We start from the raw sequence: 144,179 nt of genomic DNA on the forward strand, positions 1-144,179 counted from the left end.
CCCTTGGAAAGGGAGTCTGATGGTCTAACCACTAGGCTATCACCACTGTACTGTTCAAGTCATAGGTACCTACATAGCATTTTTTTTTATTCCACTACAAGTTAGCCCTTGACTGCAATCTCACCCGGTGGTACTTGATGATGCAGTCTAAGATGGTAGCGGGCTAACCTGTTAGAGAGTATGGTAGTCATACCCCTAATCGGTTTCTACGCTAAATCGCTTTATCTAGACTAAATCGCTTAGTGGCAAGACCAAAGAAAATTCAGAAATTATAAATACCCAAATTACCCCTGCCGGTAATCGAATCCGGGACCTCCTAGTTAATTTCACAGTGCTCACCGAATTAAATATTCATAATTAAATATTTTTATTTATGTATAACGATTTTATTAAGGCTGTTGGGGCTACCTGGACAATGCTGGCGAGAGAGAGAAATAGATGAAAAAGGATGGAGGAGGCCTATGCCCAAAAATGAGCATTTCAATTGCCTTAAAATACCTAACATTGACATACAACGATTTTATAAATGACAAACTAAAATAACAAAAAATAACTAAGATAGTTAATTATTGTATAACATTTTGACATACTCGTACTGACTGAAATTATAATGAATAAATTTATCTATTATTATGTACGACGGAAAATTGTTATAGTTCGAAATAAAGGCTTTATTATTTTTTTTTTTTGACATACCTATTGCGTGTGGGATGTGTATCCTAACGGCCATTCAGTTATATTCCTTAGACTTTGGAAAAATATTAATGTTTGCGGATTTGAATGCCGAACGATGATATTGTAACATCTCGCCCTAGCAGGCTGAGCTATTGTCATGCCCTGATTATATATAAAATAAAACTCAAATTGGAAATATATTTTTTTAAATTAAAATCGGTACAACGTTTGGAGGAATTCAATACCAAAGACATGTACAGAACTATTATATTATACTTATAAAAAGATAGGTACCCAGTAGCCACTATACAGTATGCTAGGAAGTAAATTGAAGCACATTTAATTAATGTTGCGCCGTATTACATGCCGCAAGGACAGTCGTCATAATGTAGGAAGCATCTCGTCGCTCGCCGGCCGCTAGTACTCGACTACGCGCCAAAGAAAACGCAGATTTTCCAATTTTCAATTCCCGGAAAGTTTAATCTTAACAATTTTTTTCAGTGCTGTGTTTTTTTATCTATCAAAGAAATAAATTCGTGTTTGTATCCTCTCTGATCGTTTAAAAATACCGAAAATCATAAGTGTCTCAGTTCTATAAATAATCAACTGTTTTGTTTTCGTGCAAGTGTTTTTATCTGTGTCTGAAGTAATAAAAAAGAAATTAACACATCCTTTACTACGTCTATCGAGGTAAAGTTCTATATTCAAACTGATTTGTGCAAGTGTTTTATTGTAACATTAAATGTAATAAAAAATATATTTAAGTAATGAATAATAAGAGCAAACGTCTCCCGAGATACAGTTCTATATTCAAACTGTTTTTTTCCCAGCCCAATGTTTGATATCTTCACGGAATACATTATAAGAACGAAAATAGATTATGTGGATCATTCAGTATGACTTAGGTTAAGAAGACTGAAAATAAATATCTTTTCAGGGCTTTATTTTTTATTCGAATTTTGAAATTTAGAAAATTATTAATCAAACACGTTTCAAAACCGCACGTCAAATATTATGTAATGAACTGTTTTGATATTCAAGAATGTTTTTAAATTTAGAATGACTCGTTCATATTAAAATAGCGTAAGCGACGAATACAATCTTGAACCGAGCGCTTTTGACGTGGGAATTTATTCAGTGTTTGTAAATACTAATTGAGTGACTGAAAGAACGAATAACTTCACTTAATCCTAAAAATAGTGGGGCTACTAACGATGACCTAAAATCGATGATTTTTGTTCAATAGAAATTATTGTTAAGATTTATCATCCAGCGAGTATTTTAGAACGGGTATTATGTAGGTATATACCGAGAATCAGAGCTATAGTATTTACTGACATTGGCTAAATTAACTCTTCATTATTGACACATAGTATAGATAATCAAAAAAACAAGAAATACGTTTAAAAACATTGGAAATCAAAATAATGGTTTTAAACTATAGACCTTAATATATCTGAATTTTCTTCATTTTAGCATCGATTGATATTAACTATTCATTCTTCCAGCCACTTAAATAATGGTTAAATAGCGTTTGTACGAAGATTTCAAAATGTTGATTTTGAGTTTCAAATTTCGAAAAATATGTTAGTACCTACCAACTTAAACCTACTCATCAAAAGCTTCCAATGTAGGTTTAAATTGTAGACGGTTACTTTGAGTTTTTATATATGTTTTTTGTTTGATACACAGGCAACTTGGAGAGAAAATGTGAAGTAGAAACCCCTTAATGACTGCATTTCAGCAGCCGATATAGTTTGGGAAGAATTGCAAGCCAATGCAAAAGTAAGTCCTACTTTTTGTATGAATGAAGAGTGAGGAAGGTACATCATTTGACGTTGACGACATTTGAGGTTTGACGGCCGACTAGCGCAGTGGGCAGCGACCCTGCTTTCTGAGTCCATGGCCGTGAGTTCGATTCCCACGACTGGAACATGTTTGTGTGATTAACATGAATGTTTTTCAGTGTCTGGGTGTTTATATTTATATTCTAAGTATTTATGTATATCATTCATAATATAAAAGAGCAAGTGTGTGGGTATGTTCCGTATAGGCTCCGAAACGGCAGGCAGAAACTTTCACTGGCACTGGCATACCGCCAAAGCTCTAACCACTAAGCTAACACTGCTTATTGGTACAGGCACCTAAAACCCTACAACAACGAGCCCTTAAGGGACAATTGTAAGGAAAAATTTAATATCGCTAAGTGTGTCGGGCATATTACGCCATAAGTATTAAAATGTGCCGCCGATCTGTCGACGAAAATAATCCACTCCACATCCACTTTATATTCAGGACATGCGTCATTGCTCATGGTTTTGATTCTCCATCGCATTATGAAAGCCTGGTACTTTGTCGTAATTAATGTAGCCGAACCACTGTACCCAGTGGTTCGCCTCAATTTTGGGTCCTTTTCTATTTTTGGTGTATAGAAATGATCTCCCACACCATGTCAGTGACACTTGTGACACTGTACTGTTTGCAGATGATACATCTTTAATTTTCAAGACTGACAGAAGTAAAGACAATTCTGACGATGTAAGCCGTGCTATGTCGCATGTATCTCGCTGGTTTACTGCTAATAACTTAGTTTTGAACGCAAAGAAAACAAAGTGCGTAGAATTTATGTTACCAAATGTAAAGAAAGTTGATAAATAGTAATGATAAATGGAGGATCATTAGAAATGGAGAATTCCACAGTTTTTCTAGAAGTTACCATGGTGTGTAAGCTACAGTGGGTGCCCATATCGGGACACTAGCGGGTAAGCTCAGCTCAGCTGCTTATGCTGTCAGAAAATTTAGACAGTTAACAGATGTTGAAACAGCTAGGCTTGTTCATTTTGCATACTTCCATAGTGTAATGGCGTATGGGATCTTGTTACAGAATAGAGCTGTGCGATCGATATATAAACTTAGGCCATCCATTAGAATCCCTTCGTACCAAATTTAAAGAATTAGGTATACTTACAGTAGCCTCGCAATATATTTATAATATTATAATCTTTATTAAACAAAACATAAGTAATTATAAACAAAAAGTCGATAAAAACAGTCAACTAACTAGAAACGGATATAAATCAGTGATATCTGCATATCGTCTGAGAAAAGAACAGAAATCCTTTGTGGGGATGGGTATATGCTTTTATAACATGATACCGAAGGTAATATTAGATCTACCTTTACCTAAGTTTAAACAATATATTAAAACACATTTAACAAATCGTGATTACTACACGATTGATGAATTCCTTAACGACAAGCCTGATTGGAAGCAGGCCCTCCGCTCTCATCTCGCACAAAACAGAAAAATTCTAAAGATTGTTAAACTTTAAAAGGATGTTGGAAAAGAGCAATCAGCTGAGTTTCTTGCCGGCTCTTCTCAGTGGAATCTGCCTTCCGAACCGGTGGTAGAGTCACTACAAACAGACTGACTTGACGTTTTAAAAGTGCTTATTAATTAGGCCTACTTGAATTAAATGAATTTTGAATTTGAAAATTGACTCCACGGTAATTATTTCAACCAAGGGACGTCAACTGCTGGTTCGAGGCCGGTTGGCGCAGTGCTTTCTGCTTTCTGCGACCAAGGCCATGCGTTCGATTCCCTTTTATGTGTATTACATTAATAAGAATTTCATTAGCTATCTAGTATACATAATAGCTAGATGACGGCGATGTGTCCATTTCGTAGTTCATACATTTATTTATATTTAAAGTTATTTTGTAGAGTTTTTAGTAACTTCTACGGATTTGCTTAATGTCACGTGACGAAGTAATCTTACTAGTCCTACTAATATTATAAATGTGAAAGTGTGGATGTTTCTTACTCATTCATACAAAAATGGCAGATCTGATTTAGATGAAATTCGGCATTCATGTAGGCTTTGACATAGAAAAGAACATAGGCTACCTTTTATCCCGATTACTTAAGTAGTTCCCGAGGGAAAATTGAAAATTCTGAAATCCATGCCGACGAAGTCGCGGTAGAAGTAAGTATTTAATAAATGATGGGTCTCAAAGCGCTGCATTTTCCGAATACCAAACCAAAAGGTGGTAGCATGTTTCTAATAAAGATCCGGTTATTTCGAATTAGAATATGTACGCGAGATAAATTCAACACGATAAAACGTAACTTTTAACCTAAAAAAAAACGCAAAAAAAATTTAATTAGACTTAGAACGTTACTAATACAAAATTTGGAATGCCTTCCTTCTAGGCATATCCTAAGCTATTTCTACCATTTGTTCTAGCTTACTACCTTAGGCTACACAACAACTAACTTAATGGTAGGATAGCAATCAAGCTCTGTTCTTTATTTCAAAAAAAACTATAAGAGAAAATATGTTGCACAAACCTTGTCTATTTTGATTCGAACGAAATCTGACCGTCATTTTTATTTGACACTAAAAGCGTATTACGCACGAAATACTACACATAATATTATGACGTCAATTTTGATGATACGCGTTTAGGTACCTATACAGAATCCCGCACTAGATAACAGATACGTGAGTGCCGTTAATATTTATAAAAATTCAGATCAGATATAGTTTTTTTTGAGGTGTGCTGGCGGCGGATCAGAATACAGTTGTCGCCACCCCTGCTTTTCCCGCTGGTGTCATATTACGAGGCAACTAAAGGAATATAACAAATAACAAGCAGCAGCTGTGCCGTGCACTTCATACATGCACAAATGCACTGCCTATAAAAGGAGGATTTTTGCCGTTTTATGCAATTTTCCTGCTGTATGCATACCCTGGTAAGAAACCCAGTGCACGCCACTGAACAGCAGCGTCCTCTGTGCTACTACTACAAAACCCTCTACTGCGATCACCAACCCGTCTGCCCAGCGTGGTGATAATGGGAAGACCCTTCCCTTAGAAGAGGCCTTTCGTCCAGCACTGTACTGATTTAGGCTATTGACAAATAGAATGGCCTATAATCTTCGGCCTATAAATGTCTGGGTAAAAGACCTCTTTCCTCAGAAGAGAGATCACTTTTGAGCTGACAACTATATCGCTGATCCAGTGACGACGTATAGTCAACCTTGCGACGATGTTCCAAACTTCGACGATTAGCCTTCTAGCACGGCGATCCACCGAATCCAGGGCCGGTAATAGGTTAAAATGATGACTAGGTTATCTTTCCCCATTAATTCCGACCTGTACGGCTAGCATAGGCGCCACGAGAAAGTTATCTCACCCCATTATCTAAAGAAAAAATACGAGATAATTATCTCGTGGCACAAATTTTAGCTCTAGTGGGAATCGAACCCAAGACCTCGTGATCTGTAGTCGAACATGCTAAACAGGCAGTTTAATCCATTAACTTAATTAAAATGTATAAAGTATAATCAAAATGTACAATGCACTCACGATCATATACTAAAAATAACTTTACTATTCAGCATCATAGTAGATAAACGTAAACAAAATAGAGATTCATGCCAACAGTTCCGCGTGTTGTAGCGCAACTTATTTTAGTTAATAATAATAAAAATAACTTTTATTTCGGATAAAATTCTATAGTTTGTGATCACAGTAAGATTATAATATCATTTATTGTTCATCATAACATCAACGCATTACCGGCCCACTACAGAGCACGGGTCTCCATCCACATTGAAAAGGGGTTAAGGCCGTAGTCCACCACGCTGGCCCAGTACGGATTGGTGGACTCCACACCCCTTGAAGAACGCTATGTAGAATTCTCAGGCATTCAGGTTTCCTCACGATGTTTGCCTTCACCGTTGAAGCAAGTGATATTTTAATTACTTAAAATGCACATAGCTTATAAAAGTTTGAGGTGCGTGATGGGATTCGAACTCGGCTCCCCAAAGTTAAATCGAAGTTAAGTCGAAGTTAAGTCGAAGTCCTACCCACTGGGATATCACTGCTTCCATCGTCAAACGATTGACTTTAATATCTGGTTACCATCGACATTCTCCCGCTTAGTACATAGCAAAGAGAACACAATAGTTCACTTACATCGAGAGTACAATAATATTTTAAAATTAGTAGATACAAAATCTCAAAGTGTTTTACAAATGTACTCGTACCATATTATTTAAAAGTAAAAAAAAATTGCGGGTGATTAAAGAAAGATAATACAAATCTTAATATATATAAATCTCCTGTCACGATGTTTGTCCGCGATGGACTCCTAAACTACTTAACCGTATTTAAATTAAATTGGCACACTGTGAGTAGTCTGGTCCAACTTAAGAGATAGGATTATAATTAAAGATCTAAGTTAGATCTTTAATTATAGTCTCAATATTATTTTATTGCAATTTATTTGGCTATAATTAATTGACAGTCACATGTTATATATATATATATATATATATATAAATACTACTATATATATATATCATTCAAGGCTTAGCGATACAGAATACTTTAAAAACAAAATCAAACGCAGACGAAGTCGCGGGCAACAGCTAGTAGTTTTATAAAAATGACGTCACATTAACTTAACTGAACGGTATTTTGTACATGTTCAATAACATTTTTTTTAAATAATGGTAAACTTTTAGTGTTTATGATTATCTCAGGTAAATTATTGTACAGCAGCACTCCCTCGCACAGTATGCTTTTCTTTCCATAATTGGTTCTAGTTTTAGATAGTAAAAATTTAGTTTTACGTTTTCTTAGATAGTTTGTGTATGTTTGTCTTTTATGACGGAGCTCGTGCGGGGAAGCACTACTGCCATCCGTATTTCTGCCGCCAAGCAGCATTGTTGACATGCCGGGGCCGGGGTACCAGTGTAATTAAAATGGGGTAGGGTGATAACCTCAACACAGGAATCCTAGTGCGGAAATCTCAGACTATATCTGTATTCTGTGGCTTACCTTTTTTATGTTTATTTGAATTGAAAAAAACACATAGTGACATATCTATTAAAATTAGAATGCAAGTTTTTTTTTTAACTCGCGAGACTTTAATCAGATGTGATGTGAGTTATTGGCAGTTACAGACGAGGGAACCATCGCTCAACCGTCCGTAAATTGTCGAGCACATCAGCTCGTTTTAGGCGTTTAATACGTGGAGCTACTAATAGTGAGCTAGCAAGACGGTTGGAGTGTTTGGCTAGGCGTTCTTTGTGTATATAGAATGTAAGTAAAAAAAAAAAAGATTCAGGCTTAACCTCAGGTCGATGGTCAAACAGGGGCATGTTGCAGGAGGTGGTTGGAATGATGGTTTAGTCCGTATATTAATTACTACTGTAAAAAAATATAACTTTAAAAAAACCCAAATTCTTTTGTTTTTAACTCAACACCACAAAATTCTTATAGATGAATCTTCAAGTTTAATCATCAAATTTTTTTTTAGACAAGTTATATGTTCTTGGGAGAACCATAACGCGAGCTACAATAGGCACATCGCCATCTGTCGACACAAAAGTAAACTAAATCGCTTCAATTATAGGCACTGTGTTTATTTGCATGTTTACAGTAACAACATGGCACTGCCGATGCTGAGGCGTTGCTGCGGATGTCTCTCTTTAGAAAAAGGTTGTCTAGTCCTGTCTATCCTGTCAACTGTAAGTATATTTTTCAAGTAATATTCTCGCTTTCTATGTATAAATAACTTAAATTTAAATATTCCAATATCACAAGTTGAGGAAAATTTGAACATAATAACTAAAACAAACAAAAATGAACATAAAAATAAGCCCTATGTTCATCAGTGCACGTCAGCAAGCTGTAATGATATTGATGAATTCGAAAATTCAAAATTCATTCATTTCAAGTAGGCTTAGGTACTCTACTTTAAAGCACTTTTGTAACGCCAAGTCTATCTGTTTGTAGTGATTCTTCCACCGGTTCGGAAGATTCTACCAAGAAGAAGAAGCTGGCAAGAAACTTAGCAGTTGCTTTTTTCCAACAATTTACATTTTAACATTCGTTTTCCTTCTTGTGAGAGATGAAAGCTGAGCCGGATGCTTCCAAGCAACTTTGTATTTAAGAAATTCATCAATTGTATAGGGACCTCGCTGTAATAAATTTGTTTTAACATATTCTTTAAACTTATGCATTGGTGGGTTCAAAAATACCTTAGGAATCATATTATAAAAGCGTACACTCGATCTCACGAATTACTTCTGTACCTTTCGATATGCAGATGCCACTAATTTATGACCATTTCTGAACAACTTTCTGGTTTCATGATGAACTTATGGTAACATTTCAATTACAGTTATGCTGTATAGCGTACATCATAGCGGGCTCATGGTATTTACCGCAAAACCATGAGAGGAAGCCCGAAGATAACTTGATCTCTATGACCATTGTGATGTTTGGTACACTCTCTGCGATCAGTAATATAGTGGCGCTGATGGGGGTTACTCTAGTAAGTATTTTTTGATTTGAAAAATCTATTGGCGGAGGGTAAACCTGATTTTTGGCCTGGCGACACAGGCCGTGGCGACGCATCGCCACGCTATATGATTGAATTTTTGTATTACGTATGTAACAATAAAAATGATGTTGATGAATGTATTTTGTAATAAACAGTCATTATTAGCCGACTTACAAAAAGGAGTGGTTATCCATTTGGTTGCATTTTTTTTTTAATTTGTGTAACAAATATATAATACTTTATCTTTTCATTGTGCAATTTCCGCAATAACTTACGGAGGAAAAATCGATGTTTCACATCTGCCAGGCGTCCCGTGACGGCTCACACGTTTTTTTTCTACTTTTTACTTCTTTTTTTAAAGTTATAGTAGACGAGCCAGACAGATGGCCCAAATGGTAAGTGAATAACAATCAGGTATAAACAGAGGCATGCAAAGAACACGTCCTCTAAAATGCCGTTGTACCAGTTATTACACTGGCAACCACACCCTGGAATGGCAGAAGTAAACAGTAGTACGTCGCTGGAGGAGTATCTTTACGAAGTGCTTTTCTTCCTATTTTTTAACACGCAATGATCTGTTATCGCGCTGAGCCTCTAGCTTCTGTTTTCCCCAGCACCTGTAATATGTGTACCTTCAAACGATGATGGGTATATGCTCTAAATCTTCACTCCTACGGGAGGAGAGACCTGAGGCATCGGAGGGATTGCTAATAGGCTGAAGATGATGATGAATTGTTTGAAATCCCACTTCTGATGTTGGAGTTTAGTTAAAATGAAGTTAATTCGTGATTCAACTATATAGTTTTATTTCTCAAGGTGTTTTTAATCATAAATCATCATGATTTTGACGTAATTTTTTAGTTTTTTTATGTAGAAACAGGAATTTGTCATTTTTTAATTTTTTATACGCCAGGTTTGAAATATACCAAAATGTATATAAGAAACTACTTACTCACGATTTTTTACCAGTCTACAAGATAATGTTGCAGCCATTGTTACTGTGGTATCATTATCCTATCATTAAGAAACTATTGTCACAGAATAAGTATGACAACGATTCAGTCGTTCACCAAACGCTTTTGTTAATGTTCACAGATTTATGTCATACTACATTATGAAAAAGTAGGTCATTAACAGAAGAACGGTAAGTATTGAGTTGGGTTGACTAAAAATAAAACGATAAAAATATACAAGTCGTAAACGAAATGAGTACTTATATTAAAAATTGTCGATACAGAATATGAATCCAAAATCTACTAAGATAGCTTTGACATCATACGATAAATAATGAACTTAACTTTAATTTTCCATTTTTCTATTGTCCTCAATTTAAACTTAAATTTCGGAAAAAAGAAATGGAATGAGTTTGTTTCCTTAGCATGGAGGTTTATCGCCAGGACTAAAAAAGAACAGTCAGGAATATTTCGCATTTATAATATTGGTATTGTCAAAAATCCTACAAAAAGGAATAAACGATATTTCAACATGGCTTAAGAAATGGCGAATCAAGGCTAATGAAACGAAGTCAATAAATGTCAACTTCACCTTAAAAAAGGGTATATGCCCACCAGTAACGCTTAATAACGTCGAAATTCCACGAGCAGATTATGTTAGATACTTGGGTTTACACCTGGACAAGCGACTTACATGGCAAAAGCACATCTTTACCAAACGCAAACAGCTGGGACTGCAAATACGGAAGTACTATTGGTTAATTGGTCGCCGTTCGCAACTATCAATGAACAACAAACTTCTTTTGTACAATGTTATGCTTAAACCAATCTGGACTTATGGTATCCAATTGTGGGGGACCGCCTCTCATTCCAACATTGAAATCGTGCAGAGATTCCAGAATAAAATGATACGAATGGTAACCGACGCTCCATGGTACGTGACAAACGAACAACTGCATCACGACCTTCAAGTATATACTGTCAAACAAGAAATTCTGCGTCATACGAAAACCTACAAAGAAAGGATCATAAACCACCCAAATCGCTTAGCGAAAGTCTTGATGGATGAAACTCGCGCATCTCGTCGACTTAAACGGAAAATGCCCCAAGACATACTTAAACAATAAAGTAAAGTAGGATGTGACCCTAGTCGCATTCCGAGCATGTCATGACAAGTCCCGACCTACCAACTACTTAATGTCCCCCAGTATGTGACAGATCGTAGTGAATAAAAAGACAAAAAAAAAAGTAGTAAGTAGTAAGGATAACGAAATAGACATAGTATTTATTTATTCCGACGCATAAATATTATAGATTCTGTTAGGAGACCCGTGCCCTGCAGCATTAGGTAAAACGTTTGCTAGTTCACTATCGAGGAGTCGAATGGAAATAGTTGAACATGGGAGTATAATGTACCTTATTTGCACGCAATTAAAGTTGAAATTTGCTTAAATTTCTAAACCTTGGGCTTTTAACAGAAGGTTTGTAAACAAAAACCTCATGTACAAGATTTACGACTCAAAAAACCAGAGTAGTAGGTCCATTTTACTTTGGCGATACAGAGTTTAATATTCGAAAACGACTGCTCGATTGCGAGCAACCAAATCTTGTACCAAGGCTACAGATTATTAAACCATTGGTGATATGCTAAAGAGAACTAATCATTGCATGACCAGCGCAGTGAAATTCCCTCATCTCATTCCAGCGTCGACCAGGCTGCCTGCAACTGTCTCTGCTGTTCAACTCTGTGTTCATCCTGTGTATCTTCCTGGTGGCGGTGGTGACCTGCCTCTTCAGCCCCGAGTTGGAGCCATACATACAGCAGCCTGGATATCTGGCACTCATCATCATACTTATCATTGCTAAAGCAGGTAAAACAATTTTTGTAAACTATCTGATGCTCAAAGTCAAAGTCAGATATTTCTTTATTCAAATAGGCAAATAGATGGCACTTTTGATGCGTAAATGATATGTAAAATATGACATAGAAGTGAATTAATGGCGATAACTAAATTCGTCAACTTAAAACTAAAGCTACCAGGGGTTCCAAAGGCGCCCTAATCTAGGAAGAAGCCCATAACAAACTTAGCCGGTTGTTTTTGTTTTTGCTATCACCATCTCACAACTAATAAAGGAGCAACCTGGTTAAAGCAATAGTTTACACCCAAGCATTTTTATAGTTGACGTAGTCCTTGATATTATTATGGGACTTTTCTATAAGCTTACGTTTAACACAAACTTTAAACTCGCGTCTGCGTCCGCGATTATTTCGGTTTTTTCACGAATTCTGTGGTAACCGTTCGTTTTTCTAGGATAAAAAACCTGTTATTAGTTTTAAGTCAATCAATCTGTTAACTAGTTAGTATCTACAACTGTTGGTTTTCCAATTAAAGAAAAAATAAAATAAAAAAATAAAAAAGTAGCCTACTACTACTAACTATATACAAATATGCATTATTAAGATGATTGGTTGCTTAGCTAGAGCGTAAACAAACAAACATACTTTTGCATTTAAATTATCAGAAAGGTTAAGTAAGTATATTATATAACCCTTTAGTTATGGTATGATATGGCCTTATCTGATTTTTGTGTACAATACAACGATTTGATTTGATGTAAATTCCATTTTGGACGGCCGATTGGCGCAGTTTGCAGCGACCCTGCTTTCTGAGTCCAAGGCCGTGGGTTCGATTCTCACTACTGGAAAATGTTTGTGTGATGAGCATGAATGTATTTCAGTGTCTGGGTGTTTATATGTATATTCTAAGTATTTATGTATATTATTTATAAAAAATATTCATCAGTCATCTTAGTACAAACTTGTCTTATAGATAATTATAATATCTTATAAACTAGATTAATAAATAATAAATAATAAATAAAACTATTAGTGTGAAAACATAAATTAAAACAAACAAAAAGTAAAAAGAGATTTAGAAAGTATACTAAATAACTCTTTAGTTACAAGGTCGTGAAATGACCAGATTTTTGTACACATTGTAAACAATACAACGATGTGATTCGATGTTATTTCTATTTTTCCCAACATGTCTTATAGCTAATTATAATATCTTATTAAAATATGAAAAATATAAAAAAAAACTTTTAGTGTGATGAAATAAATGAAAACAAACAACAAGTAGAAATACATTTTCTTAATGTACACCACTGTACTTGTACGCCACTACGAAGTTAAGAAGATTAAAAGAAGAATACAAAGACGGCAGTAGAATACAAAAGCTACTTGGCAGCAGAAATAAGCATGGCAGTTGAACTTCCCCGGAAAAGCTCTATCACAAAAACCTTTTCTATTACTACTTATACACAGCTATTAAACAATTATTTAATTTACATCTCTTTCTTTTATTTCAGTATACTACGCATATTACCTGATCGTCGTTAACAGCCTCTACAGAAAAATGAAGATGTACAACGATACCGCTTTGCCAATGTAGAAAAGTTTTCTATACAATCAAAGTTTATAGATGACTTGTCTATACATCTGAAGTTTATGGAAAACTTGTCATTAAAATCGACGTTTATAGAAGAATAATTGTCTGTACATTCGAAGTTTATAGAAGACTTGTCTATGCAATAAACCTTATAGAAGAATACTTGTCTATGCAATCGAAATTTATAGAACACTTGTCTATACAATCGAAGTTTATAGATTAATTGTATAAACAATCGATGTTCTTGTGTAGAAGACTGCTGCTTCATCAAAGCATTGTGATCCAATACGCTTTTTATTTGTATATTGTAAAAGTATGTACTTTTAGTTTTGTATGTGGAGAATAAAATGTCGGCTGATATTGCTAAATATTTTTCTATTATACAAAGTGTAAATTAAAACCAAAATAATACTTCACATGCTTTTTTATTACTGTCTCGGAGACTTATCTGTGAAACCTAAAACCTAATAGCTTTGGGTAAGCCATAGTTTTTACTGAAAGAAAACAGATACAGAACTAACATCAAATGCAAAATTAAAATCATGTGACTCCTGTCACTTTATTAGGTACGCGTCGCGTAGCGTAGGTACTATGCGCGTGTCGGTCTTTGATCTTCAATAGGGTTGCCATAAGAAAACACTTAGAATGCTTTGAATATGTTTGTATGGAATAATAAATATGCTTCTTTTGATTGAATTTTTTTACAGGGCGATTTCTTAGGAAATTTAGTTTATGCATCCTTCGACATTATTTCGTAATTGGAATTGGAATTGGAAACGTAGGTTTCAGAATGCTGACCTTCTTGGCGCAGCGGTGAGCGCTAGTTGTAGTAAGTCCTGGGTTCGGTCCCATTCAGCATTCCGGTACGATGTCGCGCAGAAACCGATTAGGGGTATGGGTTTCATATAACTGCCATACCTGATTCATGGTTATCTAGTTACCAACTTAGACTGCATCATCAAAAATGAACCTTTCACAGTGGCTAGCTAGGTATCAATTGAGATACAGAATAACGTAGGAAGTCTCAAGTAAACTACCGTGCCATAAAAGTTAGCGATAGCGTAACGTCGAGACACGTCAATAAAACAATAAAAATAAAGTTGTTTTATTTCCATTTATTTTGCAATATTAAATTTATAACCAAGCGATTGTACAACAGTCAGAAACATCAAATGCTCGATGGAATTAATTGTTTTATGAATTTCACATTTTTGTAAATAATTAATATGACAACATTTAAAGCATTAACAATAATTGATAGTTTAGTTTTGCAAAATTTATAAGTATTTTCGAGCCAAGATCAAACCCCCATAACACCTCGGTGGATATGAAGTAACATTAGAAACTAAGTGTAAACGCTTTTCAACCAAGATTGAGTGCCTAGGTCTCCCCGTAACTTTATGAAAGTTCTAAAGTAATTTCATATCCACCAAGATACCACTGCAGATCTGGATAGCACAGCAGGCCTCCCGCAGTGGCGTGCTAAACGCGTCATACGAGCCGCCAATCAAAGGACTGGCTCAAACTGGGCTTCTTGTGATTGGTTGTCGACTTGCATCCCTGGTTTGATCTTAGCTCTATGTGAAGTTTGTCACATACTAGTACCGAGTTAACTGACAGTAAGAGGCAAATAAAAAAGAGAAAAAAAACACTTTCGCTTATGGTGGGCATACCATACTTTCGATCCAAGATAATCACCGGGCTGTAATACTCGGGGGATTAAAAAAAAACAGTCACAATTTTTCTAATCTCAGCAAAATTAAGACGGAAATAGGATTCATTTTTAACCAGTGAAAACGAATGATACCCGCGGGATTTTTAAACATTGGAAATCATGCGGTACGGTTAGTAAAAACATAAGATTATGCAAATTTTAATGCTTAATATTAGGACTGTTTCAGGCTTGTTCGCTAACTTTTTAACAAAAGTTTTTATGCCCCCAAAGAAACCCCATTGTTTTTTCGAGATAAAAAAAAAACTCAACGCAGAGTATCGGTTATAAGTATACTTAATTTCATTTAAATCCGTTCAACGGTTTTTGCTTTGCGCGAACAAAGAGAAAAAAATGTAAACAAAATCGTTTTGTGTTCTACTTATATCTATATCAAAACTTCCTTGAATCAAAATTTTCAAAATACGTTACAGAAATCATCCAGTTACAGTCTTTTTATAATTTAAATTATGAATGGAGGCGGTAAAAATAAACAGTTCTAGTATGTATCAAACCCAAATATTTTATATCAAAGTGTTTGAGGAAACTTATTAGTATTAATATAAATAGATTCATTGTAAAGGAGTACATTCATCACAAAGGGATATACTATAATAGGTATTGTATACCTCAAACTTCTAGATATGTAACAGGATATAAGAAGTTTTATTAGTTAGTAAATTTATGTAGTTTTAATTGTTCCGGATATTAATAAGGTAGGTATAATAAATATTATAGTTTAATTTTTAACCGCCAAAGGAATGTCTTACCCGTGTATACATTGTTAAAATATATAAACTACTTATTTGTTACTGTTGGAAAATGTAGTCACAGGGATAAAATAAGAAATATCACTATTAAGTAGTTTACTTTGCTCACGTATTATTTATCAAAAAATTCTTACTTTTTTATAATAATAAATAATAATAATATCAATTTATTTATGAACTATTAAAAGCGTTTTTTAAATACAATTTCACGCGTAGGTAAATTATATGTAGGATATACAACGTGTAACCGAATTACAAAATACTGTTGAAGAGTGAATAAATATATTTCATAAGGAATCACCGTGTAATAATATATAAATGAAAAGTGTTTACTTAGGACATCCCTATCGAAGATAAAAGACCGACACGCGCATAGTACCTATGCTACGCGAAGTGTTCCTAAAAGTGACAGTAGTCACTTGATTTTAATTTTGCGTGCGATGTTAGTTCTGTATTGGATTCCTTTCGTAAAAACTATGCCAGTGGTTAACTCAGAAACTAAAAGCATTTCGGTTCCACAGATAAGTCTCGGAATCTCTTAAGCTATTTCAGTTTTCATTTACACGTTGTATACATACAACCATTTCTATTTTAACTTATAATAAATAAGTATTTTTGATCTAAGACGGATCTCCTTTTACAAAGTCATTCCTTCGGCTTTTATAGAGGACAGATAGGTAATAGACACGATCTATGAACTAATTAAAGCGAAGGACGTCTTATTGTCGTAATTTTTTTAATTATTTTTGTGTCTACACATTAACATACAGACATTTAAAACTTTAATTACACCTAACAATAACACAGAAACACCGATGTTATATATTTTGGTATGAAATTTCATATCGATATCAGGCTAGTTAGTTTCGAAATCATTGACGTTCGAATTCACTTGTTATTAGCTTGCTAACTGCGATTGATGATTGCTAATAAAAATTTAATATTTATTATAACATAAAAAATGTATTTTCACGGCGGCTACGTGTATAAAAAAATTAAATAGAAATATATTTTGTGCGCTAAATTTCCGAGAGATGAATTATCGCACTCATATTTCACTAAATTTCACAACTATATTTAATTGAATTTAATTCAACATAAAACTTAATTGACAAATCTAAAAGTAGTATATTAAGCAAATTAAATTTACATATTTTAGACTGTCAATTTAGTGTAGTCTAAAGATTTGGGAACAACTGAATTTGCACTATTATCGCAGTAAAATTTCCCAGAATTTTCATTTTATTTGAATATATGATGCTACATTCACATGGTAACGATAATACTTATAACGCATGATGGCTAATTCATACCCAGCCGCAAAATTTTCAAAATGGTTTACCACATAAACGCACGATAAAGATTTCGTTGCGAAACTTTATTATTAAATGTATTTTCAATAATTGAATACGTATACAGGGAAAATAAGATTAATTTTAATTGGTTCCGTTTGAATATTTTGACTAAGAAAAATATATTAAAACGATATAATTGGTTTTATTGAAACTAAACAAATCGATTCTGTAAATATGCAAACATTTTTAAATATTTATCATCTCATACAATAAAATACGCAGGAACAGATTATGTATTTACATAATCTGTGAAATTTTTTTACTAAAAATATCTTAGTATTTTAATTATTGCTTTATATTAATCTAAAATATTTAGTTATTTTAGATTAATATAAAGCAATCTTTAGGTAGTTATTTTTTTTAATCGGTAGTCCATAAACTTATTTGTCCCAGTGCCAACGGAGCTGTTATCGCGTGTAAAATGTTAGCAACTAGCAGTTCGACTGATATTTCACGTATGATGTCATCAGTTTAAATTTGACCACCGGGCCAGATATGTTTGTTATACCTGCTATGCCCAAATGCTAATCTAAACTGTCTCATTTTAATGCTCTGCCCACGCTTTCAAACTTTTTCTTGTGGTAAAGGGTAGCCTACATTAAAATTCGTCAATTTAGAGTTTTATTGTATACAATAACATTGGTAATACGTACATAAAATATGCGAATTTTAGCAATTATCAACATATTTTTCAGTTGTTTTTATTCGATTAGTAAGTACGTAACGTTATTTACGTTTAGGTTTATATATAAATATACCTACATAGAAGAAAACTTGAAAAATATATATTTACAGAAGAGTACATAATTGAAAATGTATTCGTGTAGGCAAGTTTATATTAATTAAAATTAATATTAGAAATATTACTTTAAGTTTATAAAAATACAATAAATGCAAAATTTACTGTTATAATATAAATATTCCTTTCGATTATTTTATGTTAGAGTATATTAATAGAAAATGTATAAGAAAGGATTATTAAATAGGTATTCCAAAAAAATAAAACCTCGTAAAAATATAATTCTCTGAAAAGTTTAGTAAAATTGATTATTGTAAACCAATGCTTCTAACCATCGACCCTGTCAACGAGGCAAAATAACAAATTCTTGGATTGTACAGAAAACCGTAATAAACTTTATGAAATGTTTAGTAAAATAAATAAGAATTAGGTCCCTTAATTTTACAGCACATACTTAATTATGTACAAAACATACTAAAATATTATCCAAATATTCATCTGTGCCAATTCTGTAGGACACAAATCTTGGAAATATACAAAATTGACAAGTCCAAAACGAGAACTATTTCTTTCATTGTGTTATTTCTGAAAAGGACAGCACTACTTTTAATTAAGTTTACGTTACAGATTTGTGTACAACGGAATTATTGGCACCATTATTATGTTTTCTAGTTATATATTTTACAGCAGAATAAAAATTGCTTGCTCTATGCTTAAATAATTACTAACACTAGAATTAATTACAATACTAAATAAACAACTTTAGAGACCCGTTTGGGTGGACGAAGCCAGGCATTAATCATTCTTCCGAGTTTTGAAAGTACGAAACACTTGACATAAATGTCTGAAAATTCACCAGTTGAGTTACAATAGATATTATTTTTTAATTTTCAGCACTGTGTCATTGTTATTAGAGAGTTTGTATTTTTAAGATTTCCTGGCGACGCTCATGGTCATGGTTTAAATTAGTGCCGATTTCGTTGTTATGTTGTAGGTACACAAATCTCTTAATAAAACTAAATTGTCATTGTAATTAAAAACAGGTCTTAAAATAGTGCAAATCTTTTCCAGAAGGAACAATAACGTAGAGCACTATTTTTAGGCTTCTCAATTTACATCCATTTTCTATCTTCAATCTATCTGTTATCTGTTGATAAGTTGCTTAGCAAAGTTGCTATTTGCTACAAAATGTATTGAGAATTACAACGTCGCTAAGTAATAAATTTATAGATTACGGATAGATTGAATACTTTTAGAAAATGGATATAAATGTAGTTTAGAGATTTGTATTAATCAGAATCGACACAATCAAAAGTTTAAAAATAACTTAACTTTACCGCATAGTATTGTCAAACAATCAAAAAAAAGCATATTTAATAAATTATTTACTTAACAATCTTCAATCTTTAACAGATTGTGTTAAAACTTATTAAGTGTTATTGGGATTCTATTATTTGGAAAATATAGATGGTATACAACATATTTTTGGTAGTAATGCACATATTACATTTATATAAAATTAATTATTTACTTATGTAGATACAGTAAAGGCCTTCGCTTACAATACCGACTCGATGCTGACTCAACACCAAGAACGGAAAAGGAAGTGTCGTAAGTTAAAGTAAGTTGTTATAAACACTGGGAAGATACGATGACGACTGAACCACGAGTTGCCCACTCATCGACCACTTCTAACCATCCGCTTACCACTCGTCAACATGCGTTGCACGCTCGTCAACACCGTGCGTGATGTGGTAGTAGTAAATCCAGAGTTGTAGACTGGTTGATGACTAGTTGAACACTCGCTGAAAACTCATTGTCGACGCGGGGTCTACCGTCATCAAGTGGACGACACTTTGACGGTAAACGGCGACAGAACGGTGTTGAGTCGATAAATGAGCGATTGCCTTTGGAATTCAGAATATTCACTTTGTCTCAATAACACTATCTAGAATATATAGTATCTATGGTAGAATATATAGTATCTATGGTAGAATGGTTGGTCTCTGTTATGTATCGAGATTTCAATTAGATTAATATGAGGTCTCTTCTTCGCTTATACTTTAGGGGCAAATTTTTTTTCCGATTTGTTCACATTTACTTCAGACTTCGCTTATATAGGGTAAGATTTTTTTTTCCGATTTATATCAGCGCTGTGCTAAATAGTCATATTCTATGATATTTATTACGAGTCGTAATAAACCATGACCTATAAACAGAGCAGCACCCCGCAGGGATGCAAGGAGCACATCCTGCAAAGTACCGCCCGTTGTCCATTAATCTGAGGCGTAGCTTGGCGTCACGTATTTGTCAGTGGTAATAAGCCACGGCACTCAGTTGTAAGAAGCCCACCAGACCAGACCACAGAAAATTCAAAAATTATAAATTTCCAAATTGGTACCTTCAGTTCGATCCCACTTCTGTTTCGAGATAATTTATTGAAAGTAAATTTTGAAATGACTGATGTTGATAGACCACTGCGGTCTGCGGAGACCAAAATTAATCTAACTTAAATTTTATTACGCATGTACCACCATTCACACACCGCTATATTTCGATTTCTTGTTTAACATATTTGTTTAAAAATATCAAGATAAAAAAGGAAAAAATAGAAAAAACATCGATTCCTGGGACCGCCAACTGTTTATATGACTCCATCTTCGTTAATCGATTTCAAGAAGCTTCGGACGATAGCGATGTAATAGAAGTTTTCAGCTGCGAAAAAAAAGGTATTAGTCATTAAGTTCATAGTTTCTGTTTCTCAATCGGTGGGCAAAGTAAACCGGTAGCAAGACGAAAACAATGTAAAACAGTCCTTAAGTAAACGTTCAAAACTTCGGATTCAAAAAAGAAACGAATACTAAGCTATACTCTGTCCGTATAAACAACTATCTCTTCCCGGACGGGACAGATACGAATAAAAAGTGCAATCTAGGACAGATTGCACTTTTTATTCCTGCTCCCGACAAAAAAAAACAGATCTAACTAATTATTTCGTTAGCAAAAGATGGACAGACCTCTGCTCCCAACGTGGAGATAGGTCAGACTTCTTATTCCTATGTTACCTTAAGAAAACAGCGGGGGTGCCGACCGGAAATAATTAGTTTGATCTGTCCCCTCAGGCGGACTGATTGCACTTTTTATTTCTATCTGACCCCTGCAGGGCTAGCACGGGCGGGATATTGGGGGTTAATTATATCCCCTGCCAAGGGATATCATTAACGTGCCCACCTACTAAATCACTGGAACACATGGACTAGGAGAAGTTTACCCCCGTTTATTAACACACAAATATTATTTGGATATTATTTCCTCTTGTGCGCGAGTGCTCTGTGAGTTGATAAGGCTTGGGAGAAGATACATTTATATCCTTTCCCTGGGGAGATAATTGTCTCCTGCCCATGCTAGCCGTGCTGAGCAAGACGAATGATATGATACTAGGGGGATAGATAAACAAATAATCTAAACAGATTTGACGTTTAAAATGAGCTCGAGTAAGCCCCTTTGAAATAAACGCATTATATATTGTATACATACCTAAGAACAGTATTTGTGAAATCAAATGTCCGGCACTCATCTGGGACATTGATTTGAGGAAACCGATGATGTGAAGCACCAGGACGACGATCCAGAAGATGCAATACTTCTTTATGATGCCACTCTTTTCCTGGAAATAAAAAGGCTTATATAAGTCTTCAACCCTTGTTTTGTTTAACTTGCTTGGAAGCAGGACGCATCGGTTTCATCTCTTAGAAGATATAATCATCATCATGATCATCACAATCATATCAGCCCACTCCCTGCCTAATACAGGGCTGGCCCAGTGCGTGTGATAACTGTTCGATGCCCACTTGTATGCATCGAAACTGGTCCGTGGGGGGCGGGCACTACCATTCAAGCATCTCAGTGCATATCCTAGTTAACCAGCAATCAGTTTAATTTCAATACATAATCTTCAAAACAGTCCACAATCTATATATACACAACAATAACATAAAGAAGAACTCTCATGCATGCAGGTTTCCTCACGATGTTTTCCTTCACTGTTGAAGCAAGTGATGTTTCAACAGCCATTACTTAGAAAATTTAGAGGCGCTGGGATTAGAACTCGGTCCCCCGAAAGTGAAGTCGAAGTCATATCCACTAGGCTATCATCATTTGAGATACAGGTAATAGAGTCCGTTAAATATTAAAATGTTTATGTGGGAAAGAGCAACAGCTGAGGTTCTTGCGAGCTTCTTTGTAGAATCTGTCGTGAAATATCAGTAGTTCAACGATAAATCCTCTTCGAACCTGTTAGTGCGAGGCCCAAAAGGAGAAACGAAAGACTCTTCCTAGCCTATATAAAAATAATGTAAGAACAATACAGATATGCATCCTCACTTGCTCACTGACTAATTACTGACAAATTTAGTTTTTGGTTAATCTCGACATCATCATCAACACAGGCGGTCCAGTGTTAAGCACATTGCCAACACAAAGCTTGGGCCTCTTCTCCCAATGAGAAGGGTTTAGGCCGTAGTCCACGCTGGGCTGGCCCTGGCCGTAGCATGGGGCAGCCAATCTTACCGGTCCAGGCCGCTAAATCTTAAAGTACGCCACTGGTGTCAGTAGGTAAGTATGACAGCGAATAAAGTTAGTTAACGGCCGATTGGCGCAGTGGGCCTGCGTGGTTCGATTCCCACAACTGGAATTTTTTTGTATGATGAGCATGAATGTTTTTCAGTGTCCGAGTGTCTATCTGTATTTAATAGGTATTTATGTATTTTATTCATAAATATATTCATCAGCCTTCTTAGTACTCATAACACAAGCTACGCTTACTTTGGGGTTACATGGCGATGTGTGTATTGTATTTATTATTATTTATTTATTCATAGATATTTACCTTGTAGACAGCCCATACGAATAGTAAGTCGAGTACGAACTTCGCGAACAGGATCGTAACAAAAATGATTACGGAGATGTACAGGATAGAGAACATCCCCCCTTCGTCGACGCCGTCCCGCTTCGTCTCTGGCAAGTCCTTGAGATCCACCGCGAAGGTTATGAGGATTACTGCCAGGACGAATGTCAGAATCTGGAATATTTAAAATGGATTTTATTAGCACGGCTTGGCAGTAGGTTTAAAGACTGTGCCAAGAGGGACATGGCCGAATTCAACATCGACCATAGACGAAGAGGCTTGCGGAAGGAAAAGATGAATGGCGCAAGAGCATTAATGAGGGATGCCATATCTATGACGAAGCTTAGCTTGGTGTTCTTGCTCAAATTAGGATACGAAGGCATACCACGGGATCTTCAGGTTGCGCCGAAGGGTTTAACTGCCGTATTTGCGGCCGTGAATGTCGCTCGCGCATCGGCTTATTTAGCCATACAAAGAAGTGTCGCTTAGACAGTGTTTGAACCGTCTCTCAAGACGTACAGGCCATTGATGGCAGTACAATAGACCCGTCACTCCGTGTGCCGTCACGAAAAACGAAACGACGCTCTCTTATATTCAAATAGATACCCATTATATTAAATATCTTACATATATTTTCTAAGATAATTTTAAGTATTAGTTATAGGAACTAACATATGCGTAAGTTAATATTGTTGCTAACAAATTATAGAATTTATTCTGACTTAAAGATTATTATTATTTTTATGATGCCGTCACGCCACCGCTGTTTGCTCCCATGTGTATGTGCTATGTGCGCGTTATAACAAAATTTGATATTGTTAATATCATCATCTATCATCATCATCATCATATCAACCCATTACCGGCCCAATACGGGACTAATTTTGACGGCCGAGTGGCGCAGTGGGTGCTTTCTGAGTCTTAGGCCATGGGTTCGATTCCCACAACTGGAGAGTGTTTGTGTGATGAACATGAATGTTTTTCAGTGTCTGGGTGTTCATCTGTATATTATAAGTATTTATGTGTATTATATTCATAAAAAAATATTCATCAGCTATCTCAGTACCCATAACACAAGCTACGCTTACTTTGGGGCTAGATGGCGATGTGTGTATTGTCGTAGTAAATTTATTTATTTAATACAGGGCACTGATCTCTTGCAACAACAGAAGAGATCAGTGCCAATAGAAGAGTTCCGGCCGTAATCCACCATGCTGGCCCAATGCAGATTAGTGGACATTTCACGCCTTTCAAAGTCGAAGTCAAAGTCAAAAATATCTTTATTCAAGTAGGCCCATAGGTGGCACTTTTGATGCGTATTTAAGAATTACACGGTAGTGAGATGATGGCGATAACCACATTCGTAAACTTAGAACTAAAGCTACGAGGGTTCCAAACGCGTCCTGGTCTAAGAAGAAGCCCACAACAAACTTAGCCGGGTGTTTTTTTTTGTTATCACCATCTCACAATGTCCTTTTAAATTATTAGAAGAGCAACCTGGTTAGAGCAATAAATTACACCCAAGCTTTTTTATTAATTACGTAGTCCTTTATACTATAATAGGACTTTTCTATAAGCTTACGTTTAATACAAACTTTGAACTTTTTAAGAGACATCTCCAAGATCGGTAGTTTATTGTAGAATTGTATGCAATTTCCTTTAAACGAATTATGAATTTTATGTAACCTAGTATATTGCACTGTAAGTTTATTCTTACTTCTAATGTTTAAATTATTGCAGTCACATTTTTTCTTAAATTTAGAAATGTTTTTATGAACGCACAATAAATTTTCAAATATGTACTGACTATACACTGTCATTATTTTAAAATCTTTAAATTTATCTCTCAATGAGAGAATGAGTGAGAACCTTATAGGAAAGCATGCAGGTTTCCTCACGATGTTTTCCTTCACCTTTGAAGCAAGTGATAGTTTAATTGCATAAACGCATATAAATTAGAAATGCTTAAAAACGGCCACCCAAAAGTGAAGTTAAGAGCTACTGAATGGGGTAACACCGTCACATTACTTATGGTGGTTTATTAATTAACTTTATTATTACACATATCAGTGGGCGACCAATGTCATGACGGAAAAACATTTATTATTTTAAAGTCAATAAAATAATAAAAGTTCTATTCATTTTCTTTCATTCATTCTACCACAGAATTAAGGATACAAAAACCGTGTACACGACCGATATTCAATCATAAAAAACCACTCCACTTTAGTAGTGTTTCTCGAACAGGCGGTTAGTCACTTAATTTAGCAATTGGCCGTAATAATTTAATTCTAATGATATAAAAGTTTGCCATAAAATGAAGAAGTTTCTGATTTAATTAATTAAATTAATTTCCGTGGGTGTGAAATGAGACGTGTTCGGGGTTTTTCCTCGGTTTTTTGACACAATACACAGGATTCGTGATTCTGTATATTCGTAATTCTTTGCGTTCATACTACGTACGGAGAAGTTTACTTTTCTGGGAGTGCAATCTGATTTAAGATCGTGTCGCGCGCTAACTCTGAGTATGCCTTTTCATAGAACTAAGTTCTATGAGCACTCGTTCACAGTGCAAGCCATAGCGCTATGGAATGCGCTCCCAATAGACATAAGGCAGTCTAAGACACTTTGTATTTTTAAGAAAGCTGTCAAAAACCACTATAGTTTGCATTGAAGACGACTTGTAATAGTATTTACTGTTGTTAATGTATTTATGATATGTTATAGTATATATTAGTTTATTATTATTTTTTATTTTTTAATATTTAATTTATTATGTATTATTTTATTTGTGTAATCTAGTTTAAGTATTAGTATGTAGTTATACGTATGTTTTTTTTTTAATATGCACAACCAGCAGTATGTTATCCTTTTGTTTTCCTTATCATAAGGTTGCCTGCAAGAGATCGCTACAAAGCGATAAGGCCGCCTTTTGTATACTTCTTCTGTCTGTGTTTTCTTTTATTCTTTTTTGTATTTTTATTTGTGTGTAAATAAAGAGTATAAATAAATAAAATACGTAAATTAAGTGTATTAATTAATTTTGCACTCACGGAATTCACTACTCCCAAGACAATGCATCCTGTCTTCAAATCCAGAACAAAGCAGCACTTGTCCAAAACCGGAAGCTCCATTCTTCCCTTGAAAAAACAAAATTGTACCATGAGGTATATACTTAATGCGAAGTGTTCAGATTTAAAACAATATAATTTAAGGCTACCCAGCTAAATTTATAAATTTAATGCGGATTTCTGCTTAGACTACTTAGTTTAGTTACAAGCGCGCCACGATAATAATTATTTTTTACCCATTTTGTCGTTGTAAATAATAATAAATAATAAATAAATATACTACGACAATACACACATCGCCATCTAGCACCAAAGTAAGCGTAGCTTGTGTTATGGGTACTAAGATAACTGATGAATATTTTATTTTATAAATAACTAGCTGTCCCGGCGAACTTCTTTTTTTACATTTTATATTTTAATACTTATTATCCTATTCCGGTCTAAGAGAAATCCAAAAAATCAAATATCCTAAAAATTGGTCCAGCCGTTCTTGAGTTATAAATGGTGTAACTAACACAACTTTCTTTTATATATAGATATACATAAATACTTAGACTATATGTATAAACACCCAGACATTGAAAAAGGGGGTAAGGCAAAGCAGGGTCTGCAAACTGCGCCAATCGGCCGTCATATAAAATCACAGACAACAATACCTCGTAGCGCTTATGTTTGCCTTACCCCTGTAACCAGTCTTACGCATTTAGAAGTTAAAGAATGTAATTTACAACAGCCGCATCAAAATAATGAAATAAATATGTTTGATCGCTTCATAAAAGTCTAAGAACAACAAGTAATTTCTGAATTTTGCTCTAACTGCGTAAAAGAAGGACATTATGATGCTAAATTATGATTTCCACTAGTATCTAAACTTATTTTACTTTTTTTTTGTTTAATTTTATTTACTTAACACATTGGCGAGTCTACAATTAATGTGATTTCCATCTGCGTTCCTTATTAGTAGGTTTTTAGGATTTCCCTGATAGCTTTCATGGATAATAATTATCACTAGCTGACCCGTGCAACTTCGTCTGCACCAAATCGTTTATTACCGGAAAATACGAATAACATGCAGTGGCGTGCACTTCATACATGCACAAAAGCACTGCATACCCAAATTATTTTATATCACTCGTGTTGGAGGGGATTTTTTCCATTAAATGCCATTTACCTGCTTTATGCATACCCTGGTCAAAACCCTATGCACGCCACTGATAACATGACATTTTCTAAAAATGAATCCTAGCTAAATCGATTTATCACCCCCGAAATCCCCTGTATACTAAATTTCATGAAAATCGTTGGAGCCTATTCCGAGATTCCAATTATATATCTACAAGAATTGCTCGTTTAAAGATATAAGATAAGATATTGTGTATTCAGTCAGTCAGAAATCTTAGATGAATAAAATCCCAAATTCAAAATTCAAAAATGTTTTATTCATGTAGACCTTATTACACTTATGAAGCTTTCATTCATTTAACATGTTACACTAATGTCAGTGATGGTGATAACTGCATTCGTTAACTTAAAACTAAAGCTAGGAGGGTTCCAAACGCGCCCGTCTAAGAAGAGCCCACAAAAAACTTAGCCAGGTTATATAGAAATTGCTGTATTTCTTGGGTTAGCAATAGAAATCAAGCATTGGGTTTTTGATATCTCCAATATAAACTGTTCAGTTCCGATAAAAAATCATAGTGATCAACCATCGAAAGTAGCCACCAGCCACCATCAAAAAACCTATAAACAATCAAAATTCGTCAAAGCACGTCATTCCGTCGTTCTATTGCTGCTTGCTTGAATGACAAACCAACAAACATTGCACATTTATAATATCGATTGAAATAAGTTCTCACACCAAAACCATTAAAGTACGGAGTTAGAAGCATGTTTATTGTGAATCACTCATATATGTAAATTGAAAAAAGCTTACCATTTTTATACAAATTAGTAATTGATAATTCTCACAACACTGATAATTGATAAAATTGATAATGCACACAACTGTCGCGGCTCGCCCGTGCTTGTGGGGTCCTAATCGATGAGCGTATGTGACATCTTAAATGCGAACTCCAGAGATCAATGTGAACGCCGGTGCACGGACTAGTTTGATTAAAGTTGGGAGAAATGTTAAGGGGTGGTGCTTCATTGCATTAAAATGAACAGCCGAGCGAGCGCACGAATCGTGCTCTTTGTACTCACGACGGAACGGTAAAATATGTTTGGTGTTCTTTTTATCAACGACGGAACTATGTGAAGGTCTGATTGACAGATTTATGTGGTCGGAAACTATCCCCAGATTAATGTAAAAGTTGTTAGTAGGCCAAAAACAACAAGTCTGAACTCGACACACATTTGTAATATATGTGTGTCGAGTGTCGAGTAGGATTTACAGTGGTCAAACATCTTTTTTATGTTGTTTTCATAATAAATTGCTATCTATATTTTTGTGTAAAAGAATATTCTTCTCTAAAACACTTATAACTACGAAAAGCTTCATAAACGAGTCGAAGGGTTACCTCATTCCCTTGCATTCTCACATGCTAGCGGTTCCATGAGGCATAGACAAGCTACTTTGGACTAAACGACGTCGTTTAGTATATTTATTTATTTATTAAAGTTATACTTCTTTTGGCGCGTTAGGGAAAAATAATGACAGTACATTTTTACGATGCGTGCGCATACCGTCACCCTAAGCTATATGGTTTTACAGTGTACACTTTCAATTGTCAAAGTCTGCGGGCTCATTCCGGTGATTTAACTGGTTCAATTGTACAAAAATGTTGAGTGAAATGTGTCATGTCTATTTCATTAATTATGTAGATTTTTTTTTTTGGAAATATTTAGTTTATGTATTATATACCTTTTTCTATTGTTAGTTGACGGCCGATTTGCGCAGTGGGCAGCGACCCTGCTTTCTGAGTCCAAGGCCGTGGGTTCGATTCCCACAACTGGAAAATGTTTGTGCGTTGAGCAGGAACGTTTATCAGTGTCCGGGTGTTAATATGTATTTTATAAGCATCTATGTATATTATTAATTAAATATATATATATATATATATATATATTAAATGAATAATTTATTCAGTCATCTTAGCACCCATAACACAAGCTACGCTTACTTTGGGCCTAGATGGCGATGTGTGTGTTGTTGTAGTATATTTATTTATATATTAGTGTCTTTTTCTCTACAAACGTAAAAAGAGGCGAGAGATAAAATTTTTGAAAAGATTTTTTCTTGTTACGCCGAAGAAATATAACTTCTAACGCGTGTACATAAGTAGACGCTCGTTTTTTTTTCTATTCAACAGAAAATGTATAAAAAAAAAACCTTCCTGAAAACAGGAAATAACCTCCCCTTAAACAAGGAGGCTGTACGGTCCTGCGCAGAGAGGCTGGTATTGATCGCATCCACAACCGATACTATATTTCTCTTAATACACCATTATGCGCTTAGCAACTGTTTCGTTGGACTAATAGTAGTTAGCAACATGAGGTCTTGGTTTCGCTTTACAGGAACTTATAAACACATTCCCTCGCACTAACTCTGAGGAACATGACATGTTAGCTCTAGAAAACATAAGGGCACATTACAAAAAAGCGCGTGCATCATTGAAGATACCTTCTATTAAACTCAGTTCTAATGTCTCTTTTTAAATACCTTGGTAAGTAGAAGTTTTCCACTTTAGAGAAAGCCTATTTTTTTATTCCACTAAAAGTTAGTCCTTGACTGATGCAGGATAAAATGGTAGCGGGCTTACCTGTAGTACGGCAGTTACGAGTATATATAACCCATACCCCTAAACGGCTTCTACGCGACATCATTTGTACTTTATAGATATAATTATTTTATTCCGTCCATTTTATATTCTACTAGCTGTTGCCCACGACCTCGTCCGCTTTTGTTTTTGTTTTTCAAAAGACATGTGCCTCTTAAATGTGGCAGCACTTTATGTATTTAGGATAGCTAAGCCTGGTTTAAAATCGCCAAACACTTTCGTCCCCTCTCCCAAAAGAACTGACATTAATTTCGGGATAAAAAGCATCCTTTATTACTTCTAATACCTTCAGGAATATGTGTATAAAGTTTCGTGATGATCGGTTTAGTAGTTTTTGCGTGAAAGCGTAACAAACAAACTTTCTTTCACATTTATAATATTAAGTAGGGAAGTACGGCTAGCTGTTACCAGCCCATTAGCTTCCCACAGCTGGGCACACACTCTCAATGAAAGACGTTTATGAGACCCACCATGCTGCTCCAATGCAGGTTGGTGGGCTATTGCTTTGTATATAGCGAGGTTACTATACAATTGATGAATTTCTTAATGACAAGGTTGCTTGGAAGTATCCGGCTCCGCTTTCATCTCTCACAAGATAGAAAAATTAAATTTAAAAAGTAAAATCTAAATTGTTGATGTTTGAAAAAAGCAACAGATGAGTTTCTTGCCGGCTTCTTCTCGGTAGAATCTGCCTTGCGAACCGGTGGTAGAGTCACTACAAACAGTCTTACCTTAGGTGTTTATGTAGAAGAATAATAATAACCAGCTGTGGGAAAAACCTATGAAAAGGAACTAAGTAAGCGTGTCAATTTTAATCTTTAATAGTATTAGTAAGTACCAAAAAATATGAACATAAATAAAATGAACATAACATTTAAAGGTAAAAGTAACCAACGTATTGACTGAAGCTTCGTACACAATATTGCATTCTTATAATATACTTTTATTATACCCGAATGCCATATATGAGTGTGAAGACAGAGTATGTAACGGGATCATAGCTTGGCCAGACGTTACAGATAGTAATAGGTATAAACGTGACAAGTGTTTTGTAATTACATTACAAAAGCAACGTCTGTTACAGATTATGGCCGCGTGCGGAAAGTGACATTGACAGTTCCGAACTGACATTGACACAAATTGCCAACTTGTCAGTTTTACATTGAGTAAAGTTTTAGTTGTCAAAATGCGCAGCACGGAAGTGTTAGTGTTTTTAGTGTTTTGTTTTATTGCCACAGCGCGATGTTCTTTACGAAAAGGTACCTATGTTGTGGAATTATTATTGTGAAGTAACATGATATGTTTATAACTAAATAAACTTGCATCGTAAGAATAATTATTAAAAAGTTAAACAAGGATGTGCAAATAAATCAAACTACATTGTGTTATTAAGTATGAATTGAATAATAAAAAGTTTAATAGAACTGAGAGAGAGTTATGAACTTGTGAATAAAGATTTCATGACCTCTGGCAGGATCGCAGGATCGATTCCCGTTTGAGCTAACTTGGGAATTTAATTTTTTTGTTCTAAATATTCCTCGCATTTTAAATGGTGGGCATGTTTGACTGCGACTCACGAGGTTTTGGGTTCGTTACATATAGCTACTAAATTTTTCCAGCCCTAGTCAAAAATCTGGTGCACGCTACTAGTTACCCCGGTCGGTTCACGAATAGTAGGGGTATCGGGTTGTTCTGTAAATATTTTTTCAGTAGATACCAGCTTCGTTCAAGGAAGTAGGCGTTATCCACCGGTTGGGCATCGAAATGCACGTTTGAGCTGTCAACACCAGTATTTTTAACTAGCATGTGGTGATAATCTTTTTATGCCCACCCACATTAGGGAAGCGTGTTTTGTTATTTCACTATTGGTTAGCCCTTGGCTGCAATCTGACCTGGTGATAATTAAAGAAATAAATAAATATACTATGACAATACAAACATCGCCATCTAGCCCCAAAGTAAGCGTAGCTTGTTTTATGGGTACTAAGATAACTGATGAATAATTTATATACATAAATACTTATAGTATATAGATAAACGACCAAACACTGAAAAACATTCATGTTCATCACACAAATATTGTCCACTTGTGGGAATCGAAACCACGGCCTTGGAATCAGAAAGCAGGGTCGCTGCCCACTGCGCCAATCGGCCTTCATAATCTATGTTGCAGTATTGGATTCTTCGCAGCATCGTACCGGAACGCTCAATCGCTTGGCGGTCGCACTTGGTCAGCTTTGTGCCTCCCTCCAGACAATACCAGAGAAAATTTAAAAATAATAAATAATGTCCCATATTGTAAATGCAAGAGATACGCAGTGCTGTGTTCCAGTCTGAAGGACTGGGGGACGAGTTTTGAATCCCAGAACGCACCTCTAACTTTTAACCGTTATGTGCGTTTTAAGTAAAAAACATATCACTTGCTGCAACGGTGAAGGAAAACATCGCGGCGAAACCTGCATGCCTGTTCTACATAATGTTCTCAAAGGTGTGTGTCCACCAATCCGCACTGGACCAGCGTGGTGTACTACGGCCTTAACCCCTTTCCATTGTGGGAGGAGACCCGTGCTCTGTAGTGGGCCGGTAATGGGTTGATGTGATGATGATTATAGTTAACACCTTCACCTCAGGGTGATTGACACGGAGCGGAACTTTGTATGACGTGCTACTTGCATACCTTGCAAAGAGTTTCTCCGATATAGGCGATGGTTTTTTTTCTCCTTACCTACCTTACCTTCAAGGCTAGAGTGAATAGGCTTTTTCTAGGCAAGCGTGCTCCAACCTAGACCTATTGCTTTGTAACGGACATGATTGTCGTCAAACGCTGGCCTATCGTTAATAATAATAACCATAAATCGGCTTGCATAAGGCGGACCATTTTCTACCAGCCACGTCGGGCGTGCGAGAAAGAGATAGAACACATGCTTAGTCTATAAAAAAGTAAAAAATAAGGGCCAAAATGTAAGCTGTCATTTGTTTAGGTACAGCCATTCCAGTGTGTTAATAATAGAGGTCAGTGAGACCAGATCCTACTTGGTGGCAGTGGTGGCAGTGGCGTGCGCTTGGTTTCTTACCAGGGTATGCCTACAGGAGGAAAATTGCATAAAACGGCAAAAATTCTCCTATACGAGTAATATAAATTTTAGGGTATGCAGTGCTTTCGCGCATGTATGTATGAACTGCACGCCATTGAGTGGTGGTGAGCACTTTAGTCTTATAAGTGGGAGGTTTTAGGTAACTGTGGAATTTCTGTTGAGTTGATCTGGTGCGGCGCAGGGTATTACGCCACGTAAAAACCGATTATCCGGGGTTAAACCGGAGTTTAATATATTATTCTGTTCCGTGTTGATTTTAAGAATTGAATTGTTAACCTTTTATCTCTTTTAAGTGATACAGTATGTTATGTTTAAATCATTAATAAATATCTTCAAACCGGATATGCCCCTAACAGGTTAGCCCGCTACCATATTAGCATGCATCGTCACCATGGTGAAAAAAAAAATAGCACAGTTCTTGTCGAAATCAGTAAACAAATCAAGAATGGTAGATGAACTAATTTTTGTATACTAGCTTTTCACCTTGCAAACCTTCACCTGGATGATCGGATTACGATATACGCAATATATTGATTAATTAAAAACGTTCAGAAACTAAAACCTTATTGAAAATTTTAATTTTAATAAAATATAACTCAAATTGGTTGTATCTGAAACATATTATAGGCACCTTTAAAAGTTTTAAGATTGAGTAAATAAGCTACTATACTTGCATCTCTTAAGTTTTTTTTTTAATTATTATTATATCAAATATATGGAGGGTAGAGGTAAGGAGAGTCATCTTATATGGGAGAAAAGTTGAAAAAGTGTCCAGTTGTTGCGCTAAATAACAGTTCAAAAATCCTCCACAATGGCGCTGGTGGATGCACAGGGTATGGTATGAATGTAGCAATCGTAGATGAATTGAAGTATGCCGAGTTAAAAAATTTAATGTCATTATCGACTAAAGCAGTTAATTATTGAGAATTTCAACAACTTACGTTGTACAAAATATTGTGGTAAATATAACCTTACAGATTTATTATAACCAAACGTGCGTTTAGAGTGATTTTATTTCGTAAACAGTAAATAGTACGGTATTTATATTTGGCGCTTCTTTTAAGAGTTACCCTGATGCAAATGTGGCGCCATCCTAATTTAATACATTTTGACGACACTTTTTCATATACACAGATGACTCTCCTTACCTCTACCCTCCATAATCAAATATAGATGAAGACGATTTCACTTTTTTTATATCTGCCTCTATAGTGATTAACGACTAAGACACAGGGAGGTATCTTTACATCGTTCGAATCCATGTAAAACTGCGGTGCATCGATACTACAGTCGTAGTATCAAAATACCCAACAACTCAATGTCATGAACATAAATATTTGGCAAATATGAATTTATAGTTATTAAAAATTTAATTATTTATCCACGTTATAAATTTACTGTAACAATACACAATAGTGACAAGTCTGCAAGCCGTTCCCCATCGAAGTCCTAAGCTAATTTTGTATCAGTTGGAAAAAAATATTGTTTTTATTTATTTGTCATTTCTGAAGTGAAAACTCTATAGCCACGTATAACAGTTTTTTATGTTTTTTTTTCTTTGAAGCACTCCATTAAGTGTTGATAAAGTTTTACTAATTTTTGCTTAAACAAATGACAAGTTAAATTTATCCATTCTCTAACAATTATTAAGACAAGCGACAGCCAGTTATCAATTTTATAGAGCATTTGTTATGTTTGTTTTTATTACATTATATCGCAGTTCAGATAACGATTAAGTTATCTTACATGTCGAAGTAGGTACCTAAATAGTCTAAACTCGCAGATGCCAGCCACTTTGTCTGCGTAGAATATCTTATATCCCGTGAGCAGTGGCTATATCCGCCACTGCCCGTGAGATTAACTAAGATATTTTCCTGCAGAGCTAGTACGGGCGGGAGATAAAAATTATGTCCCCGATTATATCCACTGACAAGGGATATAATTAACGTGCCCACCTGCTAAAACACGGAAACATGGAATAGGAGAACTTTATCTTATAATACACATATATTATTTGGATATTATTTCCACTTGTGCGCCAGTGCTCTGAGAGTTGATAAAGCTGTGTGAGAAGATACATTTATAAGGTAAAATAGTACCTGTAGAGCTGTGCGGACCAAATGGCACTGAGACCGTCATGGCCTTACTAGATGAGGGGTCAACAGTCACTCTGCTGGTAGACAAAGTCGCCCACCACATAGGAGCCTCCGGACCTGCAAAGAGCCTAGTTATCGAAGGCATAAGCGGTCATCAAATGAAAACGGAAGAATCAAGACATATTAAAATTCGTATCAAAGGTTTATTCTCAAGGACATATGAAGATCTTCAGGCACATACAATCGGACAACTCAACCTTATAGCACAATCCGTAAAGAAAGAAGACATAGAAGATTGCCCCCATCTTAAAGATATAGAAGATCAGCTGATATACGATGGAACGCCACCATCACTGTTAATAGGCCAAGACAACTGGCACTTAATAGTTACAAGAGACTTGAAGACTGGTAGCGCATCAAAGCCCGTGGCATCCCTAACCAGCCTAGGATGGATACTTCACGGCTTGAAGACTGAAACCTCAAAACCCGTCCTCTTCATAAATCACATTCATGAAAAAGAAACTGAAGACATAGATAAACTAATTAAAAACCATTTCAGTCTCGACTCGTTGGGAATAACAGAAAGAAAACCACTAAAAGATCCCGAACAACGAGCCATGGCAATTTTAGAAAAAACAACTCATAGATTGCCCGAAGGAAGATTCGAATGCGGATTACTATGGAAATCCGACGATGAAACTATGCCACAAAATAGAAACAGTGCCTTACGCCGCCTACAAGGCATAGAAAGAAAACTAAATAAAAATGAAGACTTCAAATTAAAATATACTCACCAAATACAAAATCTAATATCCAATGGATATGCCGAACTAGCCACCACAAAACCCACCTCGCCAAGAACCTGGTACCTGCCACATTTCGCAGTAATACATCCACAAAAGGAAAAATTAAGAGTCGTGTTCGACGCCGCCGAACGCACAAATGGCAAAAGTCTAAACGATGCCTTACTATCCGGTCCTGATTTACTACAATCCCTCTTCGGCGTGCTGATAAGGTTCCGCCAAGGCCCGGTAGCCGTCGCAGCCGACATCAAGGAAATGTTTCTCAGAATCGTAATACGAGAAGAAGACAGAGACAGCTTACGATTCCTCTGGAAAGAGAACGAAACAGACGCAGAACCTAAAGAATACAGAATGAAGTCGCTAATATTCGGAGCAACGTCATCACCCTGTTCAGCTATATACGTTAAGAATCGAAATGCTCAAGACTTCCAAGAAAAATATCCCGAGGCTGTGAATGCCATTCAACGTTGTCATTATATGGACGACTATTTACAAAGCTTCCCAACAGTCGAAGAAGCAAAAAGAACAAGTAAAGAAGTGGACCTCATACACAAAAGTGGAGGTTTCGAACTAAGAGGATGGACATCGAATTATCCATCCACTATTAACACAATGGAAATCAACCATCCCGACCACATTAATTTGGGAGACCACGATAAATATGGGAAGACATTGGGCATGATATGGCAAACCAACAACGACGCATTACGATTTACTGTCAGCCTTCGCAACACGCCCGATGACGTCACTAAAGAAACGAGACCACCAACTAAACGCGAAGTCGCAAGCGCTGTCATGTCAGTATTCGACCCGCTAGGTTTAGCCACTCCAGTTTTAATACAAGGAAAAACACTTATACAGCAACTATGGCGCACCGGAATAAATTGGGACGACCACATACCCGACACGCTTAGAGACCATTGGTCAAAATGGCTCAACAACCTAGCATGTCTAAAGGATCTCAACGTTCCACGATGTACAGATTCATGTAACGAGGGGGAACTACATACCTTCGTAGACGCCAGTGAAACCATCTATGCCGCTGCAACATACTGGAAAACTACTATGAACAACCAGGTCAGCATAAAACTAATAGCAGCAAAAGTCAAGGTGGCCCCACTCAAACCTACCTCTATACCACGATTAGAATTACAAGCCGCAGTGCTTGGCTGCCGTCTAGCAAACAGCATTCACCAAGAAATGGACACCAATATTAAGAAGAAGTATTACTGGTCAGACTCTCGAACGGTATTAGCATGGATCAAATCCGACCCACGCACGTTCAAAACCTTCGTCGCACACAGACTAGCTGAAATAGAAGAACTCTCAAAAACATCAGAATGGAGATACGTACCCACTAAACAAAACGTAGCTGACGACGCAACTAGATCGGCACCCCGAAATTTCGACAGCAACCATCGATGGTTCAACGGTCCAGAATTCCTAAAACTTGACTGCAACGAATGGCCTCAAGATCACAGTGATCGCTCACTACAAGTTACGGGCGAAGAAAAAACACAGACAGTAGCCACGGCGCGTCTCGTTCAACCACCTATACCAGACGTCAGTCGTTTCTCATCATGGACACGTTACCTACGAGCCTCAGCACGCTTCATACAAAGCGTCGAAGTTTTTAAAACATTACTAAATAAACCCGACAAAGTCACCGCCACTAAACGAATCGTCAAGGATAAAGCCTGGAAACCGTATAAAAAACAGATGACTCAACAAACACCCACGAATCAAGAACCAACTATAAAAACCGTGAACAAACTAATACCATTATCAAGAAAATACATCAAGCAAGCTGAAACAATGTTGATACAACGAATTCAAAATGACAGTTTTAAGAATGAAATTCAAAACCTTAAAGATCACAAGAAGTTCGCCAAAGGATCCCGCCTAAGAAGACTCACCGCCGTTATAGAAGATGATATAATGCATCTCGAAACTCGCCTATCCGCTGCCAACAACATAGCGATTTCCTACAAAAAACCCATAATACTCGATGGAAAACACCCGATTACACGACTAATCGTGAACCATTACCATCAAGAATACAATCACGGTAATCACAACACGATTATGAACGAGATTCGACAGAAATACTATGTGATATCCCTTCGAAACACCGTCAAAAGTATAGCAAGAGAATGCCAATGGTGTAGAATACACAAAGCCGTTCCTATCACAACACCTTTGGGAGACTTACCGGTGGAACGCCTGCAACACAAACAATACCCGTTCACCTGCACTGCTGTAGATTATTTCGGACCAATAACCATAAAAATTGGCAGAAAAACAGATAAACGCTGGGTGGCTTTATATACATGCCTCACAACGCGAGCAGTTCATCTGGAGATTGCTACATCCTTGTCAGCAGATAACATGATACTCACACTGCGAAGAATGATAGCACGTCGAGGGACACCTAAAACGATGTTTAGCGACAATGGAACAAATTTCATCGGAGCAAATAAAGAAATCAAGACAGCGTTTGAAAAAATGATAGATAAATCCAAAGAAAAAGGAATTCAATGGAAATTCATACCTCCAGGAGCTCCACACATGGGAGGAGCATGGGAGAGACTAGTGCGATCAGTTAAAACCGCACTAACCGCAACCCTTAATACACGACATCCTCAAGAAGAAATATTACATACATTACTTCTAGAAGCAGAACACCTCATAAATTCAAGACCTATAACAGAGGTATCCCTAGATCCAGATGACCAAGAAGGTTTAACTCCAAACCACTTTCTGATTGGAAGATCAAGCGGGCACCTTCGCATGGGAGATTTCACGGACGACGAACTCATCGGCCCCCCAACATGGAAAACATTACAACGCCTCACCGATCACTTCTGGAAACGCTGGCTCAATGAATATCTACCCACGATAACACCGCGATACAACAACAATCAAAATGGATTCATTAACCCAACCATCGGCGACATTGTAATAATAATCGATAATTCTCTTCCCCGAGGCACCTGGCCAAGAGGTGAAATCATCAAAACCTACCCCGGACCAGACGGAAAAACACGTATAGTAGACGTGCGCACTACCGCCGGAATACTAAAGCGACCGGTTTCCCGCCTAGTGAAAATCGCGCAATCTTCTTCCTCAACATGAAGTGCTCCAGATGTCATCTTCGCACGGAGGGGAGACTGTTGAAGATTCACGATACCTAAATTGATTAAGTAAATTAACAAATACTTTTGCGAGACCTTGTATCAAACAGTTGATTATTATAATAAGGAAGTTATGTTTTAATAGTTGATAAGGTAGATATATTGGTTATTTGTATGAAAAATATAAGTTAGTTGCGAGACCTAATCTCCGATAAGTCTATTTAGAGTATATTTTATTAGTAATAAATATAGACGATTTATAGCTGTAAAATTAAACATAAGATTTATTTAAATTAAGCGGTCGATGCTTCCCCGTCACCAACCATACTGAAGCTGACCAATTTGTAAACAACCGCTTCACTCTTTATGTATCACTATCTCTGTCTACTAATATTGCTATCTCTTTTACCTGTATTTGCATCCTTGTCTCATACTCTAATAAAGATACCGATATGCGCGCGCTTCTGTGAGCATAAAACCCCGCCTCACGCGGTCAAATCACGCACTTCACTCGCTGACTCTGAAGCGAACGCATCTCCGGTAAAACGACTACACCTTGTTGTTTTATTTCACTACTGTGGATTGGACTCGTCTACGATCCTCCACAGTCACAAATTCACCAACTCGCAAACTTTACCTGTTTATAATATTAGTATAGATAAAAGCCTGTCAAGGCTTCCGTACAAACTTTCTTCCCGTCAAAACTAACATATTACTCTTAAATAAATAGCTATAGGAACACCTTGACTAAGTATCTATAAATATCCGGATCCGGATATAATACAAGGATCCGAAAAAAATAATTAAACAGTATTGTAATAATACCCTTTGCCCTAAGTGTCTACAAAAACAATAATTCCTTTTACAATCCCATCGTTCGCATGTGCCGCCTTAATATTGATTTAGTATTAAAAATTACAAAAGGATAAATATTTTTAAAAATCAAATTATTAAGCACTATTCCACTTAACTATATAAGTATACATCTTTATATACCTATATATTTCTTGTGTGCGTGTGTATGTCACTGAACTCCTTATAGACGGCTGGACCGATTTGAATGAATTTTTCGGTATGTGTGTGTGTATAGGTGGCATCCTGGATGGTTTAGATTCACAAATCAGCCCGACAGATTGCGCTGGGGTCAGCTAGTAATATATATATATAATAATTTATATTTGAAAAATGCCCTATCAATGCAAACTTCCCCAGCGACCGCGGAGTTCTTGGATAATTAAAGTCAAAGTCAAAAATATCTTTATTCAAGTAGGCCCATAGGTGGCACTTTTGATGCGTACATAAGAATTACACGGTAGTGAGATGATGGCGATAACCACATTCGTAAACTTAAAACTAAAGCTACGAGGGTTCCAAACGCGTCCTGGTCTAAGAAGAAGCCCACAACAAACTTATCCGGGTGTTTTTTGTTTTTTTGTTATCACCATCTCACAATGTCATTTTAAATTATTAGAAGAGCAACCTGGTTAGAGCAATAATTTACACCCAAGCTTTTTTATCGATTACCTAGTCCTTTATACTATAATAGGACTTTTCTATAAGCTTACGTTTAATACAAACTTTGAACTTTTTAAGAGACATTTCCAAGATGTCAATTGGTAGAAAAAAATATAATTTATTTACGTAATTTAATTTATATGTTATTTTTTAATTGACATTCCAAGATTATAAATTTATTATTCCATACAGTAAAATAAATGACATTTTTATTATATTCAGCCGACAAATTTTGATGATTTGGATTTTCTTTATTTTGATGTTTTTTAGTTATTACATAAATGAATTTGTTTAAATTAAGATTTGCCTGTCAGATATTATGGACTAAACATGTATACCTACAATGTTTTATGCAAATAAAAGAATTTGAATTTGAATTTGAACGTCGGTAGTAATGGGTCCGCGGTCCATGAAGAAGTTTTTTTAGTTGGTGCCTTTTTTCAAATAGTTTCATGATCGCCAGATGCAGACTATTGGACTAAGCTAGCTACAGATGAGCTTGAGGAAGCATTGAACGTCAAACGGAACGTTAATCGCGCGAAGAATGTGATCCTCTTCATCGGAGACGGCATGGGACCTAGCACCGTCACAGCCACTAGGATATACAAGGGTGGGGAATCCTTCAAGCTGGCATATGAGACATTCCCACACGTAGGACTGTTAAAGGTAAGGATAATGTATATGTTGCAAAATACCCTACCAACCACAGAATTAAGAACATACAGAAACCGTGTACACGACTAATATTGAAGCGTCAAAAACCACTCCACTTTAGTAGTGTGGTTAGTCGTAGCTTGCAAGTGGTAGCTTGTTTTACTTCACCGCAACAAGATAAAAACGCACATAACTGTTAAAAGTTAGAGGTTGGCAGTGGCGTCCGTCGTGTTTATGAGCCATGTAGAAAAGTTTTAGGGTAGGCAGTGCCCTTGTGCTTGTATGAAGTGCACGCCACATACGTGCCGGGATCGTCGAAAATATCCCGTGAAAGAAGGATCACCCACTACCGCTAGCTACTTCGCTAAATCTGAAAGTGGACGTAACAATATGAATATAAGAAGCAAAAATAAACTCGTTCTGCAGTTTACTAGGCTACATATCTGCTAATTCATTCAACGACAATTGTATATTATTTTATAACAGATTACCGAATGAAATCTGCGAGATGTCTCTCAATGAATTCAAAGTTTATATAAAAAGTAAGCTTACAGAAATATCCTATTATAATAATGATAAGGATATATGCGGATATAATTTCATAGATTAATATTAATTAACTTTGAGATGGTGGCAACAAAAAAATTGCCCGGCCAAGTTTGTTTTGGGCTCTTCTTAGGCCAGGGCGCGTTTGGTACACTCGTAGCTTTAGGTTTAGTTGGCGAACGAAGTTATCACCATCCCCTTACAATTATGTAAACATATATGTATGAACGGTTCATAAGTGCCTTGGATAGGCCTGAATGAATAAAGGACATGAATTTGAATTTAATATGAAATAAAAAAAAATGTCTCTTTCTAGACTTACTCAGCTGACAAGATGGTGCCGGATTCCGCGAGCACGGCCACAGCTTTGCTTTGCGGAGTGAAGGTGAACCAGTACACGGTTGGCGTGGACTCCACTGTTAAGCATAAAGACTGTGCTGCTTCTCTCAATCCCAAAGCACACCTGGATTCTTTGGCTGCTTTAGCCTTGAAAGCTGGAAAGAGTGCAGGTAAAAGATCTCCAGTGAAGTGGAGACATCTTGCAATAAAACAAACAGATTATTGTAAGATGATCATTCAACATTCTTATTGGAATATAAATTCGTTAAATAAACTCGATTAGTAAAGTAATAGAATACCGTTGAAAACTTTTGGCTATGGAATTGAATGACATACTTTTGTACAAGCCGTTTATCTCATGTTGAAACCTTCGGGGGTGATATTGAAAAACTGTGTAGAACGTAATTTCTTTATTTTTAATCGAAAGCCCAAATATCAATTTTCGTGTTTATAAATTGAATAAAATATCTGCGCGATGAAGGACTTACATACATTTAACCATTTTTCCTACCCTATCTACGTTACTACGTATTTTCTAATTTTAAAAACTGTTAAACTCGTGTTTCTTAGTTTTTAAAGAAATGTCCCATTGATATCGACACCATTTGAAAAATTATAGATTTTTATAGAAACTTTCTTCTACTGTTTTCTTTCTTCTACACCGCACGCACCTCAAGAATGTTGAAAGAAAATTCTCAGATGCTATCAAACTACGTTCAGCCGTTATGGCTATAAGTCTGAAATTCAGTCAGTACAAAGCCTTTTTTACACGCTTTATATTAGCTTCACCTGTATGTATGTTTGTAACCGACACCTTTAAGCTCGATTTTGTCCTACTTTGAACGATCAGATTTCGTTCAAACTTTGTAGACATATCGAGGACCGATGACAATACACTAATTTAAGTGAGTAAGAGATTATTCCAATTTTTTACATATTTTACTCGATTATACGTAAAGATGTTTGATACTTTTTTCAGGCTTCGTGACAACAATGCGCGTCACACATGCCACTTTGAACGATCAGATTTCGTTCTGTAACTTTGTAGACATATCGAGGACCGATGACAATACACTATTTGAGAAGATTATTTCTATTTTTTACATATTTTACTCGATTATACGTATAGATGTTTGATACTTTTTCCAGGCTTCGTGACAACAATGCGCGTCACACATGCCACTCCGGGTCCACTTTACGCCCACTGCGCTACCAGAGCGTGGGAGTGCGATGGGGACATGCCCGCTGAGGCAGAAAACTGTAAAGACATCGCAAGACAATTAGTTGAGGATTGGCCGGGAAGAGACCTCAACGTAAGTCATCATCATCATCACATCAACCCATTACCGGCCCACTACAGCACGGGTCCACCACGCTGGCCCAGTGCGGATTGGTGGACTCCACACACCTTTGAGAATATTATGTAGAAATCTCAGGTAGTTATGCAGGTTTACTCACGATGTTTTCCTTCACTATGAAGCAAGTGATATTTAAATTACCTAAAACGCACGTAACTTCGAAAAGTTAGAGGTGCGAACTGGGACTCGAACTCTGCCCCCCGAAAATTAAGTTGAATTTATACCCAATGCGCTATCACCGCTTCCCCTATTCCCCTTATATAGCTAAACGTGGGTAAGTGCTCAGTTTAACTATGTATTATATTAAGTGATACGATCTACGTTACTAAGCGGATATAAGCATTGTATCCGAAACGATGTGAAAATACGTATGTAAAAAAACTCAACTCGTTTGTTCTCGCTCTTGTTGTCCTAATCCTAAGGTTGCCTGGCAGATATCGCTTCAAAGCGATAAGGCCGCCTTTTGTATTCTAATCCAGTCTTTGTTTTTTCTCGACTTGTCATTTATTTTCCTAACTGTGTAGTGGTGTACAAATAAAGAGTTTAAATAAATAAAAAAACCCGTTTTCGGATATTTCAATTAATTCATGTATTTGAATACATTGAAATTGAAATATCCGAAATCGGGTTTTTTTTATATTTATTTTTTTTTTATTTTTTTTCATACTTAGTAATAATTGACGGACCAAGCAGATGCCCAAAACTGTATTTTCTTCTATTTTTGTAAAAGTCAAAGTCAAAGTCAAATATTTCTTTACTAGCTGTTGCCCGCGACTTCGTCTGCGTTTGATTTTGTTTTTTGATGTGGCATTCAATTTAGTTGTAGTACTAAAAAATATTTCAGTATCGCCTAAGCCTTAAATGAGGGGTTCTGTCCTCTATCTCCAACCACATTCAGATCTTCACAAAGTTTGGGGAAAATTAAACGCATATTATAACCTCTATAGTCCAAAAATAATTATTTAAATCGGTTATAATTTGTCGGAGTTATGGTGTAAAATCGTCAAACACTTTCATCCCCTCCCCCAAAGGAACCGAGCTTAATATCTGGATAAAAATTATCCTATATTACTTCTAACACTTCCAAGCATGTTTACAAAGTTTCATGAGGATCGGTTAAGCATTTTTTGCGTGAAAGCGTAACAAACAAACTTACATTGACATTTATGATATTAATAGTTAGTAGGGATAGGGATAGGGATCGGGATAGGGATAGGGATTATAAGCACATAGATGGCATTTTTGATGCGTACATTACATGTAAAATATGACATAGAAGTGAGTTGTCTTGACTGTATCTCGGCCGCCGTACATTTTTTAAGACAGTTCATACATTTTCTGCTAGTAAGCCCGTTACCATTTTAGACATCGTAATTTACCAGCAGGCTAATTTGTGGTATATATATAATAGGTAATTATGGGAGGCGGTAGACAAGGCCTCACGCCGAACTCTACGGGCACTCCCACCGACCCCACCAGCTCCTGGGCCTGCTCCCGACGGGACGGCAGGAATCTGATCGGAGAGTACAAGAAGGATAAAGAAGCTAGAAGACTGAAATACAGCGTGGTGTCTAATACTAGAGAATTGCGGGAGTTTAATACGACTGATTATCTGCTAGGTAAGTTTTAACTTTTCGTGGTTCATCAACAATAATTCCAGGCGGGACACGCGGGTTTATGAATCGTCTTGCTCCATGATCTTATATATTTGTATATATGTCATGTTTTATATACAACGTGTAACGGAATTACGAATACTGTAGATGGGTGCATAAGTACATTTCCTAAAGAATCTCACTGTAAAAATATTAAATCAAAAAAAGCATATTTTACCCACGCAGGAAATTTCAAAACAGTAAACTCTGAGCGTAAGCCATTTTGGGACCACACACGCAATTATATAATAACTCTTCTGTTTTTGTTTCTGTCCTAAAAATGTGTATGACGTTTTCTAATAAACACTTTTTCTTCTTTCCTGCAAACTACCTTATCTTTTTAACAGATAGTTGGATTGGATAACGTGGGTATGTAAAGATTTTCATCCTTTTTAGGTATATTCGCCAACGAGCACTTACGATACGAGAGTGAAAGAAACAAGGCGGCGGATGGCATGCCATCGATCAGTGAAATGACAGAAGCTGCGATCAAAGTGCTGCAAAGAAATTCCAACGGATTCTTTCTTATGGTTTGCACATTGATTTAATATTACTATCGTGGTTTGAGCTTGAAGTTTAATAGAATTTAGCGATAAGGCCGACCCCATTACCCATTACCGGAACATTCCACAGTGAGAATTGGTCGACATGCCTTTGAGAACATGCATTATGAGAACAGGCATACGCTATGCAGGTTCCCTCGCGATGTTTACTTTCACCGTTGAAGCAAGTGTTATTTTAATTGCTTAAAACGAACACAACTCTAGAACTCTAGAACTTTTTTTTTATGTTTATAGACGAGCGCTCACAGCTGATGGTAAGCGATGATGCAGCCTAAGGTGGAGCGCGCTTGCCTAGAAGATGCCTATTCACTCTTACACAGTGAGAGGTTCGTGCTGGGATTCGAACACGGTTCCCCCAAAGCAATGCCAAAATCGTAGCCTCAAGGCTATCTGCTTTTTACAGATGTACCTATATTTCTCTCGCAGATTGAAGGTGGTAATATAGATATGGCTCATCACCGTGGCCGAGCCAAGGTAGCGATAAACGAGTCCTCAGCCATGGACGATGCGGTGAGGCTGGCAGTCAGTATGACAGATGAGAGAGACACGCTCATCGTGGTGACAAGCGATCATGCGCACGCTCTGCAGATCAACGGATATCCTGACAGAGGGTCCAATCTTTTTGGTAAGACGTCATAATTTGTATCACTACATTACATACTATCAATTTTTTTACCAAAACTTTAATCGATTCGTAGCCTTACAAGATTTGCTGACTTGCAATCGAGGAGTCCTTTTTGAGTACAGAAATACTTGAACATCGTGGTAAAATGGATCTTATGCTCCCTTTATTAGAGCTCGAATTTGCCTACAGTTTTTTAGTTCGGGCTTTTGACAGAACATTTGTAAAACACATATAAGAAGTACATTTCATTTGCGATTTTAAAGCGAGTACCTTTAGTCGAGTTTTACTTTGACTATATGCATTTAATTTTATTAATAAACGTACGTCTGTACTAAGTTCTACGTAAAACAAGTTATTATCATCTGTTGTGTGGCTCAATAAGTTGTTAAAAATGTTTAGTTTATATGCTGTAAAGTTTTAAAAAGTTGGTGTAACCTGCTAAACTGTAAGTAATATATTATTTATTTGTTCAACCTAGGCTAGTCACTAGGATATGAGCTGTAATACAATTATTAAATTAATAAAGATATTTTAAAAACAAACAAAAACTTTGAGTATACAGAGTTTTATATGCGAAAACGATCCCTCGATTGCGAGCGACCAAATCTTTCTTGTACTAAGGCTACAGGTCGACAGTAACTCCTAGTAAGATTCAAAATAATTGAACTTTTATCATCATCATTCCATAAAGGGCCTACTAGAGGGCACGGGTCTTCTTTTAGAATGAGATGGGTTTAGGCCGTAGTCCACCACGCTGGCCCAGTACGGATTCCTAGTATTATTCCTAGATTAATGGCTATTGATTATGATTATTCAATCTACCTTATGTCGTTACCTTATTACTTGTTGATCAGAAAAAAGTAATTGTCACCATTCCGCGGGTGTCTAACGAAGCGATTAAGGAAATCTAACGAAGAACGGTCAGCAGCGTCCAAAGTCAAAGTCAAATATTTCTTTATTCAAATAGGCACATAGATGGCACTTTTGTTTTACATGTAAAATATGAAATAGGAGTGTGTTGATGGCGATAAATAAATTCGTCAACTTAAAACTAAAGCTACGAGGGTTCCAAACGCGCCCTGGTCTAAGAAGAAGCCCACAACAAACTTAGCCGGTTGTTATTTTTTTTTGTTATCACCATCTCACATTGTCCTTTAGAAACTATTAAAGAAGCAATCTGGTTAGAGCAATAAAACCTCCTCTGTACCATCTACTGCGGTCACCAACCCGTCTGCCCAGCGTGTTGATTGGGAGGTGTCTTTAGTCCAACAGTGAAATGTTATAGGCTTCTAATGTTGTACCTACTTATTGAAGCGAAACTTCTTTAGAATCGTTGTGATTTCAAACCGGACGCAACGAAAAAAATAAATAAATATAAATAAATAAATATACTACAACAATACACATATCGCCATCTAGCCCCTAAGTAAGTAAGTAAGTTATGGGTACTAAGATGACTGATGAATATTTTTATGATTAGGATACATAAACTTATAATATACATATAAACACCCAGACACTGAAAAACATTCATGCTCATCACACAAACATTTTCCAGTCGTGGGAATCGAACCCACGGCCTTGGACTCAGAAAGCAGGGTCGCTGCCCACTGCGCCAATCGGCCGTCAATCATAAAACGACAGGTAACAGACACAAATATAAAAATGTGTAGGATGAAGCCAGCGAAGAAAGAGACAGAAAGGGGATACATACTATTTTATCTGTTTTTTTCCTATTTAAGTTACCAAGGAAACCGAATAATATCTAGATAAATAAACAAACACATAAATGTAAAGGACAGAGTGATTAAGAAAACATTAAACATTTCTTTACCATGGAAACTAAATAATAAACCTTACATTTATTCTAATAGTTCTGACTACAGCCACCTCAATCTCTCGTAGGCTACTTTTCAGAAGTTACACTTCCGCCGTATGTGAATAAATTTCACAGGATTTTTTTTTTATTTCAGGATCGATAGGTCCGTCTAAGCACGACGGTCTGAACTACACTATACTATCCTACGGGACCGGCGGGCCGGGCTCCTTCCAGTACACGGTAGAAACCAACGAGAACGGAAGTCACGTAGTCAGACAAGACCCCAGTAAAGTTGACACAAATAGTTTCAAGTACGAGCAAATAGCTGCTATACCCCTTGACGAGAACATACACGGGGGTGTAGATGTTGCGGTATATGCTAGGGGTAAGTGTTAAGTCACTATTTTTATAAGTGTAAGGATAGAACCCCCCCCCCCCCCCCCCCCCCCCCTATGAAGTGGACATCCTATGGATACGTACAAAACGCTTGAATACAATGATGCCATGTACGCCGTGACAACCAAAACATCAATTGTGCTTACAACATTGATGTGGTAAGAGACCTTGTAGAGATCAAGGGCTGAGACATTATAAAAACCCACATCACATCTATTTGTTTTAGATCACTTTGAAATGAAAACTTAAATCTTTAATTATATCATAGAATTAAGAAGATACAGAACCCGTGTACATGACTTATATTGAAGCATCAAAAACCCCTCCACTTTAGTAGTGTTTCTCGGTTAGTTCATTAGCAGTTGACAATAATTATTTTACCTCTTATGTTCCAAACGTTTACCATTAAATGGGGAAATGGGAATAGTTTGTGAGCTAGCAACATTCCGCGGGTGTGAAGTGAAATGTGCGCGGGGCTTTTTCACACAATGCACGACATGCAGTAATGGCTGCATGTTCTTCGGTGGATACCGATTTACGAAGATCTACGAGATTCTATGACAATTGCACGACTCATGATGCGAAGCATCAGAGAGTGCTTTACGATCGAAAAATATTTTTCGCCTCATTTCGGCGGCTATTTTTATTATTATAGCCTTGTTAGTTCACGTAATCAAGATATTTTGCATACTATTGTCGAGATAATTTAATGGAGATTAATTCCATACTTTTAAAAAATTGATTTACTGCAATAGAATTGGAAAAAAACACCAAAATAGGTCAAAAATTTTTCCTGTCCGTCATGTGTGAAACCCGAAAACACTCTAACTTGTGAAAAAATCCATTATTTGAGTTAATTTTTTTTTTTTTAATTCTAATCGACGATTGTAGGTCACTGAATGCGAATGATTAATTAATTCAGTGTAGTTTAATTGCACGAGTCGTGCACTTTTGGATTTTCCAATTTTCTTTTCCTTCTATGCATCCTGCATCAAACCATGTTACCATCACAGAAGTCATACTTTATGTATTTATTATCTGTTGTAATTTTATAGTAATTGAAGAGTCAAGAAGATTGACTACCTGATAGTTAGCGGAAAACTATCGCCTTTAAACAAAGCAAGACTTCTCAGGGCACGAAAGGAACACGAGAAGTGCCGCCCTGTGTTAAGCCACATGTGTCTGTAATTACACGGGCAACCACGCTGTCATTGTGGTATTTTATTAATTAAACCTATACTTATAGTTTTATATTTACTTCAATATGAACAGGATCACCAGCTCCACCTCCAAGGTTACTCTAACTTTGTTACTCTATCTACCACAGACTCGTAACATGTCTTAATCACAATGATTAACTAGGAGTATACAAACATAAATGTTGCTACTGACAAACAACCTCCAGTCCTGAACACAGTATGGCTGCTAGGCGACGGAAATATACATGGCGGTTTAAGTTCCCTGGGAAAGCTGTCACAAAAAGCTATAATATTATTTACTATGCCGAATTTTACCTGAATCCGATGACACGTCGGTGAAGGAAAACATCGTGAGGAAACCTACATGCCTGAGAGTTCTCCATAACGTTCTCAGAGGAATGTTCAGGACCGGCAGCGTGGTGGACTACGGCCTAAAACCCCGTCTCATTCTTAGAGGAGACTAGCGCCCAATAGTGGGCCGGTAGTGGGTTGATAATAATGAAGTTCTTTTTTTTTCAGGTCCCTACGCCCATTTGTTCCACAACGTCCACGAGCAGAACTACGTTTACCACGTGATATCTTACGCTGCGAGTATTGGTCCATACTCTACGGGGCACGCCCTGCAAATAAATGTTGCCATATATTTGACAACTCTACTAACATTGGTAGGATTTAGTGTATGACTTTTCCTGAATGGACATTTTAGAAGTCAATTGTTTTAGTATTAGGCTTAATTCATCGTTATCCTTACTTACATTACTATTCTGAAATATTTACTTGTTCTTTACTTTCATGTTAATTTCAAAGAAACTTAAGCTTGATGGTACTTTTAAAAATGATATACATTACAAATTTTTAATAATGATTGGACTTGAAGGCTTTGTTTTCTGGTGATCCTACTAATAGGTCCTCCCTAGTGAAACAATCTGAAGATTGTAATAGACACAGCTCAATACGTCGTTAAGAACATACTGGAACCGTGTACACGACTAATATCCAAAAGCCACTCCACTTTAATGGTGTTTCTCGAAAGGGCGGTTAGTCACTTTATACCATTTAGCAGTTGAAAGTAATTATATAATCTCTAAAGTTCTAAGTTCTAAACGTTTACCATAAAATGGGAAAAAGTTTGTGAGCTAGCAACATTCGAGTGTGAAGAAAGAAGTGCCCGGGGCGTTTTCAGTGTTTTTAAACTCATTGCACTGCATTCAATAACGGTTGAATTAGGGTTTTGTATGTTCTTCATTATGTGCCTAGCCCCCGACCCGTTTGCCCTTCCGGCTTCCGGCTTTTGTTTACACCATCACCTATATAGTAACACTGATCATAATATTAAATCAATGTTTAATAGTATGAAACGTCTTCAAATCAAGAGTGAAGAGGCATCTTCTAGGCGCTCCGCTTAGTCTAAATCATCAGGTATGATTGCAATCAAACGTTACGACTGTATCTAAAAAATCTCGCAATATGTATCATTGTTTAATAACCACAACTGAATTGATTTGTAAAAAAAATTGCGCTTTCTGTTAATCATATGACTGTACATTTTTGTAAAGCAATGTGTGATATATTAAATTTTTGTAATAAACTGAGTGCCTAATTGAAAATATCTAGCATTTTTCTATACTTTTATTTAATTAAGTTATAAAATAAAATACGGGTTTTTTCAACTACTTTATTGCCTAATTACATCAATAAGGTACATTAAGAAGTAGTTACTTTTACATATAAAATTATTTAATTAGAACAATAACAAGTTTGTACTGAAATAAAAAATATAAATGTAAAACATACAATATGTATAAAACGAACAATCATTCGAAAGTAGAAAGATCATTAATCACAATAAGCTTTTATATTGGTACATCCATTTAACATCTTAGAAGCTTCGCTACATTGGTTGATATATGGTAACACTGACAATACAATTATTATTAGCCTGTACTACATTTAATTTTTTATTACTTGTCTTAAAATTTAAACGATCTTTTCATTACTTCTCAGTGTAAAGTTTTTTTTAAATATAAAAAAAATTACGATTAAAAAAAATCAAACACAATAAAAAGAGATTTTCTTAATGCAACTGTTGTTTTATTATTTTCTTAACAATTAGAAAATACCATACCATACCATACCATAGAAAACACTGAAAAGTAACAAAAATATTGTTTTCATAAAATAAGTAAGAAAAAATAGACTTCTAGTTTAAACGAGTTTAAAGTGGATTAAATCCATGCGCACTATATCCTACTATGTACTATTCAAATTCATATAATACTACCATTTTGGTATATTTTAACTATGATGTCTACCATTTTGGTAGTTATGATACCACAGACAAAGCAAGATTACCTATGAGCAAAACCGTTCCTGGTTTGAACCAATATATTATTGTGGCCCCAATATCGACTCATAAAGTTTTACTTTATTTGCTGAGATATTTCTTCAATACGATACCGAAAACCAATGCGCCAGCGAGTGCAAATACTGCCCATTTTAGATTTGAACTGAAACAAAAAAAACATAAGTTTGACATATTTAATCTTTAGTCTACGGAAGCCAGTTGTTTCAACTAAGTACCAGTAGCAACCAACGACTGCTTACTAAATTATATGAAAAGAAAGTACTTAAGACAACAACAAATTTTAGTACTTCATGGAGGTACCTAATTACAAGTTTAATTATTCTGCTGTATCAATAACAAAAATGTGTTGAACGTTTAAAAAATAATTGATATCACGATTTTAAATAGAAATTTCACTGAACTATCGTAATTAAAAAAATACTGTAGGTACTAAATATAATATGAGTTACCGAATTTAGGTAATAACTTTTTAATAAATAATATGAAAAGAAAATACTGTTCAAGTTAATCTAGCTAATGTTAAATTACAATATACCTTGGTGTTGGGTCTTGAAGTCTCCTAAAAAGGATTATAATATTATATACTTAATACTATATTTGTTTGAGGACTATTAGTTTTTGATGAAATAGTAGCCAATATACGGCTAAATATTTTTTTTTTTAAGTTTCAGTTTGAATGGATTCAGATATGGGTATACATTTGTTAATTATCTATTTATCGCATTATTCTAAACACATCTTGATCGCGACAATATAAATAAATATACTATGACAATACAAACATTGCCGTCTAGCCCCAAGGCAAGCGTAGCTTTTGTTATCTTATATCTTTAAACAAGCAATTCTTGTATATATATATATATATATATATATATAGCAATTCTTGTATATATATATATATATATATATACAAGAATTGCTATATTCCAATTATTTACATATATATATATATATATAAATAATTGGAATCTCGGAATCGGCTCCAACGATTTTCATGAAATTTAGTATACAGGGTGTTTCGGGGGCGATAAATCGATCTAGCTAGGATTCATTTATATTGGAATCTCGGGCAAAAACTGCAAAAAATATCCTCTTTGAGAGATTCTGATGCGTGCGTTGCGTGAACGGTAAACGTTAGGCCAAACGACGGAAGTATGTAGTAAGTAAGTCTTAATTGTTGTTTCTTTAAAGTTCTATAAAACGAATATTTTTTTAAGTCGGCTCGTTCGCGGACGAAGTCGCGTTAGTCCGCTAGTGGATACTAAAGTGACGTAGAGTATTTACATGAATTTACACATGTTCATCAACATTGTCCAGTTGTGGAAATCGAACCCACGGCCTCGGACTCAGAAGGCACGGTCGCTGCCCATTGCGCCAATCGGCCTTCATAATATAAAAACACTCTATAGTGTACATTACAAAAAATGCAATGATAATATCCTACACTTATGTTTAGGTATATAAAGAAAATACAATTATTATAATAACCCAGATTCGCACGGTCGTCCTCGCGGTCTCCTAAAAATACAACAAAATGTTTGAGAGAAATGTTTGCGCAACCAATGAACAGCAAGCCATGCCGGGATACACCAATCAGATTATTACATTATGACGTGACAGTTAAATAATCAGCTATACCTTCTACCTTAACGCTCTGTTATATTTGTGTTTTGTAAATTTTCTGTGTGTGGTGTACAATAAATGTGTATTCATTCATTCATTCAATCGTCCATACATTCATTCATTCTGTGTTTCTGTTTTTATTCTACTACAAGATAGCACGTGATAATTCAGTCTAAGATAAAAGCGGGCTAAGCTGTTCAAAATTAAAAAAAAAAACGTCAAATCGCTTAGCGGCACGTATATATCGGTAGGGCGGTAACGAGGCACGGCCGGACCCACCCATCCAGAGAAAAAACCGTTTGTGATTCGAGTCGAGCCGTTCGACGATAATTGGGCTAAAAAGTCGAACGACATTCATGGAGGCGGAATTGTCCCTTGAGCTTAGGAAACTTGGGGCTCAGCCTAGGCCTAGAGTAGTTGCTGGCTGGGTTGCGGTTGTGTGGGAAAGTCTTCCCATGACCCAGTCACCAGGCGATGAGTTGGAACACCGTAGGGTTGCAGTCGGTAAGAGTCCGGCATAACCACTGCACCTCCCCGTGGTTCAGTCGAATCCATGAGGTTTTCCCCACGAGAAAAAAGGCCTAGGTTAGAAAGATAGATAGATAAATTCTTTATTGCACACAATTAAGAGATAAAGATATAATAAATTGAAAACATAAATATAAGAAGAATAAAAATGCGCAAAGGCGGTCTTCGCTGTAAGCGATCTCCTCCAGACAACCCTTAATGAAAGAAGAATATGATTATGGAAACGGCATATCGCAATTTTAAAAATATGTCATAACAAACTACATCTACTATATATAACAATAATAAATAAATAGCTAATACAAATACAAATAATATAGACATAAATACATACACATATAAATATATATTATATAAATATATACAAATACATACAGAGCAAATATATAAGTTTATGGCTCCGTAGATAAATAATATTCTTTTAAACGACTTTTGAAGATGCTTAATGAATTAGACCGTCTTATGTCTCTTGGCAATCCGTTCCAGAGTATAACCACCTTGACTGTAAAAGAATTTCCATACGCATGCGAGTTAGTTACGCTATTGTACGTATCATCATCATTATATCATTACGTCACGGGTCTCCTCTGGGGATTAGAAGCGTTATGGCCGTAGTAACATGCGTTCCTAGCTTATTCGCCGGTAACTTTAAAAAATTCTAAAGCATACATGTAGCGTTGATGGCTTGTGGGTATATATCTGTGTAGTTTACGATGGGGCTGGCATGTCTTCGAGAATAAATGTCCCCAAAACATAAAGACTAAAAAATAATATATAGCCCTACTAATATTATAAAATTATATACATTTATATATACTTATAAAGCTTCCGCCTTTCTTCCATGGAGACAGAGTTCCAGCCCCGGCACCAGTGGCGTGCACTTCATACATGCACAAAAGCACTGCATACCCTGAAATGTTTGTATGACTCATAAATGCGATGGATTGTTCCATTTTATGGCACCTTCCTTCTTTATGCATACCCTGGTCCAAAACCCTGTGCACGCCACTGCCCGGCACGCACCACTAACTTTTCGGAGTTATGTGCGTTTTTAATTTAAGCAATTTAAATATCACTTGCTTTAAACGGTGAAAGGAAAACATCGTGAGGAAACCTGCATGCCTGAGAGTTCTACATGACGTTCTCAAGGTGTGTGAAGTCTACCAATCGACGCTGGGCCAGCGTGGAAGAGTACGGCCTACACCCTTCTCATTCTGAGAGGAGATCCGTGCCCTGTGGTGGGCCGGGAATGGGTCGATGACGATGATGATGATACAAGAGGTGGTAGCTCTAACCATTTAGCTATCCGCTTGTAACGCTTAAAAAAATGTATAAGTATATATTAACGCTTAAAAAAATGTATAAGTATATATTATACACTAGCTGTTGATGTTGTTGTTGTTGATTTTGTTCTTTGATGTGGCATTAAAATTAGTTGTTGATCTTAAAATTTAAAGTATTCAGTATCGCTAAGTCTTAAATGAGGGGTTTGCTGTCCGCTAAGGAGTTTTAAGGATGCCTCTATCTCCAACCACATTCATCAGATCTACTCAAAGTTTGGGCAAAATTAAACACACATTATAACCTCTATAGTACAAAAATAATTATTTAAATCGGTTATAATTTGTCGGAGTTATGGTAATCAAACACTCATCCCCTCTCCCAAAGGAACCGAGCTTAATGTCGGTATAAAATGTATCCTATATTACTTCTAACACTTCCAAGAATATGCGTACAAAGTTTCATGAGGATCGGTTAAGTAGTTTTTGCGTGAAAGCGTAACAAATAAACTTACATTGACATTTATAATATTAGTAGGGTAGGGATAGTAGGGATATATATTTTTTTTAATCTTTATGTCTTATGGGCTGGCATGTCTTCGAGAATAAATTTTATTCTCGAAGACATTTATTCTCGAAGACATGCCAGCCCCATCATTAAACATAAAAAGAACCAAATATTACAACCGGATGTGCCGGAGCAACTTAGTCATAGAAATCCATTAATAAATAAATAAATATACTACGACAATACACACATCGCCATCTAGACCCAAAGTAAGCGTAGCTTGTGTTATGGGTACTAAGATGACTGATGAATATTTTTATGAATAATATACATAAATACTTATAATTTAAGTACATATAAACACCCAGGCACTGAAAACATTCATGTTCATCACACAAACATTTTCTAGTTGTGGGAATCGAACCCACGGCCTTGGTCTCGCTGAAAGTAGGGTCGCTGCCAAATGCGCCAATCTTAAAAGTAAAAATAAATAACCTTTCTTTGGGAACGTGAATGGCTTGCACTCTTCCTTCAGGCCTCGGGGTACTTGGAGGTTTGTATTCGGACTTAACGGGTTCTAACGATCGACTGCATTCAAAAGTTATTATTTTTATGTTTAATTATAGGTAACTACTTAATTTTACCTTCATACTAGCGACCCGTCGATACCAATGTGGAGGAGTTTAAGAATTTAAAAAATTGGATTTACACAAGTTAATTCCTACTCCGGAAAAATCATGATTTCCGCCCGATTTGGTTCTGGAACTTGAAACTGATTTCCACGTCAATGCTATAGTTTGAGAACACTTCACGTCTTTCTATTTTGGATAGAAGCAGGCGTTACTTTGCGCAATTCCATGATATGTTATGAAAATTAAGCTTCATTTGATTTACTCTGCCTAAAGCAAAAGAATCTGTATAGTGTAATATATAATTTCTTCAATCCTTATATTCCACAGCAAATAGACCATCGGCAATGTACCCTAAGTATCTTAACAAATATTCATTGTAAAGTCAACATCTCCTGAGGATGCTGCGCTTTCGGAGCGAAACGTACGAAGATGGTACATAGCCGAATGTCTGTTTAGTGTGGAGTACCTATAAGGATTGAAAAAATTATAGATTACACCACACCGATTTTCCTTCTTTTCGCGGAGTGTAGCAAATTAAGCTTTCATAACTCCACGTCAGTGGTGTGCACTGGTTTCTTGCCAACAGTGGCGTGCACTTCATACATGCACAAAAGCACTGCCTACCCTAATATTGATATATATCTTCTATAGAAGGAGGGTTTTTGCCATTTGATGCAATCTCCCTGCCTAACAGGGTATGCATACAGTGGAAAGATTGCAACAGATACCATCACACATAACACGTCTGTCTGTACGTTCGTATGCCATTTTTGAATCAATTTAATAATTGCAAAAAAAAATGCTAGATAAAAATAATATTTGACCTGCTAGGCGAACCGTCGAATGTTCTCCATGTCTTTTCCATTTTACGTGACTTTGGCAGATGTGGACAACTGAATCCAAAAAATAATATAGTATTAAAAATATTCAAGTTTAAAAGAATGATATCCGTTATCCGGGCTCCGTACCAGGTTCGCCGGACGTCTGCTAAAGCCAACGAGAGGGACATGCCGTGGTGGTTTTTAGGTTGGATAAACGAGTCCTTCATAACTAACTTCTGTCCTGCCCAAAAGGACAGGTAGCCATAAAGCTTTTTCACAACGACAAAAAAAAAGAACTCAGAGTTGCCAACAGGACCCTATTAAGTATTACTTTATTTATTAGTAACACTAATAGCACAGTCCCGCACTCTTTTTTCTTTATTCCACTACAAGTTAGAACTTGACTGCAAAACCTGGTAGTAAGTGATGATGCAGTCTAAGATGGTAGCGGGCTAACCTGTTAGGGAGTATGGTAGTCATACCCCTAATCGGTTTCTACGCGACATCGCACCGGAACACTACGTAAATCGCTTAGTGGCACGTTTTTATCGGTAGGCTGGTAATAAGCAACGGCCAAAGCCTTAGACCAGACCAGAGAAAATTCAGAAATTATACATTTTAAATTGCCCCTGCAACGAATCGAATCCGGGACCTCCTACTTAAATTCTCAGCACTCGCCGTTCATCCAGGGATATCGTCAAAAAAGACATTCAAAGACATAAGAGAGACAGCAATAAGGCTACCTTCGCATGCCTAAATTTTTTAATTTATTTCTTGTTATTTTGTGTATTATTTTATATTTTGCGGGCAATAAAGTGTTTCTTCTTATTATAAGTACTAAGCCTCCGTTGTCCGTCTGTCTTTCCGTCCGTCCGTCCGTCAGCAAGCTGTACTCTGCACCGTAACAGTAAAGAAGTTTAAAATTTTCTTTTGACGCTATAAAAATAAATAATAACAAAAAAAGTCAAAAATTAAAAGATACGTCTTTTTTAGAATGCTGTTTGCTTAATACAGTGTAGTGTTTGATATTGCGCCTTGGTACGGAACCCTTTGCGCGCGAGACCAACTCGCTAAAAGCCAGTTTTTTTAATATTGACCTGGATTCAGAACATAGCGAGCACCGAGACCGAGATCCTGATCTGGAAAGGAAATATTTGTTTATAAAAGCAATGTATATTGTGAAATTTCTAACTGCTTTGTATACTCATTGGGAGTAACGGCGCGCAAGCAAAGCAGAGCCGCATTCCATTCTTTACCGTCGCAAACGTCGCGTCTTTAACAAAGGAACCCTTGACAAATTACCAGATAACTGCTTTCAAACATATACAGAATGTCAGCGAAATGTGCCTAAATTTGGGATTTGTTGGTCTACTTCCCAAATGATATACGTATTACGTACAAAGGATATATTCCTTCACCGTTTATCATAGGAGGGTCTGGCTCCCCCTCCTGGAAATCTCGCAGAAAAATTATGAACTCTCTTAAAACATATATGGCGGCCAAGATAAAGACAAATAAATTAACAATATTTTATAGTTTATAAAGGAAGCGTCGATTATAGAGAGCCCTCTAAAAAAAAATTTGAAAATAAACTTCAAAGTACAGAATTCCAACAGTTGCCCTTTAGTTTTACTTCAAGTACGCCCATATCAGGTTCCTTAGAATTAAAGGATATTATTTGACGATTTTGAAACGAGGTACTTACGCCATTTTAATAAATAAAAAAATTGATATCACTAAACAAAACTTTATGTAATTTTCGCGCAAAACTTTAATTATTAATAATCAAACGTGTGTTTACAATAATTTTTATCTTGAGACGATTTTTGATTACAAAATTACCTATCAATGTCACAAAGACATTTTCTGTCTTCTGTGGCTTCCATAGAAGTTTTACAGCAAAAAGGTTTTCTGCTAGATCACACAAAAGTTATACGGTTTTAGTTGATAATCGCATGACCGCACTACAATAAAGGCAATTGTGATTTGAACACAAACCTTCCATATTTAACCACCATCCAAAAGGTTACCTATCATTTTTATACCAGTAACATTTTAAATAGTTTTTTTTTTTCAATTTAATTGTAAAATCTCATTGATATTAGCAACCTACGGTTAATAATTATTTTTATTAACAGACTAACGAAAGAGGAGGTTAACATTTGGTTACTTTTTTAACTTTGTCATTTATAAACCAATTTGAAAAACGTTTTTTTTATTTGAAAGGGTATACTTTCCATATGGTGCCATTTTCATCAGGTCAAGGTTTATTGGATGGACCCTGGAGCAACAGATCGCACCGATTTGGAACAACGAAAAAACAGCAGCTCTGAGTTTAATTTGCCAAAGTATTAAATATTTGCAATTTAACGCCGTTATCATACGCCACCGTGAACTGACGGCCGATCAGAATACAGTTGTTACCATCCGTCTACCCGCAAGTATCGTACTATGCACGTATCGGTCTTTTATCTTCAATAGGGTTGTCATAAGTAAACACCTAGCATGTTTTGAATTAGTATGTATGGAAAAATAAATATGCTTCTTTTAATTTAATATTTTTACAGCGTGATTCCTAATGAAATATACCGATGCACCATTCAACTGTGTTCCGTAATTCGGTTACACGTTGTATAAATAATGGTACCTGATAGAACCCAGCAGAAATGCAGCAAACTATACCCGAAAGTAACATTCACCTAACAGGCAACAGTTTATCTAATAGGTTGCGACGTACACTATTCAATATGTCAATGTAAACAGAATTAAAAAGGCGAGAAACACGGATGATAAAATAATTAAATCTGTTCTTAGTTTTAGTTAAATAGTTAGAATCTTTTTATGTCATGGTAATCGCGAGTGTACAATTAAGTCCAACTTAGTAAGTAATTCCGGAGTATCTTATTTCGGAATTTGAACAAACCCACGTCGGTAGTGACTTGTAGTCCAGCAGTGGGCTGTTAATGATAACGATAAACCTGTGTATGGCGTAACTTAAATAAAACGTGATACAACACTTTAGCACACCGGTTGATCTGAGCAAATGAAATTTAAAAAAAGTTTCTCTATTTAACCAGTTAAATAAACGAAACCAAAACCAGAACTGGTTCAAAAATTTGACTTGTTTAACAGCCCCGATCTGCAACCCAATGTTCTAATTTAATTTCAGATTTTGGTAACAAACTCAAGAAAGTCTCTTAAATTCTATTTATCCGCTGCTTCGCACTATTTGTTTTCGCAAACAATCGATTTTTTAAAATATCACGCGACATATATACCTTCTTTGACGGCCATATAGCGCAGAGGGCAGTGATTCTGATTTCTAAGTCCGAGGTTGTGGGATCGATTCCCACAACTGTAAAATGTTTGTGTGTAGAACATGAATGTTCTTCAGTTGCCTTTGCACGCTCTATTTTCTACACTAAGTTTCTTCTGTATATATGTTTACTTTGTATATTCTGTGTTTACAAAGAATATCAATACAACGGTAAAAAGAATAAAGAATAGGATACAAAACAAGAAGTAAAACTATTTCACATAAATTGGTTAACACATTTGTAATGCTAAATGCACATTATATTAATATTTGCCTCATGTTATTGATAACCTGTGGATCCCACACTAGGCGACCTGAGACGATATGTGTATATATTGTCGTAATATATTTATTTATACCTAAACAAAGATGCCGAAGTCTGTAATCGGCATACTTTTATCCCGGAGAAATAGACTGTGCATGCGGAAGTTCTTATATTTAATTAGGTAGGAATATATAAAACTTACCAGGGTGGCTCGAATTTGTCCTTTTCTCCAGTTGTGCCTCCAGTTTTTTTATGTTCTTCAGGTGGTAGGGTGCCAATCAAATATTTTTTCATTAATTCTCTGAAACGCAATTTACATATTATTATGAATCGCATCCTGTAAGGACGTGCTTAGACCTGACTAATATTCCGCGACTTACAACTTTTCTAAGTAACTATATACATAACTAGCTTACAAAGTTTTTTACATTAGGCTGGGCTAACACTTGAATGAATGAATGAATATATTTTTATTGCACACCACAAAAAGTACATACCTAAAAAAAGAAAAGTATAACAAAACAACGTATACAATTTGGCGTCCTTATCGCTTCATAGCGATTTCTTCCAGGCAACCAATAGCGAAGAAAACAAATGCAGAAAATAGTTTGGTGGTGCACATATACATATACCCATAAAATAAATATATCAATACTTAAATAAACTAACACTTGTTAGTTTTACTTACGTAAGTCAGTTACGGAAGTACCTAACTTACGAATTACGATTATTTAACGAATATAAAGCTTAGCTTAGCACCTTATATGTATTACTTCAACTTTATAACATATATAGTACATGAAATAAATTAATGAGCAAGATGACAAAATCAGTTATTGTCCTTAACATGTGACAATAATTAAAATGACAGCCGATTGGTGCAATGGGCAATGACCCTGCTTTTTGAGTCCAAGGAAGTACCTAACTTACGAATTACGATTATTTAACGAATATAAACTACTTATTAAGATAGTTTAAATTTGGTTCACCCACCTTGCATCATCACTGTGGCCGACATCTTCAAAGTCTTGTGTTGCTTCTTTCCCCGCGACATCCAGCAGGGAATCCTCACCACCTGGATGCTATAAATCAAGAAAAAGATAACATTTAAACTATAAAAACGATAACAAATAAACATGGATTAAAAGAATCCATGTTTATATCATTACATATTTCTATATTTTTATACGCCTCAGAAACCTGCACCCTATAATCTTGTATCCTCTCCAGAATGGATACGTTCGAAATGTGGTCCTGGCGCAAAATGTAAGGTGTTCCATGGACTGCGCATCGCACAATCGAGTCTATCCTGCATGGCTTGGCATGGCTTGGCCATGGGCAGGAGACAATTATCTCCCCAGGATTAAAATTTATCTTCTCCCACAACTTTTCATTTCACAGAGCATTCAAATAATATATGAGTAATAATAAACGGGAATTAACTTCTCCTATTCCATGTTCCCGTGCTTTAGAAAGTAGATACTTTAATTATATTCTAAACGGGGATCCCCCTGTCAGGGGATATAATTTTTGTCTCCTGCTTGTCTAGCCCTGCTGGAAGAGCTGAAGATCTAGACCCAACTCTCATGTCTATGTGCTCCAAGACAGCTCTCACTTTTTGGCCATGTGGCAAGGAAAAGCCTTATTACCGCCAAGCCAACAACATGAACATTGGCTGTAAATCAAGTATAATTTTAATTGTTTCTTGAAAAATATTTATTAATGATATAATAATTACTAGCGAATTTGTAAAACTCCTAATCAATTTAATAAAATATCCAGCAAATTTAATAAGATACTTTAATAGGGTACTTTATAAAATTACTGTAACATAAGCTTTAAGGAATTATAATTGCCTCATACCATACAATTATATTGTTTTATTCATATACACAGTTAAGGAAAGAGATAAGGTTACTATTATATAAATAGCTCAATAGTTCTAAGTAGGTATTAGTGTGATCTTAAGTAAATACTTAACAACTTGCTTGTGATTACATTATGTAAAAATCCTGATTCATTGGTATAAAAAAACACTTGTCCATCTTGAGGATGCAAGTTATACATGTGAACATTTTAATCAAGATGGGTTCTGTGGTTAAGCTATGAAATGAACCAACATAATTAATGAACAAGTAAAACAAATAGACTCAATTTCCCAGTCATTTTATTAAATTGATTATTTGTTTACTTTATGTTTATGGAGGTTAATGGTTATACCTTACTTATATAATACATATTGTTCCACCTACTAATTACTTATAGCATGTCCTTGTATCCTTTTGGTTGCCTGTAAGAGATTGCTATATAGCAATAAGTATGCCTAATTATACCTTCTACCTTAATGCTCTATTATATCTGTATATCTGAGGTGTATATTAAAAGTTTATTCATTCAATCATTCATTGAAACTCATTTAATTCTTTGAAACTGCCATATAAGCTGAGTATGAAAAAAAATCCATACTAGTACTGAGATATTATTATATATATTATTTAAGATTATATAATGTAGTTATACCTATTTAATTAAGTAATTAAGAAGCTTAGCACCTTATGTGTATTACTTCAACTTTTTTTTTTACTTTTTATTTATAGTAAATGAAATAAATAAATGAGCAAGATGACAATATCAGTTATTGTCCCAAACATGTGACAATAATCCAAATGACAGCCGATTGGTGCAGTGAGCACTGACCCTACTTTTTGAGTCCAAGGCAGTGGGTTTGATTCTCACAACTGGAAAATGTTTGTGTGCTGAACATGAATGTTTTTCAGTGTCTGGGTGGTTATCTGAATATTACAAGTGTCTACGTATATTAGTCATAAAAATATTTGTCAGTTATCTTATTACCTATATCACAAGCTACGCATACTTTTGGGTTAGATGATGATGTGTTTATTGTCGTAATATATATATTTTTTTATTAATCATAAAAGTCTATAAACTTGAAGGTCTAAGCCTATTACCCCTTATGAGAGGGGAATTCTAAGCCCTGCTGTACATTACCTCTTCCAAAAAACTGGTAACATCGTAAACATTGTTGTGAATTATCATCCATACACCATTTTCCTTATAATGATGTTTTTGGACTTCAGCCGTGAATATCACTTTCAATTTCGAAAGTTCAGTGCCGTGATCGGTCATGGTTGTAAATAAATCACTAATTAATTGCACAAACTCCCGAGATACTTAATTATGAAACACTTTACTTTACAGAATTTTATTGCGTTATCGAACTTTGAATTAACTGTCGATAATTATCGACTTGATGAAAATACACTGAGAAGTTAGCACTGAACTACTTTATTACTCCAAGTCAAAACGCAGAAGTGATGAGAAAATCATATGATTTTTGTTGACAACCTTGACAACCTGTTGATGACATTCACTTGACAAATGACAATTTACACTTTTTTAATTTAATGTTTGTCCAAGGATTTTAGTTTTTTGTGGCACTCTACAATTCACATTGACAGTACTTCTGATGAATTTTAAAGGCATAATAGAATCAGAAATTGAGACATGTAGCAACGAATTTTTAATTTATTATGATAGACTTAAGCTATTTACATTTAAAAAGTGTCAATACCAGTATCCACTTAGAATCTCTTTTGATAATATTATTTAGCTATGACGATTGAAAAAGTAGGTAATCAAAGATATGACTTGACCCACCATTAATTAACGTAACGTAATCCTGCTCGACCGTAGAAGGCATCTGTGGTTATTGCACTGTCGAACTTTCAATGTCAATCTGTGCACTGCATGTTTACAGTTACAGTTATAACCTTATACTTTTTTAGACTATTATTGTTTGGTAACCTAAGAAACCTTAATCCAAGCATTAAAAAATAACCCAATCGCTAGAATCGAAGTTATTTAACTTAACTTCATGCTTTATGCATAACAATAAATAAATGGCTGGAGACATCGACTTTAACGACGTTTTAGACGATATATTTCTTAGTGAAAACAAACAATGCCAGGAAAGTTATGAGGAAGGATTGAAAGCTGGCACTGAGGCCGGAAATCCAGAAGGATATCATTTAGGGTATCATAGAGGCGCAGAATTGGGGAGAGAACTAGGTAAATGTACAGAAAAAAACTACAATTTAAACAGCAGTGATAGCCTAGTGGTTACAACTCCTTCCTTCCTTTTAGGGGTACTGAGTTTAATTCCAGGCACGCCCAGGAACCTCTATTATTTTTAATTTCACTCGCTTGAGCCGTAAAGGAAAACATCTGCGTGCCTGGGTGTTCTTTAAAGTTGTCCCAAAAGCTTGTAGTCTCCCAATCTATTCTTTCATAGTGTGGTTCACTACAGCATCATCCTGAGGGTACCCCTGTAGCAGAATGGTTGATAGTGATGTAATAATATACAGTATAACTGGGGCAGCAATTATAAGATTTCAATTTTAAATAACTTTATTAAGAGACATTTTTCAACTCTCTGTAATTTATAATTTACACGCCCATAGACAATAACTTATCCAAAAGTTGAATAAGGCTATTCATTGTGAACAGCATTATATTGATGTCATTGAAAATGCAATTATTTGCATTTAGTAACAAAAGATTTTATAAAAAAATGTTCATTTGTAAGCCCATTCACTTTGATTTATACTCTCTCCATATAGGAACTCTCATGCTTAACACCTACGAGTATTACATTTAAATTTTAATGTTACATAGTAATTATTTTTTATTTATTTATTCACTTTATTGCACAACCAAAAAAAAAACAGTTTACAAAATGCAGGCTTAATATTAATAATATTTATGATTATTATGTTTTTTTTATTATTTTCAGGCTACTACCTAGGCATAGTATCATATCATTTAGATAATAAGGACAAACAGCCGGAATCCTACTCAGACAAGCTTTTAAAACAATTGGAAAAAGTACAGGAACTTATAAATGCATTCCCTCGCACTAACTCTGAGGAACATGACATTTTAGCTCTGGCAGAAAACATAAGGGCACATTATAAAAAATCGTGTGCATTATTGAAGATACCTTCTATAAATCCCTATGGTTCTACAGTCTCTTTTTAAATACCTTGGTAAGTAGAAGAAGTTTTCCACCTTAGAAGAAGCCTTTGGTTTTTTATTCCACTACAAGTTAGCCCTTGACTGCAATCTCACCTGTGGTACGTGATGATGCAGTCTAGGATGGTAGCGGGCTAACCAGTTAGGGAGTATGGTAGTCATACCTCTAATCTGTTTAGGAACACTAAATCGCTTAACATCACGTCTTTGTTGGTACGGTGGCAACTAGCCACAACCAAAGCCTCTTAAGAAATAAATATTGTGTAATTCTTATGTACGCATTAAAAGTGCCACCTATGGGCCTACTTGAATAAAGATATTTTTGAGTTTGACTTTGACACATGCAAATAACCTGTCATAAGGGATGAATAATGCATGTGTCCTATGTTGCTCTCACTGCATTCTAGTTTTGCATTTCCCATTATTCATCTACATCATCATCATAATTACCATTACCGACCATCATCACCATCATCCACCATCCTGGCCCAGTACGTCTTGGTGGACCCCACACAACCGAAAACTCAGAGAGGTATCGTCAAGATGAGCTCAATTTTGTTCTTAAAACATAACAAAAGTTGTATTCTTCCAGGTAAAACTACAATGAGTTCAAGAATACACAAACTTCACGGCCAGATAGATACAGTTATAGCATATCTGTCACCATTTCTACAACTCGCCAACTGCCATATGGTTGAATTCTTAACAGATGATCACTGGAATACTTTGTTACCTTGCAAATTAAGAGAGTATCTTGATAGGTGCGACTTGAATGACGCTGTTGAACAATTTTGGAGGTTTGCCGAAGGAAAATATACTGGTATTTAATAAATTGACTTTTTTTATTAAGTTAATAGGTAATATGAGTGAAGCGGTGATAGCCGGTTTTCCATTCGTGGAGACTGAGTTCGAGCCCCGCCATGCACTTTAGAATTTTCGGAGTTATGTGCGTTTTTAATTTAATCAATTTAAATATTGCTTTGACGGCCGACTGGCGCAGTTTGCAACGACCCTGCTTTCCGAGTCCAAGGCCGTGTGTTCGATTCCCACTAATGGATAATGTTTGTGATCACACAAACCCAGACACTGGGTGTTTATATGTATATTCTTAGTATGAATGAATATGAATGAATGAATACACTTTTATTGTACACCAAAGAAAAAAAAGTAGTTACAGAGATATAAATACAAAGCAAGAGAGTACAATTTGGTGGCCTTATCGCTACATAGCGAGCGATAAGTATTTATGTATGTATATTATTTATAAAAATATTCAGCAGTCATCTTAGTACCCATAAAACAAGCTACCCCAAAGTAATTTGGGGCTAGATGGCGATGTGTGTGTTGGCGTAGTATATTTATTTATTTATTATTTTTTGCAAAATGGAATGGAATGGCTATGCACAAAAATCTTATTCCATCATTCATTCATCATTATTACATTTTCGTTACGGACGTTTTTATGCCTCTTTACCCTCTGCATTGTTCCATAGGGAATGAATTAAATGAAAACGCAATCTCTTTTGAAAAAAAGGCACTTAATTTTAATAAATGCTATTGCGATTGAGTTGATTAAAAAAAAAAGGTTTGTTACAGATGACAATGAACTATCAAAATGGGTACAGGAGACCCGCAACCACTGTTTAGCAGTGGACAATGAATACTGCCTCTCAACGGATCAGCTCCAAGAACACATCAGGTTGTGGGGAGGTGATGAGAGGTCGGAAGTCAGGATCTCAGAGTTTATGAACAGCAAGAAAAGTTATGAGGTATTATATGAGGCATAGATCGACGAACGTGTAAATGTAAATCCATCAATGCGTAGTTGTTATTGGATATACAAAAGAAATGTGATATGAATGAAAACCGAAATAATATTTCACATTATGTACTCTCTCTGAGACTTATCTGTGAAACCGAAAACGTAATGGTATTTGATATGGAGGGTAGAGGTAAGGAGAGTCATCTTATATGGGAGAAAAGTTGAAAAAGTGTCCAGTTGTTGCGCTAAATAACAGTTCAAAAATCCTCCACAATGGCGCTGGTGGATGCACAGGGTATGGTATGAATGTAGCAATCGTAGATGAATTGAAGTATGCCGAGTTAAAAAATTTAATGTCATTATCGACTAAAGTAGTTAATTATTGAGAATTTCAACAACATACGTTGTACAAAATATTGTGGTAAATATAACCTTACTTCCTTGTATCTCCATACTTCCTTGTTTATTTTTCAAGCCTACTCTAACAATATTTATATTTGGCGCTTCTTTTAAGAGTTACCCTGATGCAAATGTGGCGCCATCCTAATTTAATACATTTTGACGACACTTTTTCATATACACAGATGACTCTCCTTACCTCTACCCTCCATAGTATTTGAGTAAACCACTGCAATAGTTTTTACTTAGAGAAATCAGATACAGCCCTAACATCACATGCAAAATTATCATGTCTCCTGTTATTTATTAGGTACGCGTCGCGTAGCCTATGTACTATGCGCGTGTCGGACTTTTATCTTCAATAGGGTTGTCATAAGTAAACACTTAGAATGTATTGAATTCGTTTGTATGGAAAAATAAATATGCTTCTATTATACTTATGCATCCTTCGACATTATTTAATGATTTAGTTGCACGTTGTATATTACTTCCTTTAAACGTATTGTCTTCACTTGAACTCATTTTAACAAATACAATTTTTTTGACGGCCATTGATTTAAGTCCGTGAAAAATACAATTACTTTTTTAAATTAATGGGGTTATAGTCGTAAAAATGTAATAGGCCCGTTTTGACATTTGTGCAAGACCATAGAATGTAACTTGGAACGAAACTGAAAGAAACAAAAAAATAAAAATCAATTACATACAGTGTTTTAAAAAATACGTAAATTTTTTTGGGACGTTAAATAATACGAAAGAATATATCGCGAGTATTCTTTTGCAATTATAGCGCTTACTTCATGCAATTTATAATTGTTGCGAAACGTTCCGAAAACAGTTACGTTCTCAGTCTTTTTTTTTTTATACTAGAGCTGTAACCATTTTTTTTACTGAATATCGAAATTAAATATTGTGTAGTTATTTTTACTGCAACGAATGAGCTTGGTTCTCAAAATGGGTTCTAAATAATGAGTCTGAGTTGATGTATCTGACCAAGTGGACTTGACTGAAGCGTCCCCGCGCGCACTGGGCAGTTTTTCGTTCCTCATCTTGTAAAGTTGACTGTTAACTATGGCTCTTCTATTTTGGACATTAATTTAAACATAGTGATTTGACTCGATTTTTGTGTTTGTTGTTATATAGTACTAACTCTGTTTCAACATGTTGAAAAGTGGACGTATAATCAACAGCCAGTCACGCGTATTGGTTGTGAAGTTAAAGGAATACTTTGAACGAACGAACACTTTACAATACATAATAATATCAATCCAGTACTTATACAAACTTGAATTGATTTATCGTGAGTATCGAGTACAGAGTCTTATGGTTCCATAACTAGTTACGTCGCGATGACAAATGTCAAAACGGGCCTATTACATTTTTACGACTATAGTGTTGTTTTTTTTCGATAAAGAGCTTTTTTTTGCAAGCCACTTAGAAATTAAAATAATACCTTAGAGTTAGAGAGAGAGAGAGAGTTCCATTTTTAAATTACACTACAAATAGGTACTATCTAAATTATTTGGCCGTTATACCACGACAGATGTGGATTTTCATACAACTTTTGCCGACCGCTGCTCGCGTTTATTTGGCCGGTAGGACAATTTCGATTTATCTCAAAGTAATTATTATTAAATTATTAATTGCGAATCATTGAACATTGATTAAAGACAAGTTTTGGTTTTTATTTGTTTGACATGTACTTATTAAGAGAAATGTCGACATAACGAACGTGATTGTGGTCTCGGTGAGGGACTAATTTAGTATATGGGGCCTAAAATAGTATACTCTCTGGCAAGAAAGCTGCTTTGCACGGATACATTTCACGGCCGATTGGTGCAGTGGGCAGCAACCCTGCCTTCTTAGGCCAAGTCTGTAAGTTCGATTTCCACAACTGGAAAATGTTTGTGTGATCCCTCAGTGGCTGGGTGTTTATCTGTGTATTTATTTTAGTAAGTAATTATTTATTTATTCAATTAAAGTGTCAAAATAATGCTCCATTTAGCTTGAGAAAAATAAATTTAGTCACTAACAGTACGTTAACGAACGATACTTAGTGTAAGATTTGTACGCTCTGGACCTGTTTAGTATAGGTCCATTATACCTACTGTTAATTGTTGACCTCAGGTGCAGACGATGTCTCGATTAGTGGCGTCTCTGTCCACAGCGTGTAAGTCCACGCACTGTGTGGAGGCGGGCGGTGGTAGGGGGCACCTGCTGGTCGCGTTGAGCCTCGCCTACCACCTGCCAAGCCTCACCATCGACTGCGATGAGAGGACCTTGGCCAGCGCCCGGAAGAGGGTCAACATTATACAGGTAACGTTTACACATTTACTTTGACGTACTCCCTGGTGGTGATATCCCGCTATGATCTGGGGGGGTAATGGGTTAGAGTAGAAATTATTTTCTTGTAACCATTTTCTTTAACTTGTAACCGTGAAATGGTTTTTTTTTTAAATCTTGTTAATAATAATTGAGGGAAAAATTTCAGACCAGACCAGAGAAAATTCAGAAATCATAAATTCCCAAAATGCCCCTGCCGGAGATCGATGCCGAGACCTCCCTCTTGAAACTACAGCGTTCACCGCTGCGCTCAAAAAGGTCGTCATAAAACCGGTGTTTGTTGTGGGCTTCTTCTTAGACCAGGACGCGTTTGGAACCCTCGTAGCTTTAGTTTTAAGTTTACGAAATCTCACTCACTACCGTGTAGTTCTTATGTACGCATCAAAAGTGCCACCTATGGGCCTACTTGAATAAAGATATTTTTGACTTTGACTTTGACTTATATCTTAAAAGTGAAAGTTTGGTAACAAAACAAATAAGTTTTAGTTCAGCCGACGACCTCCCTGGCGCAATGGTGAGCGCTATGAATTTAAGTAGGAGGTCCCGGGTTCGTTTCCTGGCAGGGGCAATTTTGGAATTTATAATTTCTAAATTTTCTCTGCTCTGGCCTGGTGGGAGGCTTTGGCCGTGCCTAGTTACCACTCTACCGGCGATTTAGTGTTCCGGTGCGATGTCGCGTAGAAACGTATGACTGCCATACTCCCTAACAGGTTAGCCCGCTACGATCTAAGACTGCATCATCTCTTACCACCAAATGAGATTGCAGCCAAGGGCTAACTTGTAGTGTAATAAAAAAAATGAAAAATGCAGGTCATCTAGCTGTGTTATATTTATAGAAACAATGGCACGCAATAGCAAAGAGGATAAAAGATGGCAACGAAGAGAGTATATTGGGAAGTTTCAACTCGGACCTGCATCGCTTTGCCATGAACTTCATCACTAACGATACGGACTTGGTGGAAATCGTGAGAGAGAAGTTTCCGGAACACTCCCATAGCGATGTTAAACTGCTGTTAACTGGTAAGATTTCATCACCGTCACTTCTCAACTTCGCTTCGCCTTAGCGCTTTCTCAAATAAAGCTACGGCTCTTCTACCGTCGATGCCGAAATTAGTATATGCCTTTCACATCAGTCTTATAGCGACTGTAGCGTCATCTAGTAGGAAACGTTGCAGTTTCGATCTACTTTTTCAAAGGTCCATATTACAATGTGACACGTTTGTAACAAGAGATTACACATTGGTAACATTTTTAGGTTTAGGTTTAGGTTTAAAGACATTTATTCCTATAAAAAGACATGTCTGTTACATAGGAAACTTAATTTTTTATAATAAATGAATACACTTCGCCATTAGACTAAACTAAATTCAATTTTACTAAGTATTATCTACTCATTCAATGTATTCGTCTTTATTGGTATTTTGTATAATTTTTATTAGTGTATTTACCTACACTTGGAGGAATTATCATTATATCAAAAATTCCACGCCGCGATTGCCAGAGAGTTTCAAATCCTGTCTGTTCCAAAAATTTTTATATGCATTTTAAATTTATAAAAATTGATAATTCCTCTGAAAAAATGTTGTTGCAATAAAGTAATTTTTTCTATCCATCCGTCCATCCATGTAATAAATTAATAATAATAATAATAATAAAAAATCTAAATTGCGTGCGTGCGTGCGCGCGTGCGTGCGTGCGTGCGTGCGTGCGTGCGTGCGAGCATGTGTGTAGCTGTAGGTGGGCGTGCGTGCGACCGTGAGTATTTCAAATATATAAGCTTGAAACACCTTGTGGTAGGACTCCATACGTGCGGCAACCTTGGCCCGGCGTCTCTTCGCTTATTCGTGCGCAGCCCCCAGACGAGTGCGCTCCTCACAGTGCCCTGCTGCTATCACCTCCTCACTGAGGATGTGGACGAGATGATATTCGACGTGTTCCAGCGGGACTATGGGGATAGCAAGTGGGGGCAGGGGTTCCCCATGTCGGAGCGGTTAAGAGGTAAAGGATATATTTATTCCTAACGCTTTTAAAATTCTATAAAGTGCACTATATTTAAGTTGAAGCTTCGCAGCATCATTATCAAGAATATTTGTTTGCGTATTAAAATTACTGTAAAACCAGTGGTGTGCATGGAACGTATGCACAGGGTGTGCAGATTATATAAAATGATAAAAATCTCCAGTAAGAGTTATAAAAACTTAAGGGCATGCTTAACTAACTCTTACAATGCCTATCCTTAATTTTTTTAACCAGTACTGGAGATTTCCATCATTTTATATAATCTGCATACCCTGTGCATACCCTCTATGTAAAAGATAGTAACAAAGCGATGATAGCTTAGTGGGTAAGGCTCCGGCTTACCTTTCGGGAGGACCGAAAGGTCGTTAATTTAAGCAATTTAATATCACATACAGTCAAACCTGGGTAAGTGAGAACTGGATAAGTGAGAAAACTCTATAAGTGAGAGTAATAGCCAGGACCCGTCATTTTAAGATCCCAAAACGATCTCTATTAGCGAGAAACAGAAACCTTTGTAAGAGAGAGTCGTTTTTCCCTCACGGACCTCCGTAAGTGAGACTGCTACTTATCTATACCTCTATAAGCGACAGTCGAGCAAGCAATATTCGACAAAATTTATGAGTTAGAGAAAAACATTCAAAATACAAAAACAGAAACCCAAACGAAATTCACGGATTTTTTTTAATGTAAATAAGTTCTAAATAAAATAAAATATAAGAGAGGAAACCCTACCCATGTACCTGCATTAGCGAGAAACTCGGGTTAGTGAGAAACCTCTATAAGCGAGAATGAGATTGTGCTCCCTTGAACTCTCGCTTATCCAGGTTTGACTGTACTTGAACGGTGAAGCAAAACATCGTAATAAAACCTGCACGACTGAGAGTTCTCCATAATGTCGGAGTCTACCAATCCGCACTTGGCCAGCGTGGTGGACTACGGCCTAAATCCTTCTCATTCTTAGAGGAGACCCGTGACCTGTAGGGGACCAGGTAACGGGTCGATGATATTCTTTTCGTCTTAAGGTTACAACTTGGGAAGGAATGCACGTATGCTCGCAGCTCAATCTATGGACAGAGTGGTTCATAACAGACAGCTACCTGATAAAAGTTTGCTGTACCGCGCCTTACTTCAGGTAAGTTTTATTATTTCAGCCGAACGACAGGTAAGTATATGTTTCGAGTAAAAACTTTTACGTCTCTAAAACATTGATCGTTTTGGTTACTTAACTTTTACTTAATTTGCTTGCAGGTTGAACAGTACGTACGGGATTGCTTTGCTATTTCTAATATAATGGTGAAAGTACTCACTTTGAATCCTTACCTATTCTCGTGTCTCGGAGAGCACATAACGCAGCCTTTAGCCCAGTTATTATTACTAACATGTAATAGTAATTATTAAAATCAACTAATGCAAATTAAATAAATAATAATAATAAATATACTACGACTATACACACATCGCCATCTAGCCCCAAAGTAAGCGTAGCTTGTGTTATGGGTGCTAAGATGACTGATGAATATTTTTCATGAATAATATACAAAAATACTTATTATATACCGACAAAACACCCAGACAATTAAAAACATTGATTTTCATCACGCAAACATTTTTCATTTGTGGGCAGACATTGGTGCAGCATACGGTTCTACACTCTGAATCACTTTCGCCAATAATATTTCCGTGCCCCACAATTGAAAAGGTTTAAATTAAAAATGATTTTTCCACAGGTAATCATCAAGAAGCATTTACCAAACTTACCTGTCACGGAAGGTAAACTCAAAGGCATTTCATCCAAATGTCAAGATTTCAACGAATATTTCAAAATGGCCGACTCCCTACTGAAACTCGGACTCGAAAGTTTACCTGAAACTTACCTTACTGATATGCACACAAATATGGATTGCCAGTGGAAAAAAATAGTTCTATTTTATCTTGTTAGGTTGTGTTTGGCACAGATTATAGAAAACGTTATTTTGTCAGATAGACTATTATATTTATTTGAGAACGGTTTCTTGAAGAGCTATTTGGTTAAATTATTCGACCCTGTTTTGTCACCTCGGTGTCACAGCATTGTTGCTGTACGGTAACATTTGAATAAAATTCAAAAAATCAAAATTCAAAATTCATTAATTTCGAGTAGGCCCACTTTATAAGCACTTTTGAAACGTCAAGTCAGTCTGTGTGTCTCTACCGCCGGTTCGGAAATGCAGATTCCACTGAGAAAAGCCGGCAAGAAACTTAGCAGATTGCTCTTTTTCAACATCATTTAAAAGTTTACAATGAATATATATATATATATATATATATATATATATATATATATATATATATAAATAATACATTGTATATCTTGTGAGAGATAAGAGCGGAGCTTCCAAGCAGCCTTGTCGTTAAGAACGCCTTAAGAAAGCACCATTTCGTCGATGTTTACACAACATTAAATTGAAATATGTAGAGACATACATATATGTAGAGAGTATCTTTTAAATTCGTAGAGCCGCTACAAACATACATATTTGACGTTTCAAAAGTGCTTATAAAGTAGGCCTACTTGAAATAAATGCATAAATATAGCTCGTGTAGAAGGATGATTTTTGCCATTTTATGCAATTTTCCTGTTGTTTGCGTTATGCATGGTAAGAAACCCAGTGCACGCCACGGGATGTAGGTGTTGCATATAAGTATATTTATAAATATATATACCTATACATTCATACATAAATACTGTATATATAATGAACTTATACAATATATTATAATAAATTAAATGACACAGTTAAATATTGTTTATCTTTTTATATCTCCTTTCAAAAATTATGTCAACTTTAAAATCCCTTCGAAGTGTAGCTCTTATAGACATTATAACTTAGCCCTTGACCGCAATATCACCGGGTGGTAAGTTTTTTTGTAGTAATTATTGATTGACCAATCAGATCACCCACCTGCATGGCTAGCATAGCCCATAGGGAGGACAATTATCTCCCCCGGGAAAGGGTAAAAAAGTATCTCCTCCCCCAACTTTATCAACTCTAAGGTTTTTAAAAGTTTTATTATTTCTGCTTTGTCAAGCAATCCGGACTGCACTTTTGGATTGTAATTTTTAGTTTTCTTTTGTTATTTTTCTTATTGCATAATTAGTTTCGTTTAACTTTTCGTTTTTTTATTATAGTTTGTTGTTTTAATATCGGTCGTTTTGTAGTTAATGCTGTGCACACCTTAAAGTGGCTAGTCACACAGATTAGAAACAAAATATTTGTAATTTTTCTTTACTATGTATTGTGAACACGCTGTTGGTGTACCTTTATTAAGTAAAAAAATAAAAAAAAAATACTCAAAGCACTGGCGCACAAGTGGAAATAATATCCAAATAATAAATGTGTAATAAACGAGGGTAAACTTCTGCTATTTCATGTTCGGGAACTTTAGCAGGTGGACACGTTAATTATATCTCCTGTCAGGGGATATATCTTTTATCTCCGGCCTGTGCTAGCACTGCTGATGGTAAGTGTATGATATCCTGCGGATACCTACGCCTACGCTACACTTACGCCTCAGATCGATCAGATCAGATCAGATCAGATCGTAGGTGTTAAGCCTCATGTGTCTGTAATTAAGAAAGAAATTGTTATTTAACCACATAATTGCTTACTTCATCATCATCATCACATCATCTCATTACAGAGCACGGGTCTCCTCCCACAATGAGAAGGAGTTACGGCCGTAGTCCACCACGCTGGCGCAGTGCGGATTGGTGGACTCCAAACACCTTTGAGAACATTATGTAAAACTCTCAGGCGTGCAGGTTTCCTCACGATGTTTTCCTGCACCATTGAAGCAAGTGATATTTTAATTACTTAAAACGCACATAACTAAAAAAAGTTAGAGGTGCGTGCTGGCATTCGAACTTGGCGGGAGAGAATATGCAAAGATCGTTGCTTAGTGATAAACGACTAAGACACCGAGAGGTATCTTTGTATCGTTCGAGTCCATCTAGGACTTAGGTGCATCGATAATGCAGTCGTATTTATATCAATACACCCAACAATTCAATGTCATGAACATTGGTTGTTAATCAAATATAATTTTAATTGTTTCTTGAAAACTATTTATTAACTATTTAATAAAATATCTGGCAAATATGAATTTATAGTTATCAAAAGTTTAATTATTTACCCACTTTATAAATTTACTGTAACATTAGAAAGGCGTTTTTATTGGAAAAACCTGGAATCTATTCCCAACTAATCGTATAAATACGAAACAGATTGTTCTTGATGATTTCATAACTTAACTACCTACTTAATCTATCTGTATCTATCGTCTGGGATATAGAACCGGGCATTGGATGGATACAAAAACTGTTCGATAACAGAGAACGGCCAGCATTTTGCTACTACCGTCTTCTTCGATCACCTAGTCGTCGTCTGCCCAGCGTGGTGATTATAGACAAACCGTGCCTTTGCGAGAGGCCATTAGTCCAGCTGTGAACTGTTATAGGCTTTAATGATGATCTACAACGTGTAAATGGAAACCGAAATAATACCAGGCTTTAGACGAACATTATGTACTGCCTCTGAGACTTATCTGTGACACCGAAGGCCTAAGAGTTTCACTGCCGTAGTTTTTACTGTAAGAAATCCGATACAGCCCTAACATCACATGCAAAATTAAAATCATGTGACTCCTGTCACTTGATTAGGTACGCGTCGCGTAGCGTAGGTACTATGCGAGACTCTGCCTTTTATTTTCAATAGGGTTGTCATAAGTAAACACTTAGAATGTTTTGAATTCGTGTGTATGGAAGTGCCTGAAGACAAAAGTCTTCGAACAGTGCGTGTTGCCAGTGATGACCTATGGCTCTGAAACACGGTCGTTAACTATTGGCCTCATAAGAAGGCCCAGAGTCACTCAGCGGGCGATGGAGAGAGCTATGCTCGGAGTATCTCTACGCGATCAAATCAGAAATGTGGAGATTCGTAGAAGAACCAGAGTTACCGCCTTAGCTCAACGAGTCGCGAAGCTGAAGTGGCAATGGGCCGGGCACATAGTTCGGAGAAAGGATGGACGTTGGGGTCCCAAGGTGCTGGAATGGCAGCCCCGAACTGGTAAGCGCAGCGTTGGTCGGCCCCAACGAGGTGGACAGACGACATTAAGCGCGTCGCAGGTAGCCGCTGGATCCAAGCGGCTCAGAACCGTGGAACTTGGAACTCCCTACAAAAGACCTATGTCCAGCTGTGGACGTCTATCGGTTGATGTGATGATGATGATGATGATGATTTATCATTTTTACAGGATGATTCCTTATGAATTATACTTATGCACCCATCAACATTATTTCGTAATTCCATTACGTGTTGCATACATTCGCCCATCAACCCGATTTAACGTATTGGTGTGAGTCTGTGTTCTAAAACCGTTTCTCCTATGGGAGACGAGGCCTGTGCCATGTTAATAGGCTGCGGATGATCTATAAATTAACGCTAGCTAAGTCGTGAGCATATTATTTATTAAACGTATGCTTAAAGTAAAGTAAATAGATAAATATACTACGACAATACACACATCACCATCTAGCCCCAAAGTAAGCGTAGCTTGTGTTATGGGTACCAAGATAGCTGATGAATATTTTTATGAATATGATACACATAAATACTTATAATATACAGATAAACACCCAGACACTGAAAAACAATCATGTTCATCACACAAACATTTTCCAGTTGTGGGAATCGAACCCACGGCCTACTCAGAAAGCAGGGTCGCTGCCCACTGCGCCAGTCGGCCGTCACGAAAAGTCCTATTATATTATTAAGGACTACGTCAATGATAGAAATACTTGGGTGTAAATTATTGCTCTAACCAGGTTGCTTCTTTAATAGTTTTAAGTGACAGTTTGAGATGGTGATAACATAAAAAAAACCGGTTAAGTTTGTAGTTTTACTAACAAAAAATATGCCTGAAATAAAAATTATTGTAACCAGCCCGGCGTGGTTATTATAGCCACGCCCTTCCGATAAGAGAAGCCTTTAGTACAGCAGTGGGCTGTTAAAGGCAATCGATTATTGGTGACAAGTTTAAACTACTTACATATATAGGTACCTATCCTTGCTGGCGAATTAAAATTAGTCTCCAAGCAACGCGAAATCTTACAAATAATAAATAGGGGTGAATGTTTTATATATAAAGTTTAGATTACCGACAGCATTATTAATCTTTTGAAGCCATTGATTTAATATTTTTGTTTTCAATATTGAATTCTAATTCATTATTGTGGACTTGAAGCAATGACAGCCTTGTGGTGCGGACTTCGACCTTCAAGTATTATGTGCGTTTTAAGCAAATAAAATATCATACTAGATGATAAGGCCTAGTGTTTAAGGTTTCGGCTTTCCTTTCGAGGATTTCGAGTTGAGCACCACTGACTTTTCGGAGTTATGTGCGTTTTAATTTAAGCAATTTAAATATCACTTGCTTTAAACGGTGAAGGAAAAGTGGTGAGAAAACCTGCACGCCTGAGAGTTATCCATGATGTTCTCAACGGCGTGTGAAGTCTACCAATCCGCTCTTGGCCAGCGTAGTAGACTACGGCCTAAAACCTTCTCATTCTGAGAAGAGACCCTGCCCTGTAGTGGGCGGGTGATGATGTTGATAAAAATATCACTTGCTTCATCGGTGAAGGAAAAGATCGTTAGGAAACGAAAGTTATTTATAATGTTCTCAAAGGCGTGTGGAGTCCACTAATCCGCACTGAGCCAGCATAGTTGACTTCTGCCTTAACCCTTTCCCATTGTGGGAGGATACCCGTGCCCTGATAGTCCGGTTATAGGTTTATATGATGATGATGATAAAGATTGCGAACTTGGGTGGTTGGATTACAGTAGGTACCGACCTAAACCTTTTTGTTCTTTAGGTGCCCCTCAGACTAGTGAAGGTTGGCTGCAAGTTTTTTTTATTTTTCGTCTTGTTTCTCGCGAGGCTTGATGGCCCTCAGGATCCCAAGCCACTCTGTGATGTTGCGCTACTAAGACTTCGGCTTGCAAATGATGCACCTCTACCCAGCAACTTTGCTCATCATTGTCACTTGCAGGAGCCCGTATCTGTCATGGCCCAGATAAGCAACTTTTTCTATCTTTACGGTTTTCCAAATTTCGCGCTGATAACCAACATTTTGAGTCCTTCGTTAGGCCCACATCTCAAATGCTTCTAGACGTTTCCTGAGATCCTCATTGGTTCTCCCGGTTACGTTACCGTAAAGAAATAACATACCAAAGATAACAAAGAAACAACAAGATTATGCAGACATGTGTAATGATTGTTCTTGTTGTGCACTTTACATTTCGCATGCTTAATAGTAGAATATGGAGGAATGTTATATTATAATAAGACCCTATGAAAGCTCATATTCAGCTAATAAAATTTTCATTATCGGCCATTTTTTTTCTTCTTAGACCAGGGCGCGTTTGGAACCCTCATAGCTTTAGTTTTAAGTGGACGAATTTATTTATCGCCATCAACTCATTCCTATGTGCCATCTACGTACCTATTTGAATAAAGAAATATTTGACTTTGTCTTTGACATACGTAACAATGTAGAAGGCGTTTATTAAATGCGATGTTTAGGCTGCGACTCTCGTCATATATTTAAAAAAAAATATTACGCAGTCACTTCCAAGCTAGTTTGCTTAGCCTAGGCTTTATGGTAGATTTAATTTTTAATCCAGCCATCGACGTTGGTCAGCTCGAAAGTAACTTCGAAACTATGTGCACATGATAAACTTTCGCAAGCGAAAATGTTATCGTAATATTAATATCACACTTTTTTTTTAATAAAAATGCCTGAGGCTTTACATACTGTCTTTATTTCTTATTTTACGATGGTGATGTTATTTTTTGGATTTATCTTTATTACTTATCTATGTTATAAAATACGCGACTATTTTGGAACGTTAAAAGTCCTTTTACATGATTGAAAATTACACATGGTTTTAGGTAGGAACTTTCTTCTTGTTCAACTCCAAGTTGGCTCTAGATTCCAATCCTGATTGTAAATGATGATGCAGTCTGAGATCATAGCGGACCTGGGGACGGTAATTATATTAAAGTCAAAGTCAAAGTCAAAAATATTTTTATTCAAGTACATAGGTGGCACTTTTGACACCACATTCGTAAACTTAAAACTAAAGCTACAAGGGTTCCAAACGCATCCTGGTCTAAGAAGAAGCCCCAACAAACTTAGTCGGGTGTTTTTTTTTTGTTATCACCATCTCACAATGTTATTTAAAATTATTAGAAGAGCAACCTGGTTAGAGCAATAATTCACACCCAAGCTTTTTTATCGATTACGTAGTCCTTTATACTATAATAGGATTATTTTATTAATAGGCTTATTATTAAATCCATACCCCTTATCAATTTCTACGCAGCAACGAAACGCTAAATCGCTTGTCGGCACATCTTCGTTTATTTTGTACCAGAAGAAGTAAGGAAACACCTATTATCTTTAAGAAATCTCAACCAGTGGCTCTAGTCATTACGAGAATTGGAGAAAAGCTATAAAACAGAAAAAAGTAGGACTTTCGCAAAATTTAAAAAATAGCACAGCAACAGCTACGAGAGTTCCACGAGAATAGAAAACTCGGAAATGATTAATTCCCAAATTGCCTCTGCCGGTTATCGAACCTAGTACACCCCACTTATCTCACACCGCTGACTACTGCGCCAGGAAGGTTGATTTGGTAACCTCGCTTTGAAACATCGACATTCCCAGTTTTTCAAGTTTTTTTTTGATTTCGCAACTATGGAAATTGTCAAAAATTCAATATTATTTTTATCTATCTATACATATATAACAAAATTGCAGGCTAGCTGTGCTGTGTAAAGATTTTCGCATAAAAATAGTGTTACAAATGTGTAAAAGCTTAATTATTATAATTTATTAAAAAAAAAATTGGAAATCCTGAAAAAATCACAAAAAATATTGCAATAATGGCGGGATGCTCGGGAAACAGCTAGTTGTTAATGAAATCATTTATTCAAGCTTGAAAATTGTTAGATACAGAGATTTAAATGCCCTACTCTCTGCGGTAGGAAAACCTGTGTTGCAGGTAGTATATCCTTCCAGAGATTTACCTACAGATTTGCCTAAATGTTAACAAACGAACAGTATTGTATATCAAATTCAAAATTTCTTTATTCATGTAGGCCTATCACAGGCACTTATGAAGCGTTCATAATACACTTCTACAATAAATGGGTAGGGACATCTTGGAGATGTCTTAAAAGTTCAAAGTATGTATTAAACGTAAGCTTATAGAAAAGTCCTATTATAAGCTGTATAAACGACTACGCAATCGATAGAAAAGCTTGGGTGTGAATTATTGCTCTAACCAGGTTGCTCTTCTAATAATTTCAAATGCCAATGTGAGATGGTGATAACAAAAAAAAACTTCCGGCTAAGTTTATTGTGGGCTTCTCTTAGACCAGGACGCGTTTGGAACCCTCGTAGCTTTAGTTTTAAGTTTACGATACGGTTATCGCCATCATCTCACTACCATGTAATACGCATACGCATGAAAAGTGCCACCTATAAAGCCTACTTGAATAAAGATATTTTTGACTTTAACTTTGCTTAATCATATTATTTATGTAAAAAGAAACCTATCTAATAAAATTTACTATGGCGAGAGTGTCAGTAGGTATATGACTTTTTATATCTAGTTATTTTTATACATATCGCATTTAGTTTTGGTCATTATACAAACTCGCATTTGGTTTTGGTGACAAGTATCAACGATAAAAACTCGTCTTCCTCGCGCTACCTAACAGTATAATTAATTAGGGTGTAAGCTTCTAAAAGTCATCGTGACGTCACTTCCGTGGGACGATATGTCAAAGTGTAGGCCCTTTCACAGTTTCACCAGCTATCATTTCTTCACTTATACTGAAATAAGTTATTAAGACATGAGTAACATTTTGTCATAAATCATATTTGCGTACCTACCTACGCCAATGTACGAATCTTTTTTTTTTATTCTACTACAAGTTAGCCCTCGACTGCAATCCCACCTGGTTTTAAGTGAAGATGCATCATGCAGTCTAAGATGGTAGCGGGCTAACCTGTTAGGGAGTATGGTAATCTACCCCTTATCGGTTTCAACACGCGACATCGCACCGGAACACTAAATCGCTTAGCGGCACGTCTATGTCGGTAAGGTGGTAACTAGCTACGGCCAAAGCTTTTCACCAGACCAGACCAGAGAAAATTCAGAAATATATATTCCCAAATTACTCCTTCCGGGAATCGAACCGGGGAACTCCTAGTTAAATTCACAGCACTCACCATTGCGCCAGGGAGATCGTCAAAAAGTCGGTATATCTTAATATATAAAAATCTCCTGTCACGATGTTTGTCCGCGATGGACTCCTAAACTACTTAACCGATTTTAAATTAAATTGGCACACCGTGAGCAGTCTGGTCCAACTTAAGAGATAGGATAGCTTAGATCTTTAATTATAGTCACAATTGTATTTTATTGCAAATTATTTGTCTATAATTAATTGACAGTCACATGTTATATATATATATATATATATATATACTACTATACTCATTTAAGGCTTAGCGATACTGAATACTTTAAAAACAAAATCAAACGCAGACGAAGTCGCGGGCAACAGCTAGTAATAAATAAATAAATGTGTATTGACGTATTAGGTATACTACGACAATACACATATCGCCATCTAGCCCCAAAGTAAGCGTAGCTTTTGTTATGGGTACTAAGGTGTCTGATGAATATTTTTATGAATAATCCTACATAAATACTTATAATATACAGATAAACACCCAGAGACAGAAAAACATTCATGTTCACCACACAAACATTTTCCAGTTGTAGGAATCGAACCCACGGCTTTGGGACTCAGAAAGCAGGGTGGCTACCCACTGCACCAATCGGCTGCCAAAGCAAAAGCATTTGACGTTTTCTGACGTGTTCGTTTGTATGTTATTACTTTCATGAAAAACTACTGTGCCGATTTTGATGCAACTTTGCATTAAGTACGCGTGGCATTTCTGAGTAGGTTCTTTGACAGCGATCACAACTTGGGCTTTGACTGGCAAATACACACACACGATTGATGGACTTAAACGATTACAAGCTGTTGATATTAAAATATGATTGACGGCTTTACGTGTTCTCCGAGACTCGGGGTTTGACACCGCCAATTTCCTTACTCTGGGGCGGTACTGAAATTGTTTTAATGTAAAAGTTCCTTACAATTTTCTGGTCTGGTCTGGTCTGGTCACTGGTGGGAGGCTTTGGCCGTGGCCAGTTACCACCCTACCGACAAAGACGTGCCGCTAAGCGATTTACCACACTCCTTAACAGGTGATCTTAGACTGCATCATCACATCCTACCAGGTGAGATACCAGTCAAGGTCCATCTTGTAGTGGAAAAAAAAATTTGGTCCGACCTGTGATTCGAACCCAGGAACTCGTAGCGCAGCACTAGATCACCGAGGCAGTTAAAGTCATGGTAGTAAACAATAGAGTAAATGTTTGAGCAATAGATTGTATTGGTTGAGCGATCTTATAATCCTTCCGAAACGCTGCTAGTCACTAACATCCGATAGTGGTGCCTAATTCCCGTTTACGTCACATCGCCGCCACCGGAACCTTGTTTTAGGAAAAATGAAAATAGCGCTCTATTTAATCTAAATAATAATAAATAAATAAATATACTACGACAATACACACATCGCCATCGGGCCCCAAAGTAAGCGTAGCTTGTGTTATGGGTACTTAGATAATTGATGAATATTTTTTTATGAATATAATACACTTAAATACTTACAATCCCTGGCGTGCATAGATGGTATGCAGATGATATAAATCTCCAGTACGAGTTATAAATACTCAAGGGTAGGCTTTTTATAACTATTACAATGCCTTTCCTTAAGTTTATAACACGAACTGGAGATTTTCTCCATTTTATAATATACATTTAAACACCCAGACACTGATAAACATTCATGTTCATCACACAAACATTTTTTCCAGCAGGGTCGCTGCCCATTGCGCCAACCGTCTGTCTAAATTTCCCTGGGTCACATAATTTAAGAAGAAGAAGGACTACCGGAAACATTCAACTTTTTTTTTAATTTTTTAATACTTTCTAATGTGCAAGGATTTTCTTAAGAAACCAGAAAAAAGGAAAATAACTGCTCCAAGAAGTTCTCAAAAAGTGTCTAAATTTAATCTCTATGTACTAATAGAACCTGAAACACTTAAAATAGAAAACTCCACTGTTTTTCTAGGAGTGACCTTAGATTGTAAGCTACAGTGGGGTACCCATATAGAAAGCCTAGCGAGTAAACTCAGCTCAGCTGCATATGCAATCAGGAAAATTAGACAGCTTACCGATGTTGAAACAGCTAGGCTTGTTTATTTCGCATACTTTCACAGTATTATGTCCTATGGGATCTTGCTGTGGGGAAAAGCTGCAGATATTGAAAGTATATTTATACTACCGAAAAGAGCCGTACGATCAATATATAAACTTGGATCACGCGAATCGCTTCGTGAAAAATTTAAACAAATAGGTATTCTTACAGTAGCTTCGCAATACATTTATAATAATATAGTCTTTGTGAGGCAAAATATTACTCTTTATAAATCAAAAGCTGAAATTAACAATCGACTTACCAGAAACGGTCATAAATTAGTGATATCTGCATATCGTCTGCGAAAGGTGCAGAACTCCTTTGTGGGGTTGAGTATACGCTTTTACAACATGATTCCTAAGGAAATTCTTGACCTACCAATGCATACATTTAAAAAATGTGTAAAAACGCATCTAGTACAGCGAGGTTACTATACATTTGATGAATTCCTCAATGACAAGGTAGAATGGAAGCAGCCAGCCTCGCTCTCATCTCCCGCAAGATAGCAAAATGATTGTAAATGTTGATGTTGGAAAAGAGCAACTACTGAGTTTCTTGCCGGCTCTTCTCGGTAGAATCTGCTTTCCGAACCGGTGGTAGAGTCACACAAACAAACATACTTGACGTTTCAAAAGTGCTTATAAAGTAGGCCTACTTGAAATAAATGAATTAGAATTTGAATTTTTTGAATTTGAAGAGATTTAAAAACAACCAAGGTTAACCTACCCCTGTATCGCTGCGCCTTCCAGGGAAACGGGCGAGTCATAAAACGTTATGTTGAATTAAAGTGGAATGAATAACGGCCAATAATATTGAGTCTGTATATTAAGATACATCCAGCCATTTTACTAACTCCTGAGAACGGAAGTTTATTAGGTATTTTTTAAATTTATTATTTACTAGCTTCTGCCCGCGACTTCGTCTGTTGGGTGAGCTTCGCTTGTTAACAATTTTTAATCCTACCACGGGAACTATTTGAGAGATAGGTCCTTTTCCATAGCATAGGTGACGTGAAAACCAAATTTCAAAGCTGTCTGCCCGCGGCTTAACTCGTTTAATAAAAATAACAATTTTTAATTTTCCCCCGGGTACTTCTGAAGGAATCGGAATAAAAGGTAGCCTATGTTTTTTTCCATGTCATAGAAAATGCAAAATTTCACCCAAATCCGTTCAGCCGTTTTCGCGTGATTGAGTAACAATCATCCACGCATATCCAAACATAGATATATATATACATATACATATATATATATGTTTGGTATATATATTTATAGTAAGATTAAACTACAAGTTAGCCCTTGACGGAAATCTCACCTGGTGATTAAGTCTAAGATGGTAGCGAGCTAACTGTTATCGCGTATGTTATATTAAACCCGATTAGGTTTCAATGCGATATCGTATCAGACATCTAAATCTCTTAGCGGTACGTCTACGTCAACCAGACCAGAGAAAATCATTCTAGGCCCAAATTACCTCCTCGGGACCTCCCACCCGCTTAAGGTAGGTCGTCAACTGGACAGCTTCACTTGCTCTCCAAGCTAGTATCTTTCTGGGTACAGAGAATTTCTTGCCTGAAAAACTCTTGCATTACCCAAGACCTTGCGATTTATAGACTCTAGTGTGTAATATTCTAGTGTGTTCAACAAACTTATTGCCGCCAAATGCCTAGCTAGCACACCGACTACACCTGGATTTTTAGCCTTTTTGCAATACAGTTTCCAATGGCAGGTAAATATGCTGACGCGGATGCTGTTAGCACGATCTCCACTCTACTTAGATGATTGGGGTCGCTGACTCGGTCGAAATTTCGCGGCGATTGCGTCCACCGTCCACGACTGGTATTCAGTTCAGAACTGCACTGAAAAACGAACTGAGAAATTAGAAAGTATAGACAGTGTTTTAGTGCTTCTATCGCTCGCGCAAAGTATCTAATGACACTAGAAGTAAGCCAGTTTTGTACAAATCTCTAAGCTGAACGAGATCACTTCGTAATGCGATTCTTTTGTTATTAAAAATACTCTTCGCATTGGTAGTGCACTGATGTTGATATTCAAAGTCAAATAAAATCCTTCCCTTTGAACTGAGTATGATGGCTTCCTGCGACTTTGCTATATAGATATACAATACGCAACCGATCTATATTATTTATAAGTAAAACAAATACATTCATATTTTAAATCGTATTCAAAAATCGAATTCAAAAATTCTCTTTTTTTAATAGTTATAATTGACGGACCAAAAATGGCGCACCTGACACTTAGAGCAACACTTTAAAGGGCATGCAAGGAGCAACATGCTGCCCTGTGTCCAATTGTCCAATCAATTTGAGGCAAAGGTGTGATCCCTTACGTGCCTGTAATCACACCGGCAACCACATTCTTCAGAACGAAACACAGCATTGAAACAATGCTGATTAGCGGCAGAAATAAACATGGCGATAGCACTTCCTTCACTCTTGGCACTATCCCGTTCTCTTGCTGTAAGTCCTACCTACAAAGGTTGCCTATAAAAGATTGCTTGCAGCAATAAGGCCGCCTTTGTATGTACTGTATATTCCTTACTGTTTCTTTTCCTGTATGTTATACGTGCAATAGAGTGTTTCTTCTTCTTCTTCTTCTTCCTTTTAGGAGCTCCGTCACGAAAAGTTCTACTACTATTCGTGTAGGCAAGGTGCAGTCTGATTGCAGAACAGAAACTGTTGTCGCCCCCTCCTCTTCCCACGGATGTCGTACGAGGCGACTTAGGAAATATAACGGAGAACGGGTAGCAGTGTCCTGTGTGCTACTACTACCATCTGCCTGCCATGGTGATTATAAATAAATAAAATAAATATACTATGACAATACACACCGCCATCTAGTCCCAAAGTAAGCGTAGCTTGTGTTATGGGTACTAAGATAACTGATGAATATTTTTATGAATAATATACAAAAATACTTATAATAACACCCAGACACTGAAAAACATTCATGTTCATCACACAAAGATTTTCCAGTTGTGGGAATTGAACCCACGGCCTTGGACTCAGAAAGCAGGGTCGCTGCCCACTGCGCCAATCGGCCGTCAAAACACAAACCCTCTCATTGGGAGAGGCCTTTAGTCCAACTGAGGACGGTTATCAGATGAGTATTCATGATAAATGATGTAGGTACCTTCGTAAATTGGTTAAGCGTCCTTATTATTGTGGTTTACATTTAAATTGTTTTCCAAAGAAGAATCACGAGCGGCCATTAAGGGAAATTTACGAGAAAATTCAAACACAGAAATTAAATCGGAAAAAAAAAGTTTTAATGGAATTCGCTATTAAACAGGATTCCCGATGCTCGTTACATCTCACATATGGAAAAATTACTATTATTAGTCATAAATAAAGGTTTTGCTACTTTAGCGGTTACGGTGGGCGAGTAGTGCCAAGAACGTAACTTGTTACGTAAACTTTATTATTATTAGAATCTGCACTGTTACGTGGTTGAAATACCATCAAACGTACGAAGTTCGTAAGATATTAATCGTAACAATTCTGCATATTTTTCAGTTTTCATGGTTACTAAAAAAGAGAACAAAATGTCATTCTCTTGCATAAATTTATGTGTTTGCTTCTTTATCGCGACGCATTTTCGTTTAATCGATTTTCAAATCACGATTCTAAAGAAGTTGCACTGCTAAAACCTTTGCCTTTTAGCCCTACTAGCTTTTTGGGAGAGATTTGTCCATTTCAACGATAATTGTATTGCATTTATTTCAGACTACAAAGGTCTATATGTTAGTATTTCACAATAAACTTAATATCAATGTTGGTTAATATAATACTTAATGTTTCTACACACTAAAGCTGATATCCAGTGTGCTTTGAAAACAGTATTCTGCCTGTCAGCTAAAACTTTAGAATAATGCTCTCGAACCTACGTTTGAGGGACGCGATATTTTTCCTAATAATTGCGAAGAAGCCATCAACTCTGTTCTCCGCTAACATATCAGACACAGTATCGAGACAGTCCCAACATTATCCTGAAGATATTATTATATTAGATAAAAAGTTATCAATTGACTATTCCAGGCTAGAATCTGGAGCTGGGCTTATTAATTTAAACTTCCAAAAATTTTTTAATTTAAAAATCCTTGCATCCAAACCTATGCATTAATAATACCTATTAGTAAAGATTTTACAAGCGTTATAGCAAAAGCCCTAGTTGGAGAATTGTGGACAAATTTAAGCTTTAAAACAAGCAGGATAACTTGTCAATCTCGATCTGACCTCTCTCGATCGACGAAAATCGTAATGTTCCAGCATTTCAGCATCAGAGCCAACCTTCCAGACCCACGATTCTCAAAATCATTGTGAGCATAATAATCTGGTACTAAAATTTGCCTTTTTAAATTTCCGGGCCTACGCGTATACTACGTACATAATAGTATACTACCTTTACTGAAGTTATAACAGAAAACTCTCAATTTTTCATACACTTATTCTCCCGCTTACTTTCTGCGTCATTTTCTTAAGCTGCTGTAATTAGTAGATTACCTAAAGAGTTCCGCTTTGGATGGTTACAAGGCGGCACTGTTGCAAAAAGTGTTTTAATTATTAACTACCAAGGCAATAAAATAAGGACATAGGCCGTTATTTAATAGAAATTAGAAATCATCGCTCATATTGATGGCCGACTGGCGCAGTGGGCAGCAACCCTGCTTTCTGAGTCCTAGGCCGTGGGTTCGATTCCCACAAGTGGAAAATGTATGTGCGATGAACATGGTTGTTTTTCAGTGTCTGGGTGTTTATCTGTATATTATAAGTATTTATGTGTATTATATTCATAAAAATATTCAACAGCTATCTTAGTACCCATAACACAAGCTACGGTTACTTTGAAGCTATATGGCGATGTGTGTATTGTCGCAGTATATTAATAATAATTAATTTACATTGTCAGTAATTGAATTACATTAGTTTTATTTATCGATAATAGACTAGCGCTCGATATCACCTGATGGAAAGTATAGATATGGCTTAAGATGGGACGCGCTTGCCTAGAAGATGCCGCTCACGCTTGTTTTAAAGATACCCAGGTTGTAAGAATTAGGAAACTCTGAAGGGCGTTCCAAACCCCAGCCGTGCGCATAAGAAAAGAAGATGCAAATCGCTTCGTGCCAGTTTTTGACATTAAATGATGAAAGCCCCGCATGGTATCTAGGTAAAATGGTGAACGACAAGTTTACATTTCATCCGACATTGCGCGTAACGTTCTATGGGGGCGGCCGAGGGCGGACCACCCTTGCTATAAGGCGGGCTCGGAGACAACGCGCGGCACTCTACGCTCGACGCAAGTCGCAACGGATCGCAGCCATGGCTCCGCACACAGCCGCCCTTCTTGCGATACTGACTGGTAAGTGGTGCGACTTCCTTGTTTAAACTTTTGTTTAGTTCCATATTTGAAAATGAACAATGTTTTAAAGTTACGTTCGGATATCTGTGTTGTTTTCCTGCCAAAATTTAAAAGAATTTAAATTACAGTGTTTAAACAATTGCGCATATTTTTATAAATTCAGTACGGTAATCAGTGTTCTTAAGTCGAATAACACAATCACTTGTGTTATACGTTGTACTTGTGTGACACGTTTAAAATATTTAAAAAATAACACGAGCATGAGCTCTTGTTAGTGTAAATGCTACATTTAAAGGTAAGTTCGAAGTGTTTGCTATTTTTCGTTTCGAAACCGGAGTTATTCAACTTTCATTTCAACTTTTAAAAACTATTAATAAGGATTCAAAATTTTTCATCCAAAGAAATATCCATAGATTCTGATCACGACATTGCCATAGATAATCAAATAAATGAATGTAACCTTGGTAGCTTTGCAATATATTAATAACAATAAAAATGTTATAAATAAATAGTCTTTGTAGCACTAACTTGTTTATGGTGTCTCTAAAGACTAAACCAGTCTCAAAAAGGCGAATGAATCTACAACATTTATTTAACAGCAAAAAATATAAAAATAAATATTGACTGTTGATAAATACTGACATGTTACATACACTATATCCTTCATTTATCTTAGTCAGATAAAAAAACAAAACATGATTGCAAGGTTACCAAAGGTTTCTGAGTAGAGACGTCGGGAACCCAAATATGAATATTCGTTTAAAGAAAGAATAACACAATTAAACGTACCTGTATGCTCATCTATTTTTCACATTAACATAGTTATATAGAGAAAATATTTAAATACAATATATATTTTCTTTACTTGCCTAGGTTATCATAACTTTTAGAGCCTATTTGCTTTTATCTTTTTATCATCATGAAAGAATATGAAAGTCACTATGGTTGTACGTTTATATACCTTTGCCTTTTTCCTACAGGAAAGAACGAAAGAAAAAAGATTTCTTAGCAAATATCTTAACAGTAGCTTTTTTAACCGGCGTGCTCGGTAACCAGTCACAAGTCATTTTAAACTGACAGATATGACGTTTCAGAAAAGATTATAAAAAAGGCATACTTGAATTAGATAAATTGTTAAGTTTAAGAAGTTAGTAGCAGTCGAGCTTTTTGTAACAGAGCTCGTACTGCGAAGTAGGTACTACCACCATGCTTATTTCTGCCGCTAAGCAGCATTGTTGCAATGCTGTTTTCCGGTCTAGAGAAGGGCGTGGTTGCCGGTGTAACTACAGGCACTTTCGGTTTAGCACCTAAGCCAAATGTTTAGGGACACAGAGCGCTTTGTTGCAGGTTGTGTTTCTTGCATGCCATGCGAAGTGTTGCTCTGTTTATAGACGACAGTTTTCACCTTACCATCTGGCGGGCCATCTACGTGGTCCGTTATTTTTAAATTTCAATTCAAGGGGAATCCCCGATCCCTACATTCGTTACTTTCTCTCATTGAAGTACTTATATTCTTTTGGCAAGCTTTAAAGCAATCATAATAATGCTTAATAACATAACGTAATTCTTCTCGCCAATTTAACACCAGATAGTTGCCCACTTTGTGAAATCTTTATATTTCTACCTACAGAATTCCGCTATGCGTCTGTTCCTTTTTAATAACTAGCGGACCCGCGCTACTTCGTCCGGAAATGAGTTAACTTCAAAAAGTAGTCGTATGTTGTCGCGGACTGTTTTATAGAACTTTAAAGAAACAATTCCGATATACAAACAGAAAAGGATATTTTTTGCAACACTTCTCATTAATGATGGTAGCCATCGGTCGTAGCGTGATGTTAAATAGCCTTAATTGATATTACCAATCCGAAAAAAATCGAAATCGAAGCAACATTTTCTGAGATTAGCGCGGTAAGCCAAACAAATTCAAAATCTTGATAATATTTCCTATCTAAATTTTGAAAGACTAATGCGGATAAAATAGCGATGCTATCCTGTAGGAGCTGTTTGCTTTTCCGGGATAAAAAGAAGCCTTTGAGCTATTCCAGGATGGTACGCATGCATTCGATCGTTATCCCATATGCCTTGCGACGTTCTGTTATAAGTGGAGAGAAGTCCTTTATATCCGAAAATATTTATCAGATCTTCATTAAAATTAAACAATACATACTTAATAGTATACACTTTCAAATAAAAAAAGAATTATTAGAATCGATTCAAATTTAACGGAGGTATGAAGTAATATTGATAAAAACTTTTATCCCATTTCCCGGAGGAAACTTTCTGTTTATCGAGATAAAAAGTATCCTATATGTTGACCCGGAATATCAGCTACAACGATACCAAATTTTATTTAAATCCGTTCAGTAGTTTTCACGTGATGCCTGGACAGGCAGACAGACAGACAGACAGACAAAAATTAAATAAAAATCTATTTTGGACTCAGTATCGATTATAAAGCTTCCCCCGGTCAAAATTTTCAAAATATATTAAATGTGCAGAAATCTTCCAGTTACAGATTTATTATAAGTAGGTATAGATAATTAAAACTGTAAAATGAGTTCTTGTTTTTTTGGTACAGTTTTCGAGCTTAATATTTTGTACTAAAAATTTGTGTTTAAATTTTCCGGCAAAATAAAAAAAACGGGTGTCACCCACCTAGCTCCACAGGTGGCACACAAAGAGGCCACCACCTCACCACCTTACAGCTGTTAGCTATGGAGCGATTTACAAAGCTTACAGAATGAATATATAATTTAAATGTAGTAAACATAAAATATCAACGTTAAATTACAATTCGCTTAAAACAGTTTATTCATTCGGACGGATATTATCATATCATAAGATCTGTTTTAGAGCTACGGATGAACGAAAGATAGACAGACAGACAAAGGTGTATAAAAGTTCTAACTTCAACTTCGATTCAGACGTCACTAAGATCTTAGCCTGGGCTGATACAGCCGCATTCCCTTTCTGAATTCATAATCAAAATATTCAGATCCGGAATTCATAACGTTCGACAATATTTTTCACCTTGCACAGTGGTGAGTGGGTGGTTTTAAGTGTAAGGTCTCGGGTTCGAACCCCGACAGGGGCAATTTGGCAATTAATAATTTCGAGTTTCCTCTGGTATGGTGAGAAAGTGATATTTTAATTGCTTAAAACGAATGCTGAGAATAGTTAAAGATATCGGCACTTCGAAAGTAAAATCAAAGTTTATATAAAACGTAAGCTTACAGAAAAATCCTATTATAACATTAAGGATTATTTAAACGATAAAAAAGCTTGGGTGTGAATTGCTCTAGCTTCATAGCTTAATTTAAATTTACTGGAAGATGGTGATAACAAAAAAATAAATTTACCCGGCTAAGTTTGTTGTGGGCTCTTCGCGCCCTGGTCTAAACCAGGGCGCGTTTGGAACCCTCGTAGCTTTAGATTTAAGTTGGCGAACGAAGTTATCGCCATCCCGTTACAATAATGTAAACAAATATGTATGAACGCTTCATAAGTGCCTGTGATAGGCCTACATGAATAAAGAAATTTTGAATTTGAATTTGAATTTAAAGCCAAAGTCCTAACCTAGGCTGTCACCGCTTACACCGCGGGCTGCTGCGACCGAGGAAAGATATCCTCTATTGATGAATTTTTATTTACTCATATAGATATTCCATAATCTTTAATGATGTAGTGAGTAGGTAGGTGCTAATATTGGTAATTAATTTACTCAGAAGTTACCTTTTGTCGACGGATTTAATTTATGATTACACAATTATAGTAAGTCTACTTGTAAATTTTGGTTATTAATTAAATATTATTATTGAACACTGCAGCGTTGCTGTAGTTGTCGGTATATCCCATAAGATCGAAGGCTTCATACTACTGTATCTTATCTTTATAGCGTACCAACTTATCAACGTCGCGTAACATTTCTAATACATTGCCCTACAAGCTTGTAAATTTACCCGGAATTTTGACGTTTATGACTCAATACAAAACCGCTAAACTTCATAAATACTGCTAAAAGACCGCATCGTATTGTGAGCTCCATAAATTAACGTTTTCTACCAACTTTATGTGTTCCTTATCTCATATTTTTTTCATTTGATAGCACCGGGTTTTTTATAAAGAAAGAAAGAAACAAACATGAAACTTCCAGCCATCCACCCATCCTTAAAAAAATTGGAATTTATAATATTAGTGGCAGTGGCGTGCACGGGGTTTTTGACCAGGGTATGCATATCGAAGGAAGATGGCATGAAATGGGAAAAAATCTTCTCGTTTTTGAGACATACAAAAATTTGAGAGTAGGCAGTGATTTTGTGCTTGTATGAAGTGCAGTGGGATTTTAATATTCTTGAGAACGTGAATGTCGGCTTACCGCCCACCGTGCGCTCAAACGCTCTAGATATTTCATCAAGAAGTCACGCAAATCGATCGTTTTAATCGAATTCGATCCATTGTTAACGCGTCTATAACTACTTCTGTTTTTCCGAATGACTGGAAAGTTGCACTAATTCATCCACTCCCGAAAATTTCTAACCCTCTCACGCCAAAGGATCTTCGTCCTATAAGTATTTTGCCTTGCTTATCGAAGGTATTAGAAAAAGTTGTGTGTTCTCAGGTGTCGGCTTATATTGAGAAGCAAAAAATTTTGCCGGATTATCAATCAGGTTTTAGGGCTGGTCGTGGTACTGTTACGGCACTGTTGGATGTGACTGACAACATTCTTAGAGCACAGGATTTGGGTATGTGCACACTATTGGTGCTTCTTGACTTCTCTCGGACATTTGACAGTATCAATACAGCACTTTTATTATCAAAGTTATCGCATTATGGCTTTACTGTTGATACTGTCAAGTGGTTTGAGAGTTATCTTAGCAAAAGAGCACAAATTGTGGAAATTGTACTCGAGGATGGTAAGGTGCATCGTTCGGCGCCGGTGCCAGTCAATAGAGGCGTGCCACAGGGCTCAGTCCTTGGTCCTCTTCTTTTTATATTGTATTCTGCTGATGTTGCTAAGCAGATCTTACACTGTAAATATCATATGTATGCAGATGATTTGCAACTCTACTACCATTTCAAGGCAGAAAACCTCGATGACGCTGTTCGTTTTGTTAATGCAGACTTGGGCCGAATAGGGGCTTGGGCAGACCGTAATTCTCTTGTACTTAATCCGTCAAAGTCGAAGTATATACTATTCGGTTCTGCAAAGCAACTATATAAGCTTCGTTCCGGTGTTAGTATAGATATTGAGGGCTGCGCCATAGAGAGAGTCTGCAAAGCTCGAAATTTGGGATTGCTCATGGATGCAGATTTGAGGTTCGAGGAACACTTAGCAGAAGTAGTTCGCAATTGTTTCTACAGACTAAAGATACTCTACAAGGTCCGTCAGTATCTTTCAGTAGAAGTGCGCTTACAGCTAGTAGAGGCTTTGGTGCTGTCTAAACTAAACTATGCGGATGTTGTGTTCGGTCCTCGATTGCTGTGCCGTACGAAGCGTCTCATCCAGAGAGTGCAGAATGCATGTGCGAGGTTTTGTTTCGACATACCTCCTAGAACCCATGTAACTCCTTTCTTAAACAATCATCACTTGTTAAAAATGGGTTCTAGAAGGAAGTTGCATCTTGCAGGTCTTCTCTATGGCGTAATAAAGCAAGGTAAGCCTTTGTATTTAATAAATAAACTGAATTGGGTTAGTGACGATGAAAGGAAGCTTCGAAGCAGTCGAAACCAGCTTCGCATCCCACTTCATCGTACTGCTGCGTTTAGGGGCTCGTTCACGTACTCCGCCACGAAGTGTTGGAATAATATTCCTCCGCCAATCAAGAACTTTAAAAGTAAGTTTGGATTTAAGAACCAAATTAAACAATATTTATTGGCCAAACAGGTGGAATTCCAAGAACATGTGGCGGAGTCATCTTTTCTCTAGAGACAGTCTGTATTCTTTACTATACTTTACTTTACCACTTAATAATTTTATCACTATTATATTACACTGTGTATCTTAATAAGTTTATGATATATGTACGTTTTTATTTTCAAGTTTATATAAATATATGTTACTTTAGTTTATTATTATTATTGTTGTGGATTTATTTAGTTAGTTTTTTTTTTTTTTTTTAAACGAAGCTTAAAATGTGGTCAGTAGATGGCTACGTATTTCCGTGGTGTTACCTGGTACAAGGTGCCAACTGAAAATCAGCGCTGTATGCTCCCACAGGCGCATGCAGCACAATGCTGAGCTGGCACCTTTTTTCTAGGTTGTGCCACACATAACATATGTGGTGTTGTGAATATTGTAATGTGTGGCGCAATGTAAAAAATAAATCTTTCTTTCTTTCTTTCTTCTTTTCTTTCTTTCTTTCAAATTAGCAACCAAACAAGTAACGGTAAAAAAATCAGTACACATTTATAAAGTCAAGCAAGAAAGGTAAATTAAAAACCTCCACCTCTTTGCAGGGCATATTTTCCCAATAAGCAGCTTATTTCAAGCCCTAACGTGGCAAATTGTCGCCCACATTCGACACACAAATCAAAGTAGCCCATTCATTCATATCGTTCGCAATCGTACCTTTACATTGCATTATTAGGAATTTGTTATCACAAAGACGTCTTCCCCTAAGGCTGCATTCACATACATTTTTAGTATTTAAAAATTATTTTAAAACATTATTTAAAAATTGTTTGTAATAATCTAGTTTTTGTTAAGCTTATTTATGGACAATGTTAATATAAAACTCATAACTAAACTAATTACTGTACAAGTCATGCCCGCCAAGAACGCTGGTTGTATTTCCGCACACAACAGCTAGGCTGATCCTTTACGCAAAAAAAATTCAGCATGTATGTCACCAATGGCTCTCCCGAGATGATTTAGCCATAAGTACCATTGGGTTAGTTATCAGATGGTGGTAGTATCACAGAGGCGCCGCTGCCCACACTCCTTTATAGGCCCTTAGTCACCCCGTACGACACCATCGGGAAGAGAAGGTGTTATGATCTCTCGTCACCACACGGCCAAGCTTTTATGTAAAACTTTATTTTTGTAACCCATTGGTCTACTTAAAAATACCTGCTAATAGGCAGCATTAAGATTTTAAACCCAACGACCCTATCTCCTAGGAGAATGGAGGCCCAGGAGTTATATGATTCCAAAAAAAATTGATTACGTAAAAACATCGCAACAAATACAAGCCTTGTGAATTTAGCTTTATAACTAGTTATTTGTGAACTAAGCCGTTATATTTTTCCACACATAAGTGAGAAATTCTTATTCATTTCAAATGGAATCTATTTCAGATTCCTTTTGAAATGGGTGCTTTTAGGGATTATGAATGATGTAAGACATGCATCATGATTCAAAAATAAAAATTATTACGTAACAAAATCGCATCAAATACACGCCTAGTGAACTTAGCTTTATAACTAGTTATTTGTGAACTAAGCCGTTATATTTTTGCTCACATAAGTGAGAAATTCTTATTCATTTCAAAAGGATTCTATTTCAGGTGCCTTTTGAAATGGGTGCTTTTAGGGATTAGAATGATGTAAGACATGCATGCATCATGATTCCAAAGTAAAAATGATTACGTAAAAAATCGCATCAAATGCACGCCTTGTAAACTTAGCCTGAGGCTTTATGAGTGGTTATTTGTAAAATAAGATGTTATATTTTTGCACACATTATTGAGAGATTCCTACTCATTTCAAAGGGAGTCTATTTCAGGTGCCTTTTGAAATGGGTGCTTTTAGGGATTAGAATGGTGTAAGACATGCATCATTATTTCTTCAGTTGTGCCGTAAGATGGTCTTGCAATCTTAACAACTTTGTGGGATCTATTTTAATAGGGTTTTTATTTGGACTACCTATTTCCCTTTAGGTGTTTTTGTATATTTAAACTCGAAGTTTAAAACTCGTAGTTTAAAAATACGGAATAATATACCAGACTAGTAACCGTCGGAGTCAAAAATATCTTTATTCAAGTAAGCCCCATAGGTGGCACTTTTGATGCGTACATAAGAATTACATGGTAGTGAGATGATGGCGATAACCGCATTCGTAAACTTAAAACTAAATCTACGAGGGTTCCAAACGCGTCCTGGTCTAAGAAGAAGCCCATAACAGACTTAGCCGGGTGACCGGGTACCTACTATATTTTTTTTACTAAGATGACTGATGAATATTTTTATGAATAATATACATAAATACTTAGAATATACATATAAACACCCAGACACTGAAAAACATTCATGCACATCACACAAACATTTTCCAGTTGTGGGAAACGAACCCACGGTATTGGACTCAGAAAGCAGGTTCGCTGCAAACTGCGCCAATCGGCCGTCATTTATATTGCTTGAATTAAAAACGCACGTAACTGCGAAAAGTCATCGAACTCGGCTTCCACGAAAGGAAAGCCGAAGCCTTACCCACTATCAACGCTGTCACATATACCTATGTATATTTTAGTAATAAAAGTTGCTTAAAGGTTATAAATTAACTTACTAAGCGCTAAAAGTAGGTGAAGGTCCCCCAACATGAGTTTCGACGGACCTACCCCAAAGAGGATTTCTATTGGAAGTGATAAATGACTATTTTTTAATACAGAAATTTATAAATTGGCGTTAGAAGAGTGTGTGAAAGGGCTCATCTTTTATATAATTAAATACATTTCGATTACATATTTTTAGGAATATGAAGGGTTTTTTTTAAATAATAAATTACCTCTAAAGTCTATACACCAATTTGGTCCCAATTTCGATCTCACTTAATCAAAGGATTAAAACCTTTCTTCCCCCATTCGAAGGACATCGCTCAGTTTTCAACCTCTGCACAAAAACATACAACTCTTATGTTATAGGTTTGACGTGTCTGTGCATCGTAAGCTCCTCAGTGGATGAACCGATTGTGGTTTTTCTTTTAGTTTGATATCATCATATCAACCCATTGCCGGGACACTACAAGGCACGAGTCTCCTCCCACAATGAGAAGGGGTTAAGGCCGTAGTCCACCACGCTGGCCCAGTGCGGAGTGGTGGACACAAACCTTTGAGAACATTATGGAGAACTCTCACGCATGCAGGTTTCCTCACCTGGTTTTCCGTCACCCGTAACTTAGAAAAGTAAGAGGTGCGTGCTGGGATTCGAACTCGCCCTCTCTAAAGTGGAGTCGAAGCCACTGGGCTATCACCGCTACTCAGTTTGATATGATTGATGAAAATCTATCCAAAATTGCCGTAACCACAAAATATTTTACATATTTTTTTACAACTACCTCAATATGTTTTTACGTTACTGCGCGAAACGTCACGAGGTTAAGCCTAGCGTAATATGTAACCTACATTTACTAACTTCTATGGAAATTAACTATTAGTTTGAATTAGCGATGTGCCTTTTCGAGGACAGACATGTTCTTGGTAAAGAAAAATTTATTTCACTGTATCTACCTATGTAACATTTAAATGACCATTTATTATCTGTAATTACTTTAATTAATTTAAATTTTTAGTACGGTTTAGTGTGAAACTATTAATATCTAAATTATTACAATGATTCACTTGAAATTATTTGAGAAGGATTATGGGGAAATATAAAATAATTACATAATAACGGAGCTTCCAACCGACTACAAAAATAAGCTTTGAATTCGGTTGTATTTTTTTATGCTTGTTACCCCAGAACTCCGTTATTTTTATGTTTAGATTATATTATTTTATATTGGAGAAAATAACAGTTTAAATTAGTTATTAAACAAATTAAATATTTGACGGCCGATTGGCGCAGTGGGCAGCGACTCTGCTTTCTGAGCCAAGGCCGTGGGATCGATTCCCACAACTGGACAATGTTTGTGTGATGAACATGAATGTTTTTCAGTGTCTGGGTGTTTATAAGTATTTACGTATATTATTCATATAGTTATTCATTAGCCATCTTAGTACCCATAACACAAGCTAACCTTACTTTGGGGCTAGATGGCGATGTGTGTATTGTCGTAGTATATTTATTTATTAAAAAAATAACAAAAATACTGAGTGATGTCTACATACGTAGGTACTTCGTATTTTATCATTTTTATGTAGCATTAAAAGTTTTACCAGCGCACACCTTGAATTTTTGGGTTATATTATTGCAGATTTCATAAGGATCTCCAATTTTTTTTTTAATAAATTACATCCTTTGTTACTTCGTGATAGTTATAATTTTTAATAGTTTTATACCTACACTTAATAACCGACAGGATTTGAACATTCGACCTGAAAAACGGCTTTTCTACCAACGATGCTGAAATTAATATATGCCTTTTTACATTTTATCGAAAATTTTTATATGCTTTTTAAATTTATAACATTCGTAGCTTTCTTTTGGCGAAGAAATGGTTAAAATCGGTTCAGTACCTTCAGAGCCTATTTGGCACAAACTAATCTCTCCTCTTTATAACATTATTAGTATAGATAAAGTTATATATTAAGGTACCTTCTTGTTATACTGTTCCAAATATCAATCAAAAATAAACGTTAACCTACTGACGCCACACAAGGGTCTTCGCAGGAATATTCATATTATTTCTCTCTTATACTGTGTTCTGTTTAATCCAGCTACTCCTCCATAACTTTAAGAACGGTTTAAGTTTCTCAGTGATTCTCACTGTCGCTCTCTCCGTTCTGAAGATAATCTTATACTAAAAATTCCTTCCCATAGTACTTCTTTCTATTCTAAATCCTTTTCAGTTGAAGCTGTTCGGCTATGGAACTCTCTCCCCTTTCAAATTAGGCGCGCGCAGTCACTACCGATTTCAAAAGACTCCTTTTTTTTATGCCACCCTAATTAGTTATTTTTTTTTTGCTTCTGAGTCTCTTTTCTTTGTGTTGTAGGCTTGTAGTTTGTATGATATAATAATTGATATATATATTTATTTTTAATTTGTTAACTGATCTACTCTTCTTGTGTACAACCTAACCCTTAAGTCTGTGTTTTTTTTTTCCTTTCCTTGATTGGGTTGCCTGGCAGGGATCGCTTTTTAGCGATAAGGCCACCCGTTGTACCTGTGTTTTATTGTGTTGTTTTTGTTTATAATTTAATTTCTGTTATGTGTACAATAAAGTGTATTCTCATTTCATTTTCAAGGGTAAAATGTCGTCATTCATAAACCATGCTGATTAACTAAAAGCCTGATAACCACCCTGGCGCAGCGGGTAGCGCCTAGCGCAGTTTTAACTAGAAGGTCCCGGGTTGGATTCCTGGCAGATTTCCTGGTATTTGGGAATTTATAATTTCTGAATTTTCTCTGGTCTCGCGGAAGACACCGACAATGACGTGCCGCTAAGTGATTTAACGTTCCGGTACAATGTCGCTTACAAACCGATTAGGAGTCTGGGTTCAATGTAACTGCCATACTCCCTTACAAGTGTGTCCACTACCATCTTATACCACCGGAGAGACTGCAGCTAACTTTCAAACTGACTTCGTACCGGAACGTATGGTAACGTATTTTTGGGTAGGGTGGTAAGAGAAAATGCAGAGCAGACGAAATTCAGAAATCATAAATTACGATTTTCCCCTTGCCAGGAATCGAACCCGGTACCTCTAACTTGAAACCCCACTTGAACTCCACTTAACTGACAGCGCTTTTTTACATTGCGATAGATTTTAAAAAACGCAAGAAATTCTTAATTAAAAGTTATTTTCGCCCTGGAAATGCACCCATCGTCTTTATATTAATCATGACCCATCTTCATATAGCATACGAATTAATTAATTGAAGAGTATTATGCGGAAATCCTCGGTAACGAAGAGATAAATAAGAATACCTAAGCTCGAAAAGTTCAACGCCATATAGACGGGCTGAATCTGTATGGTTAACAACATTGAAACACTACCACCGACTTTTGAGTTTAGTGAAGTGGCCACCAAATACGCCTGTCTGTTAAAAATAGATAATTAATATTATAATCAAGGGGTATACCTTTTTAAAGTAAATTTATATTTCCCCGCGAGTGGGTTTTTGAACTTATTATATTTTTTTCTATAAATATAGCACTTTTAGAATCGTACGAACTTTCCACGAACTTTTGGAGTATTTTTGGACCTCCCCTCGTACGACACCAAATGAATTCCCGCGAAAGTTATGTATGTAGGTAGATCATAATTAAGAGAAACCGCGAATAACACAGCTCGAGGTCACTAAAGGGTTTAATTCCAAACCGATAGCGTCGATTACACCACAATTATCATAAACAATCCTTTGATCTGCGGATTCGTAAAATGCCGAGACAATCATAATCCCAATTAAAGACGAAGTGATCTCGACGCTTAATAATACTCGAATATAATATGCTAATTAATCATAAGCCGGGATAAAGCAAAAAATTCAGGGATAAAGCAAATAATGAGATAACAATAACTGCTCGTACGTATCTAAATCAACATTTATTCGCTGAAACTGTAGATTTCTTAAGTAAACGTCATAGGAGGAAGTTAAACATACCTAATATAAAGACAAAAATTGTGTCTAAGGCTCATGGCCCGTTCGACCCAGGAGGTAATAATAGTTGGGAGCTCTGCCCTCGAAATTGTAGACGAGTACATATACCTAGCAACCACGGCCTGTTAGGTAGGTCCAATTTTGAGAAAGAGGTGAACCGCCGAATCCAACTCGGATGGGCAGCGTTCGGAAAATTTCGTGACATCTTTTCGACAGATAGAGGTGTTTCTCTGCGGAATTCCATGAAATATTATGACAATTAAGCTTAATTTGCTATACTCCTCGAAAAGCAGGTGAATATTTATGGTGTAATTTATAATTTCTTCAATCTTTATACTCCAAACCGGCAATGTACCCTGTACGCACGTTTCGCTCCGAAACCGGAGCATCCTCAGGAGATGTTGGCTTAAAAAGTAAAAAAGAAAACAACTATTCATTGCAAAGTCCTGAGGATACATAGTGATTGCTTGAGATTGTTGAAAAAAACTGAAACAAACGCGGACGAAGTCGCTGGCAAAAGCTAAACTAATAAGGTTTCTTTCCCTGTTTGGTTATATGAAGAATTTTCTTTTAATGTTCCCATAAAACCGTTTTCCTTTAGACCAGTACCTTCATCAGGTATGCATGAAAACTTTGAATTATACATCCAAAAAGATTTCCTTCACGTTGTTTTCTTTTTATTAGTGAAAATTTATGAGCTTTCCACATCAGCTAATGAAATGGTTTAAGGCTTCGTTTCATCTCTTAGCTAATGTTCGAACTCCGGCGACCTCCCAGTCCCAGAGGTATACACTAACTATCTACTATATATTTATTCCGAGTAAATGCCCCGTTGTCCTAATGATTAGTATGTTCGCGAACCACATAGCCACGAGATCCAGGGTTCGATTCCCGGATCTAATTTAATAGTTTGCTTTCCGGAAAAATATCGGCAAAGTAATCTTTTTAACCAACTCTCTTCACGATCAGTAAAAAACGTTCTCTTAAAATCAGATAAGTCGATTTGGTCCTACAAAAAGACAGACATAAATGTATCGTTACATAACTAGTATTTATTTGTAAGAAATGCCTTTGCAATAAATACCCTCTATTCTAACTACTTAATAATCTATATATATATAATGAAAATGGTCTTCGTTTGAGGCTCAATCACGCCTAAACCACTGATCGTATCGACATGAAACTACCACCATTCGATGCGAAATTTTTCCTAGATGGTTTATGGCTATCTATTTTTTGAACTCCAACATTCCTTCATTTTTTTTATTGCTGTTTTACTTTTATGAACATTTATCCCGCTAATAAAAACAAAAGATAAGCATTTTCTCTTGATTCTTTTGTTTTCATGGATTTCAACAGAGTGTATTAAACGGATTATGGTTTTTTACATTCAGCTAAGAGTCTACTCACGGTAGTGGAGAACGGCTGGACCAAAAGGGCTTTTATTTATCTTCAGAATTGTCAGGAGAAAGTTTTGTATGTAAGAAAATTTTAAAAAAGCCCGATAAAAAGTTAAAAATTTCGATGATAATCGAAGAATTCCCATCTATATAGTCACTCACCACGAAATCTCGGGAACCATAAGACTTAGAAACGTGAAACTTGGTAGGAATATTACTTTTGCTATGTAGAGGTCAGCTATGAATAGATTTTAAGAAATTCATTCCCCAAAGGGGATTGCGGGGGCGTTAACAATGAACAATTCCCGTTTTTAAACTATAGCTTCTATAGACTTCAAATTTGGTAGGAATCTTCTGTAAGAGGTGTAGAAATAGGCTATGAACGAATTTTACGATAGCTCACCCCACAGGGGGTTGCGGGGGTGGGTATTAACAATTAATATTTTAAATTTTCCAGCTAAAGCTCCTACAAGCTCCAAATTTTGTAGGAATTTTCTATAAGTGATGTAAAAATGATTTATGAACAAATTTTACGATATCCCACCCCAAAGAAGATTGCGGGGGCGTTAGCAATGAAAATTTTCAATTTCCAAGCGATAGCTCCTATAGACTCCAAATTTAGTGAGAGTGTTCTATATGTAATATAAAAATGATCTTCGAGCGGATTTTACAATGAATCACCTCCAATAAGGTTCGCGGGGGTGGGTGTTAACAATAAAAAAATTCAATTTCGAAATATAGCTTCTAAAAATTCTAAATATGGTAGGAATCTTTTATTATTCACATAAAGAACATCTCAAAATGGATTTCAATAAAGTCTACTTCCGACAGGAATTGCGGGGGTGGGTGTTAAAATCTAAAATTTTTATTTCTAACCTGTAACTTCTACAGACTCCAAATTTGGTGGGGATCTTCGTGTATGTAGGGATATTCGTGTATTTCCTAACAACAATCGTCTTTTTGGCAGCGGAGAAAAAGTCATTGAGAGGTTTCAAAAACTTAACTTTACATGTAGCTATCCAATCAACGGACTAAGAATTTTACATTCATTTTACTTTTGCAGACTACATAACCGACGAATTCTTTTATTGCGGGATCGCGGAAATGTAACAGATTAAAATGAATGCATTTTCCAAGCACATGAGATGTGGAAAAGAAATTTAGTTACTTATTCCAATAGAATTCATAAAAACATGCACAATTAATTTTCTATAAAAAATTGATGTCACGGAGAAAATTTTAGTTAACAGAAAATTCGTCGCACTTGAACCTAGACAGATTTCAACTTCACATATGAGACTTGCAATGACTTTAACTTAAACTTTCAATGCTCATTTCAAATTTTTTTCTTCATGTCAATTATTATTATTTTTTGGAAGAAAGGCACGGAAATGTTATAATGATTGCACATTGAAAGTTACAATGAATATTAGTGAGAAAAATCACCTGGATGAAAGATACAGGCTAAATCGATGGAATTTGGAATTTGAGTAAGTCTAAACAATATCGATGCTTACAATTCTATCCGCGGGGCCTATTTATGTTCATACAAAAATAAAAAAAGGAGAATAATAAAAATATGAAAAAAATAAATAAAAATGAAACATAAAATGTAATTTATTTCCTTTTTCAATTCGCCCAGCGAAGCGGGCTGGAAACGGCTAGTATACTATAAATGCATAAGTCTGTCTGTTTGTCCTTCCTTACCGCTCTGACTAACCAATCGACTTGATTTTTGGCATAGAGACCGCTACGAAGAGAGCCTACTTTTAGAAACTTACCTTAGTTTTTAGAACTACCCTCACTCAACCATCATATTCTTTAATGTAGCTTTAAAAAATACTTACCTACTCATAATTCCGAAAGATGAATACCGGTGTACGGATGAACCCGGTTGGGTTTTTGTTATGCCGTAATAGATGTATTATCATGTTAATTTAAAAATGTATATCTTATATCTTTAAACGAGCAGTACTTGTATATATATAATTGAAATCTCGGAATCGGCTCCAACGATTTTACGATCCATGAAATTTAGTATACATAGGATTCATTTTTAGAAAACGTCATTTTATTTGTGTTTTCCGGTAATAACCGATTTGGTGCAACGCAGTTGCTCGGGTCAGCTAGTTTTCTTTAAATAAATAATAAAAATAAAAACATGAAATTTCCAGGGTCTGAATTCAAAATGGTCCTGCTTTTTGGCATAGAGATTTTTCAAAAGATTCAGATTAACAGAAGATACATTTAGGAAATCATTATTTTTTTCATTGCAATTCGGTAGGAGTACTTGTACAGACTAATTCACCTTGGGAGGCGGTTGTCCCATATTACCGATGGACGAATTTTAACCCGATTTTATTTAATATCAATGAATAGCAGGAATAATCTCAAAGCATCCGCCGTCATCTAAGGAGTGGAATCCTATCTGACAAACTAAGATTTATTTCCTAGGATTCCTTTGAAGTTTTAAAGGTATTCTTAACTTCAAAGAGCAAGTTTCTCACGGTATTGTTAGGTGAAAACATTCAATAGAGTACAACAAGCTTATGTCTCCCTTTGTAAAAGAACACTCAATAGCTCTTGTAATGCAATCCGTGTTTTTAGCGTGCCTAAGTTTCAACAACTTAAAAGGTAATAAAAAATTACATCAATCTTACATTATACTTATTTGTAATTTAAAATATGAAAACCTTGATAGTAGTTTTATGCTGTTTGGAGTAGACTTTGTGAACGTGGGGACCGCGGGCTTGAGCTTCTTTAAAAAAAATTGACAAAAAGAGCCTACCGTTTTAATTTGGTACATAGGTTATAAAATAACAATATATTGTATATTTCAATTAATTAAATGTAATTTCAATTAGAATTATCGAAAAGGGTTATCGAGTCTACCGGTGATGCTAGAGCGGGCATTTACCTTGGCTAAAGAATTAGTTTGGCCATCCAAAGGGGCAATGCTGCCAGCATCTTAGGAACTGTGCCTCGCTGCGCTAGTTTCGAAGACGTTTTAGATTTTATTTAGTTTTACATAGTTTATTTTAGGTTATATTTATAAAACAAATGTGAAATAAATAAATATTTCTATTACTAAATAAATACTTCTATATAAGTTTCCCTGATTGATTTCTAGTATAAATTATATATAAATATACTACGACAATACGTAAGCCTAATCGCCCTCTAACCCCAAAGTAAGAATAAAATAAGACTTAAGAATATTTTTATGAATGATAATCATAAATACTTAGATATAGATAAACACCCAGTTATTGAAAAATATTCATGTTCATCTCACAAACATGTTCCAGTTCCAATCAGCAGGGTCGCTGCCCACTGCGCCAGTCGGCCCTCAATGTCAGTATATAGTATAAAAAATAAATTAAAAAATATAAATTCAATACTTGACACGAACATAATATAAGGAGATAGTCAAAGAACATGATATTATTTCCATTAAACATTTATAGTTAAGTTAAGTCAGTAGTGTAATATTCAATTCTATTGATTTAAAATTTGTTCATGTCAGGTCAAAATCACTTTCAAACGTCAAGTCAGTCTGTTTGTAGCGACTCTGCCACCAGTTCGGAAGGCAGAGTCCATCGAGATGAGCCGACAAGAAACTCAGCAGATTGCATTGCATCAACATCATTTTACAGTTTACAAAGAAAAAATATATATACTCGTATAATAAATTTTCTATCTTGTGAGAAATAAGAGCGTAGCCTGATTCCAAGCAGCCTTCAATTCATCAATCGTATAGTACCCATGATTTTTTAAATGTGTTTTACACATTGTTTAAACTAATGCATTTAAATAAAATTACCTAAATTACCTTGGGAATCATATTATAAAAGCATATACTCAATCCCACAAATGACTTTAGCACCGTACGCAAACGATATTCAGATGTCACTTCTAATTAATATTTTTACGCAACTTTAAACTTTTTGTCATACTACTAACTAAAACCTAATTGGAATATCCTCCTACTCAGAAAATGATATCATCTCATAATCTCTGACGAAAGTTTCAAGGAAAATTTTAATAAGACTTTCAAAGACTGTTAAAGCAGTTAAGGCTGTGATAGGATTTTCATCATCCAGTTTAATAATTCTCTCCCGCCGTTAAGGATTTAAGGTTTTGATATAAACTTGGCAGGTCAGCATGGTAGAGCAAGTAGGAATTGGGATCTGGCCTGTTACCCTCTTTTACCTCCGTCGACCCTCGGAACCAACCAACTCATAGTGGCACATTTTGCCGTGCCCACCAGCAGTGGCGTGCACTTCATATATGCTCAAAAGCTCTGCATACCCTAAAATTTTTGTATAACTCATAAACGCCAAGGATTGTTCCATTTTATGGCATCTTCCTTCATTATGCATACCCTGGTCAAAAACCCAGTGCCCACGAGCCAGGCACATGAGGTCGGGGGAAAAGAAAAAAAAAAATCGACACAACAAGAGGAAATTTAAAAGTAGGATACAAAAGGCGGCCTTATCGCTTAGTAGCGATCCCCTTTATCAAAATCGTAGATTTCCCCTTTATCAAAAAAAAGGTCAGAACAGAATCGCATATAACATCTTCCAAACATGAGAACGTGACAAAAATATGCATATCTATATTATAGATTCGACATATACGCCAGTCCGTTTGTAGAGTAACTCAGAGACTCTTAGTATGTGATGATGCAGCAATGATAGTAGCGGGCTAACCTATTCGTGGTAGATATATTAATAATTCCGGAGCCATACCCCTAGTCAATTTCTACGCGGCATCGCATCGAAATGCTTAGGGTACCGGTGAATTGCTTAGGGTATCGGTAGGGTGGTAACTACCCGAAGCCTCCCACCAGACGTTAACAAAACAATAATTGTCTTGCGGGGATCGAACCTGGTACCTCCTAGTTCCTACTTAAACCAACAGCGCTCACCGCTATGCGGGGCCATCCTTGGCTTAGCTGCTCGTAGCTTTCTTTTTCCTTAGCTTAAGTTTTAAGTTGGAGAAGGTAGTTATCACCATCGCCTTACAATTATGTAAGTTCAGTTTTTTCAGTTCAGTTTTGTAGCGACCCTGCTTTCTAAGCCCAAAGCCGTGGTTTCGATTCCCACTACTGGAAAATGTTTGTGTGATGAGTATGAATGTTTTTCAGTGTCTGGGTGTTTAAATGTATATTCTAAGTATTTATGTATATAATTCATAAAAATATTCATCAGTCATCTTAGTACCAATAACACAAGCTACGCTTACTTTGGGGCTAGATGGCGATGTGTGTATTGTCGTAGTATATTTATTTATTTATGTTTAAAAGCTTTATAAGGCATTTATAAAGTCACTTCTTATATGAGCTATATAAGTACATGAATTTTTGAATTTGGTTTTGCATTCGAAAGAGCTAATAATTCGCAGGGCGAGCTCTGTCACGGGAAACTCTACTTATAAGGCCTTTCACAACATTGTTATGTTAATAAAATCCTTGAAACCCGTGTGTAAATAACATAATGGTAAGATGCGTGGTTCGCTACGCGCTACATGTGGGCAATAAAGCGAAATTATGTCCGTAAATCGTTGAGTGATTCCCATATTGCCAACTACGTTACATTGTGGATGAATAACTCCTCATTACGTGTGTACGAAGGAGATTGTTAGTTTTATGCCTACAGATGTAACTACCCCGCGTTACCTGAGGTGAATTTAATACCTTAAACGCGCCATTCTTGTATACATGTAACTTATCATAATAATAATAAATATTTATTTAACGATTATCACTGACAGGTATATTACAGCTAATAGACCTGATATAGTGCTAGTCGATCGATCAGTGCGCCGTGCAATAATTGTTGACATAACTATTCCACATGACGATAATCTGGTGAAAGCTGAAAAGGAAAAATACTTGGACCTTGCTCACGAGATTACCGCCATGTGGAATGTTGAGTCGACCGTTGTTGTTCCGATAGTCGTTTCAGTCAATGGTCTTCTCGCGAAAAGCTTCGACCAACATCTCAAGAAGCTTTCGCTTGGTTGTTGGATCAAGGGTCGGATACAGAAGGCAGTAGTCCTTGAAACGGCGCGTATTGTGAGGAGGTTTCTCACTCTGGAGCCCTGACCACCGGTTGCTTGGGCATTCAAAAGCCCCGCAAGCGGAGGGTGGAAGTTTTTTTTTTTTTTTTTATAAATTTTTAATAGTGTTTTTTTCATTTATTCTTAAGCATTGTTAATAATTTAAAAAAAAAAAAAAATAATAAATGATAGACAATATTTTATTTGGAAAAAAACAAAACATAAAAAACAATATATAAAGTACACGTAACACAACAATAAAGCGTTGATAGCCCAGTGGGCAGGACTTCGACTTGACTTTCGGGGGCCGAGTACGAATCCCAGATTGCACCTCTAACTTTTCCAAGTATTGTGCGTTTTAAGCATCTAAAATATTTTTAGCTTCAACAGTGAAGGAAAACATGGTGAGGAAACCTGCGTGCCTTAGAGTTCTCCATAATGTTCTCAAAAAGGTGTGTGAAGTCCACCAATCCGTATTGGGCCAGCGTGGTGTACTATGGCCTTAACCCCTTCTGGTGATTTGGTTGTATTATATTTATTAATATTTATTTATTTTAATTTTTCTGTTGTTTTATTTGGTACTTCACTTTCGTGGGGCCGAGTTCGAATCCCAGCACGCACCTCTAACTTTTCAAACTTATGTGCGTTTAAACTTATTATAATATCATTTAATTTAGCGGTGAAGGAAAACATCGTGATGAAACCTGCGTGCCTGAGAGTTTTCCATATTTTTCTCAAAGGTGTGTTAAGTCCACCTATGCGCACTGGGCCAGCGTGGTGGACCACGGCCTTAACCCCTTCTCATTGTGGGAGGAGACCCGTACCCTGTAGTGAGCCAGTAATGGATAGATATGATTATGATGATTTGGTACTAGTTTGGTGTGCAATAAAAGTGTATTTATGCATTCATTTATTTTTTATTCATTCACACACAACACAGCACATAATACCTTCTCATATCATAACACAGATTCTTGGAAAATCATTGCTCATTGGTCTCATCTTACAACCAATGGGTTCAATACCTCGTCGACAGTGAAAATCTATATAAAACGCCGATGTTAATAAGGACGCTCAACCCTTGTAACGGGAATATGATGAATAGGTTTAAAAAATGAGAACAATAAATCAATTTTGTATGTAAATTGCTGCTCGATTTTCAACAGAGGCCATTTTGAGGGCCATTGACAGAGGACAAATAAGTAATACGAGTAAGATATTATTATCGTACTCTCTGGCGCAATGGTGTGAGCTGTGATATAAGTGATACCCGACGGGATTAATGAATGAATGAATGAATGAATATACTTTTATTGCACACCACAAAAAGTACATAGAACAAAAAGAAAAGTATAACAAAACAACGTATACAATTTGGCGGCCTTATCGCTACATAGCGATTTCTTCCAGGCAACCAATGGCGAAGATAAAAAAAACAGTTACAGAAAAAAGTTAGGTGGTGAATATATACCTATACCCATAAAATACATATTTCATTACTTAAATATTTTTTTATATATATATTAAATATATACATATAATATATAAAAAAATAATATTTGTAACTAAAGACAAATAAATAAATAAATAACTACAATTATATATATAATTATTAACGTGGGTAGTCTGGTCTGGTCTGGTGGAAGCATGGACGGGTCATCAGCCTTAGTTACAATAAATAAATGAATAAATATACTACGATAATACGCACATCGCCATCTATTTCCAAAGTAAGCTTAGCTTGTGTTATGGGTACTAAGTGATAAATATTTTTATGAATAACATAATACCTGCTGACATAGCTTAACGAGTTGCGCAGTTTAAATGTGTGGGGTACTCATATAGCTCTGAGAACTTACAATTTCAGAATTTTCTCTGTTCTAGTTAGTCTATTGTGCTTCGGCCGTGGCTAAGTACCAGCCTACCGACAAAGACGTGCAGCTAAGTGATTTAGCGTTCCAGAACGATGTGTATGGGTTAAATATAGCCATTGGATAGAAGCAGACAGTTACTTTGCAAAATTTCATGATGAATTAAGAAAATTATTATTTGACGGCCGATTAGCGCAGTGGGCAGTGACCCTGCTTTCTGGGTCTAAGACCGTGGGTTCGATTCCCACAACTGAAAAATGTTTGTCTGATGAACATTAATGTTTTTCAGTGCCCGGGTGTTTATATGTACATTTTAAGTATTTACGTATAAAATAATTATCAGTTATCTTAGTACCCATAAAACAAGCTACGCTTTGGGGCTATATGGCAATATAATTTGAGGCTATATATAAATATTATCGTAGTATATTTTTTTATTAATTTTTTTATAATTATGCTTAATTTGGCATACTCCGCTAAATGCAGGAGAATCTGTATGGTGTTATTTATAATTTCTTCAATCTTTATACTCCACACCAAACAGATCTCCATGCACGTTTCGCTCCGAAACTCGAGCATCTTCAGGAGATGTTGACTTTACAATTAATATATTCATTCTGTTGTTGTTGACTTCAAAATTATTTATATTCAATGAATCGTAACTAAGTCAAGATCTCTTAACAGTCACAATTGTAAGTGTACCCTACATTGCCGAAGATCTGTTTGGTGTGGAGTATAAAGATTGATGAAATAATAAATTTCACCATACAGATTCGTCTGCTTTTCGCGGAGTATAGCAAATTAAGCTCAATTTCTACCAACTTGCTAGTTTATACCAACATTGATATATAGACAAACCAACACATCGTAAATTCAAGACTTCGCAAGACAAACTATCAGTCTTCTGGTAGCAAACTCTACACGTGTGACAACAAACTGTGTTATTGTAAGTAAACCTGAGTCTAGTTGAAAATAAAACGAAGTAAACACCATGTCTAACCGATCGCAGTGCCTTGACGAGATTGCATAGTACGTACTCCGCAAACGTTTAGTTATTATAGTTGTAGCAAGTAAATTTAATTCGCTATTTTCTTCTTTTTTATTGCTATTTTTTATAAAAAATAATAAAGATACTACGATAATACACACATCCTCATCTAGCTACAAAGAAAGCGTGGCTTGTGTTATGGGCATTAAGAAGACTGTTGAATATTTTAATGAATAATATACATATATACATAATATACTAATACAAATAAACACTCAGACACTGAAAAATATTCATGTTCATCACACAAACATTATTCCAGTAGTGGAAATCAAACTCACGGCCTTGGACTCAGAAAGTAGGGTCGCTGCCCACGGCGCCAATCAGCCGTCAAACCCCTTATTTAACCCCTAATTTAATTGGACCAATACCCCGAATCGGTTTCTACACGTAGGTACTGGCATGCTAATTGCTTTATCATCCATCATCATATCAACCCATTACCGGCCCACTATAGAGTACGGGTCTCCTCAATGAGAAAGGGTTAAGGCCGTTGTCCACCACGCTGGCCCAGTGCGGATTAGTGGACTCCACATACCTTCGAGAACATTATGGAGAACTTTCAGGTATGCCGGTTTCCTCACGATGTTTTCCTTCACCGTTGTCCAAGCAACTGATATTTTAATTGCTTAAAACGCACATAACTTAGAAACCTTAAAGGTGCTTGGGTTATGATTATGCTAACTACTTATCGGCAGGTATTTTACGGTAGGATGGAACTAGTCACAGATGAAAAACTAATCCTTACAACAAACTAGACTTATAAAATACAGAAATTAATAAATTCCCAAACTACCCCTGACGGGATTCGAACCGGGGACCTCCCACTTATAAAAGCGCAGCACTCAACAGGCATCTTTACTGCCTCGGCGGTTAGTTCGATTCCCAGCAGGGACAATTAGGGAATTTATAATTTCTAAATTTTCTCTGGTCAGATCTGGTGAGAGGCTTTGGTCGTGGCTAGTTACCGACAAAGACGTGCCGCTCTCCGCTGTCGCGTAGAAACCGCCGTTACTATCACTTCCTATCAGATGAGATTGCAATCAAACCTAGCTAGTAGTGGAAAAGAAGACCTTATATGCTATATTATTATGCATATTACACAGTACCTAGGCGCTGCAGACCGGGTTAATCAAATTACTTTTATCAGTAGATAGGCATTTAACGTAATCATGTTCCAAGCTCAGTTTTACAGGCATCTTTGCGAAGTTTTAATTAAAAATATCTAGCTCATTTAGGAGGTAAGATAGAAAATGCCTTAGATTATTAAAAAAATGTAATAAAAATTCTATATTCAAACAAATGGGAGTACCTTCGCTGCAACATTGATTACAATGTGTAATTTAATTAAAAAGGAAATTTCCTTGCCGGCTTCTTTCTTAACAATATCTGCATTCGGGTTAATTGGTAGGAAACTACCAACGATTTTTTATTTATTTATTACTAGCCGACCCTCGCAACTTCGTCCGCGAATGAATCAACTTCAAAAAGTAGTTGTATGTTGTCGCGGACTGTTTTATAGAACTTGAAAGAAACAATTCCGTTACTGACTTACTACATATTTCCAGTTACAGATTTTTTATAAGTATAGATTTATGTATCAGAAATTGTGATACAAACATAAATATATGAAGTAAACTAAGGAAGCTATCTATATAAAATCTCTTCCAGCCACCCCAGGATGTAAGATGTAAGACGATTTTATAATATGGTATAGGTCAAATAAAGATACTATATAATTAATGATAAAAATACGATATATCTAAATATTACATACTACTACATACTAATAAATAATAATAAAATAATAAATATTAATATATCATCATCATATCAACCCTTTGCCAGCCCGCTTCAGGCCACGGGTATCCTCCAATGAGAAGGGGTTAAGGCCGTAGTCCACCACGCTGGCCCAGTGCGGATTGGTGGACTCCACACACCTTTGAGAATTTTATGGAGAACTTTCAATTATGCCGGTTTCCTCACGATGTTTTCCTTCACCGTTGTCCAAGCAAGTGATATTTTAATTGCTTAAAACGCACATAACTAAGAAACCTTAAAGGTGCGGATTCTTCCATTAGGGTATAACCGCTTAGATAGTTATTATCATTATCTAATTCCAATAGCAGGTGCTACCCTCACCACAGCCCAAAGGGACTACGGTCTGGACAACCTCGACCTACTGCGTGTCCTAGCAGAGAAGCCCTGGCTACACCTGGGACAAGGCCGTTGGGACAGGACTCCACGCATTGACGAGGAGCTGGGCAACGCGTACCCGAGGATCAACAGACAACTTCGTCAGGAGGAAGTGGGGCCGGGAGGCTACGATGAAGAGGTTTTAAGGTGAGTTCAATGTTCAAGCAAGCCTTGTTTTAAATTTTTTTTTAATTTTTCAAAAGGAGTTTTTTATTATACTCAGTCAAAGTCAAAGTCAAAGTCAAATATTCCTTTATTCAAATAGGCACATAGATGGCACTTTTGATGCGTTATTGTATACAAAATGTGTACATAGCAGTGAGTAGTGATGGCGATAACTACAATCGTAAACTTAAAACTAAAGCTACGAGAGTTCCAATATTCCAAACATATTCTTGGAGGTAATAGAAGTAATATAGGATACTTTTTTATCCCGAAATTAAGCTCAGTTCCTTTGGGAGAGGTGATGTAAAAGTTTGACGATTTTACACAAGGACTATATAAAAAATGTTAGAAATGTTCTTCGTTAACCATTAGCATATAAATCAACTAACAGTGCGATTTCGATTCGACCTATAACGATTACTATTTTTTGTAAGTGATAGGAGGAGCTGAGACTGGTCAGACAGTTCTTTTCAGATATTGTTTAAAGTCCAAAAGTCAAAGTCAAAAATATCTTTATTCAAGTAGGCCCATATGTGGTACTTTTGACGCTTACATAAGAATTACACGGTAGATGATGGCGATAACCACATTCGTAAACGTAAAACTAAAGCTACGAGGGTTCCAAACGCGTCCTGGTTTATGTGAAAAGATTTTTTTTTTTTAATTAGAATCCACAACTTAAAAATTTCAGTACAACTACACCTAAATTTAATGTTCATTTGTCTCAAAAAACAAAAACAAACGCAGACGAAGTCGCGGGCAACAGCTAATATAGAATATATTTGTCACCATCCGTCCTCTTCCCGCGGATGGAATACGACTAAGATAATATAACGTAGATGGGGCTGTAGGGTCCTCTAATAGTTATGAAAAATGTTTTAGTGATGAACATGAATGTTTTTCAGTGTCTGGGTGTTTATCTGTATTATATATTATAAGTATTTTATGTATATTATTCATAATTAGTATGTTATTAGTATATTATTCATAAAAATATTCATCAGTCATCGTAGTACCCATAACACAAGCTACGCTTACTTTTATTGTCTTAGTAATTTATTTATAATATTTATTTATATAATTTTAAATCATGATAAAGATGGTTTTTTGTCCTAAAAACATATGTTTTAGATGCTTTCCCTAACTAATGATTTTAATGGTTGAAAACACAATAATTAGATTTTGCTCGATCATAAAAAAATCTGAAAAGATGTCGATTTTTATCATTATTCTAGTCTCATGTTTAATGTGTTGATTCAAATTAAATATAAAATATATCTGAATGAAGATTATTGTAATTACTTGTGGTTTTAATGATTACTTTAAAAAAAAATAAGAAAAAATTGTTTTGTGTAGAAACTTCCTATACCGAGTATATTTAGTATAGATTATTTAACAATTTTTTTTTTTAATTTTAATGACTTTTACTGTATGCAGAAACGTATAATTTTAAAATATTGCAGGGGTTCAGAAAAACGGTCGGCGGTTGCCACAGCCCTGAACGCAGGCCGTCGGAGACGTCAGCCGACGCCCGCGCTCGGTAAGGCTGTCACGCCGTATGTCGGCGTCGGTAAGCAACGTCGGTCACGGCGACTATAATACCCGCTTTGCCCGTACACGACTCTGAGGCACACAATAAGTCTGTTATTCACACCGTACGGTGCAAACGGGACCGTCCCCCGTACTCGTTAAGGCAGTCACGCTGCATGTCAGCGTCGCCCGCAGCGACTATAATACCCGCTTTGCTCGTACACAGCACTTATAGGTACACACAACGTCTGTAATTCACTGCTTATGGTGCAAACGGGACTGCAGTCGGTAAGGCAGTCACGCTGCATGACAGCGTCGCCCACAGCGACTATAATACCCGCTTTGCTCGTATAACTAAACACGACGTCTGCAATTCACTTCATGTGATGCAAACGGGACAGTTCCCCACACTACTTAAGGCAGTCACGCCATATGTCAATGTCGGTCACGGCAACAATAATACCCGCTATGCCCGTACACTTGCAGGTACACATAACGTCTGTAATTCACTTCATATCATGAAACGGGGACCCTCTCCTCACTCAGTGAAGCAGTTACGCTATATGACAGCGTTGGCCATAGCGACTATAACACCTGCCTTGCTCGTACACACCACTTGTAGGCGCACACGTCGTCTGCAATTCTCTCCATGCCACGCAAAGGCAACCCTTCCTGCACTCAGTAAAACAGTCACGCCCTTATCAGAAATGGTAAACAACGTAAGTCAGTAATGGTGACTTTAATACGCATTTTACTGATACACAGCACTTTTGGGCAGACACGTTTTTTAAAGTTATTCCATATGGAGTAAAATAATCGAATGAGATCGGTAAGACATTCACGCGGCACGCCATATTTTGCGTCGGTCACGGCAACTATAATACCCACTTTGCTCGTAAACACTTCCTGTAGGTCTACAGTCGGTAACACAATCACGCCATGTGTCAGCCTTGGTCACAAAGACTATTATACCCGCTTTACTCGTATACTGCACTTATAGATAAACCGTGACTGTAACTTTTAAGTCTTTCAATATGGTTTTCACTGTATGTCGACATCGGACACGGTGTTTATAATACTTTATTTCCTCGTTGACTACACGACTACACACTCTTTGCTTTGAAATTCCACTGGTAAACACTTCCACCCTGCACGCCTATAATATGTGTCTCGATGTTATGCAGTATTCATTAGGTATTGTTGTGTATATATATATATATTTGTATATATTAATCTGAGTTTAGATGGCGCAACTCAAACATATGAAACTAGCTTAACAATTTTGCTGTATTTTGTTTGAGTTTATATCATTCAAGTACGAGTGTTTATTATGCCGTGTACAAGAATAATATTTCTATAAAAACAGCTGTCACGTTCATTATGGCGCTGTATTTTTACGGTTTACGTGATCCAGTGCTCTTAAAGACACCCACGTTACAGAAAACTACACAATGAGACATATTTTCGGAGCTTTACTTCCCCAAAAGTCGTAATACCATAACTTTATTGTGAACATAGAAATACAACGTAGCAAAGCTTCGACCTTGCACTAAGAATAGTACCTATCATTCTTTTAATTAAGTACCTTGTTTGCGGCATTTCAGTCCTTCTATGGCATTAGTAAAATTGTGTTATTTCACTCCAATAACATTTGATCTTTGACTTAGTTTTTCTCTATAAATAAGTATACGAACTTCACTTTGCTGATCACCATGCTGAATTCTATCAAGCTACACAACTGATTTAGTTTGATTTTATAAAAAAGCTGAAAAACAGTTTTTTTTTTTTTATTGGATTAGATTTAATTTAGTTTTATTTTTTTTTTATTTTTTTTAAATTTAGTTTTATTTATTTTGGACATGTATTTATTTAAATTGCATTCAACATTATGTCGTAACTGATCTTAAATTGTATGGGTAAAGCCTGAAATAAATGATGATTATTATTATTATTATTATTACTAGCTGACCATATTTAGGGGGATGAAAAATAGTTGCCATCCGATTCTCAGACATACCGAATATGCACCAAAAATTTCATGAGAATCGGTCGAGCTGTATCGGAGGAGTTTAACTACAAACACCGCGACACTGGAATTTTATATATAAGATTAATCTGTATTATTATTGATTTAAGCATTTTTTTTTTAATAAGTTGTTTTATTATATTCTGTAAGTACGAAAAATACACCGAGCACTGTACAAACTGTGATGGATGACAAAAACTATTTTGTTGTAAACAAACTGCTTTCCAGGTGTACTCAACGATGTGGGCTCGTTCTTCAACTCCTTGCGGGATAATCTGGAAACCCTGGCCTCGCTGTCTCCTCAGCAGAGGTCCAACCTGTTCCAGGAACCTCCCACAGTTATCAATGCTCCTACTTCTGGCAAGTATTTCACGTAAATTTTTAGGGTTCTGCACCCAAAGGGTTAAACGGTATGCATCCTATTACTCAAACTCCGCTTTCCGTTCGTCTTTCACCGGGCTGTATCCCTTGAACCGTGATAGTAAGATAGTTGATTGCTGATGATGTATTTAGGTTGCCGCTATAACAATATCTAATAAAAACAGAAAAAAACAATATTTTAGGGTTCATTCATACTATCATTCTTTTTTGTAATGACTTCGATATAAAATTTGAAATTTTTCGGAACCGACAGGATTTGAAACTCCGACTCTCTGGCAATCGCGGCCTGAGCGCTTTCTCCAAACGGCTCTCGTACCATCGATACCGATATTAGTATATGCCTTTCACATCAGTCTTATAGCGTCATCTAGTATGAAACGTTGCAGTTTCGATCTACTTTTTCAAAGGTCCATATTACAATGAGATACGTTTGAAACAAAAGATGACACATTGCTTTTTTTTATAATTTTTGTCTTTAGCTACACTTGGAGGTATTATCAATTTTATAAATTAAAAATGCATATAGAAAATAACACGATAAGAATTAGCATCGACAGCGACTTCCGGTAACACGAGGTTCCTTGAACGCAAACAATACGGGATCGTATTTAGATGAGGAGTACGTATTTTCCCACTTCCCATTCATATGGTTGACCTTAAAGGCGTCTAAGGCGAGACTAATTGTAAAGCAAATGGCGTACATCATATCGACAACTGACCCGACGAGCATGGTTTACCTGGCGCATTGGGTATGTAATGCGTGCTTATTTATTTATTTATTAGTAATCCAACAGCGTTTCAAATTATTTTGGTTAAGGGTTTATCTTTACTAAAATAAGAGGATTTATCTTATTACTAAAATAAGGCAAAATCTAAATTACAAATATAAACTGTGACAAGTAAGCAATAGGTGCAAGTACAACATATACAAAACAATCAGTTACGATATTCACACAACAGCATGAATGAGTGTGAGTGGATGTGAGCGTGCGTAAGTGGGTGCGTGTGTGTATAAGTGTGCGAATGTGTGTGCTTTGGTGCGTGTGTGAGTCTTTATTTATGTAGAAGTGCAATCTTAAATGAATAATTTCACATCATTTATTATCTCTCGCGATGCAGATTAGTTATTTCATTCTTTAATTGTGTTTTCGATAAATTATTGTGACGGAATGTGAGAACGAGTAGCAGCGTTCTTTATGCTAGTACTGCCATCTACTGCGGTCACCAACCCATCTGCCCAGCGTGGTGATAAAACCTCACGTTTTTAGAGGCTTTCAGTCCAGCAGTGGAGTTACAGGCAATTTTTAGAGTTTATATAATAATATTCTGCACTCTATGCAGACAATTTAGTTAGAAATTACGAGAACGCCCGAAGTCACTATAACCAGTGGCGTGTACTTAAACATACATGCCCAAAAGCACTGCCTACTCTAAAATTTTTGTGGATGGCACTACTAAATTCAATCTGCGATCTGAAGATTTCGGATTTCATCGATTTTAATAATTGTTTATTAAAAGTAAATATCTTACACTATTCTAGTCGTTAATCATCATTAGATTTGAATTATGCCCGCTGATTGGCGCAGTAGACAGCGACTATGATTTCGGAGTTCAAGGCCGTGGGTTCGATTCCACAACAAGAAAATGTTTGAGTGATGAACATGCATGTTTTTCAGTGGCTGCGTATTTATATGTTTATTAAGAGTATTTATGCATATTATTCATTGAAATATTCACCTGTGGGGCTAGATGGCGATGTGTGTAGTATATTTATTTCTTTCTTTCTTAAAAATAGTTCAACGGGCACATTGATTGATATTTCGTCCCAGTTGCACGATGGGACTCCAGACCCGAGTCTCGTCCCATCCCGGTGAGTCCCGTCGTGACCACGATCCATGGGACTGGGTCGAAATATCGAGTAATCCCATAATATTATCATTTCAGTTTCTATGTTAGATATTTAATTAAACGATGGTTATCTCAACATATGTTTATTAATACGATTAAGATGATTTTACAATTGTTGAAAATATGTAAATTGACATTAAAATAATACAGGAATTAATCAAGACGTTACGTCGCGTACGTTCGAATCGTAATTAATCTCTAATGGTTGTCACTTGTCACTACACTAGTGGCGCCGTGTTCCGTTCGGGCCGAGTCGGTCGCCGTCGGCTGTCGTGGTCATTTTGGCGCCAACATGTTATAATATACCCGTTGAACTATATTTAAGTAAAGCAAACATTATCCAAAGGTCGTGAACAGGGTAGGAGCAAAACTCATGAGGCACTTCTGTTTCAGGAAGCGCTAAGTTATATTTAATAGTCCATCATGTGTCGTCATTCCACTAAATGCTATGGTTAATGATTATCAAATACTAGCGGTGCCCCGTAACTCTGACCGCGTACAACGTATTTTTGACGACCTCTGGCGCAACACTTCACCAACGAGGCATTTAGAGTCAACATCATCATATAAACTATTACATGTAATGTACGCATCAAAAGTGCCATCTATGTGCCTATTTGAATAAAGATATATTTGACTTTGAATTTGAAAACCCATTATCGGCCTACTAAAGGTCATGTTTAGTTTCTTTATTTATTTTTAGTTTCCTAATTTACAGACATTTTTCTATGTATCCCTTGATATATTGTTACGTCCATCATTATCATATCAACCCATTGCCGGCCCACTGTTGGGCACGTGCCCTGCCCCACTATGAGAAAGGTTTAAGCCGTAGTCCACCACGCTGGCTCAGTGCGGATTGGTGGACACCACATACCTTTGAGAACATTATGGCGAACTCCCAGTCATGCAGGTTTCCTCACGATGTTTTCCTTCACCGTTGAAGCCAGCGATATTTTTAATTGCTTGCACATAACTTAGAAAAGTTAGAGGTTAGGTTAGGGATGAAAGTGAAGCCAAAGTCCTTATCTCTTTGGAAGTCGCTTTAAAAGGAAGCAATATTCTTAAATCGCATAACAGTCCGACGAAAGAACCAACTAATGCATCCATTCGTAATAATATCAAAGTGTAAGGACTTGAAGTGTTCAAACTCCTGTCATGTAGACCCCTTTTCAAGAGACGTGTCGCAATAAATGGGTAATCGGAAAACTTCGTATGACACTCTCGCAAAGTTGTAATATAGTTCTAGCTATTCAGCCCTCAGCGTGTTGTTTCATACTCTACTTATTTAATTGATATAGTTGGAAAGAACGTCCGCTTCTTCGTTCATTTGAACCCTGTTTTTGGGATAAAATATCGCATATCCGACTCCAGAATACGTTGACATGTTGGCAGCCAACGGGGTACGTCCCAAAAAGTGAGTAGAGCAGCGAAAATCTTAACTTTGAGTCCCCATAACTAGACCACTCGTCTGGTGACATACCAGTTGGCACTCATTTAGTTCAACGGGACAACTCAATTCATGAAAAATTCTAAATTCTCAATTCATTTATTTAAAGTAGGTCTAATTTATAAGAACTTTTGAAACGTCAAGTCACTCTGTTTGTAGTGACTATCAAAAGTACGGACGGCAGATTCTACCGAGAAGAACCCGGCAAGAAACTCAGCAGTTGCTCTTTCCAATTATTGTTCTAACTTGTGTGAGATGAAAGCGGAGCGGCTACTTCCGGGCAACCTTGAATTTACCAGCCCTCTGCAGTTTGTTTTTATTTTTTAATACCTATGTCGGTTATTTTGATTTATACATATTTTACCTGTTGAAGCGGTGATAGCCCAGAGGTTATTTATTTATTTAAAAAAATAAACGGACGAAACCTGCATGCCTGAGAGTTCTCCATAATGTTCGCGAAGGCATGTGGAGTCCACCAATCCGCACTGAGCCAGCGTTGTGAACTACGGCCTAAACTTTCTTATTGTGAGCGGAGACCTTTGCACTGTAGCGAGCCGTCTGATACCAGTTTTATGTTTCTGAACTCTAATATACAAGATGCCTCTGTGCAAAATTTCATCAAGGTGGTATGCCCAACTCCCAGTAGTAACTGGTTGCCTGAGCCCTCGCCATTGATTGTTTACAACAAAACACGTCATCTTTATTGTTTTTATAATATAATCTAACTAAAGATTTTTAACTAAGATTTTCGTGGTTAATCAATTACTAGCGAACCCGCGCGACTTCGTCCGCGAATGAGTCGACTTAAAAAAATAGTCGTATGTTCAATATAAATGATTCTGAGATTCCAATATAAATGAATTCTAGCTAGATCGATTTATCGCCCCCTGTATACTAAATTTCATTTCAGATTTCAATGATATATATATAAGAATTGTTCGTTTAAAGATATAAGATGCTAAAAGTACGGTTACATATCACGATAATGTTTTGAGATTTGTCTGTATTTCGACCCAGTTACACGGATCGTTATCACTACAGACTACAGAGATGCAGCCAGGGTGGTTTTTAAAGAGCATTCAGCTAGTTTTAACCATCTTTTGCAGGCGGCGGTGGTGGTGGTAGTGGCATCCGAAGACTCCACGCGCTCCGTCCCTTGAGACCCACTGGAAACATCAGGTGAGTTCCCTACCCACAAATACATATCCAACACTATAGAGCTGGATTTGCCCGCAGCTTCGGCAGCGTTTGTTCCCGTTTTGTTTCAAATGTATTCGATTTCCTACATTAAAAAAATATCTTAGATCCCAGAGCCTCCCAGTATGGCTACCTAAGAGGTTTTAGTGGATAGAGATCCCACATAACCTGATTCCTCTCTCAAGAAATCGGGTATTCTGTCAACTAAAAAAAAATTAAATATTTTTATATGTCCTCCAAGACGCAAGCTCTCATTATATAAAAAATATACCATGGTTATCTCAAGATTAGTTCGCAGTTAAACTATTTTATGTTGTTTTTTTTTAAGTTTTGTTTAAAACCCGCATCCTATGGCTAACTGGCGCACCACGAGATAATTATGCCAAACATTTTCTCTCTCCCGTCATATCTCTATGAGAAAAGACAATAATATACGTATGCAATACGTATACGTATGTAAAGAGCAACTACTGAGTTTCTTGCCGGCTCTTCTTGGTAGAATTTGCTTTCCGAACCGGTGGTAGAGTCACACAAACATAATAATAATAATAATAATAAATTCTTTATTGCACACACTAAAACAAAATACAAAGAAACACATTTACAAAAATAATAATAAAAAAAAAAAACAAACTAGTTTAGGTGTGCAGAGGCGGTCTTATCGCTAAAGCGATCTCTCCCAGACAACCTTTGGCGATAGTAGTTTTTGTAAGGAACGGGTTGGTGCGGCAATAAAAATTTCTACCTACATAAAAATATTGCAAACTAAATTACATACATGGTATAAATTCTAATACTAAACATATAATTATTATACGTAATATATATTGTTCAGACATATAAATATAATAAACTACATACTATAACGCTACATACATAAAAAATAGTTTGTCAAACGACTTTTAAAAAGAGGCAAGGATTTACATACTTGATGTTTCAAAAGTGCTTATAAAGTAGGCCTACTTGAAATAAATGAATTTGCCGCGCATACTTCTATGGCTACTGGTGTAGCAATAAAAACCTAGTAAAACAAACAGGTCCCGCGGGTTTCTAGATACTTTAAATATACGCGTACGAAGACGCGGGTAACAGCCAGCATTTAACCGAATGTTTTATTTGTAGAGCTCCAGTACTTATTGTTAAATTGAATTGAAACCTAACAAAGGTCTTCATAGATTGATTCCGTGTAAGTGTATAATAAGAATAGATTGATATATATATATATATAGTATGTGTCTGTGCACATATACAAAAGCATTCCGCAGGATATATCTTTATTAACCTCAGACGCAAAACCGACGCGATATTACAAGTTTAACATGTCTTTGTGTGTATCATGTGTGTGTCTGTCTGTGGCATCGCGTTTTCCGAGCGCATGAACCGATTTTGATTTTGTTATTTATGTTTGAAAGGTGTATTAGGTGGAACATGGCCGCCGCCACAAAATGGCGAATTACATTTTTTTTTAACTACTAGTAGAATATTGTACACTATATTGAAAGTCGGGGCTACCTTAAACGGTTTTCAACTATAAATCTCTTCCGCTTCTCGTTCTTCTTTTACACACAGACACACACACACAATTAAGTGTGCATCGTTAACATGTTAGAGTAGCTAGTAGCTAGTAGACAAGTTAGACCTTGACTGCAATCTCTCTGATGTTGCAGTCTACGCCTCTTAGGAGGAAGGGCGTTAGCCCTTCTGCCATACTCGCTAACATGTTAATGTTAGCGAGTATGGCAGTTATATTAAACCCACACCCCTAAACAGTTTCGCTCTGCGGCACGTCTTTGCCGGGTGGTAACTTGCCACGGCCAGAAAAAAATCTGAAATTAAAAATTCCCAAATTCCGCCTGCCGGGGTCGAACCCCAGCCCTCGCCACTGAGCCAGGGAGATCGTCCGAGCGATTGCCAGGTCAGTTGACCAGTGGCGTGCACTTCACATATGCACAAATGCACTGCCTACCTAAAACATTTCATACAACTTGTATAGAAGGAGAACCTTGAATTTGACCCATTACCGTCGTCATTTAATCGCCCATATTCAAAAAATTATGTGTACGTAGATCTTACAACCGCAGATCGGACCTGGAGGCGCGCGGAATCTACCCCGGGGCGAACCACCACGACCCCGGCTTGCTGTGGACCGGACTGGGCCGTCGTTAGACTCCACAGGCAGAATCTACCAGAACTACCGCACAATCTACCAGAAATGCCGCACAGTCGACCAGAAATGCCGCACAATCTGCCAAAAATACCACAAAATCTACCAACAGTACCGCACCACAGACCAGTTGTTTGCCCGGATATTTATAGAACAATAGATATTTGCAACAGAAGCTGGTTTAATTACGCCGACACAAGCAATTATAATAATGAATATAATGTTGTTTTATGTAATAATATGCCACATTGTATCATAAGAAAATACTACTATGAAAATCGAAAACGTTTTTACAGTTTTGCGAAGGAATCCCATAATTCTCTACGGCCACCGATTATTACTAGCTATATGAAATAAGCTCTAGAAAATTAATTACTATCGAAACATTTTTTGAAAAAGGTACTAAAAAAAGTAGGTAGGAACTCTATATAAAATTTATAAAGTGACTTGTTGAGAATCGATATTTAAAATACGTAAAATAAATTCAAAAGTTTTGGGTGTGTAAATTAACGGAAATTTAAAATATATTATATTAAGAAGTTGATAAGGAGTCTATCCTTCTTGACATAAGCCTACAGTTTTAATATGATGAATAAATTATTTACTATTAACTATACTAATAAACTACTAGTACATTTACAACTTAATATTTAACCTTTATTAAAACTGTATTTGTATTAACGAATAAACCTAATGATATTATGAAAATATTACTATTATTGTATACTATCAAAACGTAAATCTGTCATCACATTTAAGCCGCGATTCCACTGACGCGATGCAGAGCTGGACGGAGCTCGGAGCGGAGAATAGCGGTCCGTGAGTTAGCCAATATCTGTGCCTAAGAGCTTCATTCCGTACTTTGGAAACAATTTTTTTTACAACAACTAACTGACTTTTAAGTAAAACTAGCTGGCCCGGCGAACTTCGAAGCGCGGATCATATTTTTTTATGAATGTTTTATTTGAATACTTATTGTCCTATTCCAGTCTAAGAGGAATCCAAAAAATTAAATATCATAAAAATTGGTCCAGCCATTCTTGAGTTATAAATGGTGTAACTAACACAACTTTATATATACGAGTATATAGCACGTATTGCGGCGGGTAGGGTAGACTTTAAAGAACAGAACTCATACGCTGCTGTTTAGATAGAGATCGGAACACGGCGAAATGCAGCTCTGGTCTGCTCCGCCCTCTGCACTCCGATCTAATGAAAACACTTGCAACTTTTCACTGTTATTCTCCGCTCCACTCCGTCCAGCTCCGCGTCAGTGGGATATTTTTTACGTATATAAAACCATTAAGGTAATACAATTATGTGCACCAGGGCTATTCAGTAAAATACCAGCTAGATATCGAAGTTCCCGCAAGTGAAATGGCTAACTTCGATAATCGAGGCAAAATTGAGTTTACAGAATACCAAATATCACCAAAATTAGTATATCTCATTTGTATTCGTAAGTACCGCGTTACATGCGAGTTTTACGGGATAGAAATTTGCATTCTCACCGCGGATTCAGTTTTCGAATAAAGAAAATAGCCATTCTGAATAGCCTTGCAGGTGTAACATAAGAGGAGTTTCAACAACTTCGAATAGACCCATCGACATAAAATGCATCCTCTCGGTAACTTATGTACTCGTACCATATAATCTACCCTTAAAACTAATCGGATCTCTAATTTTTTGTAACTTCTCTGAGAACGTCAACAATCGGTTCATTACTTTTTAAAATAGATAAAATTAAATTTAAAATAATCGGTTGCCTGTAAAGTCGGCTTACTGACGATAGTTGAACGTGACAACGTCATAAGAAAATACTGATGTGTGTTGTAGTTTTTACAAGTATGAATGTGCTTTGAGCAATTGTTTATCGATTGACACCACAATCACTTTTCACTGCACTTCATACTTGACGAAAACATTATATAGCAGCTGTCCACGCGGACGCATCGCTCATACAAGTAGGAGAGAGGCAGATGTCGAACGCTGCCGAACTCGGAGGCCGATTGTGCCTCTTTATCGCTCGTTCCGCGTTCTCGCTTGCACTTCAAGCCTTAAATGGAACGCCTCAGAGCGAGGTAACGCCGCATGAGTCATGTTTTTTCGTGTGTGCAGCCGGCTCCATCGAATTATAAGACGTTGTCACGTTAAAAAAAAGCTCTTTATTATTCATTCTTCTTAGGATCATTATGAATATAAGTATTCATTGCTTTGAACTTCTTAATACCAACTTTACAATACTAAAAACTTGAAGGTAAGGTAAGTAAGACAAAAAGTCATAATAAAACTTGGCTATGATACACTATTCAGTGTCTTTAATATTGTAAATAAGTAGCTATTTTTAATATGATAAACCATTTATTGCTAATAAGTAAAAAAGTTAACTTTAAAAAAGCCCCAGACTCTTTATTTATGATTATTTAGCTGTCAATAAAATTGAGTTTTAATTATTTCATAAATGCATCATTCAGCGTACAGTTTTATTATATTTTATTATATAGTTCTATTAAATATTCTTCTGTTCAATATTGACGTCATAGTTTTGAACAATTCGTAGCACAATTATTTTAAGTAATCTTTTCTGTTCCATAAGACTTCGCCATTTATCAAGGCTGAATATTATTAAACTATTAACATTTTGTATGTAAATTAGGTATACCTATGTAAGTTGAATTTATGTCATCTTTATTGTAACTATTAATAAATCAAGTAATTAATAAGTAATGTTTGAAAATTAAATAAAGTTATCATGTGGCTCAAATCTTTCATTTATAGTTGATATTAACCAGGTTTTTATGGTCTTGTTACTCAAATCTTTCAAGAGGTTTTCAATTCATCCTTGGGGCAGACCTTATTTTTCATCGCCAGAGAATAATGGCTGCGGGACCAGATCACGGTTAATTGTACTGAGAAATTTACGACAGAAAACTCAATAAATCGTATCGAACCCAAGAAATCAAATTTATTGCTAATTTATTTCTGCGATGTATAATAATAATAATATATAAATTTATTAACCAAAATTCACAAGTAGACTTAAAACTATTATGGTGTAATCATAAATTCTTACGAATTTTACCGTACACCACCGTACCGTCGACAAAAGGTAACATCTAAAGAAATTAATTAACACCTACTTATTACATCAATCAAGATATTCCATATAAATAAAATTCCCTCAATATAATTAGGGATGGTATGGGAAGGGAGAGATGAATGGCGCAAGCGCATGACAAAGCTTGGTTAGGTGTGCTCAAAAAAGGATACGAAGGCATACCACGGGTTCTTCATATTGCTTCATATTTGCGGCCGTAAGTGTTGCTCGCGCATCGGTTGTTCAGCCATACATCCAAACTTGGCTTTGACACCCTATGTGTCTAGTGTATATGTCACTAAGTGTCGCTTAGACAGTGTTTGAATTGTCTCTCAAGACGTGCGGCCAATGTAATGATACGATCAGAAAATATAGAAGGTGGTATTAGCAGTGGCGTGCACTTGGTTTGCATAAAACTGCAAATAATCTCCTCCTATACGAGTTTTATATAAATTTTAGGGTATGCAGTGCTTTTGTGCATGTATGAAGTGCACGCCATTGGGTATTAGCATTTAACAATCCCGCAGAAAACAGCCATAAAGAGAAATTATGGGATAAAAATTAAGGAGCTGACTTCTCTACGATGCTCCAAAGATTCTGGCTTACTGGTTTCTTATTCTAGCTTGTGATTTTGGATCCGATCAAATGCAATTAGTGAATATTGAGGGGTTTACTCAGAATTTTGACGGCCGACTGTGTGCAGCGGCCCTGCTTTCTAAGTCCAAGGCCGTGGGTTCGATTCCCACAGCTGGAAAATGTTTGTGAGTTGAACATGTTTATCTAAATGTAACAAGTATTTTTGTATATTATTCATAAAGATACACATCAGTCATCTTAGTACCCATAACAAAAGTTACGCTTACTTTGGGGCTAGATGGTTATGTGTGTATTGTCGTAAGTAGGTATATAGTATATATTACAAGCTGACTACAGGGCATTAGATGCGTCTGCTTACAGAATCCGTAAGGCTGTAGTCCACCACGCTGGCCAAGTGCGGTTTGATAGACATCCCACGCCTTTGAGAAAGTTATGGAGAACTCTCAGGCATGCAGGTTTCCTCACGATGTTTTGGTTAACCGTTAAAGCAAGTGATATTTAATTCTTAAAGCTACCATAACTTAGTAAAGTAGTAGATATGTGCGTGGAAAAGGGAAGGTCTAGTCCCTATTCACTATCCTACCCTCCAACTCTTAAAAAAATTTATGTATATGGCATGGCTGAAAACATTTTCAATCATTTGCAATATAAAACCAAAGAAATGTCAATAGAAAAAAACCAAAAATCATATATTTAATGCTCTTGTTAGAGAAACTATATACGAAGTAAATGCCTTTTTAAAATTATTTTTTTTAACAGTCCTAACAACCTATTTATTTTTAATATGCTGACGTTAAATTAATTATATCTTAAGTATTATTTAAAATTCGGAATAGAGAATTTTAATATTGGTTATTTAGTCGTAATTATATATTAAATCTTAACTTCAAAATAACTATATTATATTCTTTTTTTATAATTTCAAGAATGTATCTTTAAAATTTAATCTTTAAACAATATTTGCACGCCTAATTTCAGGCAAAACATTTACGGGCCTTCATTACTATATTCTATGTTGTATATTATTTATGTTTAACAAATAAATATTCTATTCTATTATACAAAAAAAAAACCACCAGGGTACGAGTAATTTAACTAAATCACCTTATATTATACCAAAAACACCTATATTTTTTCATGCAGCATAAAACGCCATAATGATAATATAAAAGCACGATGTAATGACATAATCGAAAGAAATAAGTAGTTTCCAACACCAAAATTCAAGGACGGTGGACAAAAGTCACTAATGACTAAAAAATAAAAGCCAAAATTATGTTGTTAAGGTAAATAAGTGTCATTAAGTTAATATATAAATACTGATTTCAGTTGCAGATAGGGACTTTTTGCGAGGATTTATGTTTAAAAAAATATTGGGTACGTACGTATAAATTGTAAATACCTGCCCAACTTAATCGACACCGATAAATGTAATTGAAGGATCGGTCTGGGATCAACGCCTTTTCTTCATCCTATTTAATAACATTGTGTTTATAGATAGTAATATATTTTAAGTAGTAGTGGAGCTTTTTGTGACAGAGCTCCGCGGAAGTACTACCGCCATGCTTACTTCTGTGGCCATAAAGCATTATTATTACTTATCTATGTAATTGATCAGTATGTAAGTTTATAATAGCATAAATATATATCACATATATCTATCATAGTATATATAAATTTATGTTGGTATTTGTGTTGTTAATATGTAAATGTAGTATGTATGTTCATGTAAGTTTATATTACATTTCTTTTTTTTGTAACTTACTTTATGCACCATCCATTTTCCACTCTTTTATCGGCTTCGTACGCTCAGGTTGCCTTTAAAAGATCACTTTTAGTGATAAGGCCGCCTTTGCACCCTAGCACTAAGTACTATTACTGTTTTCCTTGTATTTTCCTTTTTTTTGTTGTGTTGCAATAAAGTTTTTCTATTCTATTCTATTCTATTCCCTTCTGCATAGCTAGCATGTGCAGGAGACAATTTTCTCCCCGGGGAAAGTATAAAAATGTATCTTCTCCCACAGCTTTATCAACTCTCAGAGCACTGGCGCACAAATGGAAATAATATCCAAATAATATATGTGTAATAATAAATGGGGGTAATCAATGTATCCGTGCTTTAGCAGGTGGACACGTTTATTATGATATAATCCGGGGATATAATTTTTGACTCCTACCACCATTTTTGACTGTTTCATCACTTACCATCGGGTGGAATTAACAAACTGCAATTGCAGTTAACAAACCAGACCAGAGAAAATTTTGAAATTATAAATTCCCAACTCTGCTTCGTCAGGGATCGAACTTGGGACGTCACACTTATAATACCGCGCCAGGGCCTTTTTACGACCTGTTAAAAGGCTGAAGATGATGATATTATCAGGATACCAAAAATAATGCTAGAAAAACGCGTGTCAGTTTGCTAGAAAGAGAACAAAAACTGTATTATCGTGAAGTTCAAAAGTAGGTTTGTGTGTAGGTTGTGATCTTCAGATCTGACATCATATTTTTCATCTCCAGATTTCAGATCCAGATATAATATTGCTGAATAGTATATCTATAGCTGGTTTTCCGGCGCCATGATGTCAAATATTTTTCAAATTCAAATTTTCTTTATTCATGTAGGCCTATCAAAGGCACTTATAAAAAATGTAAAAATAGATATAATAAGAAAATATATACATCAAATCTAGACAGTAAGCGTAGCTTGTTATGGGAACTAAGATGACTGATAAATATTATTTTAAATAATATACATAAATACTTATAATCTACCAGACACTGAAAAACATCCATGTTTATCACACAAACATGTTCCAGTTGTGGGAATCGAACCCACGGCCATGGACTCAGAAAGCAGGTTCGCTGCTGAATGCGCCAGTCGGCCGTCAAATGAAGCGTTCATACATATACCTATGTTTGCATAATTGTAAGGGGATAGTCTTAACTTCGTTCGCCAACTTAAACCAAAAGCTACGAGGGTTCCAAACGCGCCTTGGTGTAAGAAAAGCCCACAACAAACTTAGCCGAGTATTTTTTTTGCTTCCACCATCTCACACTAAATGTCCATAGACAATCAGTTAAAAGGCCGACAAACGAGTTACCGAAATAGAGCAACAGTTGTTTAGTAGAAATAAAGTATGGAGTAACGAGGATGTGACGCGGTATCGGCTATTGAGAGGATATTGGGCGCAATTGCTATAGAAAACTCACGCCTACGACTATTCTTATTAACTGCACCGTCATTAGGGTTGTCAAATTGTTAGAAAAAAAAACGTGTTTGTACTTATGAACACACGTTAGTAGTTATACTTCTTTGGTGTAATAAGAAAAAGGCGTAACAAGATAAAGCCAAAGTCAAAAATATCTTTATTCAAGTAGGCCCACAGGTGGCACTTTTGATGCGTACATAAGAATTACACGGTAGTGAGATGATGGCGATAACCACATTCGTAAACTTAAAACTAAAGCTACGAGGGTTCCATACGCGTCCTGGTCTAAGAAGAAGCCCACAACAAACTTAGCCGCGGGTTTTTTGGTTTTTTTGTTATCACCATCTCACAATGTAATTTTAAATTATTAGAAGAGCAACCTGGTTAGAGCAGTAATTTACACCCAAGCTTTTTTATCGATTACGTAGTCCTTTATACTATAATAGGACTTTTCTATAAGCTTACGTTTAATACAATCTTTGAACTTTTTAAGAGACATCTCCAAGATTTCAATTGGTAGTATATTATCCTTAATAAAGAAATCCTTTCAAAAATTGTATCTTACGCCCTATTTTGTCTGTAGAAAAAACGACACTAACAATGGAAAAAAGATATTTAATCTATATATATAAAAGAAAGTCGTGTTAGTTACACTATTTATAACTCAAGAACGGCTGTACCGATATGGCTGAAAATTAGTGGGTGGGTAGCTTAGGGCCAGGAGACGGACATAGGATACTGTTTATCCCGTTCGACAGCGTTCCCGTGTGAGTTGACATAAAAAGTCAGTTAAACCATTTATAACTCAAGATGGGCTGGACAAATTTTTATGATTTTTTGGATTCCTCTTAGACCGGAATAGGATAATAAGTATTAAAATAATAACATTCATAAAAAAAAAAATTATGCGCGGTACGAAGTTCGGCGGGACAGCTAGTATACTAATAGTTTTATTATAACGCAATATTTAGTTAAATAAAGAAATGGACATAATTAAATTTGGAATACCAATAAGCTCATTATCGGACAACCCAGTTTCACTTGACATTAAAATTTGAGATTTTTGTACAATTAAATCAATTATTCACCGGAAAGAGCCCGCATACTTTGGCAATTCAAAGTGTACACTGTCAAATCTTATAGCTAACTTCAAGGCATCGGTTTTTTGTGACGGTGTGCGCGTGCATCGTAATAATTTACTTTTTCCCTAACGCGCCAAAAGAAGTATAACTTCATAAATACAAAATAGATGGGCCAGCTGATGGTGGATAAAAAATTATCGCATATAAACTGAGCAACAGTTTGCAGGACGTGCGTTTTTGTTGGGAAATCTCCTGATTACGAGAAACCCGAATTCTTGGGGAGGAGAATTGGGTTATGTGGGATTTCTACCCCTAAAATCCCCTCGGTGGCCTGCCTCAGCACATGATGGGAGGCTCCGGGATCTCCTAAGAACGCATCGGTGAAACACACGGAACATGTCATACAAAACACGCCCCGTCCATCAACTAGACGAGTAGATGTTAATTAAAAACTAAAGTTCGTAGCTTTAGTTTTAAGTTAACGATTTTAGTTATCGCCATCAACTTACTTCTATGTCATATTTTAAATGTAATGTACGCATCAAAAGTGCCATCTATATGCCTATTTAAATAAAGAGAATATTTGACTTTGACTTTGACTTCAGTCACATGTGCCTGTAATAACACCGGCAACAAAATATCTTACTTACACGCAGTGGCGTGCATAGAGGGTATGCACAGGTTATGCAGATGACATAAAATGGAGAAAATCTCCAGTACGAGTAATAAATGCTTAAGAGCAGGCTTTTTATAACTCTTACAATGCCTTTCCTTAAGTTTTTTATAACTCTTACCGGAGATTTTCTTCATTTTATATCATCTGCATACCCTGTGGATACCCTCTATGCACGCCACTGCTTACACACCACAGGGCCTTTCAAAGCTCATATCTTATTCAAATGATTATTTAATAGGATAATTAGGACTTCCGCAAAGTAGCGGCTACTTCTGTACAATCTATAATACGCTGGATACGATGATTCTTGGTGTTGTTTGAAAGTTGTTTCATAATTCAACCAGCGTAATACGTTTCCTTTTGAGATATGGATACTGACGGAGATACAGACAAAGCCCGACTCTCATTTTGCCTGTATTCTTCAGTTTTTATACCTGAAAAAATTATAAGACCCTGGCGCAGAGGTGCGCTTCACCTCTGCGCCAGGGTCTCATAATTTTTTTTTGTATTAACTCCTCGCACACTATAAATAATAAATAAATAACTATACTAGCACAATACATGCATCGCCATCTAGCCCCAAAGTAAGCGTAGCTCGTGTTATGGCGCATCCACACATGCCGCCGGCTTATGCCGCCGGGTTTGCCGCCGACTTTCAGACCGCCTTGCCGCTGACTTTGCCGCCGGCTTTACCGGCGGCCTGCAGTCGCGGTTGCAATTTACGCAGTAGTGTTGTGACTTTCGTTGAAATTAGTCGTGTACGTAGAATCGAAAGATGTTGGACTATGATATAGTTGCGTGTATCGCAAGTGTAGTGTTGTATGTCATTATTCATAAAAAGAACCGCAAAATCAAACGAAGATATTGGGTCAGACCAAGTCTTCGAAATAGGCCTAATGTGTCCCCGATACTTGAAGATTTTAGAAGGGACGACATAAACCGAAGAAATATTCGTTCGAAATTTAACACTTTTCTAAGGATCTCTAGTGAAGAATTTGAAATATTACTGAATTTAACTGGACCCATGATATCAAAAACTGACACCCGCTGGAGAAATGCTGTGTCAGCTTCCGATCGACTAGCAATTACTTTGAGATACCTGGCTACAGGAGACTCTTATTTTTCACTCGGTACACTGTTTAAAGTGTCTCCACAAGTTATTTCTTTAATAATTCTAGATGTTTGTCAAACTTTGGTGTCTACATTATCCAATTATTTAAGGGTAAGTACAAAATATCCGTAACACATTAGGTAGTTAGAAACTGAACACCTACATTAGAAAACAAAACAGACCACATACATTCACACAGTTACGGCATGTACAAGACACAATTATAATATTTGATTTTATACTGTAGGGGAGAGTGCAATGGGTAACAGTGAATCAACTTTTTTGTAGAGCTAAATATTGCCACAATTTAACACTTTTAGAATGTGTTTTTATAATAAAGCCTGAGCAAAATCAATAAGGTACACACTGCCATAGCAATCTTAGGGCTACCTTTCTCAGGTTTATAGATATGACTATTTTTTTAAAGAAAGGATTTCCCTTTCTTTAAAAAAAATAGTCATATCTGATGACGCCATGTGACTTTTGATTCATATTAAATACTTTTTACAAACTGCAGCATTACATTTTTAAAACTTCAAAATATTTTGCTTTCATACTTACTTTTCCGTCGCACCCCGGTAGCGAGTCAAGGGCAATACAAAATAGAACGTAAAATGCTATATCGTGTAAATGTGCGCATTATATAGGCCGCGTTCGATCCACTGTACCCCTTGATCCACCGTTACCCACTCTCCCCTACCTGGAACTTCACACACATTTTACATACATATAACTAGAACTAAACACACAAATATCACAAACAATTTTTTTTACAGATGCCGAATACACATGGAGAATGGCTATCAGTGGCTCGAAGTTTCATGCAGAAATGGAATGTACCTAATTGCGTAGGTGCCCTCGATGGGAAACATATACGTATACTATGTCCAACTAATAGCGGTTCTGAGTTTTTTAATTATAAGTCATATTTCAGTATTGTTTTGCTAGCTTTAATCGATGCCAATTATAACTTTTTATACGTAGACATTGGATGTCAGGGCAGAATATCTGATGGTGGAGTTCTACGAAATTCAACTTTATTTGATATGATACGAGATGGAACTTTAAGTCTGCCACAAGCGATTCCATTACAAGGGAGAAATACACCTGTACCTTTTTATTTCATCGGTGACGATGCTTTCCCCATCTCACAGAATATAATAAAACCGTTTTCTGGATATCATGCAAAAGGATCACCTGAGAGGGTTTTTAATTATAGACTTAGTCGCGGGCGCATGGTTGTAGAAGACGCGTTTGGCATTTTATCTAATAAATTCAGAATTTTGCATTCACGCATTGGTTTACAAAATGAGAAAGCAAAAATTGTCGTGATGGCTTGTGTGCATCTGCATAATTTTATGAAGAGAAATGAAAGAACTACTGATGGAGTTTTGAACGAAATGCAACAAAATATACCGCAGATCGCTCTAAATGTAGAACCAAGTGTAATTAGAAATGAGCTAAAATGTTATTTTCTATCGGAACAAGGTCAGCTTCCTTGGCAATATCAAATATAATGTTTGAAAGAAATAAAATATGATTATTCAAATAATTGTTTTATTTAGGAATCAGAAACATGTATCAATAATTTTAAGCTTTTATTAAAATAAAATAATTTAACCGAAAATATAAACATTTATTTTAGTTTTAAGTAAAGGCATTGCGTTTTTCGTCATTTTAATATGTAACCTTATTTTAATCTATTACACTATTTTCGGTTAAATTATTTGGTTAAATTATTTTCCAAGACTTGTAACAGACTGTCACTTGTATTGACATCTGGGCTATTTTGCATTTCATAGTCTGATTGAACAGAGTAAGAGCGCGAAGTTGAGGGCGACGGTGACATTGCTAACGTTGTAGGTTGGCCGGTGAAGTATCCTGGACGAACATTTTGATAACGAAGAGGCTGAGTAGTATTACTAGTATCAAAATTCATCGAACCCATTCTCATTTCTGCTTCATAGATAATATTCTGGATTTGATGTTGTACTGTACACATCGTGTAATGATCCATCTTCCTCAACTTGCTACTTATATAGTCTGCAAATATAGCAGCATCATCGCGTTGCCTTGCATTAGACGTGATCTCCCTCAGTAATTGCAAAGCTTCATCAACTTCAGGTTCTCTCTCTATATTTCGCTTTCGTGAAGTCCTTGTCGAAGGTAGCGTAGTCTGGGGAGTGATATTATCTTGAGAAGACTGAAAATAAAAAGGAAATCTTATAAATAATTGCAAACAAGCTTCAATACTATATTTTGAATATATCCTATCAGTATGTAAATATTAAATAAAAACCAAGCTTATAAACATAACATGTATGTATAGTGTATACAAATAATTATGTAAGTTTAAGCTACATTTACTCAGTAAATAATTGATATTATTTCTTTATATATTTTTTTTCATCTTACATATCATACTTCATACTTCATACTAATATATACTAATATTATAAATGCGAAAGTGTGTTTGTTGGTTTGTCCTTGAATCACGCCGCAACAGAGCTACGGATCGACATGATTTTTTGCATGGGGATAGTTAAGGTCCTGGAGAGTGACATAGGCTACTTTTTATCCCGGAAAATCAAAGAGTTCCCAAGGGATTTTAAAAACTTAATCCACGCGAACGAAGTCGCGGGCATCAGCTAGTTGGCCATATATCACGTCCTCAAGTATTGCAAATGTCTCACCAGTAACCCTGTACACTCTTCACGAGCGCTTATTCCCGAATACTTCGCTTTCGGTAAGTGTTATGCCGACTACATAAGGTCAAAAACGAGAGTATGCTCGCCCGCGCTCCGTGGTATTATGTATTGTTACCGGGTTGTAGGTAGTAGGTATCTAAAATATTAATACGCGAAGCAAAAACTTTGTACCTACCCCTATTAACGAAAATATTGCATAATGAAATATGTATTTTAAATTTATTATGGTCGACCAACTAGTCTACTTAGGTAATTATAAGAATTTGATGGGTACTTACACTAGGTGTGTGGCTGTTCAGAGTCGGTACCGGTGCATTCTTGTCATTAAGAAATGATAACGCCTTATAAGCAAACCATTTCGGCAATTGAACATCATCCCGTCCAGATCCACTCCTTTTAGATTCTTCAAATTTGCGTTTTTCTCGAAAATAATGGCTAGATAAATTCTTCAGTTTTCTCTCAATTTCTGTTGATGCTATGTTGAACACAGAAGCAATATCCCTAACAGCATCGTTTCTTTTGTTGCGATTCTTGAAATCCATATGCCTTGGGTTCCACAATAGTTCATTTTCTTGATACTTTTCTATTAATAAAAGTACAGCACTATCATCCCAGTTAAATTCTGTCATTTTGTTATTTAAATGAATACGACAACACTACCACTCCGTATCGAAGCCGCAAGCAAACTGCCGCCGGCACCAAAAGCCGCGCGTGCCGCAGGTAAAAGATGCATGAGCCGGCGGCATGGCCGGCGGCCCGGCCGCCGGCCATGCCGCCGGCCGTGCCGCCGGGCATGTGTGGATGCGCCATTATGGGTACTCAGATGACTGATGAATATTTTTATGAATAATACTTATACATAAATACTTATAAAATACAGATAAACATATATATTTACAGATACAGTGTCTGGAGACAATGAACATTCATGTTCGTCACATAAACATTTTCCAGTTGTGGGAATCGAACCCACGGCATTGGATTCAGAAAGCAGGGTCGCTGCAAACTGCGCCAGTCGGCCGTCAAATATAAGGTCTTTTTTATTCTGCTCTGGAGGGGCAAAGACTTGCCCACCAGCGATTTAGTGTTCTGGTACCTTGTCACGCAGAAGCCGAGGGGGGTGATATGATTTTTAACTGCCCTACCCCTAACAGGTTAGCCCGCTACGCCAACTTTATTTTTAGTTACGATGTTGCTAAAGTAGTGTTTATCTATAGGACGACAAAACAATATTAGTATAAGCATTCAATTGAAGTGGTGATAGCCTAGTGGTTCAGACTTTGATTTACTTTAGGTGGTCCGAGTTCGAATCTCAGTACCTATAACCAGTGCCGTGCACTGAGTTTCTTACCAGGGTATGCATAAAGCACATAAACTGCATAAAATGGCAAAAATCCGCCTCCTGTATGAGTTATATATCAATTTTAGGGTAGTCAGGTATTTTAAGCATGTATGAAGTGCACGCCACTGCCTCTAACTTTGTAAGTTAAGTGCGTTTTAAGCAAATAAAATGCCACTTCATACTTATCCGCATTAGACCAGTCTGGTGAACTACGGCCTTAACCCTTCTAATTGTGGGAGGAGATCTGTGGCCTGTAGTGGGCCGGTAATCTATACTTATAATAAAACTGTAACTGAAAGATTTCTGTACATTTAATATATTTTGATAATTTTGACCGGGGGATGCTTTATAATCGATACTGGTCTGTCTGTCTGTCTGTTCGCGCATCACGTAAAAATTACTGAACGAATTCAAATAAAACTTGGTATAGTTGTAGTTGATATTCCGGGTCAACATATAGGCTACTTTTTATCCTGATAAACAATAAGTTTCCTCCGGGAAATAGGATGAAAACTTTTACCATTTTTACTTAATATCTCTGTTAAATTTGCATCGATTTTAATCATTATTCTTTTAACCGATCCTCATGAAACTTTGTACACATATTCTTGGAAGTGTTAGAAGTAATAAAGGATACTTTTTATCCCGACATTAAGCTCCGTTCCTTTGGGAGAGGGGATGAAAGTGTTTGACGATTTGACGCCATAACTCCGACAAATTATAACCGATTTAAATAATTATTTTTGTACTATAGAGGTTACAAACTTTTTGTAGATCTGAATGTGGTGTGAGATAGAGGACAGAACTCCTCAGCGGACAGCAGCAAACCCCTCATTTAAGGTTTAGCGATACTGAATACTTTAAATTTTCTTAGAACTACAACTAAATTTAATGGCACATCAAAAAACAAAATCAAACGCAAACGAAATCGCGGGCATCAGCTAGTAAATAAATAAACTTGCATTTAAACACAAATTATCCACAGAGTAATAAGTGACAACCCTACTCTAATCATGATTGAGAACAATTTGATCATTGCTATAAATGGTAAATAGATGTGGAAAAAATACGAAGAGTTCAAGGAAAGTACTATCTCTATTAATACTTACTCGTATGAGTAAGCCTAAAAACAACCAGACAGACTTGACTTTTTTTTTAATTATCCCACTACAAGTTAGCCCTTGACTGCAATCTCACCTGGAGGTAAGGATGATGCAGGTTAACCTGTTAGGGAGTATGCTAGTCACTGGAACACTAAATCGCTAAGCGACACGTCTTTGTCTGTAGGGTGGTAACTAGCCACGGCCAAAGCCTCCCACCAGACCAGACCAGAGAAAATTCAGAAATTATAAATTCTCAAATATCGGAATGGATTCCCGGGTGGGAACCTCGTTCCAAAATTCACGGCGCTCACCGTTGCACCAGGGAGGTCGTCAAACGTTTCAAAAGTGATTCCTCCTTCTCTTACATCGGGCGAATTATTAAATACAAAATAAAGTTTTTTAAAAATAATAATAATAAGTTGTGCTATTACTATTCCACATGACGATAATCTGGTGAAAGCTGAAAAGGAAAAAGTATCTAAATACTTGGACCTTGCTCACGAGATTAGCGCCATGTGTAATGTTGAGTCGACCGTTATTGTTCCGATCGTCGTTTCAGTCAGTGGTCTTCTCGCGAAAAGCTTCGAACAACATCTTAAGAAGCTTTCGCTTGTTTATTGGATCAAGGGTCGGATACAGAAGGCAGGTCCTTGAAACGGCTTGTAATGTGAGGAGGTTCCTTACTCTGGAGCCCTGACCGCCGGTTGCTTGGGCAATCAAGAGCCCTGCAAGCGGAGGGTGGATGTTATTTCTTATAATTTTTTAATAGCGTTCTTTTTCAAGCATTGTTAAGAATAAAAAAAAAATGAAAATCAATAAATGATAGAATTTAAGGTTTTTTGGTACTGAAATCGAGTGGCTGAAATGAATGCAGTAGAAACCGGGAAGCTTGGCTAGTAACAGTTCGGATATGTTGAACGTAACCTAAGAAAACAAGCTACCTACTATTTATAGCTGACGACACCTCACTTTACATCCACAGTCAATATACCGTGCTAACATTTCTGTGGAGTGACAAGGATTTTGGTCGAAAGATTAATACTGCCTTTCATATCTTACTAGACCTGCCCCGCGGCTTTTCCCGCGTAAATTACGGGATGCAGCGTACTGTTACATAGTCTACACCTACCTCAATAAATCAGATACCAAACCTTACTACCAGTTTTGCCTTATTGAAAATACTTTGAATTCTCTATGACTGCATTAAAAATGTGAGCCGAATTTTGGGATAAAAGGTATCCTGTCCTACCTCGTTGTATGAGCTAAAATCGTGCAGTTTCATTTTAATTCAGTAGATTCAGCGTGATACGCGGCCCGGACAAAGACAGACATGCCAAAAATTACATTTTTAGGTTCAGTATCGGTGCACTCCAAAAAATTTTTTTAATGTACAGAACTTGGCCCGTTACAGTTTTATTATAAGTAAAGATTTATTTATTTAGGTTTACTAGCGATATTACATAAGCTGTGTAGTATATATTCTATTTTTGAGCATGCACAGTGTATTTAAAATCATATAAAAATAAACACAGCATACATTTACATTACAATATTGTCTCTTTCAGCCGAACATCGCTGAAGCGGATCATTTTAAGTTTGTAATTTTAATTATTTATGTATATCATATAAATTGAGGATGTTATATGTTACATAGGTATAGGTATTTATGTTATATATTTTTTTTGTATTTATATGTAAAATATTTATATATATATATATTATAGTTATATTTATATATATAACGGAGGCCGCAGAGGCACCTCATTATCGTGGGCGAGTTCTTCTTCTTGATCCGATTGCATAATTGTGGGTACTCGGGCAAATAAACGCGAGAAGCTAATCACATGATTTATTGCACACAATATTTCCACTTCGAATAATAATTAACACACTGTAGTTCACACAGATATCACTTTTAAACACTTTGTAAATAACTAGGTAAATAGCACTATGTAGCGAACGATGGGTTTGGCGCGGCGGTGTGACTAGAGACCATGCTCCACTAAGCTCTCAACAACCACTGTCCACCGGGCACCAGCCCTACTCTAAACAAATCGTCAACCCCCGCCACACCAACCCCACCCAGGTTTGAATGTCAAACTCAACCGAACGATTGAAGTCAATTGAGTGATTAAATAAACTAGAACAAACAATACCTGAGTTCGCACATAGACGGCGCTTCACAATTTTGTGTAGTACAATTATTTTATAACAGATGGCGTTCTAAATAATAATCACTTTAATTTTAATCTCCGACACGGCCAGAACTGACAATCACACGTCCTCGTGTGGCAGTGTATCTGTCGACAAAAAAAAAGAAACATTTGAGGCACCTTGTAACTAGGTTCGGCCTACCTGACATGTTAATCAAAATGAGGCAACGTAATTCATCTGTACACAATTAATTGTAATCAAAATCATTTGTCTGAATGAAAAGTTCCACAAATCAAAGTTGATCAAAATAACAGCCACATAGCCATCATGTGATGATCAAAGAAACAATAATTGCTTAATCGTACAACATTTAGCCCAACTGCCACATAGGCCAACACAGTAGTCTCCACGAGACCCAAAGCAACACCAAGTTGCCAAACGTAGTCTCCACTGAGACCCAAAGCAACACCAAGTTGCCAAACGTAGTCTCCACTGAGACCCAAAGCAACACCAAGTTGCCAAACGTAGTCTCCACTGAGACCCAAAGCAACACCAAGTTGCCAAACGTAGTCTCCACTGAGACCCAAAGCAACACCAAGTTGCCAAAAGTAGTCTCCACTGAGACCCAGGTTTCACCACATAGTCGGACGCTCATTACACCAATACATAGTTTGGAAGCGACACGTCCGATGTCTGTAGCTACGTTTAGCCAATGTGTACGTTTAAGCATCCTCATCAACATGTTCGTCACTATCGTCATCCAATTCTAAGGGAACTTCACATTCAGGCAACCTTCGGAGCCTGTCGTGAGCGTACTTGTAAGTACGATTACCAGTTAAAGATTTCAGAAGGTATCTGTCACCATCAAGAATTTCAATTACCTTAAAAGGTCCCTTAAACTTAGGATCAAGT

General features: G+C 36.3%; 7 protein-coding genes across 12 annotated transcripts; 4 read left to right on the top strand and 3 right to left on the bottom strand.

Annotated features, from left to right (window-relative positions):
- The first annotated feature begins 1,076 nt into the window (after nt 1-1,076).
- LOC120631718 lies at nt 1,077-13,857 on the top strand. Of its 3 annotated transcripts, XM_039901398.1 has the most exons (6): nt 1,077-1,365; nt 2,368-2,460; nt 8,131-8,218; nt 8,875-9,027; nt 11,695-11,860; nt 13,362-13,857. In XM_039901398.1, the coding sequence occupies exons 2-6, from the start codon at nt 2,453-2,455 to the stop codon at nt 13,442-13,444; spliced, it is 498 nt and encodes a 165-aa protein (XP_039757332.1). In that variant the 5' UTR covers nt 1,077-1,365; nt 2,368-2,452; the 3' UTR covers nt 13,445-13,857. The 3 variants fall into 3 exon arrangements, with proteins under 3 accessions (XP_039757332.1, XP_039757333.1, XP_039757334.1); XM_039901399.1 differs by lacking the exons at nt 1,077-1,365; nt 2,368-2,460 and adding an exon at nt 3,387-3,437; XM_039901400.1 differs by lacking the exons at nt 1,077-1,365; nt 2,368-2,460 and adding an exon at nt 7,211-7,228.
- A 6,700-nt stretch (nt 13,858-20,557) lies between these two features.
- On the bottom strand, nt 20,558-27,965 carry LOC120631594. Its single transcript, XM_039901236.1, has 5 exons — nt 27,927-27,965; nt 25,976-26,062; nt 22,905-23,096; nt 21,554-21,683; nt 20,558-20,731 (listed from the first exon to the last, which is right to left on the bottom strand). The coding sequence occupies exons 1-5, from the start codon at nt 27,927-27,929 to the stop codon at nt 20,661-20,663; spliced, it is 483 nt and encodes a 160-aa protein (XP_039757170.1). The 5' UTR covers nt 27,930-27,965; the 3' UTR covers nt 20,558-20,660.
- A 2,993-nt stretch (nt 27,966-30,958) lies between these two features.
- On the top strand, nt 30,959-51,188 carry LOC120631437 (alkaline phosphatase-like). Of its 2 annotated transcripts, XM_039901016.1 has the most exons (9): nt 30,959-31,031; nt 40,879-41,081; nt 41,932-42,124; nt 43,104-43,267; nt 44,724-44,931; nt 45,364-45,497; nt 45,957-46,155; nt 48,129-48,359; nt 50,089-51,187. In XM_039901016.1, exons 1-9 carry the CDS (start codon nt 30,959-30,961, stop codon nt 50,250-50,252), a joined length of 1,569 nt encoding a protein of 522 aa, XP_039756950.1. In that variant the 3' UTR covers nt 50,253-51,187. The 2 variants fall into 2 exon arrangements, with proteins under 2 accessions (XP_039756950.1, XP_039756951.1); XM_039901017.1 differs by lacking the exon at nt 40,879-41,081 and having other exon boundaries at nt 30,969-31,031; nt 50,089-51,188.
- A 522-nt stretch (nt 51,189-51,710) lies between these two features.
- LOC120631696 (cytochrome b5-like) lies at nt 51,711-64,296 on the bottom strand. The gene is made up of 4 exons (XM_039901371.1): nt 63,917-64,296; nt 61,901-61,989; nt 61,110-61,208; nt 51,711-52,076 (listed from the first exon to the last, which is right to left on the bottom strand). The coding sequence occupies exons 1-4, from the start codon at nt 64,052-64,054 to the stop codon at nt 51,995-51,997; spliced, it is 408 nt and encodes a 135-aa protein (XP_039757305.1). The 5' UTR covers nt 64,055-64,296; the 3' UTR covers nt 51,711-51,994.
- Nucleotides 64,297-64,659: 363 nt separating this feature from the next.
- On the top strand, nt 64,660-74,638 carry LOC120631652 (methyltransferase-like protein 25). Of its 3 annotated transcripts, XM_039901318.1 has the most exons (9): nt 64,660-64,996; nt 65,721-65,945; nt 66,552-66,779; nt 67,556-67,728; nt 70,248-70,436; nt 71,300-71,483; nt 72,261-72,461; nt 73,505-73,614; nt 74,210-74,638. In XM_039901318.1, the coding sequence occupies exons 1-9, from the start codon at nt 64,828-64,830 to the stop codon at nt 74,567-74,569; spliced, it is 1,839 nt and encodes a 612-aa protein (XP_039757252.1). In that variant the 5' UTR covers nt 64,660-64,827; the 3' UTR covers nt 74,570-74,638. The 3 variants fall into 3 exon arrangements, with proteins under 3 accessions (XP_039757252.1, XP_039757250.1, XP_039757251.1); XM_039901316.1 differs by lacking the exon at nt 64,660-64,996 and having other exon boundaries at nt 65,822-65,973; XM_039901317.1 differs by lacking the exons at nt 64,660-64,996; nt 65,721-65,945 and adding an exon at nt 66,440-66,491.
- A 60,818-nt stretch (nt 74,639-135,456) lies between these two features.
- LOC120631657 lies at nt 135,457-137,526 on the top strand. Its single transcript, XM_039901323.1, has 2 exons — nt 135,457-136,071; nt 136,737-137,526. The coding sequence occupies exons 1-2, from the start codon at nt 135,625-135,627 to the stop codon at nt 137,475-137,477; spliced, it is 1,188 nt and encodes a 395-aa protein (XP_039757257.1). The 5' UTR covers nt 135,457-135,624; the 3' UTR covers nt 137,478-137,526.
- Nucleotides 137,527-137,629: 103 nt separating this feature from the next.
- LOC120631709 lies at nt 137,630-139,426 on the bottom strand. Its single transcript, XM_039901389.1, has 2 exons — nt 138,947-139,426; nt 137,630-138,163 (listed from the first exon to the last, which is right to left on the bottom strand). Exons 1-2 carry the CDS (start codon nt 139,295-139,297, stop codon nt 137,684-137,686), a joined length of 831 nt encoding a protein of 276 aa, XP_039757323.1. The 5' UTR covers nt 139,298-139,426; the 3' UTR covers nt 137,630-137,683.
- Between the last annotated feature and the right edge of the window lie 4,753 nt (nt 139,427-144,179).

This window comes from Pararge aegeria, chromosome 18 (assembly GCF_905163445.1).
Source record: "Pararge aegeria chromosome 18, ilParAegt1.1, whole genome shotgun sequence".
Lineage (NCBI taxonomy): Eukaryota > Metazoa > Arthropoda > Insecta > Lepidoptera > Nymphalidae > Pararge > Pararge aegeria.

What these genes read in the sequence shown, in the direction of transcription:
- LOC120631437 (XM_039901016.1), top strand. Translation starts at nt 30,959, where the DNA reads ATGCGCAGCACGGAAGTGTTAGTGTTTTTAGTGTTTTGTTTTATTGCC. An exon ending in CCAACGGATTCTTTCTTATG is followed by an intron (nt 45,498 to 45,956) that starts GTTTGCACATTG and finishes TTTCTCTCGCAG; the next exon opens with ATTGAAGGTGGTAATATAGA. An exon ending in TGTTGCGGTATATGCTAGGG is followed by an intron (nt 48,360 to 50,088) that starts GTAAGTGTTAAG and finishes TTTTTTTTTCAG; the next exon opens with GTCCCTACGCCCATTTGTTC.
- LOC120631718 (XM_039901398.1), top strand. An exon ending in CGCTGATGGGGGTTACTCTA is followed by an intron (nt 9,028 to 11,694) that starts GTAAGTATTTTT and finishes ATCTCATTCCAG; the next exon opens with CGTCGACCAGGCTGCCTGCA. An exon ending in ACTTATCATTGCTAAAGCAG is followed by an intron (nt 11,861 to 13,361) that starts GTAAAACAATTT and finishes CTTTTATTTCAG; the next exon opens with TATACTACGCATATTACCTG.
- LOC120631652 (XM_039901318.1), top strand. Translation starts at nt 64,828, where the DNA reads ATGGCTGGAGACATCGACTTTAACGACGTTTTAGACGATATATTTCTT. An exon ending in TGTTAAACTGCTGTTAACTG is followed by an intron (nt 71,484 to 72,260) that starts GTAAGATTTCAT and finishes ACCTTGTGGTAG; the next exon opens with GACTCCATACGTGCGGCAAC. An exon ending in TGTACCGCGCCTTACTTCAG is followed by an intron (nt 73,615 to 74,209) that starts GTAAGTTTTATT and finishes ATTTTTCCACAG; the next exon opens with GTAATCATCAAGAAGCATTT.
- LOC120631709 (XM_039901389.1), bottom strand. Translation starts at nt 139,297, where the DNA reads ATGACAGAATTTAACTGGGATGATAGTGCTGTACTTTTATTAATAGAA. An exon ending in TGAACAGCCACACACCTAGT is followed by an intron (nt 138,164 to 138,946) that starts GTAAGTACCCAT and finishes TTTTATTTTCAG; the next exon opens with TCTTCTCAAGATAATATCAC.
- LOC120631594 (XM_039901236.1), bottom strand. An exon ending in TCTTGGGAGTAGTGAATTCC is followed by an intron (nt 23,097 to 25,975) that starts GTGAGTGCAAAA and finishes TAAATATTCCAG; the next exon opens with ATTCTGACATTCGTCCTGGC. An exon ending in TTCACAAATACTGTTCTTAG is followed by an intron (nt 20,732 to 21,553) that starts GTATGTATACAA and finishes TTTTTTTCGCAG; the next exon opens with CTGAAAACTTCTATTACATC.
- LOC120631657 (XM_039901323.1), top strand. Translation starts at nt 135,625, where the DNA reads ATGTTGGACTATGATATAGTTGCGTGTATCGCAAGTGTAGTGTTGTAT. An exon ending in CATTATCCAATTATTTAAGG is followed by an intron (nt 136,072 to 136,736) that starts GTAAGTACAAAA and finishes TTTTTTTTACAG; the next exon opens with ATGCCGAATACACATGGAGA.
- LOC120631696 (XM_039901371.1), bottom strand. Translation starts at nt 64,054, where the DNA reads ATGACCGATCACGGCACTGAACTTTCGAAATTGAAAGTGATATTCACG. An exon ending in GGCCACAGTGATGATGCAAG is followed by an intron (nt 61,209 to 61,900) that starts GTGGGTGAACCA and finishes ATTGCGTTTCAG; the next exon opens with AGAATTAATGAAAAAATATT. An exon ending in GACAAATTCGAGCCACCCTG is followed by an intron (nt 52,077 to 61,109) that starts GTAAGTTTTATA and finishes TTTTTGTTTCAG; the next exon opens with TTCAAATCTAAAATGGGCAG.